The sequence below is a fragment of the Astyanax mexicanus genome, chromosome 6 (assembly GCF_023375975.1).
Source record: "Astyanax mexicanus isolate ESR-SI-001 chromosome 6, AstMex3_surface, whole genome shotgun sequence".
NCBI classification, from domain to species: Eukaryota; Metazoa; Chordata; class Actinopteri; order Characiformes; family Acestrorhamphidae; genus Astyanax; species Astyanax mexicanus.
This window is the reverse complement of record NC_064413.1, coordinates 17,589,868-17,721,197: the sequence shown is the minus strand read 5'-3', so window position 1 is coordinate 17,721,197 and position 131,330 is coordinate 17,589,868. Positions and strand designations below refer to the sequence as shown.

Below are 131,330 nucleotides of genomic sequence, written 5' to 3'. Positions count from 1 at the left end.
ACGCCCTAAATCCAGCAGCGTGATCCACAATTGGCCGGTGCATTATAGATGCATGCTAAAATAGGGCCCACAATATTTCATGTACTTTTCACTGCAACTAACTTTCTTTTCCTGCTCCTCTGCAGTCAAAAATCACTTTACTAATTAAAAGTATCCCATAATTTAAAGTCATAGTCAATAGAGGGAATTTCCCCTTAGCGAGGATGTTCAATTCTCTTTAAATACGAAGCGTGACCTTCTTTGATTTTCTCAGGATGTCAAATACAAAAACTCAATGGGATTCTTGATTTATGCAAAGAGCTGCATTTCTGACGTTTTGAGTCAGCAGGAGAGAGCGGTCATTTCCAATAGCTCTGTGACCCTTCGGCTGTTATGCAGAACTGCGGGCTACATCATTTACGGGCCGAGTTAAATCCTCGATAGAACATCCGTCTGAACTCTAAGCACTAAAGCGCTGGACACAGAACTGCTCCAAGCAGAAGCTTCTTAGAGGAAACAGCTGAGAGGTCCAGACCAGTGAGAAAATGAAAAAGTAAACTTCTGGTTCAGAACCGGAGATTTTATGTCTCGCTTTGGGCAATACGTCACCGCTGCCAGGAAGTGTTCTATGATAGCTCAGAGAAAAAGCCAGACAGTTTGGCAGGTGATATACCTTGGCTGTCACAGCTTTGCTGCGCAGAACATTTTTGCATCTTTAAGATTTACTGCACATAAAAAAGAAACTATATTCCCCGTAGTGGACACCTCGTCTGCAGCCAGATGAAGATAACCACTGATTAAGAGCGGCCCACAGAATATTAATCAGGAACTGACCGAGTAATAATACATTCAGTGCGTTAGTGCAAGTGTTTCAGCAATGAGTGTAGCAGAGATTCATCATCTGTTAAACAAAACAACTCATTAGGCTGAAGACATAAATTACAATCAATCAGGTGACGAGGACATAGGGAAAAAAAGGGCTAATTGGATTGCAGAATGACCTCATGTTTTAGTTGATTGCTTGACAGCAACTTCTTGTCACCTTTTTCCATTTGCCCTGCTGCTGTTTTTTAAAATGAACAATCAACGTGACAGTGAAATTGCACTTTATATACCTCTTATATTCTTACTGCTGCTCTGAGGCCAGAATTTTTTTTTAGAACATTTTGAGAATAGAAAGTGCAAGACTGCACATTTTCACACTCATTAAAAATATCCTTTATCCTTTAGGCTTTTATGCTTTCACTCTTTTAAAATAAAGATCTCTCAATGCTTTTAGTTACAGGTGTATAATTCTATATTCAAGGTTTATACACTGTTTAACCAATACATTTTCATGAATTTTTTCATGAATTTTCCATGCCTTCGCTGCAAATTCTCATGACTATACGATCTTTAAAACATCAGTACAGTCCTGGACAATAAAACTAAAAATCCATGTAAAAACGGATTATAGTAGGCCTTTATCCTACCTAAAATAGATGAAAAAAAATTTAAATATCACACATTTTACTAGATGTATAACATTTCTGCACATCTATACCGTATATTTGTCTGAATGAAGATAGACAGAGTTGAATTATCATTTCTCTCTTTGTGTGAATTTACAGTTATAGTGCAGCTAATACTCCAGTCAGACCCACACAGTCAGCAAGCTAATTTAAATTGTTTTTATTTATTTTTTTAAATGTATCTAGGTGTAATAATGAGCGTTACCTCAGGTACTGTTTAGGACTGTATTATGAGAATGATGAAAGAAATGGGTGTCTCCTTGGTGTGTCGGTTAGAACACAGGAAAAATGTGAGATGCACAAGGTTTAACAGTGATTTCTTTAATTATAATGGGTACAGTGAATGCAGCACAGCACAACACAGGGTACACTTCTGTATGAATCTTCAAATAAAATCCTCTTGAATGTGTTTCCACATTATTCATATAATGAAAGTAACAAGGTATGTGGTTTCTAGACAATCACGCACACAGGAGAAAAGGAACCTCCAACAGCATCCACACACTAACTGACTAAGCACTTCGTGCATAGTCACATGACTAGACTACTCACCACTCATTGGACATGTGAACATGAACATTAATTAGTAAGGCATGACTCAGGCACATGCACAATATGAATGGCAGTCTTTCCAACACAAGGACTGAAAATTGCTATGTTCAAATTTCATGACTTTTACAGGTTTTTCATGACCATACAAACCCATATATTCTGCAATGAACAATTAAAGTGAGAGTGTAACTGCAATTCAAAGATCTCTCATATTTTTACTGATTTTTACATATTTTTAAAGATCTCTCTGAGGGCAAAAAAAAGATTTAGAAGGCTGTAAAACTAGACAAGTTGACGACACTCAATAAAAACTATCCTTCATAAGCACTTTTATCAGGGTTCATATGATCATGAAAAACCTGGAAAAATCATGGAATTTGAAAATAGCAATTTCCAGGCCTGGATAAGTTTTGGAAAAATAAAAATACCCATAATGTTTTGGAAAAGTCATGAAAATTTGGTCTACAAATCTTTGTGTTTCTGTTTATCGATGGAGAAAATCTATTTTGAGCTACAAATACGTCAGCCCAGATTTAATTCAGTAATTTAAGCCTACACATAGTATAATCAATTTTGATTATAGTTTTAGTTGCTTTTTTGTTTTATTGTCCATGTCTGCCTTGAAGGCATGGAAAAGTCATGAAAAAATAATGGGAATTTATTGGTTAAAAAAGTGTGTGAACCCTGTTTTATGCCCTTACTCTTTCAAAATAAAGATCTTTAAATTTTTTTTGTTTGTTTCAGGCATATAATTATATATTCTGCTTTAAAAATTTAACAATCAAAATAACAGTGAAATTGCACTTCATAGACCTCTCTTATTCTTACTTCTGCTCTAAAGGCAGAAGAAAGATTTAGAAGATTGTGGAAATACAAATAAATAAGACAGCACATTTTCACACATATTTAAATCCTTGAAATAGCATCGTTATGCATTAGATCTTAGAAATAAAGGTTTCTAAATGTTTTTCTTTTTTTTTTTTCAAAATGAACATTTAGAGTAACCATGGAATTGCACCTCATAAATCTCTCATATTCTTACTGCTGCTCTGAGGGCAAAATTAAAAGACTGTAAAAATTGTAAAAAAAAAAAAAAAAAAAAAAAAACTGTATAAGACAGCACATCTCATTAAAATATCCTTCACAAGCCCTTTTATGCCTTCTCTCTTTTAAAATAAAGATCTTTAAATACTTTTTTTGCTTTTGTTTCATACTATATTCTGGTTTTATAAATTAACAATCGAAATAACAGTGGAACTTCACTTCATAGACCTCTCATATTATTACTGCTGCTCTGAGGGCAGAAGAAATTGTGGAAGAGAGGTTGTGGAAATACAAATGTACAAGACAGCACATTTTCACACTGATTTAAATCCTTTACAGGCGTCATTATGCATTAGTTTTTAGAAATAAAGGTTTCTAATTTTTTTTTTAATAAACAATTAGAGTAACCCTTGAATTGCACATCATAGACCTCTCATATTTTTACTGCTGCTCTGAAGGCAAAAATAAAATGTAGAAGACTGTACAAATAGACAGCACATGTTCACACTTATTAAAATATCCTTCTTAAGCACTTTTATGCCTTCACTATTTTAAAATAAAGATCTCTAAATGCTTTTCATTTCATTCAGCATATCATTCTTTATTCTGTTTTTTTTTTTTAAATTAACAATCAGTGGAACAGTGGAACTGCACTTCATAGACCTCTCATATATTTTACTGCTGCTCTGAGGGCAGGAGAAAGATTTAGAAGATTGTGAAAATAGAAATGAATAAGGCAGCACATTTTCACACTCATTAAACATTCTTTATAAACCCCTTCATGCATTAAATCTTAAAAATAAAGGATTCTAAATGCTTTTTGTCGCAGATGTATAATTCTGTATTCTAATTTCAAAATAAACAATTAGAGTAACCGTGGAATTGCACTTCATAGATCTCTCATATTCTTACTGCTGCTCTGAGGGCAGAAGAAAGATTTAAAAAACTGTAAAAATGTACAAGACAACACGTTTATACTCATAAAAAAATCCTTTATAAGCACTTTTATGCCTTCACTATTTTAAAATAAAGATCTCTAAATGCTTTTTGTCTTAAGAGTATCATTCTACATTGTGTTTGTAAAATTAACAAAGTTACTGGAATTGTACTTCATAGACCTCTCATATTTGTGTTGATTCTCTGAGGGCAGAAAAAAATTATAAATACTATGGCTTCAGTCTTAAAATAAAGGTCTCTGAATTGTTTTGTTCCAGACGTCCAAAGTGAGAATGTAATTGCATTTCTCAGACCTCTCATATTCTACAGCTACTCTGAGACCATAAAAAAACATTTAGAAGATTATAAAGATAGAAATGTAACAAGACTGACACTTTTAAAGAGACCTTTATAAGCACTGCATCTGCTTTCACTCTTAAAAACAAAAGTATCTAAATGCTTTTTGCCTCAGGTGTATAATTCTGTGTTCTGTTTTCAAAATGAACAATTAATGTGACAGTGGAATTGCACTTCATCCATCATATTTGCAGAAGGAAGATTTAGAAGATTGAGAAAATAAAAAGACAGCACATTTTTGCACTCATTAAAAATCAATTACAAGTGCTATTATGCCTTTAATCAAAAGGAACAATCAAAGGGACAGTGGAATTAGACTTTTCTTAAATTAGACAATCACAAATAATTGCTGATCTGAGGGCAGAAGAAATATTTATAATATTGTTAGAATAAAATAATACAAGACAGCACATTCTTATGCCTTCATTTTTTGAAAATAAAGATTCCTACACGTTTTTGTTTTTTGTCTTAGACAAATTACTCTAACTGGTAAAGAATAAATGTACAGAATAAAGTGACATTGTTATGGCATTGTTCCCTTTTTTTGCACGATTATAAAAAGTTTTGTCATTTACACTGACATGCCAAATGACATACAACAGGAAACAGTATTGTGTCCCGTGACTTTTGCTGTGTCTCATGAAAGCTTAGAAATGCTTCACTGACCTATGGTGTGCATTTGAATGTTAATGTGATTTCATCATGTTTGTTCACATGGACAGTAGTAGGCAGGCACTGCTGGTTATGATCATTACAAACTTTTGTGCTGTCATCTGTGGTAGTGAACTGGTAATATTTTCTGTGACATATTGAAGATACAGTGAAGGAAATTATTATTTGATCCCTTGCTGATTTTGTAAGTTTGCCCACTGAAATGAACAGTCTATAAGAGGGGTACCGTATTTTTCGGACTATAAGGCGCACTTAAAAACTTTTAATTTTCACAAAAATTGACAGTGCGTCTTATAATACGGTGCGCCTTTTGTATGGATTTTACTCGTCAGGTTGTAAGGAGCAGTAAACACACACTCCGTGCAGCGTTATAGAGAGTTTCAGTGCTATACAGAGTCCAGAGCCGTGCAGCTCCGAGGCTGAGCAGCAATAGCATTAGCTAGATGCTAACCGCTAAGCTAGCTAGCTTATTCACTGAGATCAGTATTATCTAAATTTTACTCGTCAGGTTGTAAGGAGCAGTAAACACACACTCCGTGCAGCGTTATACAGAGTTTCAGTGCTATACAGAGTCCAGAGCCGTGCAGCTCCGAGGCTGGAGCAGCAAATAGCATTAGCTAGCTTATTCACTGTTCAGAGATCAGTATTATCTAAATTTTACCCGTCAGGTGTAAGGAGCAGTAAACACACACTCCGTGCAGAGCCGTGCCGCTCCGAGGCTGGAGCAGCAATAAATAGCATTAGCTAGATGCTAACCGCTTAGCTAGCTAGCTTTTTCACTGTTCAGAGATCAGTATTTTCTAAATTTAGCACTTTTAATACTGCTGGAGCAGTATTATTAGAGTTAGATGCTAATCGCTAAGCGTTCACCGTTCAGAGGTGAGTTATCGGCCTGTAAGTCTGTGCTGCTTTGCCTGGCTAGCATTAGCTAGATGCTAAGCGCTAACTCTCTCAGAGGTGAGTTTTATCAGCCTGTAATCTGCTTGTTTACAGTGTTAAAACAAGCTACGGGGGACGAATCGCTAGCTAATATCTCACTGTCTTACCAGAACACGCAGGATTACTCAGTGTAACGCTGTCGTTTAAGTTTGGGTTAACTTTACTAGTTTAGGTGACTAGCTAGCGTGCTAGCGGATAGCTATGCTAACGCTGGTGCAGCAAGCCTTAGTGGACATCTGGAAATCTAAGCTTACTGTAAATAAACTGAAGCACGTTACTCACCCAAATAAACAGTTTTCAGGAGAGGAATCTGTGTAGATTAATATCCAGCACTCGTTTGACTTTGAAAGAGCTAGATTTGTATACTGAGACGCTCCACCGGCAAGCGACCACCCCCGGTGGGGGAAGGGAAACATGGCGCCACCCCTGTTCACTTTGATATAGGCACCCTTTCTAGTGTCACTTAACGCGCCTTATAATGCGATGCGCCCTATGTATGGAAAAATAGCAGAAAATAGGCGTTCTTTGATAGTGCGTCTTATAATACGGTGCGCCTTATAGTCCGAAAAATACGGTACTTAGAATTCGGTATGGTCCAGTTGGAGAGTTTTTCCGTCAGTCCAAGGTCCGAACCATTGCCTAAAAAAAAAAAAAAATATATATATATATATATATATATATATATATATATATATATATATATATATATATATATATATATTCTCGCTTTTCCGCTAGTTCTTTTTTATAAAGGCTTTTTTTCCCAGCCGCGTCCCAATTCACTAGCCGGGGCAGCGGTCAGATCTGATTGGCTGATTGGCTGAAGAGAGCGTTTAGTGATCTTACAGCACACGTGATTGTGAGTTTACTGTGCCGCAGAGTGCGTAAACTGTTAAGACAAGGACAATTCTGCTGCTTTAAATAAACGCTGTCAGAATTAAATCCTTCTCTGTAGTTTAATGGTTTGGGTCCACATTGGACAACGTCTGGGTCTGGACATGGACCGCGGTCCGCCTTCTAGTGACCCCTGGTCTATAATTTTAAGGGTAGGATCATTTTAACTGTGAGAGATTAAATATCAAAAATAAAAAACATAAAATCCACAAGTAACGTGGAATGAACTGCTAGCTGATAGCACCCTGGCTTATCAGAACACTCAGGAAGCTGTCATTACTAGAGCCACACTCTGCTAACCTTGACTAGCTGTTAGCTGATAACTGCGCTAAACAACTGGAAATCTATCACAGCTCACCCTTGGTGTATAAACATGAACTAGTATGATTTATTAACTACTTTGAAATGATTCTGATGCATTTTTAGCACAGAACTAACCTGAAAAACAGGCTTAAAACCCATGACTGGCTTTCACAAATATGCTTTTGGTCTGTGAGGGGAATTCAAGGCTACCACAGCTAGTCACAGTCAGTCACAGTATAGCCAGCGCTACTCTGCCATCCACTGGCAGCACCAGGAAATAGCAGGTGTACTTGCCTTAGAAATGCTAAGAATTAAGTGAAAATAGTGTTAAATGGGAGATTTGATTAAATAAAAATATTAAATAAAATTATTAACACTAATGTGACCACACTTTGTAGGTGTCACATTGTCTTCCATATGTCTTACACACTACAATAATTTGTTAATATCAGGCTAAAATTTGTATAATTTGTTGTTCCTGGTAACCTCGGCAATTCAACACTTCTTTCTGTGTTTGTAACTATTTTTTTTATTAAATGTAAAAGTGGTTTTTTTGAAGCAGTTTATAAGGACCCACAGGCAGTCCAGATTTTTGGACTGTTGCTACACATTGGTGATAAAGCCAAAATCTGGACCATGTGAAGTTCCCAGAGGACTGGTTTAAGAATAAGTGCAGTGAAGCAGTGTAGGCCAGAACTCAAATGGTAGGTCCTGACTTTTCCATCGCCAACAATATTCAAATCTGCTTTGGCTCTATTCTGTCCATTGGGAAACGTCCTAGAGGGAGGTCATTTGCTTCCATGTGTTGGTGTGGACATGTGTACTTGTTAACCTGTGATATGAATTTCTCACTTCACACACTCGGCAGGGGTGTTTCATATCACACACACACACACGCACACCAAAAGGGTCTATCACTTTTAACCATCCGCCTCTTCATATGTTGTTTCCAGGGTCTAATGACTACAGGCGTTTTTCCAAATAACAACAAACTCAAGTACTTTATTTTTGCTATTTTCATATACAGGGACAGAAGAATTTATTTCAGCTGCAGCAGTGTGGTCTTTCTTGGCAGGCTGCTAAAGTTGTGTTCAGGTGAAATCATGTTGGCTCTGGTACAGGGGCATCTGTCTCATCCATCAGTATGTCTGTCTCTGCGAGCCCAGAGCCTGTTTTGTTTGGCCGCCAGCGCCACAAGAAACATATGGAAAGCAATTATCACCCAGGTCTCGCACAACATGTGGAGTTAATGTGATGTACACAAGAAAGGCAAACAAAAACAACCATGAGTAATAATCCATACAAAAAATCCTCAGCTCGCCTTTTTATCCAGTGCACATTATGTATGATTTTAACAGCTAGGTTATAAGGAGCAGTAAAGCCACTACAGCGTTATACAGGAGTTCCAGTTTAGTTCTCCAGCAGCAGGGCTGGAGTAACATTATTGGCCCATAGCCTGCACCTAACCCCAGCTACCACTGCTGCAGCAGCATTAGCATTACTCGCTAGAGGCTAGTCGCTAATGCTAATGTTTCAGCCTCAGTGCTGGAGAAATTCAGAGAATCTAAGCTTATTTTAATAAATGGAAATGCTTTACTCACCCAAATAAACAGTTTTCACGAAAGATATCTGTGTAGATTAAAATGCAGTGATCTTTTTTATTACAGTTTTGTTTACGTAGCATAGCTTTACTCAACTTAGTTAGCAACGTCACAACTGGCTCTAAACCGTGACAAATAAATGGAGGACACACAGTGTTTAAATGGCAAAAAAAATAAATTTAATTAAAAAAATATAAAAAAGTACATGTCCAGACAATTTCATAAACAAAAAGTTAGCCAAAAAAATCTAAGGATCTACATAAACAACTAAAGCATAATTGCAAACATAACTAAAGCAAGCAGGCCCAGAAACGGAGGCCCCCCAAGCACACCTACACAGGAGTATATATTGATTAGGTCTAAACCCCACCACCTAACACCTAATCAGGGGACAGGTGTCACAGCTTAGCCCATGTCTGCCTTGTGTTTCTCCCTCATTTGGTCTCTTGTGCTCCTGCCCCTCTGTTTACCTGTCATGTTTCCTAGCCATGTGCTTCTGTTGTGTTTTGGTCCTGTCTCCGCCCTAGCCCCACCCTGTCATCAGTGATTTGTAACCCCGCCCCCTCTTGATTGATCCTCAGGTGTTTCCAGTTTCCTGTTCCCTCCATGTGTATATAAGCCCCTTTGTTTCAAGCCTTCTTTGTCTAGTCTTTTGTTGGTTTGTTTGCTGTCTGTGTTCAGGTTTGTTTCATGCTGTTTCTTAGATTCCTGTTTTCAAGTTTAGTGTTTTGTAGTTATGTATTCAGTGTAACTTTGGTTTATTTTGTTTGTTTATTAATTTGTTTTAGTTTTTACTAATTTAATAAAATTAATTATATTCTGCACTTACGTCCATCCCCTCACTTCTGTAACAACAGGCACATCACTGCTACTGTACTGCTACACGCCCCCCAAAAATAAGTTTATTTACAAACAGAGAAGACATGGAACACTAGTGGACTTTCCCAGAAGTGACTGGCCTACCAAAAATAACCCAAAAGGGCATGGGTAACTCATCCAGGAGGTCACATAATAACCCAGAACAACATTTAAAGAACTGCAGGCCTCACTTGCCTCAGTTAAGGTCAGTGTTAATGATTCAATAATAAGAAAGAGACTGGTTAAAAATGGTCTCCATGGGAGAGTTCCAAGATAAAACAAACACTTCTGAACAAAAAGAACACAACGTCTCATCTTACATTTACCAAAAAACATCTGGTGTAAAACTAACACATAATTTCAGAAAAAGCACATCCATACTGGCTGCTTTGCGCCTTCAGGGCCTGGATAACTTGCTGTAGATGGAACCAGGAATTCTGCTCTTTACCAGAAAATCTTGAAGAAGAATATCCGACCATCTGTTCATGACCTCAAGCTCAGGTGTACTTGGGTTCTGCAGCTGGACAATGATCCAAAGCACACAAACAAACCCACCTCTGAATGGCTGAAGCAAAACAAAATGATGGTTTTGAAGTGGCCTAGTCATAGTCTGATTGAGATGCTGTGGCATGATCTTAAACAGGACTATTAAACTCGAAAACTCTTCAATGTGTCTGAATTAAAACAATTCTGTAAAGAAAAGTGAGCCAGAATTCCTCCACAGAGATGTGAAAGACTCATTGCCAGTTATAAGTAAAGCTTGACTTGATTGCAGTTGTTGCCGCCAAGGGTGCCACAACCAAGTTATTAGGTTTAGGGAAAGCTCATTTTCACCCAGGTCTAAATTGGTTTAGATCCTTTTTTTTTTTTTGCTTTAATAAATAAAATTATAATTTAAAAACTCTTTTTTTTAATATTAACTCAGGTTCTCTTTGTCTGATATTAAATCATAATTATGCATTCATATTATTTCAATTTAAAATAGGAATATAAAAATAAATAGGGAATCGCTTCATCACAACAGGGAAAGCAGTTCATACAGGCCAATCCTAATGACAACTATTTATACCATCTTGCCAATGTTTGGCATTGCTTATGGTGAACATAGGATTATTTGTGACTGTTTGAGAGTGTCCCATTCTATTGCAAATGCTAAGTGCAGCCGATTTCACTAATTGAAAGAATACATTGCATATCTGAGAGAGATTCTGAGTATTAGAGCATTGCATTTTTTACTTTATTTTGTTTCCCATTACTGATGAATATTGTCAGAACAACAAAACTCATCTTCAAAGGCTCCAGTAAAGAACATGATGTCTGCAGGTGATCAATACAGCATTAAGTCTTAACAATGACGCCAGCTAACTGTCAATAGAAGCAGCGTTAGTCATGAGTCTGTAATGTTCTTTGCAGAAATAGATGTTGAATACAAAGACCCAACCCAGCGTATTTGTTATGCAGAGATGTGCTTAGAGGCAGATGCTAAAATGGCACCTATTTGCCTCATCTTTCATTTTTCGAAATGTTTTCCTCTGTGCTCATTGGTGTATGAGCCTAAAGGAAAGAATCATTTGCACGTTATTACACACAAGGTTTGACCATAATGGGCTGCCTGTATGGTGCCATAATAAGGTCTATTGAGCAGTTTGTGGTGCCTTCAGTAAGAAAAAAACATATTTTTCTGCTTTCTTACATAAAAGAGGCTGACACAAAAGTTATACGCACAACTGTACATACACCAACAGCTTGTATAATATCAAGGATAAAGCATTGCTTATAGAACAGAACACTCTGGAGCAGCAGTACATGAGTCGAGGGTCAGCATATCAAGTGTAAAGTGTCACCTACACTTTAAAAAATGATAATTTAGTCCATTAATGTTTGCTCAAAAAAATCAAGAACTGTACTGGAAATACATTCTCTGGGTTGACAGAAGCTATGTCTATACTAACCTAGACATTTTTAACCCTTGTGTGGTGTTCATATTTTTGTTACTCGTTTACTTTGTTACTTGTATTTAATTCAGTGAAATTAAGTAATTCTACATTAAATTGCTTTACACATGCTTGCTTCACCTAAATTGCAAGAAATATAAACAGCTTACATGGTTAATATTTGCCCTTTACCTTTCTTATGTTACATTTCTTTCAAAAAGTGCTTCCCTTTTTTTATTAGTTTTTTAATAAAATGTGAAAGAAAATTAATTAAACTGAAGATATGAATAGAATTTTTTTTTAGTTTCAAATTTACATATGAAGCAATGTTTATTAGCCCTTGGCCAAACATACTGTATGTAATATAAATGTGTGTGTGTTTTGATATATGTTTTTCACAAAAAAATGAGCCAATGCCAATGAGTTTGAGTTAGAAAAAATATTTTTTTAGTATCATTTGATGAAAAATTAAAACGGGTCCCACAGACCCGAAAACCACACACGTGTTAAAAACTGAGATTTTCCCTCCCTACATTTTTCTAGGTTTGTCCACAAAAAGATGAGAACCCTTACAGTATTTTCACCACTATTAGGAGTACTTAAAATAAAATTAAATAAAAAATGCTGGAGCAGCATTAGCATTAGCCGCTAACTGCGCTAAGTGCTAGTTCTTTCGCCCTTCAGAGGCGAGTATATCGGATGGTAGCCTGCACATTTACCCAGTTAAAACAAGCTACGTGGGACGAACGGCTAGCTAATAACACACTGGCTTACCAGAACACTCAGGGTTCCTCAGTGTAGCTCTGTCGGTATAGTCATAGTGGAAACCTAGAAATCTAAGCTTACTGTAAATAAACAGAAGTGCTTTACTCACCCAAATAAACCGTTTTCAGGAGAGAAATCTGTGTAGATTAACACTTAGAGCTCATTTTTATTACTGTTTTGTTTACCTAACTTAGCTTAGCTTTACGGGTCTTGCAACCCAGTGGTTTATTAATAGTGTATCTTATAATCCAGTGCGCATTATAGTGCAAAACATACAGCATATAAGCATGTTAGCATGTGGCGATACTATCCTACTAAAGAAATATATCAAAACACAATGAAGAAGGAAGAAAGCACAGATGTTTTATTCCAAATTACACAATACTCCGTAACTAATGTATTTTGCATATAAAAGATTTTGGATTTTTAACCTAAATACATCATTATTATATATAATACTGATCCCTCATTACTAGGGATGCACACTAATATCGGAATGATATGTGTTTTTAGAAACATCGGCATCAGGCAACTTGACCCACATTTCAACTCGATAATGGCTTATGTATTTATTGGATGGCTGTGCGATTACAAATGGCTGACACTGGCCATGCTACTTTAAAATCCATTGATTTAAGCTCATTTGAATTTATTTTTATTAGTTTTAAAGTTATAAAATCATACTGGGGTTTGTAGTCTCTCTTGGCAGATTTATACAGTACATGTGTAATAAGATAATTTCCACATCTGCACATCCCTAGCAATTGCATTTATTTAAATGAAATGTATAATCTAGTGCTAAATCATGTAAAACATTGTAGTTTTATGACTAATGTGATTCATGTTTTTGGAAAAGATCATTTTCAGTGACTAAAAATAACATTTTTGTTTGGATTGGAAACCAAAACACAGACAAACACTCCTGTATCTTTACAAATATCCAGATAAATCTGAATGAAATTTGAGTGCAGAGTCGTTTGTGCTCCAAAAAGAATCATCCAATATGAGAACCTGATTTCACTGATGCTCTTGTGGGACTGAATGCGTCTGAACACACAGTGCTGAGTCTCTAAAAGCATCTACAGATCTATGTGTTTTTAAACTGATGAATACAAAGTCACCTGCACATGCTGCTGAGTCACCTGTGTGAAAAATGACCTTTCATGCAATTCTATTTTATTCTGCTTAAATTTTACAAATTTAAACTGAGGAAATACCCAAAGAACCATCAACACAGAGACAAGCTGTCAGTTAGAAAACACTCTGGTGTAAAGGTAACAAAATCCATTTCTTATGAAATTTAGATGATGTATAGATACTGTCGCTAAATGTTACTGTCAGTAAATGTACTGCATATATCCAGAGGTCAACATATACTGCAGGTAGAAAGGGACCAATATTCACCATGGTAACCCACTTAATCTGTTATCTGCTCTGTTCTATTGGCTGACTCATGTCAACTGGATTAATGGAAGCTGTTGAACTTGTCTGCATTGTTTAAACCCAAAGTCATTCAAAAGGGCTACCTCACAGTCAGTGCTTTCCTGCATGACTTGGTAGGTGGTCAATGCTATGGATTTGTTCCAGAACCTGACACTGAGCATGAACTGTGTGAGCGTATGTGTATGTGTCTTACAGAAACTTAGAATGGACAAAATCTATATTAAACCTTCAAGGTCATCCAAACTATTCTGTTGGAGTTGTTGAAATCGAACGGAAATTTATACATGAGAATGTAATGATGATATACAGAAAAATTATACATTTATTGGAAATCCTGTACATTCAAAAGGAGGATATAGTACCCTGTTGAGCCACCTCTAGCCTAGATACAAGATGAGGTATGGTTGGGCATGAGGAACTAGAGTTTCTGTAGGTTATGGCATCATGTGACACATTTATTTACTCAAAGATGTTGCAGCTGTGACTGTAGATCCTGCACACTCGTAGGTTGCCAAAGCTGGTGTCCCATCTGATCACATAAATGTTTGATTTGCTGTAAATTTGGTTACCAACCCGGCCAAGGACGTGTTTTAGTCTGGTGGAGACATTCCTGGAAAACTGTTGCAATGTTTGTGAGGGAGAGCATTATCCTGCTGAAAAATGCCAGTTGGAAGCCCTGCCATATGGGTATTGAACATATTGCTGAGCTGTGTTTAGTGACCCTTGTATCACCACTATTACTAGGGGTGGCTGACTATTATACGTAATGTCTCCCTAGATATATACACCATCATTTGTATTTCGGGCAGTGTGGCACTCTACAGCAGTCTGGCAAGATTTAAGTGCTCATCAACTGCCACCATACTTTAACCTGACCAAAGTCTACAAATGAACCTAGATTCATTGCTAAGGAAGTTAATAGAAGGTTATTAGAAGGTTTCTTGATCACAATACCACTGCAAATGAAGACAACGGTTGCTTGCAGATGGTTGGGCTGGATGGTGGGCAATGCAATATATCAAAACAACCATCCTGCTCCTTTTAATCCAATAATGTGCCCCCTCTTAAAAACTGTCATCTGGAAATATTCCTTTAAGTGCACCTTAGTGTCATGTCCAGCAGTCACAGTCTCTCACCAAGAGGTACACTACCCAAAAGTCCACATTATAACAGATATGGACTTTTGTCGAATAGCTCCCAATAGGTTTAGATAGTTCCCTGTAGGCATTTGGGGGCCCCAAGCTGTACTTTCCTGCATGCACTTCTTAACCAGATGCTGTCTGGCACTTCCAGTTCCATCTTCAAGATAAGTCATGTTAAGTCAACTGTCTAGCACAAACAAATAGGGAAACAGAAATTAGTGCTGTGAAAATTCATGAATATTGTAGATATATTTTCAGCAACAGCTGGAATTCATGCATTTTTGCCATCTGTTCTTTTATCCTACCTATTTGCTTGTGCTCATCAGTCAACTTACCATACTATCTAAAGCAGAGGTGTCCAAACTTTTTTGTTGGGGGCCAGAAGGAGAAATATATTTAAAGTCACGGGCCACAGACTCTATAATAAAATAAATAATAAAAAATATAACACTATAAATAATACATTTTTTCTGATTATTTAATTTACACACCATTTTACTTGACTTACTATCTTATCTTTGACAGTGTTGTGTAAACTAAGATTTTTCAAATTGATATTTAATTTCATGATGTCTCTTAATATCAAACTCCTTAATTACGGCAACTTTCAGACTCTTTGGCCCGTTTTTCTGTGCTAGAAATGCGCTCCCTCTCCGCTTTTAGACTCTTTGGCCCGTTTTTCTGCGCTAGAAATGCGCACTCTCTCCGCTTTTAGACTCTTTGGCCCGTTTTTCTGCGCTAGAAATACCCACCCTCTCCGCTTTTAGACTCTTTGGCCCGTTTTTCTGCGCTAGAAATGCGCACCCTCTCCGCTTTTAGACTCTTTGGCCCGTTTGTATATACACTGCTTTTTAATGAACTAGCTGTGCACTTTCAAAGATCTTGGAGCCTCATTTTAAATGTCAGGGCTCTCAAAGTCTGTCAACTGGGAAAATGCTTTTGAGTGCATCGTAGTGTCATGTCCAGCAGTCACAGTCTCTCACCAAGAGATACACAACCCAAAAGAAGCCCCTGAGGGCAGGGAGACATTTTTATGTCCTTTTGTGGCAAGACTCTAAACAGATGCGTGTCTAGACAGACCACATCTATAATAATTTACATTATTTCCACCTTAAGACCTGTCTGGGATTAGTTTCTCAGGGGGACGTCTGTGAAAAATATTTCACACTTCTACTCAAGGATAAAACTCTTGCATCTGGACTGCAATTGAAAAAACAGGAGGACCAGTGAGTTTTTAGGCTTTCTCAGGCACATGACATTGAGTTCAGTAGCTCCTCCATTTATATTCGCTGTTGTGTTTACATGGATCTCCGTGGAAACGCGTGCTCAAAGTGTAATTGCGGTGCACAGCAGTGGACAAATAGCTATTTTATTAAGTCAAGTCAAGTCAAGTCAAGTAGTTTTATTGTCAATACTGCATATGTACAGGACATACAGAGAATTGAAATTACGTTACTCCCCTTCCCAATTTTACAGCAAGTACAGATAATAGATATAATAAAAGAGAATGGGAGACACTATGTGTACAATACAGCAGGGACACAATAGACATACATGAGACAGAAACAAGGTGCAGTAGTGTGGGGAGAAATAGATATATAAATATAAGTAAAAAATAGGAATAGATAATATAAAAGAGTGGGAGACACTATATGTACAAAACAACAAGACACAATAAACATACATAAGACAATAGTGCAATATTGATGGTGATTGAGATGGAATGACAGTATAAATAGTATATATCAGCAGTGCAAATACGGTATATGGTATATATCTTAAGGCAGGTAAAGTGAATGAGTGCGTAAGTTCTTAAAGTTCACAGTTTATGGGGAATTAAAGTGCGAATTGACAGTGCAAGTATATCAGATATTGGGTGTGTAGTGCAAGTCCGTTTGGAAGGGACCAGTACTTTGTGCATTGTAGTGCAGAGTTTCAGTACTGTATTTGTGGGGGGTCAGGATGCTGAGTGAGTGTGTGCTGGGGCAGGATTGGGATGGGGGAAGTAAACGCGAAGTGACGAAACTCAGAGATGCGCAGTAATTCAGGTAATTAGGTAATTCAGCCTGTAAAAACATATACATGGTAAAAGATTTCCATAAAAAAGGAAATTTCCCCACGACCCCCTGAGAAACTAATTCCGTCCAGATATTGTTTAGACATAACTGCTTACTGAATTTTGCAGCAATATAGTGTATGTTTTTCTTTATTGTCAATGGGTATACTTAACAAATCCATGCAATCAATAATCAGCAATAAAATTGGATGTAGTGTGAGCCAGGTCGCCATGTCCTGAATATTTCTGACTCTATTGGAGGAGGGGCAGCAAGGCTTCATATTAAATAAAGTGCATAAAACATTTGCTGAGTCAGAAGGGTCTGGAATTTCCTTGAAATGTCCCCATAGGACAACAAAGTCAGCGTTTTACAACTGTGAAGCCTGACAATTTAAATTTATTACAGTTTGGCGAATGACTCTGCAATTTCATCCCGGCCTCAAAAGCTGGGCTTTAGGCTGGACTTGAAGCATGTCAAATTGTCAAACGTCATTTTCGGGGGCCAGATGTTGCGCACAAACAACTTGGAATTCCACTGGTAAATGGATTTTGTCGCACGGTTTTATCTCACACCAGAGCATGAAGAACAAGGCCTCATTAAAATTCATGTCACAACCCTGCATCCAGGCACGGTGTCTTCACTACCTGCACAGGGCTTCGGTGGTGCCGTGCAAATGGATCACTCCTTTTAAACAGATCTTTTAAGAGGTACAGGTGAATCGATATACAAGCCCGAATAAATCAAGCAGGGTTTTTTTTACCACAGCTGAAAGCAAGCATGTCTTACTAAGTGTTCCTTTTTTGAAGGCTGGTACGGGCCTGTGTGTGTTGGGTTGCTGAACACATGCTATGTTCTCTCCGATGTTTGCACCCAGATCACAGCTTCACTCTAGTGCTACACATGCCTAAGGTCATCCGTACAACTTCCAGTCACTTCACATTGCAGTTCACACTGAGTCTGAAGTTCACACTCTACTGACTTTCAGTTACTCTGTGCATCTACAGTATCAAGACCACCCTTGCAATCCAGCTACATTCAGTTACATTAAACACTATGTGTATTACTCAGATATTGGCTCAGTTAACCCTAAAACACTAATGTTAAAATTAGTAACACCATCACGTTGGGTAAACACTGTATGACAAGTTTTGGAAACCTTCTTTAATTTTAAAACATATAACATCACATAAAATTCAAAAAAGGTACAATGGATGACCCTATAAAAAAGCAGAAACATTATTGGAAAATCAGGTAATCCTTAACAGGTAATGTAATGCTGCTGGGAACTTGGTCTTTGGTCCACCCATTCCTGGGACACTAAGTTTAGGTAAATTACACCCATCACTAATGTTGGATGAAAATCACCTGAACTCATGCCTCCTGGAAAAACATAGATGGGAGGAGGGAATCAGCCATAACATTAATAACATCAATGAGCCCTGAAGCTCTCCAAAGTCCCGTGCAACTCACAGCAGCAACCCAATGAAAATCACCCGGCATTAGCATCCTAGAGTTAAGTATAAAGTTCAAGTATTCTGTGGAGTTCCACCCCTTGGGAAAAAGTTGTGTATTTAAATATAATAATAGTATACTATTAGAATAGAACTATATGTGGAATAATTAAAGTATCCTTTTTCTCCTTATACTAACATTTTACCTATTAAGTCTGTACTTCAGTATACTTTGGCTATGCTAATTTTGTTCTGGTAATGTACTAAATAACTGGTAATATTTGCTAAATGTGTCCTAGAAGCCTGCAATAAAATTTAGTGTGCTTCAGTGACACTAAGCTAAGCTGCTGTTTCATTGGCTGGTAAACGTTTTCATTTGGTGGTTCATGGTCTATTCTAATGTGAAATACAATAGGTCCCTCTAAGTTGTATTTGATGCTGCACATGAAACTCTTCCTGAACCTTAATTGTCTACAGTAGTTAATAAAATAAAATATTCAAAAAGATGAGGCTTTCAGGAAAATCATCGTGTCTATGTCAAACCGTGAATTAGAATTCATAGCCTCGCCCACCTTGGCTCGCAACTGCCCACAGACAGGGCTGAAGCTGCCGTCTCCGGCCGAGTGATGCTATGCAGCGCTAGGAACAACATGGCAGAAGTTTGTTCCTGTGTTATTTGTGCAAATAACACATCAGAGTTATATGCTTTACCCAGTTATTCATAGCTAAGGAACAAATGGTTAGAACTGACTATGGAACACCACCAGAGAAGTACAATTGAGATAGCTAGGTGTATTTTGTTCTGTTTACACTAGTTAAAAGTAAAATTTAGCTTGGATAGGTTTTAACTTTCTGGACCTGGACTACCCACCTTTGTGTGTTTTTTGGAGAATCTAAGACAATGTTAGTGGCTGAACTGCACTTATCAGGGCATTACACATGTTGTAAAGTAACATATGACATTGCAAAGACTGTAATTAGTGTAAAAATGTATTTCTTTTAAAACTGCTGTTAGCCAATCAGAGGCAATGTTTGCATGTATGAATATTTACGAGCAAGAGCCAAAATCCTTGTCAGGGAATTAAAGCACAGTTATACCAGATGACCGGAGCACTTTAAAAAAAAAAAAAAAAAAACAGCTCACATAGCGTTCAGTCATACTAGAGACCACAAATGACACCTTTAAAGAAAAAAAAAATGTGATGTCCATTTTAATGACATCATTTCTAATTGCTCTGTTTTTGTGGTCACAGGTGTGTAATATTTAGAATATTTATAATATGTAAAATCCAATGTAATATAGTATATTTTACTGCTATTTAATATGTAAATATAATTAAATATATAAATAATATTTATATTACTCTATGTAATATTTAAAAGATATTACTACAATTGTTTTCAGTGTATTTTATTAATTAATTTTGATTAATACGTATTTTATCTTGTTCATTTTAGTCTATGTGGGTCCTGTGTGTAATTTTCCACAACTTTGGCGACTGAATTAAAAACAAACAAAACAACACAAAAAAAATCGAATCACTGAATGGTTAAAAGTATTATAAGTATTTTTCCCACCCGGATTTAGGTAAACTCCGCCTTCTGCACGAGACCTGAGTAATACATGCGTATTGGCCAGCCCGCTTGTCAGTATCAGAGCCGTACGATCTCCTAGCCAATCGCTGCGCAGGGGGCGGGGCTTGTCCTCGCGGTAAAGCATAACTGAGGCATCTGTGAGCTTTTGAAAGTCAGAGAGTCTGAGGATCAGAGAGAGCCAATCCGAGCGCAGCACGAGCCCGAGGAGCAGCACTGAGGAGAACCATGGCAAACGCTTATCTTCAGGGAGTGGAGATCTCTGCCTCTCAGTTCCTGGATATCTTTCATCATTATGACAACGACGGTAATCTCCTTTCCACACTGGAGATTTAATTAACAATTATTTAAATTAATTGATTTTGGGAAGATTTTTTTTGTTCTTTTTTTTTCAAGGAGTTGCAAAAGTTTCATCCAGATGTTCTGAAAGATCTGATGGAATTTTAATATTTTTTATTTTGTATTTTTTACATAGTCATGCTCTTATTCTAAACACAATAAAAAATGTATCAGGATTATTTTTTAATTAAAAAATAACAATCCTAAAGAAAGAATACATTATATAAGATATGTTTTTTTCTTATTTTTATTTGTCATCTCTAGATATTTTTTAGTCCTAACAAATGTACATGAACCCTGAGCTGCTGTGTGTCACACTGCCAATGTCACTGATTGGGCGCTATACGTTTCTCCAGGTAATGGATATATCGAGGGCAAGGAGTTACAGAACTTTATTAAGGAGCTTCAGCAAGCTAGGAAACAGGCTGGTCTGGTAAGTCTCAACCTTCTGCTTTGAAATATTGCAATATGTTTGGGTCCCAAGATTGACTCAAGACTGGCAGTCTTCAGCCCTTCTCCTGAAGACCCCCCTTCCTGAGATTTCAGCTCCAACCAAAATCCATCACACCTGATCGAGCTGATCCAGGGGGAACGATTATCTGGATCAAATGTGTTCAATTAGGGTTGAAATTGAGCTGTTCAGGAAGATGGATTGGAGTGGGGTTGGTGACCGATGCTCTAAAGATTAACACTGTAATTCATTCAAGTGCTTTACTGGGATTCTAATATTGGACAGATAAGGTCATAGACATATGCATATGCACAGCAGCGTATTCACTGACAGAGATTTATAGCCAGTAACAAGGTTGAGGTTGACACTAAATGCCCAGATGTTTGTAGACACATCTGTGTCCATCATTTCCTCTGAATTCAAGGGTATTAACATGGGCTGCCTGTTATTGGAGAAAAATGGCATTGCGTTATTTTTCCCTGCTGATATACAGCTCTGAAAAAAATTAAGAGAACACTTCAGTTTCTGAATCAGCGTTTTTGATTTTGCTATTTATAGTTATATTTTTTAGTAAAATGAATATATATATATTTTTTTATAAACAATGGACAACATTACTCACAAATTCAAAATAAAAATATTGTCAACCATGAGAAATGGTTGAAATAACAAAAAAGATGCAGAGCTTTCAGACCTCAAATAATGCAAAAAAACAAGGTCTGAGAGTTCCGAAATCAATATTTGGTGGAATTACTCTGGATTTTAACCACAGTTGTCATGCGTCTTGGCATGTTCTCCTCCACCAGTCTTACACACTGCTTTTGGATAACTTTATGCCTATACTCCTGGTGCAAAAATTCAAGCAGTTGAGTTTGGTTTGATGGCTTGTGATCATCCATCTTCCTCTTGATTATATTTCAGAGGTGTTTAATTTGGTAAAATCAAAGAAACTCATATTTTTTAAGTGGTCTATTAATTTTTTCCAGAGCTGTATATATATAGCAGTAACTAAAAATACAGGAATAGAATATTCACAAGATTGCACCGGACATAAATGACAAAAATGTCTTTAAAAACTTGCATTATTAATATTATTACAATATTAATAACATCATGATAACCATAAATCTCAGTATCTCTATTTAACAGTATCTCTCTTTATTCACTATTGCAGTAAAATATATATTATATTGGGCAGTTGGGGTGGGCAAATAATATCAAGATATTACAGTCCATTTTGGCGATATCGATATTCTTGATGAAATGACATTTTTACTTTTTTATTAATATAAATATATAAATAAAAAAATATATTAACCAACAAAACAATGCATATAAGAGTTGTATACAATCAGTAGAAACTAAAAATATATTTAAAGAATATAAGGGTTTGTGTATTTCATAAACAGTATATTATTATATTAATATAAAAATAAACATAAATAAAACATATAAAACAATAATGCAACAAAAAATTTAATGCAGCAAATTTTGTGCATGCATATAAACTACAGTACAGTCTACAATACAATAAACATTGTGATACTAAAACAATATACTGTCTATCCCCAGTAAAATCATAGTTTCTACCCTTTTGCTGCACCAGCAGACTCTACTTTTCTGAGAAGGCTTTACACTTTACAGATGTTGGAATACTGCTGCAAGGATTTGATTGCATTCAGCCACAAGAGCATCAGTCAGGCCAGGTTTAGGATGCAGCTCCATCATCATCATTCATTCCAGAATTTGCAGTTACACTGTGTCATTACTGCTTCACTTCGGAGCTTTATAAAATTGTTTTCAATTTTATTGCAATATTATTGCGAATGATATGATAGGGCACAGCCCTTTATGACAGACATAATTTGCCTCTGGTATATAGTATGCCATGGCAAATGAGAAGAGTGCAAATCTTCCTTTTCTATTAAACAGCAAAAGCATTTAAAATAGAATTTAACATTGCACAAGACAATGTTTGCCCTTATGTATCCATATACACACTGTAATGACAATGCTTGAACAATATATTGTCCAGCTCTATAAAGAATGATTATAGAGCTTGTACCGATTTACTGCACCAGCAGCCTCTACTTTTCCGAGAAGGCTTTACACTAGATGATGGAACATTGCTGCAAAGATTTGATTGCACACATTCAGAGCATTAGTCTGGTTAGGTTTTGGATGGAGCTCAGTTTCACTGCCTCACCACTTCTTTACTTGGGAGCTTTAGACAACTATAGCAGGATCTTGACTTTGGGTACGGTGATTTTTTAAGAGCAGGCTTTCAAATAAAGCCCCATCCGGATGGGATTAGTTTCTCAGGGGTGTTCTCGGGTAACTTTCTATTTTATTGGGGGGGGTCCTCTGTGATTTTATTGAGAAAAATTACAGGCTAAATTACCTACTGTTTTTCACTGAACTCCGTGGTCCTCCGGTATTCCTGTCCGGATCCACATCTCTGAGTTTCATCACCTCGCCTCCACTGCCACGCACTGTAGTTACGTTTTGCATGTTTCCACGGAGATCCACTTAACACACCAGAGAGTGGAAATTGAGGAGCTACTAAACGCGAAGCCAAAAAACTCACTGGTCCTCCTGTTTTTTTTTTCAATTGCAGTCTGGATGCAGGAGTTTTATCACTGAATACAATTGTGAAATATTTCCCACTGAGAAACTAATCCCATCCAGATTATACAAGCTAAGTGAGGCTGTGTGTAGTTAAATGCCCATGATTACAGTGGGTATGTTTTAAAATAGCATAGTTCACTTTTAGAATTAGAAATGGTGTCTGGATATTTTGGGAGGTATACTGTACAGTGGTTCAGACAGAGAGCTTCTACCTATTCTATCTCTCTGGTTATTACACTGCCTGACCAAAAAAAGTCGCCACCTGGATTTAACGAAGTAAATAATCTGGGGCTGCTGCAGTTGTTCAGGTCTAGGTTCAGCAACAGTATGTGATGAAAGAATGAGGTCAGCTGACTACCTGAATATACTGAATATAGACCAGGCTATTCCATCAATGGATTTTTTCTTCACTGACTGCACGGACATATTCCAAGATGATAATTCCAGGATTCATGGTGCTGGAATTGTGAAAGAGTGGTTTAGGGAGCATGAGATCATTATTTTCACACATGGATTGTTCACCACAGAGTTCAGACCTTAACCTTTTTGAGTATCTTTGGGATGTGCTAAATGGAGAGGACTTTGTGCAGTGGTTGGTCAGACTCTACCATCATCAATGCTGCAAGAACTTGGTGAAAAATTTATGCAACACTGGATTGAAATAAATCTTGTGACATTGCAGAAGCTTAAAGAAGCAATGCCACAGTGAACGCATGTTGCAATCAAAGCTTAAGGTGGTCCAACCAAATATTAGAGTGTGTGACCTTTTTCTTTTTGGTGGCGCCCTTTTTTTTTTTTTTGGTCAGGCGGTGTATAATGGTTTTCTTCTGTTCAGCTGATCTAGAGACGGGTTAAATCCACAGTGTGACGGCTGCAATATTCTTGAGCATTTGAGCCTGGCTGGTTCATTTAGAAGCTGCTTCCATAGCATGTAATTGCAATGTGAGTGGAATTTAGAGGAGCTGTATTAGATTTCTTCCATGTAATGGGACAATACTGGGGTCACTGTCGTATGTCTCTCATCTCATTTAGTTCTGAAGGTGATGTATGCATGGTGACTAATGAGGAGCGGTCCGCTGGGACAGAAATTTGTCCGTTTATTCTCAGGCAGAAAGCTTAGTTCGGTTGCTACAAGCAGGAGTGAAGAGGATCAGGCATGTATGAACATGATTAAAGATGATACATTCAACAGAACAGAAGAAGTATTTTTTTGGACTATAAGGCACACTTAAAATCCTTTAATTTTCCCAAAAATTGTTAGTGTGCCTTATGTATGAATTTTTTTAAGGAGCAGTAAAGTCACTCCACTGAATATACAGGAGTTTCAGTTTAGCTCTCCAGCAGTATTAACATTAGCCACTAACCGTTCAGAGGTGAGTATTATTGGCCTGTAGTCTGTGTGTTTACTGTGTTAAAACAAGCTACGTGGGACAAACCACTAGCTAATATCTCCCTGCTTTACTGGAAAACTCAGGGTTCCTCAGTGTAATGTTGTCGGGCGGCATTAACCGCTAACCACTAGCGATTAGCCGCTAATGCTAAGCTAATGCTCCAGCTTTAGTGGAAATCTGGAAATCTAAGCTTACTGTAAATAAACAGAATCACTTTACTCTACAGTTTTTAAGAGAGAAATCTGTGTAGATTAACATCCAGCTCTCGTTTGACTTGTCTGACTCATCTGAAATGTTTTTTTTTAGGAATTACAGTTTTGTTTACTTAACTTATGCTTAGCTCTTGCTGGGTGGTGACATGGCAATACCTCTGTTCCTTACTAGTGTCGCATAAAATGTACCTTATAATCTGGTGCACCTTATGTATGAAAATAAACCAGAAAATAGATATTCATTGGTAGTGCTCCTTAAAATCCTGTGCACCTTATAGTGCAAAAAATATGGTTTATGTGCAAAAATAGAATGAATAAAGGATTATGTAGTGGTTTATTCTCACCACCTCCTTTGTTTCTACACTCATTGTCCATCTTATCAGCTCTACTAATCATATAGAAGGACCTTTTTAGTAGTATAGTTACAGACTGTAGCCCTGTATCAGTTTCTCTACATACTTTACTACCTTTACTTTACTAGCCTTTTATGCTGTTCTTAAGTGGTCAGGTCCCCACAGCACTGCAGTAACATTGATTATCATGGTGGTGGTCTGTTAGACTGTTGGGGTGTGTTGTGCTGGTTTGAATGGATCAGACACAGCAGTGCTGCTGGAGTTTTTAAACACTGTATCCACTCACTGTGCTCCACTCTATTAAACACTCCTACCAGTTGCTATTTTTTTTTCTTTAAAGTGGTAGCAGTAAAATACATCTTAAGTTATAGCATTTGTCTTTTAACTTGATTAAATGTGAAAAATTAGTGGATCATTGGAATATGACAAAACTGACCTGATCATTGTCATGTGACATTTAAGGGTTAAGGGTGTAAAATGGACTTGGGCTGTAGTGAAACGTGATAACGAGCACAAATTTAGTCAAACAGCCCACCTCCATAGCTTGTGCTCCCAACAGGCTTACAATACTAGTGATAGGGGCATAACTTTCCTGTGCAAAGAAATCACTATTTTTACATCATTAACAAGCTTAAAGTAGCTCCACACTTCATTGGTAGAATTCTGAGGGCCCAGACATTTAAAACAATGCACTTTGAAACTTTGAAAGTGCACAGGTAGTTTATTAAAATTTTAAAAGGTGCTCTCAAGTCTCATGTAGACAGTCACCAGATATTTTCAGCAACATTCATGCATTTCTGCAGAATTAATTTTGCAGTCTGTTCTTCTGTTTTACCTATTCATTCCTGCTAATTAGCCGAGTTATTGTGACTTCATTTCAATATGGTGTTGCCTGGAGAACTACCTTAAGGTTATATTGTTTAAAACTACCCTTAATAAACTACCTGTGCAAAGTTCTTAGTGCCTCTTTTTAAATTTAAATATCAGGGACATCAGAATTCTACCAATGAGGTGTAAAGCTACTTTAAGCTTGTTAATGGTGTTAAAAAGTGATTTCTAACGCTATATCCCTATCGCTAACAAACGTGTTATGAGCATCAGTTAAAATTCAGAAGTAAATGGGAGTAAATGGAGGTGGGCTATTTCACAGAAGTTCATACTTGTTAATCATGTTTCACTACACCCTAAGACCATTTCACATAAGAGTTCTCCTTTAAGAAAGTAATGTAACAACAAAAATCTACCCCAAAACATATATTACAGCATATAAAACAGCATATTTAGTGCTTGCATGATAAATAATATGCCATGGCAAAAAAAATGTTCCTATTAAACAGCAAAAGCATTTAATAATATACTTTAACATTGCACACAACAATGTGCTTGTCCAGCAATTTGACTACTGTGCATATGCACAATGTGGTGACATTACTGAAACAATATATCATCCAGCTCTAGTATGATCAGAGTTTGTATCCCTTTACTGCACCAGCAGACTTTTTAAACATTGTGTCCACCCTATTAAATACTCCTACCTAGCTGTTTATTTTTGCAACCTAGCATGTGTCTTTTAAATTATTTAAATGTGAAACATTGGTGGATCATTAGAATTTAATTGCGACTAAATTGACCTGAACATTGATTGGGTTTAACTTGCTTGATTTTAACCACAGCATAAAGTGACTTACTAGACTTGAAAGTTAAGACTTAAAACAAGTTTGATTGACATACAAAATGTTCACCTATGATGAATTATGACTAAATAACTAAATATTGAATGAAACAATGATTTTAACACAGTTGTGTTTTCCCTTATTTTCTCCTAGAGTTGATTTACATTTTGTTTGAGGAGCATCTGAGCATTTTATTCTAAAATCAGATCTTTACAATTTTGTCTCTGTACACCAGCTTAATGGATTTCCCATTATTAAGGCACTGTTCACATAGTCTGTCCATTTTTATTGTGTTAAAAGTAATTTAAAAAACAAGCATAATTATAAACATAAAGGCAATTTTAATTCCTAAATGCAAATATTTCCTGGCTGCCTGACATCTGCCAGTTTCAGTAAGTGGAAAACACACTCAGTGAGGTTGATTTCAGGTGGCTGACTTTAAGAATGTTACATTTTTTGCCGTAAGGAACTCTTAGGTCGATCTTGCAAGATGTTGGTCTTTCTGTTCATCTGTACTGTGAAACACCATTCTTTCACTTTTGCTTCATTTGACTGACTCTGAGCATAATGTATAGCTCCTTCTGTCAGCAGCTTTAACATCAATAAACCACTGACCCAGTTTAGTTCCTGCCCCATGCCATACATTCCTATGCTGTAACACTGCCTACACCATGTTTCAGATTTTATGTAAAGTGCTTCAGATCCTTTCTTTTTCCACACACTTCTTAAACATGTTAATCTAGTTTTTTTATCTGTCTGAAGAATTGGCCATGATCGAATCTGGTATTAACATTCATGAAAGCATCTCTTGTTCAAAGATAGGAGTGGGAATCACAGGACATCTCACATTATGATATTTTTAGGACACATTGCATATTTACAAGCTGATGGCAAGGTGCATAACTAGGATTTGGCATTGTTGTATAAAGTACTGAAATCTTACACTCAAGTAAAAGTATAGGTACCCTAACCCTCCAAAATATGACTTTGGTAAAAGTCCAAGTCACTGACTCAAATGTTACTTGAGTTAAAGTCTTAAAGTATCTGAAACGTAAGTATGAGAAGTACTGTAAAAATAGATGTACTCAAGTAATGTGATGAAAAGAATGAAGTAAAAAGTACACAAGGCAAATGCAGTTTGAATGACATTTTTATATGCCATGTTGTTGTTGTTGTGTTTGTCTTTGTCTCCGTCTCCGTCTCGTCTTCCATGTGGCTGCTGATTGCGAGCTAGCTTTGTGCTTAATGGGAGAAGCCAAACAGGTGTATCTTATTGGCGGTGATGAACAAGCCCAGGCATGACCTGACTTCTTTTCAGTCAGTAGGTGGGGTCAAAACATTGTGTTTTCTCTCTCTCTCTTTCTCTCTCTCTCTCTCTCTTTTTTTGTAACGAGTAACTAAACCGAACATTGAAAATGTATCGGAGTAAAAGGTATGCAATTAAATTCAGAAATATAGTGAAGTAAAAGTGAAAGTTGTCAAAAAAAATTAAACTCGAGGAAAGTACAAAGTATTCCAAAATATACTAAAGTACAGTAGTGAACTATTTTTACTTCGTTACTATACAGCACTGGGATTTGGAACACTCGGCGCTCCAGAGGAAGCATTTTCAAGCTCAACCTTTAGTTGTGTAAATACCAGAATATCTGATAAATTGGTGTTAAAATGTTGCACTTGCACTTGCAAGGGAACTATTAGGCTTGTAACAATAATTATGCTGTCAATAAAAGTATCGTTTAAGACATGAACACATGGGTCTGGTAGTGGGGTGGAAAGAGGACCTGACTACCCAGGGCCCGAGTAGGGAGAGGGGCCCATGAAAATCCTGATTTTATTTTTTATTTCGCTCACATTCCTTGTGTACTGGCCCTGCATGGACATTACACATACGTACAATACAGTTCATGTTATTTTAGAAAATATAATCCTTAATGGTCCTTTAAACATTGCTAGATTCTAATGTCAATGTCTGAATATTCCTAATAATGTCATAATTATTTCGGGGAAAATATATTGTACAAAAAATTAACATGACATACGGTAACTATGAACACGGGCTAAGTGCTGCCACTATGATCGGGAGATCGCCGGTTCGAATCCTGTTCATGTAGCTTGCCATCGGCTACCGGAGCCCTGAGAGAGCACAATTGGCCTTGCTCTCTCTGGGTGGGTAGATGGCACTCTCTTCCCTCATCACTCCAAAGGGTGATGTCACTCAGGACAAGGCGTCTGTGAACTGATGTATCAGAACCAATGCTACTTCAGCAGCTCGAAAAGAGGTGGTGTCTGACTTAACATGTATCAGAGGAGGCATGTGATAGTTATCACCCTCCTGGTGTTGGGGTGTTACTAGTAATAAGGGGAGTCATAATGAGTGGGTTGGGAAATTGGTGGTGTAAACTAGGGAGAAAAAGGAAAAAAAGCCCTCTGTTTTATAATAAGATGAGTCTTAAAAACATATGATTTTTATAAAGGTGGACAGTCTAATCTTTAAAATTACACACAGGTTGCTGTGTCATCCCAAACCTTCAAAGTCAGTCAGTATCCCAGCCTAGAGGGACAAAACCATCAATATGTGGAATCAGATCAATACTGCTATTTGATTTCTCTTAATTTTAGGCACACAATGTAGAGCTGGCTGAAGTGTGCTGAACACAAGTTCATTAGATAATCCTGCTTTAAGTGTAGTGAATGTGAGATTAAATAAAAGATGGATGTACACATTTTTTGGAATACTCTAGAGATCTTCAAAAACACAGTCTTAATTTTTAATCGTTTGTTTACTTGTAGTTCATTATGTAACTCATATAGGATCATATAGGAGAAATCTTGTTGGGATTATGTTAAAACCAGTTGCAATACTTCATAATCAATTCTACTGCTTATGATAAATCATACAAACAGTGCATCACAAAAGTGAGTACACTCCTCACATTTCTGCAGATATTTAAGTATATCTTTTCATTGGATAACACTGACAACATTAAACTTTGGCACAATGAAAAGCGGTCTGTGTGCAGCTACTTATATAACAGTGTAAATTTATTCTTCCACACCTTTTTGAATAGAGCTGAATAACGTTTTAAAAAAACAAATTCTGTGGGGATATAAAAATTTACAATATAAGCAGAGGTTACACTAGCTGTTGCATTTAAAATAATGGAGGTAGAATTACAGTGTATTGGAAAAAAACGTGATTGTGTACAGATTGTTCTTGTATACAGACTTCAGAAAAGGCTACCTTCTGGAGTGACCTCCTGAGATCTGGTAACACAATGAGTCACATGACATTTTGGAGGGAAAATGACAAGCAGTGCTTAATTTGGACATTTAGGGGTGTAGTCTCTTAGGGGTGTACTCAATTTTGTTGCCGGTGGTTTGGACATTAATGGCTGTATATTGAGTTATTTTGAGTGAAGAATAAATTTACACTGTTATATAAGCTGCAATTTTCATTGTGTTAAAGTGTCATTTTGTCAGTGTTGTCCCATAACAAGATATACCAATCTGCAGAAATGTGATGGGTGTACTCTGTAACGCCACAGACGGGAGTCAGACGCTCGCGGTAAAAACAAAACGAGGCTTTATTATAAAGCACGTAAGCTGATAGCGTAGTCAGATAACAGGCGTGGGTCAAAGCCAGAAAAGCAACCAACCACAACATCAGAGCCGAATCACAAACCGAAAACGAAACCATTAACCAGAAGCAGAGTTCAATAAACCAGAAAATCACAATACAAACAGAACAAAAGGATAAGGCAAAAACGTAGTCGAAAAGAACAAACAAGGGTCATACACGGGTAATACAGACAGGAAAATAACGCTCAGTATATCGCTGGTGAAACAGAGAAAATACCTCGCGAAAAACGAGACAAACAGACAGGTATTTATATCTGAAGTAAATTACCAACACCTGAACACAATCTAGAATTCCGGTGACGTAGACCGCACGAATGAGCCGCGATTGGCTGAGTCCGAACACGTGGTGTTGTCAGGTGCATGCTGGGAGGTGTAGTTCCGGACCGGGGATTGTCCATAGACGGGAACGGCAGAGTCAGAAAAAGGAACTACAGAGTCTGTGGTAGGCGTCACATACTCACCTTTGTGATACACTGTAATCCATAATCAGAGTAAAAGTTGATTGACATCCATTATAAAATGATTACTTAAAAATATAGAAAAATCTAACTCCAATTTTAGTATAAAAATATTTCAACTTTGAAATAAAAATAAAAAAAATTGTTATAATCTTGTCTAATAAGATGAGTGTCTCAACACATTTCTATTAATAATCTATACTGAACAATGACCAATTTATTTAAGTCATATTGCAGTTTTTCTTTAATGTTAGGATTTTTTTAGCAGTGGTAGCAAGCCTACACTGCATATGTGACCTGTGGGAACTGTGTGACTAGAATAGATGTTTGGCCTTCAGCCAAATTATTAATTTTAGTTTACTTTCGGTTTCAACCTAAAATGTTTTATTTCTGTTTTATAGGAATCGTGGTATGATCATATGTATTATTTTAATTTGTGCAATTATTGTTAACCCAAAAGTGAACATGGAGAAAGTTAACTGGCCCACCACTGCAAATAATAACTGTACTGGGGTGGTCCTGTTATTGTCATTGTCCACTGATGTTTTAGGGCTGTCAGGGAGCTGACAAACTGTGACGCAACAGTGGATTGTGAAAAAGCTACAAAATGCAGTGACATTATAGGTGTTTTTGATAAATTGACTGCCATTGACTGTAAGTATTCCATGTGGTATTTTCCTCATGCATAGTTTGGAACTCATTCTTACTCATTCTTACTTAATATGCTCCCCTGCTCTACAGCTTAAATTTAAAGTCAAACCAGTCAGACACGGTTAAAGTACAGATTCCAGACTTTAATTTAAATCTCCTTCGTTTTCTGCTCACCATAATATAGAAACATACTGATGAGGCAAGACAGGCGTTTTTCAAAGTAAAGATTTTTTCAGTCACCAGATGTAATTCATTTGAGCAAGTGTTCCACACGCTGAATAGAAAACGCAAGGGATCGATTCCCCAAAATATAAAAGAGCTAAAGATAACTGTATTAGAGGCTTGGTGAAGCATCACCTGTTGATGTTTATGAGTGCCAGATTTTCAAGAAGTACTCCGGTATGGGAGTATTTTGAGAGTATTTTGGCTTTAAGCCAAATTAGTGAGGAGAACCATCAGCGCGAATCAGCCGGTATGTTTATAAAGTTTCACAACAGTGGAAACAAAAGCTGGCCATACCTGAGATCTTATTTAAAGTACAACCATCAGTACACCCAATTCATCCAGCTGAATATTTAATATAAAAATTGTTCCCCCAGAGAGATCCTGCCTCTCACGGTAAACATCATGCTGGTGATTTTTGCTCAGAATTTGTCTGACAGTTAAATTATATAAAATACATTTATATCTGTGTGTCTTTGATCATATGGACTAAGCTAATGTGTGTTTTGCAGCATATACATATATGATCAGAAAAAGGAATCTGCAAGTGCCCATGTGGTCAGAGTTTAAAAAAAATAATGAATGTAAATGTTACTTTAATCTATTTGTTGTTACTTTATTTTTTGAATAAAGGTCTGTTTAATATTTAGTGCAGTTTTTCAGATTTTTATTTGTTTTAGTTATTTAGGATATTAAAATATTTTTATATTGGGAGCCCAATGTCTGCTCTTAATAACAGAAAGTTAGTTTCACTGTAAAATGGTGTAATAGTATTATGCTAGTATAATATTAGTGTGGCACATTGTCTGAAAGCAACTTTGGGAGCCCAGAAGCAGGAAAAAGCATTTTCTATGCTGGTGCTTTAAAATGACAATATTATTGTTTATCGCAATAATTTCTGGGACAATATATCGTCCTGAAAATTTTGTTATCGTGACAGGCCTAGCCACATTTGTATTGTACGCAATAAGTAAGTCACATTTCTGTATCATGAGAATCACTGTGTTTTGTTGTGGAAGCTGTTTATATTTGTATTGTTATGTATTGTTATTTATTTTTTTCTGTAGGAATGGAGCAATGTGAGATTTCTGGGCCAATGCCAATATCCAATTTACACATTTATAACTTACAGAGAAACTGGACACCTCAGTATAACTAATAAAAAAAATCAATAAAAATGAAGTTTGAATACTGTATTTTTTGCACTATAAGCCACACTTAAAATCCTTTAATGTTCCCAAAAATCATCAGTGCGCCATTAAATCCAGTGCGCCTTAAGTATGAATTTTACCAGTCAGGTTGTAAGAAGCAGCAAAGCCACTCTGCTGAACTGCAGCGTTATACAGGAGTTTCAGTTTAGTGTCTCTAGCACTGGGGCTGAAGTAGCACTAGCCAGCTAGCATTGGTGGAGCATCATTAGCATTAGCCACTAACCACGCTCGTTCAGAGGGGAGTATGTCAATGTTAAAGTGTTAATGCAAGGACTTCATTTATAATAAGTCACACATAATTTTTTTAACACAAAGTTTGACCCCAACTTCCACCATAATCTGCTCTGACCCCTTTTTCCTGGGTCAGTTTGCTTGTGGTGAGAACACGATCTCATCTCGATCCGACCCAGCTATCAAATATACTTATTTTTAATAGGTATTTTTTTTAGGCTAAACTACTGATAAGGTGCAGTTTAATCTGATTTATTACCCAGATAATATACTATTATGAACAAACTCTGTTTCTGCTGCTCCATGCTGTTTACACATGCAGTAATGTGCTGCGTTCACTGCTCATTTCTGTGCTGCATGTCCCATTTAAAAAGCTGTTTAAAAGCGCAGCGGCAAATTTTCAGTGTCTGTGTTAAAGCAGCTTCACACTGCACAGATATGTGCAGGAACACAGAATCTATTCACTATATTTACTTTTTTGCTCCCGTGCCAGATAGAGAAAATGCTTCAAGTAAACAAACTCATCAACTGATTCGGACCAGAGAAACAAAACTACAGGTGTAAAAATGCCCTTTCAGCAAAATAAGTTCTAATTCAGAAATCCTGATAACCAAGCTGAAATGTTTACAATTATACATTTACAACAGTAAAAAAAAGTTTTCTCTATCCAGTTTATCATGCATTCTTTATTACAGTGCCCTGCGTTGGCTTTATCTTCTCTCAAACTTACGAGTATGTACATTTCTTACATTCATTCTTTTATCACATTAAAATATCCACTATAAAAACTTGCGTCTTAAGAAGAACTTAATTACAGAATATTGTTGTGGTAGGCTTTTTGCTACATTTCCTTATTTTTATGTTACATTTTTATTATTTTATGCATAAATCACAATATTTGTAAGTTACTTTTGTTTACGAAATAGACAAAAGTTTAGAGATTATTTTTTAGAATTACATAAAATAAAACCTTTACATTTATTTTGTTTACACAATTTTTTCTATTTTATTTTACATTTCATTAACATAAAATTTCTAAATATTTTACACTGTTTTGTCCCAGTAACCTGAAATATCATAATATTATTTTAGGGTCAAATCACCCACCCCTTAATAATTTTGCCAACCTCAGTTTAATAAATGTAGGATATAAAAAAATGTATATACTAATTGTCAGGGTGCGTGAAGGAGGGACGAGGAGAGCGGATGCAAATGCGAGGGATTTTATTAAACAATAAACAAAAGACAAAAATAAACAAATAAACTGAAACTAAACTGAAAACAAGAAACACGGGACACAGAGACGCAACCATAACAGGCTAACAAAGCACAAGAACCGACACGAGGGAAAGGGAGCACGGACTATAAATAGTGTAACACACACACGGGAAACAGAAAACACCTGGGGCTAAGGGGCGGAGTAACAAATGAACACAGGTGAGAACAAGAAACACTGAGGAACACGGATCACGTGGGAGACACACTCACAGTCACAAGCAGAGACAGGCACAGAAAAGGTAAATAAACACAGAAACACGAGAACAGACAGGGACCACGTGACAGAACCCTCCCCTTAACGCGCAACTCCTGGGGCGTGAAAAAAACAAACCCCCAGGAGCCGGTCAGGAGAGGGTGGAAACCAAAAAAGAAACAAAACACAAGACTAGAACAGAGGACACCTGAGAGGAGACTGAGCGGAAAACAGGGACTGGACATTACTGGGCAAAGGGACCGGAATGAAAACAGTAATAGGGACAGAAACAAACACCGTGACAGGGACTGGAACAGAAAAACCACCAGGGACAGGAACTGGAACATAGACAGAGACAGGAACCATAACGGGAAGAGACAGGGGCACGAAAAACATAGATGGGTACCCAGGGCTGGAAAAAGTCTGTGGGGCTAGCCTGGGTACACCACAGGGGGCAAAGTCAGGGGGCCTCAGAGCAGGCCTGGAAAGGCGGGGCCTGGGAGTGGGCGTGGCGGCGGGAGCCACGGGCACAGGAATAGACGCGGTGACCGCTGGTCCGCCGGTGAAGTCCGGCGCGGAGAGCGCTGGCCCGCCGGTGAAGTCCGGCGCGGAGAGCGCTGGCCCGCCGGTGAAGTCCGGCTCGGAGAGCGCTGGTCCGCCGGTGAAGTTCGGCTCGGAGAGCGCTGGGTCGCCGCTGAAGTCCGGCTCGGAGAGCGCTGGGTCGCCGCTGAAGTCCGGCTCGGAGAGCGCTGGGTCGCCGCTGAAGTCCGGCTCGGAGAGCGCTGGGTCGCCGCTGAAGTCCGGCTCGGAGAGCGCTGGGTCGCCGCTGAAGTCCGGCTCGGAGAGCGCTGGGTCGCCGGTGAAGATCGGCTCAGAGGGCGCTGGGCCGCCGGTGAAGATCGGCTCGGAGAGCGCTGGGTCGCCGGTGAAGATCGGCTCGGAGAGCGCTGGGTCGCCGGTGAAGATCGGCTCGGAGAGCACTGGGTCGCCGGTGAAGATCGGCTCGGGACCACTCAGGAACCAGGGCGGACAAAGGCATGCGGGAGGCAGAACTGCCCCTGGAGGCAACGGCCGACGGGCTGGTGTAGGGAGGTAATCTCCCTCCTCCTCCTCCGAGCTGGACGCAGGTGTGAGGAAGTCTACATAGTCCCAGAAATAAGACTCCTCACAACCTGCGTCCCTGCCAACACGGTGCGCCCCCCCAAAAAGTGCTCCCCCTTTGAGAGGATCCTCCTCTGGCGAGCGGGAGCGCTGAGAACGCCGCTGCCGTCTTTTCCTCCTCCGGCGCCGGCTAGCTGAGGAGTTAGGAGAAGGCTGCTCCTCCAGCACGCCGCGAGAAAGGGAGGTGCGGCGGATCGCCAATCTGGAACCCAGGTAGACGCCACTCGCTGCATCCATAGTTCGGTCGGTTCTTCTGTCAGGGTGCGTGAAGGAGGGACGAGGAGAGCGGATGCAAATGCGAGGGATTTTATTAAACAATAAACAAAAGACAAAAATAAACAAATAAACTGAAACTAAACTGAAAACAAGAAACACGGGACACAGAGACGCAACCATAACAGGCTAACAAAGCACAAGAACCGACATGAGGGAAAGGGAGCACGGACTATAAATAGTGTAACACACACACGGGAAACAGAAAACACCTGGGGCTAAGGGGCGGAGTAACAAATGAATACAGGTGAGAACAAGAAACACTGAGGAACACGGATCACGTGGGAGACACACTCACAGTCACAAGCAGAGACAGGCACAGAAAAGGTAAATAAACACAGAAACACGAGAACAGACAGGGACCACGTGACACTAATCCTGATGTTTGAATATGCGTAACAATTAATTGTTACTTTTGAAAGGATTGTAATTGCATTGTTGTACTATAATATTATAATTATATCAGTGGGATAACATTTTCTTAAATTTATCTTAAAATGATAATACTATTTTGTAGTGCAATAACAGTTATTGTGACAGGCCTACATTGAAGAAATATGCAGCATTTATTTAATGCACCTATCACTGCTATGTCTAAAATGTTATGTTGCTCTTAAATAAGCGGGACTGTGTGTAAAAATATATATATATTTATTTGTAGTAAATGTGTCTAGAATAGTCTGTTGTGTAATATGTGTAAAATTCTGATTATTGTCATTTTAAACTGTAGAGCAGAGCAGCATATCGGGGAAAGATGTCCCTTTGCTCCACACTGTATGGAGAGCACTGTGCAGAATGTATAGCAATTGAATGCAATGATACATGAATCAATTCTGTGCTGATACGCCATCTTGCCTTGTTCATTTTGTTTGTCAAATTGGAGCACATATATGATCAGTGTTTGGCATCTGTGTGTGCAACAGCATGTGAAAACCCAATCAGCCTTGTTCTGTGAGGGGTGAAGAAACGCATACACATGCAGCCAAATAACAGGATTCAGGCTGCATGATGATGAGCTGGAGGAAAATAATGCTCTTCATTCCCATTTTCTTTCAGAGAGTTTTCTAATGGTTTACGTGACTCATGCTGATGAGTTCATTTCTGTTAAATGTACTTTACAGGAACTGACAGACCAAATGAGGGCCTTTGTGGAAGAATATGAGAAAAATGCGGATGGAAAAATAGATATCGTAGAGGTAAGAAAGTTTCCTTTCTGGATGGGAGGTAAAAGGTGTTTAAAGGGCTCATGTCCTCCATTTTTTCATCATTCAATCGCCTTATTTTCATATTTTCCAACCCCTGATATCAAAGAAAATTGAATAAATGTTTTTTTTTATGTTTATGACGGAAAATCAATCTTTAAACAACCTTTATTTAACATTGCCTTATAGGCACCGGCTAATGTTGAAATTCAGACATTGAATTAATGTTCATTTAAAGGCGGTGAAGTGCTGTGGCTCTTGTACACTCACACAATGTCCTTATTGCTTTTATTTGGCGGCCATGATTTTTATTGGGTTTAATTATTAGCACAATCTCCTTCTAGCACTGGGGTTCAAGTCCCTATCTAGTTGGAGTTTTGATGTTCTCCCTGTGTCTGCTTGGGTTTCCCCTGGGTTTACTCTGGTTTCATCCCACAGTCCAAAAACATGGAGATAAATGTAAGTAGGTAAATTGGATACTCTTACTTGCCCTGCTGTGTATGTGTATATGCCATATTTTTCACACTATAAGGAACTGTAGCCTGCTGCTAACTCCGGATAGCACTGCTGGAGCAGTGCATTAGCTGCTAATTGCACGAAGCGCTAGCTCTTTACCGTTTAGAGTTGAGTATATGGGACTGCAGTTTGCGCGTTTACCATGTTAAAACAAGCTACAGTTATCCTAATATCGCCCTGGCTTAGCAGAACACTCAGGGTTCCTCAGTGTAGCTCTGTAGGGTGGCATTAACTGCTAACCGCTAGCTATTAGCCACTAATGCAGACTTAGTACTGGAGAATTTCGAGAATGTAAGGTTACCGTAAATAAATGAAGCACTGTCAGGAAGACCCAGGCAGGCAGACGAGGAGGCAGGTAGGGTGAGAAATGAATAATTTAATAAATAAATATAAATAAACCAGGAAACAAGTAAACGAGTAACACTAAACAAAGAAACACAAATAACCAATAACCAAAACAAACGAGCGATAATAATAAACAAACCAAACAGGGCAGGGAAATATAAACAAGGGAATAAACTAATAAACACAAAGCAGGGGTATATACAAAGAACTAGGGAACACGGAAATAAACAAGAAACTAGAAACATTAAACAAGAGATAAACAAAGGACAAGGGCAATTACTAAGAAAACGAGGGCTAGGCAAGAAAACACGAGAATGACAAAACAACAGAGGAAGGTGCAAAGACCGACGGAGACAAAGTGGTAGACGAGGGCTATTTAAAGAAACAGGAAACACTATAATTAGAAACACCTGGGGAAGGGGCGGAGCTACAAATGAGAAACACATGGTGGAAATCTACTGACAGGAGACACAGAGAGGCACAGGTCACGTGGGGAAGACACACAGAGACATGAGACAGGGCTAAGACATGACAAGCACGTTATTCACCCAAATAAACAGTTTTTAGTAGAGAAATCTGTGTAGATTAACATCCAGAGCTTGTTTGACTTGTCTGACTTTTTTTTTTAAGAATCACTGTTTTGTTTACTTAACTTAGCTTGGCTTTACAAGTGACCGGCTGAATTTAGAAGGAAAACATGGTGACACCCCTGTTCCTACTCAGGGGTGGGTTTTACCACCACGCAAACCACGCAATTGCTTGAAGCCCCAGGGATCAGTGGGCCCCCTGCTGGCCAAAAGGTTAGCAAATAAAAAAACTAAAAAAAAAAAAAAATGAAACGCATTATTTCTTTTTTGTTTGACACAAAAGAGACACCTTACATGCAAGTTAAGCTAGGCGAGGTAGACTAAGGCTCCGTCCACACGAAGCCGGATATTTAAAAAAAAAAAACGGAGGTTTTTGTCTCCGTTTTTAAAAATATCTTCAGCCACACGAGCAGCATTTTCAGAAATATCTCCGTCCACATGGAAACGACATACCACTCAAAAACACTGAAATGAACAGCGATTCTCTAGACATTTGGATGTTATCAACTAACTATCTGCCCTGGCTGAGGCGAGTTGAGTGATGCAGCAGTAGAATATTAGTGTTACTCCAAAACAGCAAAGCTAACCCAGCTAACTGAAGTACCACTTAACGTAAAAATGCTTAATGTGGAGTTTCTTTCCACTGAAGCTTTCTATAAGGACGAATCTTAATGTGGCTTAAATAATTACCAAAACAACGAGCCAGAAACACCAAACATCTTATTTTTTCGCTGTATATTAAACTTAATCAGAATCTATAAACAAATCACTATAACCCACATTACTGACCCTCTGTAAAATCCAGAGAGGCTGGGGAGTAAACAGGCTGGATGAAGAGCTCCAGTAACAGTAAATTATGTATTTTGAGTTTGCTGGTGTAGCTGGTCTGTCAGTATATTCAGGGTGGTGTTGGATCAGTATAATTAAAGCTCATACCCATAGAGTAGTGTGTAGAACAGCCAACACGCCACTATCACTCGTCCCAGCTACACTGGTAAAACATGTTACAGCGTTTAAAGCTGGTTCTGGGTAGTTCCGCGCTGTTGGGTCAGAGAGGGCAGTTAGATCGTTAGTTGGATCAGCTGGGTGTAATATGCAGGCCGGAATTCGCTGTTGTTGCGCCAAACCCATTTTTTTGAAGAAATGAAATGTCTGACGAGGATAAGGTACCTGAGACACCTAGGTTATCAGAGTCAATATTACATTCTATTTACAAAAGAATCCATTTGATCTGGGCCCCTGGAAAAAAAAAAACATTGCTTAGGACCCAGAACTTCCAAATCCGCCCAGTTCCTACTACAACAGGGGTGTCAAACTCATTTTGGCCGAGGGCCACATTGGCATATTGGCTGTCCTCCGAGGGCCAGATGTAACTTATAAATATAAGAAAATGTAACCAAATGTAATATATGTAAATGAATGTAATTACTCCTTAATGTTAAATAACTCTCAATATATTATTTATTCAATCAAATATTACAGTTGCATGGAAAAAATGTTTGCTTGTTGCTCTATTAACATAAATCCTGTTATGAAATCCAAAAACTCCATCAATCAAGAACCAAACTATACAAGTGAATAGAAATGACATAAAATACAAGTTATATTAACTTTGATCAAAACGTTTGATACTGAAAAGAGGCTTAATAAATATAAAATCAAAAATTGTGAGCTGTGACAGATTTAGCATTTCCTCATCCAACCACTAGTGGGAGCTGCAGCAGCACAAGCCCACAGTCTTTACTGAGTCAGAGCTACAGCCCAGCCACGGGCTACAGGACTCAGCTGAGCCAGTCTGGAGCGTTTTTAAAATTTTAAGTTCTTCTGTGTATGAAATAAAATAACCCCACTAACCGGATAATACAGCTCTCTACAGTTCATATTTCAGCCCAAGCAGCTAACAGCAGCAGTTTAGAGCAGCCATCCCGGAGTCACTGCTCGGATTACATTATAAACAGGTCAGTTAGCGCGCTGCTAACCTCAGGATGTTTATAACTACGGAGTTTAGTGGACACACCACGGCTGCAAGGTTAGACTGTTGAAGAAATCAGTAAAGGCTGGTTAGATAAGTGATTCACCTCCTCGTCCTTTGCTGAGGTGAAACTGCGACTAGCGATGTCACAGTGATGTTTATTAACCTCATTAAAACAGATTTTATCAGCTATTGTCTTATAAATATTTACACATAATTTATATCTCTTCTAAAAAGCGTTTATTTTCGTCAGTAACACAAAATGCATACCGGTCTTTCGCCTTGAAGCACAGCCGTCCGTCTGCATCAACTTTTCTTTTTCTGGATATTATGGGATAAACATGTCTCAATTCCACCCGCGAAGTTACACCTTCCCTCCGGCAGGGTTTCCACATCAATGACTACACTGCCGTGTAGTGGCAGTAAGCCGTAACTTTGCGGGTAATACAATCGACAAGCATTGTGGGAAATGTATTTTTTGGTCAAAGAACGCTTCTGACCTATTTATTATAGACACTAAGATTTTACAAGCTCTCGCGGGCCACATAAAAAGACGTGGCGGGCCACATTTGGCCCGCGGGCCTTGTGTTTGACACATGTGTACTACAAATAGTTACTAGTTATTAGTGTTGCATAAAATGCGCCTTATGTATGAAAAAAGATCAGAAATAGATGTTCATTTATAGTGCGCCTTATAATCTGGTGTGCCTTATAATCAGAAAAATACAGTAAGCATGTAAGTGTGTGAATGTATGTATGACTGTATACTCAGATATGGTTTGCCTCATAGTCCTCGGTAGAGGTTAGATCGGGCCCAAAAAATCCAACCCGACCCAGCCCGAGCCCGTGCACGTTCTGCCCGAGCCCGACCCGCACCATAAACTGTCATTATGAACCCGAGCCCGACCCGATCCGCCCCATATACTGGCTGTTTTCGGGCTGTTTGAATGAGCGAAATATAATCAGAATTGTGTTCAATAACACTAACATAGAGGCATAGAACTATTATTTAATTAAAAGTATTTTTAAGAACAGCTAAACACAGTGCTGCAGGTCAAACGCGGAGGCGTTCACGTGCGAGAGAGAGAGAGAGACAGAGAGAGACACAGAGAGAGAGAGAGAGAGAGAGAGAGAGAGATTTGCGTGTTCTGGTGTGAGCAACTTACAGGTAAAGGTTCTCTTTTATCTCCTCGTGCTCATATTCTAGTCCCATACATAATTCTGCAGCTCCCTCAGTGTTTTCTGTCATATTTTGCGGCTAGCGCGAGCGCTTACAACTAACACCACGGACCGCAAGGTGCCGAATCCAACTCCCTGCTAAATCCGACTCCCGCTTCGCGGACAGAATCGGCACAACACCCCCCGCTGTACAACTGCGGGAGTGAAAACAGCGCTTATAAATAATATAGTTTAGTTTCACTTTCAGTTTTTGTTATTTTCGTTATTTTCTTTAAAAATAAAAATATAAATAAAAAACAGATGCCTACATCTCAGACTATTTTCTGGAGCCCGACCCGACCCGGCCCGAGGAATGTCGGGTTCAGGCAGAGAATCTAAGCTCTAGTCCTCGGTTAATGCCTTGCAAAGTACACAAAGCTATCTGTCTGGTGGACATTCGTTTCTTCTTAAGAGTACACTGTGAGTGGTGATTGAAAGGTGCTATATAATTGTAACTTCATCACTAATTTTGGCTAAAGGTGTTCCCCTCAAATAATAATAATCATTATAATAATAAAAATTATTATTATTATTAAATGTCCCTTGAGTACAAGCGGTGAGAATAGATCACAAAATACACATATTTAATGTCAGTTTAATACAAACAATAAATATAAAATACATCTTTAAATTAATGCTAAATCAACATAAATTCAATCAATCTGCACAAATAAAATTATTCTAATGTTGAAGATCTGTGTTCTGTTAATGCATTAGAGATGAAAAATAAATTTTAATTCAACATATTTTTGCTATCTGTTACCTCACTTTATTGCTTTTAGTGCCATTAAGAATTGTTATATGTAAATGATGACCAAGGTGCATAGACACATTTAGATACTTACTGTTTAAATATTCAGCATGCTGTACTTTTGGTGTTTCACTTATACTCTATTAAGGTTTTCATCATATTGTATTTTATATAATAATTTCTCTTAGGCATATTTAGATATTTAGAGATTTTTGGTCAGATTACTGAGCCCTGGATGTAAGTTATTAATTTAGGTTGGAAGATATTGGGCAATTACAGTGAATATGATTTTGAGAGACAGACAGACAGACAGACAGACAGACAGATAGACTGTGCACACTGAGACCTTGGCAGTAATGTGTTATATTGATAAACATAATGAATTTACTCCCCTGGGTTTTTTTTAGAGAGAGATTTAATAGAAACAGTCTAGATGTAGTTGCTGTCTTATGACTGTTTGGAAAAATGCTTAGATAACAATAGAACAATGTTTTTAGATAAGATATGAGAAAGAAAGAAAGAAAGAAAGAAAGACAGTTCAAATATGCACAGACATATGAACAAATGAATGAATGAATGAAAGAAATTAATGAATGAACGAGTGAATGAATGAATGAATGAAAGAAATGAATGAATGAATGAATGAATGAATGAGTGAATGAATGAATGAATGGAGTTACACTTATATTCTAGACACCAAAGTCTGCTTTACAGTCACGTTTTACATACAACTATTTATACTCAGCACTTATTCACACACACACTGGTGAGAATCAGCAGCCAATCGCACTCAGCGTTGCCTCATCTGGAAACGACCGTCCACCTGGAGTACCGCTTCGGGCACCGAGCACACAGTGCCGACCCATATCTAGAAATACAATCATACACACCATACCTACATACACCCATACACACCAGGTGTATGGATGTAAGTAGGTATGTGTGTATGATTGTATTTAAAAGAAAAAAAAGTTACTAGTGTCACATAAAATGCGCCTTTAAATCCGATGTGCCTTATGTATGAAAATAGACCAGAAACATGATTGTATTTCCAGATATGGATCGGCGCTGCTTCGGGTACTGAGCACACAATGCCGATCCATATCTGGGAATACAATCATACACACCTACCTACTTACACACATACATACCTTTCTGCAATTAAGAGTAGCCAACATAGCTTATCTCCATATCGTTTTGGACCTTGAGAGAAAGGCCAGAGTCCCCGAAGAAAACCTACATTGAGACAAAGAGAACATGGAAACTCTACCCAGATAGGGACATGAACCCAGGGAGGCGAAAGTGCTAACCACAAATCCACATTGCCTTACAATAAAAGACAATGAAAAGGTTCTCAATGTCTAAAATAAAAGTTCATCCTAAGGACATTTTCACATACATGAACATCTCTGACTCTGCCTTAATTGATGATGTAAAAGTGCATTTTCCCACTTTGCCATGGCGATGGATGCTCATGAATTTCAAAACTTCCATTGATAGTAACAAAAGCACTATCCGAACAGGATTATTTTCTCAGTGGGTCGTCTGTCTGAAAAAAATTTCACACTTCTACTCAGTGAAAACTCTTGCATCTGGACTGCAATGGAAAAAACAGGAGGACCAGTGAGATTTTTTGGATTTCTCGGTCACAGAAATGTTGTTTTTACGTAGTGTAAGTGTAATCTTGTGTACGTAAGTGTAATTATGGTGTGTAGCAGTGGACAAATAGCCATTTTATTAAACGCAAAGGGACAAAACTCAGAGATGTGAATCTGGACAGGACTAAAATCACAGAGGACCCCCATAAAGAAAAAAGAAAAAAATACCCAGAATCCCCTGAGAAACTAATCCTGTCCGGACAGGGCTAAAGATACATGTTTCAGAAAAACTGGTTGCTCTTTACCATACCTCCTTCAGCATCCTTGCAGTCCAAATTCCACACATTCCTGCAGAATTTGGTGAAACAGTATATATTGTGAGGGTTGATTATTCTCAATTGTGGCTGTCCATATCTGTTCATTTACATAATTTAATAAATTAATAGATCAATATACAGTAAAAGCTCCAAAATGGTTTTGCATAAAAATCTTTTTTTTATTTACTTGCACTTTCAAATGTGCAAAGTCACAGTGTGAATAACAACAGGCTGTAAACAACACCAGTAGAAAGTGATGATGTATATAGTGCTCAATGTGACCTGTGAAAGCTGTATAGCAGCAATTATGTTTATGTACAGTGTAGAGGTGAATAGAACATTTCTATTAGTTATTGAATTACTGCAGTACTACATTAAAATGGCTTGCTGACAGTTTCACAGCAGTAAAATAATATGATAATAAAGTGACTAAGTGAAGGATACTTGGGGGAATTTATCAAATAAGTGAATACTCATCCAAACATTCCATTTAATATTTAATAAAATTATATATTTTAGTGTAAAGAGTTTTTATAAAGTTTGTACAGTGTACAGTACTGTATAGAGGTTTTAGATAAAAATATGTAAATATGAAATACTTTTTAAGCTCTGTATTTTACAGCCTTTTTCTGGTCTATTTTCAGGAGCTTCAGGCATGCTCCGTCTCCAAAAATTCTCAAAAATTTCATAACTAACACTTAGCTTGAAATTCACGAGACGAGATACAATATTGGATCCAGGAGAACAAGATGATACAAGATTTTAACAATATACAGTGCCCTCCAAAAGTATTGAAACAATGAGGTTGATCCCTTTATTTCTGTGTAGACTGAAAACATTTGAGTTTGACATTAAAAGATTAATATGACACAAATGGATCTCCAGACCATCATTAACCATCAGTAAATTTTGCATTTCATTTGGAAATCAAGGGATCAGAGTCTGGAGGAAGAATGGAGAGACACACAATTCAAGCTGCTTGAGGTCTAGTGTGAAGTTTCCACCAATCAGTGCTGGTTTGTAGAGTCATCACCAGTCATCTGCTGGTGTTGATCCACTGTGTTTTATCAAGTCTAAAGGCAGTGCAGTGATTTCTCAGAAAATCTTACAGCACTTCATGCTTCCCTCTGTTGACGACTTTTATGGAGATGTGGATTTCATTTTCCAGCAGGACTTGGCACACTGCCAAAAATACCAATTGGTCTTATATAATGTTCTAATCTTCTGAGACACTGATTCTTTTTTTTTTTTTTTTACTGTCTGTAAACCATAATCATCAAGAATAAAATAAATACATGCTCTAAAACAGATCACTCTTCTGTTTCTTTTACTGAAATGAAGTAACTTTTCAATTATATTCAATTATTTTTAGATATACCTGTTTTTTGTAAGCAGTCATCTTGTAATGGAGGTAAATTAAGTTTTTGGATACCTGTGCTCACAAGACACATTTAAGATCTGATAAGAAATATCATGTCACGAGATCTCGTCACACCCCTCTCCAACACTGTAAAAAGAGAACTTCATTACAAAATTATTTTATATGAAGATGCAATTGAACTGTTTAAGATTCAAAAGATTTAAGATTTAAAGAGTTTATTGTCACGTGCACAGTAAGAAACAAGTTTTCTTGTACAATGAAATTATTTTTTTGCTCCTCGCCAAGTATGCCGCATAAAGATAAAAATAGAAAATATACAATAAGATAGAAATTAACTAACTAAATATAAATATGAAATTGGTGTTGAATTTGCATCCAGGATGGAAATATATACATGAAAACAGTAATGTGTTATGGATATTATTTACAAGTAAGTACATGTTATCTACAGCAGTGGAATATGAAAAAACTCAAATACATACGCAACAAATTAAAGCTATGTAAATATGTTTGAGTTAAATAAACCCACTTTTTACTGCTTCTTACAATATGTTGTACGTTTTTGTTGGAACATATGAAAATTACAAAACAGAACATAGAGTATAAAGAAAATGGGTTTTGCGCATTAAGTGACCAGTAAAGGTTGTGTAGCAGCATGGATGCTAATGTACAGCAGGTACATTGAAAGAGCTTGCTTGTGTCCATAGCAATAAAAAGTAATACATTAATAAAGTGACACATATTGGACAATATGTTGCATTTATACAAAAAACTTGTATCTTCCTTTATACAGTGTTTAATTTTTTTGACATTATGTGAATTTGGCAATTGTTCTTCACATTGCATCAACATTTTAGGATGAATGTAAAAATAAAAATGCTTTAAAAATGACCTGAAATTGAATATTTCTACACTTTGAAAGTTAATAATGTTTCTACTTCTCTAGTAAAGGTGGCACTTTTGGGGATAGGACGTTTTTGCCTGACAGCGACGATATACAATGTTTTTTACAGTTTTTATTTTTTATTTTACAGCTGGTACAAATCCTACCCACAGAGGAGAATTTCTTGCTATTTTTCCGCCAGCAGCTGAAGTCCTGTACAGAATTTATGGAGGTATGGATATGATTTATGGTCTTTTTAGTTTGTTTAGTCTGTTTCTAAGCCTGTGACTGTAAAACAAATAACTGCAGCTGCTGTAATTCCCATTTTAGCCACGTTTATTTAAAAATCTTTCATCAATTAAAAAACACTTATGGAATAAAATGGAGAAATGTTTAAAGTAAAGCTTGATCTTGCACTGCTTGTAACATAGTGAAAGATGTTAGCTTCTTCTTTGGGTTTCTGTTTGGTTATTCTATATACACACACTGCAGCACTAACCCCAACACTGTCATTCCCCCCAACAGGCCTGGAGAACTTACGATGCTGATCACAGTGGGTACATCGAATCCGATGAGCTTAAGGTAAGAAGGAACGGTGTCCTGTAATGACCTCAGAGGGAGGGTTTCATTAATAGTCCAGCTCTGCCAAGCTCTGCACTTCAGGGCTTTTCCATGCTGAAGTATTGAGAGATAGATTTACCCTTTCTCATTTTACTCTGCCACTGTAACCGAAACATAACACCGCTGGCCAACATCCCACAAACTACCAGTCCACCTTTGTTTGATAGACCCTGTATTGATCTGTCACACAGAAACAACACTGACCTTTTAGAAGAAGTTGATAAAAAGGCAGTAATGTGAGAATGCTGGAGATCACGGGTTCCAGGTTGTACCTACAGCAGCTTAGACCAAAAATGGAGTTGCTAGAGTGCTCTTAGTGGCAAATCCGATTCCAGGTTATGTTCAGTCAGAGAAAGAGACAGCGCACTCAGTCATTCATTTCACTTTAACTACACTTTTTTTAGTTTTTACTAAAAGTGAATGACCTACTGAGCTCTAAGGTTCGCCTTCTGACGTCTCCATTGCTCCACCAGCCGCTCGCATTCAGTAAAAAAGCTGGATCCACTTTTAGATGCTGTACATGTGACATAAGTACGTTAAGCCGTGTGACGTGGCCAGAAGAACTTCTGCAGAAAGCGACCCGACACCCCAGTTTTTAGAATGAATATACAGTCATATGAAAAAGTTTGGGCACCCCTACTAATCTTAATCATTTTTATTTCTAAATATTTGGGTGTTTGCAACAGCCATTTCAGTTTGATGTATCTAATAACTGATGGACACAGTAATATTTCAGGATTGAAATGAGGTTTATTGTACATAGCAAGGAAATGGAAGACCACAGGGACAGTTCTTGTTAAGCCCAGAAGTGGCAGGCCAAGAAAAATATCAGAAAGGCAGAGAAGAAGAATGGTGAGAACAGTCAAGGACAATCCACAGACCACCTCCAAAGAGCTGCAGCATCATTTTGCTGCAGATGGTGTCACTGTGCATCAGTCAACAATACAGCGCACTTTGCACAAGGAGAAGCTGTATGGGAGAGTGATGCAAAAGAAGCCATTTCTGCAAGCACGCCACAAACAGAGTCGCCTGAGGTGTGCTTTTGCCTGCCACTTCTGGGCTTAACAAGAACTGTCCCTGTGGTCTTCCATTTTCTTACTATGTTCCTCACAGTGCAAACTGACAGGTTAAATCTCTGAGACAACTTTTTGTATCCTTCCCCTGAACAACTATGATGAACAATATTTGTTTTTAAATCATTTGAGAGTTGTTTTGATGAGCCCATGATGCCACTCTTCAGAGGAGATTCAAATAGGAGAACAACTTGAAATTGGCCACCTTAAATACCTTTTCTCATGATTGGATACACCTGGCTATGAAGTTCAAAGCTCAATGAGGTTACCAAACCAATTTTGTGCTTCAGTAAGTCAGTAAAAAGTAGTTAGGAGTATTCAAATCAATAAAATGATAAGGGTGCCCATACTTTTACACCGGTCAAATTTTGGTTTAATGCATATTGCACATTTTCTGTTAGTACAATAAACCTCATTTCAATCCTGAAATATTACTGTGTCCATCAGTTATTAGATATATCAAACTGAAATGGCTGTTGCAAACACCCAAATATTTAGAACTAAAAATGATTAAGATTAATAGGGGTGCCCAAACTTTTTCATATGACTGTATTTATTCATAGGTATAGGTTTAGCAGGGATGGTCATTGCTGCACACCGCTACCATTAAACACAATATTTTATCCCTTCTCCATTTAGAAATCCTTCTGCTTTCAGTTTAGAAACAAAATAATACGGACTGCCACTTTAAACATGTTCTTAGTGTTTAAATCTCACATATGGTGCCTTTTGTCTAAGACAACAGAAAGTGAGTAAGGGTTCCAGGGTGAGCTAAAAATTCTGCCCGTCAGAAGCTTAAACGGGCCCAATACTTGCCACAATATTTTTGGTGGCCGCAATAAACATAGCCCAGTTAAATGCACAACTTGTCTTTTAAATTTTTACCTGAGACAGAAAAAAAACGCAAATCTAGCATATAGGTTATCTAGGTTAAAAAGGCAATTCAAGACTGGAATAGAAAGAAAATATTATTACTAAAAGAAATAAAAACTTATAAATTAAATAAACAGACCTAATTACAATTTACATAAATAAAAAAAAACATTGCTGATTTATACATTTCCCTCTCAGCAAAATAATTTTAAAAATTTCACACAAAAAAATTGTTAACATTTTTTAAAACATGGTCAAATATGTGATGTAATTCCTGTATATGTGGGACAGACTGTATTTGATTGTAAATTAAACCTCTGACTATATGGCACACTATCAATGAATGTCTATTTTCTAGTCAATTTTCATACATAAGGTGCACCAGATTATAAAGCGAATTAAGCGACACTAGTAATTAATTAATGTATACTTGAAGTGAACAAAGGTCTCGCCATGTTTCCCTTCTCATTCATCAGGTCTCGCTGCTGGGAAGCACATAAGTAAACAAAACTGTAATTCTTAAAAAAAAAACATTTTCTTTTAAAGCTAAACGAGCGCTGGATGTTAATCTACACAGATTTCTCTGTTGAAAAACATTTATTTGGATGAGTGAAATGCTTCCATTTATTCATAGTAAGCTTAGATTTTCAGTATTTTGTCCAAGGGTGAACGCTTCCCGCGGTTAGCAAGTGCTTAGCCAGACCTTTTTAGCAAGACTAGCCAAGCTGTGGTTAGTGTTAGTAAATGCCGCCCAATAGCAGTAAACTGAGGTGTAAACTGAGGTGAACCCTGAGTGTTCCGGCAAACCACAGCTCTAGTGGTTCTCCCCATGTATCTTGTTTTAACATAGTAAGTGCGCAGACTACAATGTGATGTACTCACCTCTGAAAAGCAGAAGTGCTAGCGCTGCGGTTAGTGGCTAATGCTAATGAAGCTGCACTCCCTTATAATGCTGTACTTCAGCAGTGATTTTACTGCTCCTTACAACCTAACTGGTACAATTCAAACAAAAGTCGCACAGGATTATAAGATGCACTGACGATTTTTGGGAAAATTAAAGGATTTTAAGTGCCCCTTATAGTGAGAAAAAGATGGTAAGTAATTTGCTGTCAATTATACAAATGAAAAATAAAAACTCCCATTCTTACTTGCATCTATTCTATTCGTTTTATGTTTTCAGTTATCCACACCCCCTCTAGAATGCACATGGCGCATATCATGCAGTACATGCCCTTTTCATTTTTTCCACCCCTGCCCTTCAAAAGTGTCTGAGTCCGCCACTGCTCTGAATCAGCCCTGGGTCAGTCCCAGCCACACGACCCATTAGCTCTCTGTCAAGTGCTGGCCTTTACTGTTGACACTGTTATTTCCAGTAAACATGAGCCTGAGCACTTGAATGAAGTAAAGAAGTGAATGACAACTGGTGTGACTGACACAACCCTCAGGAGGGAACGTTACAGACCAGAGCAAAGTAAAAAATGTAGTATTTGAAGAGTCAGGGGCAATATTTGAACAGCAGTCATTTTTCCAGTATATTTTATTGTTTATTAGTCTGTGCCTAGTGGCCCGGACTCAGGACTGGAAAGGTCAATAGGGAAACCTGTACAGTAGGGATAATGTTTACATGCTAATGTGGTAGTAAAATGTTGGGATGTATTGTTTTTATGTATGTGTAAAACATAAATAAAAACAATAAAATTATTTGCAAATCCTTTTCAACCCGTATTCAATTGAATACACTACAGAGACAAGATATTAAATATTTAAATTGATAAACTTAATTGGTTTTAGCAAATACTCACTCATTTTAAATTTGATGCTGCAACACTTTTCAGAGAAGTTAGGACAGGGGCTTGTTTACCACTGTGTTTTCTGCTTTGCCACTTACTTGCAGAGATTTCCCAGATTCTCCAAATCTTTTGATGATCTAATGGGCTATATATGATAAAATCTCTAAATTACTTGCAGTTGCACATTGAGAAAGGTTGTTCTTAAAACTGTTGGAATCACTGTTGGTTCACAATGTGGTGAACCTTGCCCCATCCTTGCTTGTAAACGACTCAGCCTTTTAGGGATGCTCCCTTTTATACCTATCATGACACTGTTTTTGATTATCCTGTTCACCTGTGGAATGTTCCAAACAGTGTTCCCTGAGCATTCCATTCAACTTTTATAGTCGTTTGTTGCCTCTGTGCCAACTTCTTTACTGAATATTACTGAATATTATCAAAAATCAATAAAGTTTATCTGTTTGAACATTACTTATCTTGTCTTTGTAGTGTATTCAGTTAAAAGGGTTGTAAAGCATTTGCAAATCATCGTATTCTGTTTTTAAGTTCATTAGAATCTGAGTTGTATGTAACGTTGTGAAGATTACTTACATAAATTTAACATACCAACAAACAGTACGTTTCTGTGAGCTAGACTCATTTACAGATTCATTTGCAGAATCCCACAATGCAGTTTTACACTACAGCTCATATTTTCTCTGATGGAAATGTAGACCATAATGACCATACGATTACTAACTGGTCTAGCTTCTTATATCACTGAATAATTTATAAAGATAATTATATTCTGCACAGAAGGTCTGAATACTGTAACACCCAGACGTTCTTCATGTGTGGAAATAATAAAAAAAGTGCTGGTTCTCCCCTTCTAATTGGTCCAACTGATTTCTTTATGTGCCTTATCATTACGGCAGTTTCAGGTTACATGTAATCATCTCTCTCTCTCTCTCTCTCTCTCTCTCTCTCTCTCAAACAATTTGACCAGTAACTAATGTAGGTTCAAAAAGGTTTGGACCAATAATGGTGGCATAAAAGCAGGAATTAAACATACTCATATGTAAAGCTGCGAAAATCTGCAAACAGAGTCGCTTGAGGTATGCTAAAGCTAAAGCACATTTGTTGAAGCTGGCTTCATTTTGGGATAAGGTTCTGTGGACTGATAAAACTAAAATTGAGTTATTTGGAGGGAGGTATGCATGATGGAAAAAGAACACAGCATTTCAAGACAAACACTTAAAGCTACCCACAGTTAAATTTGGTGGTGGTTCATCATGCTGTGGGTCTGTGTGATCAGTGCAGGTACCGGGAATATTGTTAAAGTTGAGGGTCACATGGATTTTAGTCATTGTAGTGACCTTTTAAACAAAAGGAACTAAAATAACCTAAGCCACCACAATTAGAGCCAAACCAGAGCCAATATAACAAAGTCCATACCTTTAAAACGTTGGATATACCAATCCATTTATTGGTCTTACATCAGCAGTACATATTTCAGCAATAGTTCCAGCGTTCATGATCTTTAAATGTCCAGCTTTACGCACACCAATAGCGTTCACCATGCGGTCAAAATACTGATGACTTCCTCGCCAAACCCCCTTCCCGCACTCTACCCGCATTTACCTATAAACCCTGGCAGCGCCCCCAAGTGGAAAGTGTCAAAATAAACCAAAATTTTTAAGAAACATAAATAGCTCCAACAGTCAATATCAGCAGATTCTTGAGAACAATGTTTAAGAATCAGTGAGAAAGTTGAAGTTGCGTCGGAGCTGGATACTTCAACAAGACAATGACCCTAAACACTAAACACTGCTCAAAATCTACTAAAACATTCATGCAGAGGAACAAGTACAACGTTCTGGAATGATCATCTCAGTCCCCAGACCTGAATATTATTGAAAATCTGTGGTGTGATTTAAAACGGGCTGTTCATGCTCAGAAACCATCAAACCTGACTGAACTGGAGATGTTTTGTAAAGAAGAATGATCTAAAATACCTTCAACCAGAAGCCAGAATCTCATTGAAGGCTATAGGAAATGTTTAGAGGCTGTTATTTCTGTAAAAGGAGGATCTACTATATATTTTTGACTATATATAATTTATGCACCTGGCTTTGTTTAAAGAATTATTGCACAACTTCATTTCACTTCTCAAATGTCACTATGTCCATCTGCTATATGATATATTTAACTGAAATTGCTGATCTGAACAACCAATGATTTATAAAGGAAAATCATGAAAACTTTTTCATACCACTGTACTTGCACCGGGTAGCTTTTACACTGTTATATCATAACGACTGAAATAAAGACATATATGTTGATAAAATTTATCATATCATCCAGTACAATTACAGATGCATTAACACAGTGTACAGAGCACAGGGTTTAAATAATTAAAAAATAAACATATGTTCTTCGTTGGTTAGCTAACCAATTTCATTCTCCTGAAGTGTCTATTGCATTTACTCGGCACATATCATGTTTAAACAAATGTTTTATGAATCTGAATTAAATTTTCTGTCAGGATATTTTAGCAGATTGTTTTAGCAATTGCTCCAATGATTGTTTCTGCACACTGCCTATTTCTGTACTCCATTCCTCTCTTCCTCAAGCCTCATAAACGTTAATTGAATTCATTGTTGGTATAATTTCAGAATTTTTTGAGAGACCTGCTCCAGAGGGCAAAGAAACCTTTTGATGAGAAGAAGTTAGAGGAATACACATTAACCACGGTAAGAAGACCACAGATATCAGGATTAACTCATAATTTCTGGGTCCTTCTTTAAGAATTGAGAAGTTTTAGATATGTTAATAATATGTCATTTATCATATGTTTTTTCGCAGCTGAAAATTTTCGATTCAAATAACGATGGGAAATTATGTCTGTCAGAAATGGCAAGGTTTGTCTGGACACTTTTCTTGCTCTTCAGCTGTTAATATCCAACTATGTTTTTAGCACTTCTAATAACATGAAATCTTTGCTTCTATGACAGGCTACTGCCAGACGACGAGAACTTTCTACTGAAATTTGAGGTTTGTATTTGTCAGGGTGAAAAAAGCAGTATTTTATGCCACGATGATTGTTATTGTCTTAACAGCAAAAGTGATACTGATCTTTCTCTACAGGGGGTAAAGATGGCCAGGAAAGAATTCAACAAGATCTTTGAGTTATACGACAAGGTATGTCCTTAACATAGTGTTAATTAAAAGCCTGCTTTTACATACATTCTCATGTAAAAGGCTGACCTTTGTATAGAAACTTTTAGGGGTATACTGGTACAACTATTTGAAAAGAGGTGGTGGTTGACTTTACATGTATCGGAGGAGGCATGTGCTAGTCTTCACCCTCCTGGTGTTGGGGCATCACAAGTGAAACGGGGAGTCCTAATGAGTGGGTTTGGGTAATTGGCTGTGCTAAATTGGGGACAAAAATCAGAGAAAAAAAATTATGCATATGTGCAACTCCAGCAGAACGATACTTGCCCACATACTGCTGCCATCTCAAGAGCTTAGTAAACAAATTAAAAATAGTAACTATTCAATTTACGGTTGTGTTCTGATTGGTTACTGTCAGAGCATGTTTAAAAGGTTTATAACTGGAGTTTAAAAGTTTTACAAATGCTGTGTGGTACTAAAACATTTGATATTGTACTGTGTTGAGGAAATGAGTACAAGTTTCAGTATAAAAGTCAGCATTGTATGTGACATATTTGTTTATTTTGTGAGTAGCAATGATTTTGGGCTGGTGATGGATGGATAGAAATGGGTTCTATTGAAAAAAAGAATAGCAGTCTATTTATTAAGGGAAATAAAAACAAATGAACTTGAACTAGTTTCTTTTTGGATCTGTAGTTTATTTAAATTAGTATGAACTGAACTTTGAATGAGTTCATTTTAAATGTGAACTAGCACAGCTAGTTTTTGTTTAAAATAAATTAAAAGAAACCTAGCCCTAGGCCTTTGGGAGGGTTTAATGCTTTTTTTACTGTTACCAAAGTCCAAACCGCAATATGACATTTAATGAGACCTACCCATGCTGTTTATTATTCTTTAATGCAGAGTGATTTATATGGCCAGACCTAATCTTGAGTGTGAAACGTTCGTAAGTGAACAGATCATTCAGCGATTGTGAGGATTTGAGGCTTCTTCGATCTTAAGGAGGTCTAAGGGGAGGTAGTGATTAGTATGCAGAGAGGGTGCCCTGTCTGGATATCACCTCCAGCACTCTATTGGAGTCCTTGGCTGTGGCTTCACTGTAATGTATTAGTGTGTCCCTGAATAGGGCAGCGAATTCTTCGCTGCTGATGACAGCACCTCTGATCCTTATTGACTGACAGGTTCAGGTTGCATGCACACACACACACACACAAACACAAAGACAAACACACACTTTAGACTGCTGGGCTATCTGAAAACCCAGAAAGGGGTTTTGGCACAAACAAAGACGAGACATACTCATTAGGAGAGCTACGATGCGTCTCTGAGCAGACTGGTGTGTGTGTTGACACATTCTGCACACATCTGCTTTTGGCATATATTGTTTGCCAATGAATTTTGTGCACATTAAGCTCTACCAGTCATTCACACAGATGCGTCAGAGGGTCGCAGGACTGGTCTCGGTCTGATAGTGACAGTTAACAATGAATTATACGCCTTCTGCTTTCACGCTTTACAGCGGATGCCTACTGATATCAGCTCTGCCATATATTAGCATTATCAAGGGCATCTAAGAGCAACCAAACTGCCTGACTGTTCTGCTTTTTTACGAAAAACAATTGCAGACCACTTTATCACTTTCTGTCCCGGCACCTTGTTTTTAGGAAGGCACAGAATATATGGCAACTCAAAATATAACATACAATATTTTACAGACTTTAAGTTGCACAAGATTGTGAGGCTCAGTATCTATGATTGTCAATTTTCATTCATTTAGGTGCTTTTAAAAAAAAAAAAAAAGTAAGGAACAAGGGTGTGGCCATATTATTCTTTCTAATTCAGCAGGCCTCACTGCTGGGGGTGTCTAAGTAAACAAAACTGTAATTCTAAAAAAAGAAACTTTGTTTTTTAAAGTCAAGCGAGCGCTGGATGTTAATCTTCACAGATTTTTCTCCCGTAAACTGTTTATGTAGGTAAGTAAAGCGCTTTTATTTATTTACAGAAAGCTTAGATTTCCAGAATTTTCTTTTCTTTAACAAGGTTAACACTACAGTCTGACTACAATCTACAGTCCGATATACAAAGAGCTAGTGCTGAGGTTAGCAACTAATGCTAATACGGCCTAGCCTGTTTATTTGGGTGAGTAAAGCCCTTTTATTTATTCACAGTAAGCTTAGATTTCCAGTATTTTCTTTTCTTTAACAAGGTAAACACTACAGTCTGACTACAATCTACAGTCCGATATACAAAGAGCTAGTGCTGAGGTTAGCGGCTAATGCTAATACTGCCTAGCCTGGAGAAACTTCACTAAAACTCCTGTATACAGCTGTATTTCAGCAGAGTGGCTTTACTGCTTCTTACAACCTGACTGGTAAACTTCATACATAAGGTGCACTATAAAGCTAGCCATAAAGCTATTGTCTTCTCTCATACCCAACACATCTGTTTGACTAGAACCTTTAACAGTTTCGCTACACAAAATAGTAAGAGCATTGATTCTCTTCTTTGAAGGGCAGTGGATAAAAGTTAGCTTGCTGTGTGATGTCTCCACATTACTCTGATCTTTTTGTGTTGTTTTGAAAAGCTAATTTGCTACAAATAGCCGTAAAAAAGGTTAAATAGCATGTTGTGTTTGGTTAGCATAGTTAGCTAGCTACTTTATGATCAGTGTCCACAGCAGTAACTACTTCAGACTGCATTCACTTTAAAAATAATACAACACGAAAAAAACGACATAAATAAACAAATAATGAAAGAAATAAAGTGGTTACTTTCACGCTTGGAATCAGTCTGCTCTGTTCACAAATAGGCTTTTTAAAGATGGAAGTTATGAGCAGTAGCAATATGGCTATTAAAGCAATGCTAGCTGAGCTAGTTAACTTAACTAGTCTTAGCATTTTTGGTTACCAAAAGACTGGATGCATTTTGCTGCTTAAATTACTTTCTAAAAAGGTTGGGTTTAAATCGGACTCAGGCTGAATGACACACTGGTGCATTCACAGGCTTGGTAGGGTCAGGCTGAAATTTTTGGGCCCAATCTAAGCTCTAAGCACTGTGCTAGAATTTCAAAATATAGCAAAATATAGTTATTACTCATGAAATCTTATAATATATTTAAATCATAAGAAAATGCAAATAAAAATGTGTAATCTTCTGAACAATTTAACAAAATTGGCAAAAAGTCATATTTTGGAAAAGCAGTCATCTTGTTAGCATTGCTAAGGTAGCTAAATGTATTGTGCTTTGTATGTTAAAAATGTTCAATATTCAATAGCTAAATATTTTTAATTTAACATAATGGGGTTTTATTCAAAATATAAGACAAACAATACTGTAGGTTGTATATTGTTACTTAATGTGAAAAATTGTCCGTTTTAATTAAAAACTTCAGTATTCAGTATTTAGCGTAACGTTTCATTTTGTTGGTTATGGCTCAAAAAATAATTTTGTTGCACGTTTACTTTCTTGTTCGTTTTAAGCTTTATAAATGTGCATGTCAGAGCTCCGAGTGGTCCAGTAGACTAAGGTGCTGCCACTATGATCTGAATCCCGTTCATGTAGCTTGCCATCAGCTGCTAGAGCCCTGAGAGAGAGAGCAATTGGCCTTGCTCTCTCTGGGTGGGTACATGGCGCTCTCTTCCCACATCACTCCAAAGGGTGATTTCGCTCAGCACAAGGCACCTGTGAGCTGATGTATCGGAACCAGAATGCTACATCAGCAGCAGTTTGAAAGGATGCGGTGGCTGACTTCACATGTATTAGAGGAGGCATGTGCTAGTGATAGCAAAAGTCCTCATGAGTGGGTTGGGTAATTGGCCTTGTAAATTGGGGAGAAAATAGGATAAAACATGTGAAATAAATGTTTAGACAAATGTGCATGTCATTGTGCTGACCTTGTGTGCAAAATTCATCCTTCAGTAAGTAAAAGAGGAATGAAGGAGGGAAAATGTCTCAATAAGGATTAAAAGAAAGGTGAGTATGTGTCTGATCAACATCCCTGTTTCCCTTTCTCTCTGCCTCTCAGGACAGGAACGGCTACATGGACGAGAATGAGCTGGACGCCCTGCTGAAAGACCTGTGTGAGAAAAACAAAAAGGTCAGCCCAGTCCTCCACATTTGCTTTTCCTAGATGAGAGAAACATTGTTTACGTACATCTCGCCAACAGCGGCTGGACGGGATTATACAAACACAATTTGTTGGAGCGGCCTCATGAAAGCATGCTAACATCAGTCAGAATCCAATCTCCCGCTCTGTGTGTGTGTGACCTGCATTACAATGCAAAACTTCAGAGGCGACTAAACACGGCTTACTTCAGGCCACAGCGTAACAGCAGCTGCCCAGCTCAACACTTTACAACTTCAGGCACAGTAAATCATTATCATGATTTTATTTGCTTTCGCCAGCAGAAATAGACTCAGACCTACTGTGCTCTGACTGTTGAAGAGAACCTCTGCATACATTTTATTGATTTGGCTTTTACTCTTTATGCACATTTTGTAGGCCACTCGTTTAAATAAATGAAAATATTGGATAAATAAATGCTTTTAAACTTTAGCTTATAGAATCAAATTAAAATACTGTTTATATCAGTGCTTTTGGATCATATTTTATCACATAGCATCAAATATACAACTGAGTATTTTAGTGCTTTTGGCTCATCTTTTACCATCTAAAATCAATTATACAACTGAGTATATCAGCGCTGTTGTACTATTATCAAAACTTACAGCATCAAATGTCTGTGTAATTATGTATATTTAAATGCTGTAAATGGGTCATTCTGTCATTAATGCGGCAACCTTGGAACAACTATTGGCACATTTTTGAAATAATATATTTTTACCTAATTAAAATATATCAGTAACATCATAGCACTACTGATTACTGTTTTTCCAAAATATGATCAAATTTTTAATTTTGTTATTCACATTTTATTATAATTTTAAAAAATATGATTTAATGAGTAACAATTCCAAGTCTATTTGCTATATTTTGAAAATCTAGCCCAAAACAATCTAGCACAAATATTTTATTCAATTGTTCAGTTATTGAGATATAACTTAAATAGTCTTTGCCACATTTTCCACAATTGAATTCTGCATTGCATTCACATTTTATCTAAATTAGAAAATAGGTCAATATTTATTAAATAACACTAATGGTGTTTTGCTACATTTACCATGGATAAAACAACAATTCCCTAACTGTAAACTTCTCAGGACATTTGTCTTGAGATATTTACGACCATAGGGTTTCTGTGATGTGATAAACACAGACATAATCACACAATTGAAGAATAAATGCTTTTACTATTATTATTATTATTATTAGCCATTAATTCAGCTTGGAAAACAGTTGGCATCACCAGTTAGCTCATAGCCATTATGGCTAGTTCACCATTTTGGAAAATATAAATTACAAAAATACATACAAAAATCAATGAATATATTGTCATATTAATTTATTTTGAATTTACCAAGTAAACTTTTGATCAAAATAAGATTAAATATCTAAATTTTGTTTATATTCGCGTCTCATTTTTAAGCATTTTAATCAGGACTGGTTTATTTTATTGTAACCGAGAAACATATTCTAGCTTTTAATGTAAAAAACTCGACTCTAGATTTAGAGTGCAGTTACTTTTTAAGACATATTAAGGCAGTCTAGAATCTGCTAATAATAACCTCTGGCATGTGTGAGCGTCTTCTATTAGGTGAATTTTAGGTGAATAAAGGTGCAGCTATAAAAATATACAGCTCTGGAAATATACTGCTTGAATTTATCCAAAAGCAAAGTTATCCAAAAGCAGTGTGTAAGACTGGTGGAGGAGAACATTCCAAGATGAATAAAACTGTGGTGAAATATCTCTGCATTATTTGAGGTCTGAAAGCTCTGCATCTTGTTTATTATTTCAGTCATTTCTCATTTTCTGCAAATAAATGCTCTAAATGACAATATTTTTATTTGGAATTTGGGAGAAATGTTGTCCGTAGTTTATAGAATAAAACAACAATGTTCATTTTACTCAAACATATACCTATAAATAGCAAAATCAGATGAACTGATTCAGAAACTGAAGTGGTCTCTTCATTTTTTCCAGAGCTGTGACAGCTTTAGGTTTGTAAGATATATAAAGGGAGCTTTTAAGTCTAGGTCAGTTTAAATTAACTGATCACAGTGCATGTCATTAATTAAATTATAAAAAACTGGTAAATGTTCCTCAACCCTCAGAATGAGGAAAAATGTGATTCCAGTTCATTTAAATAGACATTTTAGGGTGGTATGATTTTTAGAATTTACTTAAAATGTTAAAGAAAAAACATCAGTGCAGATGAATATGACTTGTTGGTGAGAGAGGTCAACAGAGAATGGCCAGAGAACAGGTTGGAGCTGACAGAAAGGCTACAGTAACTTATAAATTAACCATTACGCACAGTTGTGGTGAACTGTAAATCACTATAGACCCTCTTCTGTCTTATAGGTTCTAGAAATCGGTAAAATCCAGGTATATAAGAAGGCCATCATGGCTCTGTCTGACGGCGGGAAGCTCTACAGAACGGAGTTGGCGCTGGTGTTGTGTGAAGAAATGTGAGACTTGTTGGGCAGCAGACTTCTCTCTAAACCCTCCACCATCCTACTCCATGCCCATAACACCGCCAGCACAGCTCTCTGCTCACTCGCCCCATGTGTGAAGATAGCTAGACACACTGGATGTATTTCTGTTCTTTCCGTTGGGGAATCATGTAATCTACAGGCCGAGCGTACGCAGGTACATAGTCCGGAGACCGGTGGCACATACTTTTCAACCTGTTGTTTCTATACAGTTTCTAAATGTACAGCTTTTGTAAAGATGAGACTGATGTAACATTTAAAAGGACCCGAAACCCTGTACAATACTACTATAATACATATATTAAAACATGACCCCATCCATGGCAGAGATGAGACCCCCCCCCCCCCCCAAAACCCAGAGTACTGGAAATCCATCTGTATTATCTGTAGTCCAATCGTATGCCAACACAGAACAATGGAATGACTTCACAGTAAAAAAAAAAAAAGATCTACCTATCTATAATGTTGTAGCAGAAGCAATAAAGTGTTAGCTGGAATGTGGATGGTCTTCATGTGATGTGAGATGAAACTGTGAAATAGGAAAATACCTGTGTGTAATCTCCAGTAGGCTAAATTTATGTTTGCAGTGCATGTTTGCAACTGAAGGCACACCCCGCAGTGAGGCATTAATGACTCTATAAGCACACACCCCCCCCCAATCTATATCTTCCTGAACTGCATCGCCCCGGCCCACCCTTTAAACTCCTATCAACATGTTTGCACTGTAAAGAATGACATGCGCCTCTATGCCAACCACCAGAGACACTGTGTAACAGGATACTATAACTTATTAAAGCGCTAACTGAACTCACACCTGTGTGTGGTTTGTTTTTTGTTTGATTTTGAGTAATATAGACTTTTTCTGTGATTAAATGTACATAATGCACATACACTGAAGCCCTATCCGGACGGGATTAGTTTCTCAGTAATTTGCTATTTTATGGGGAGTCCTCTGTGATTTTATTCCTGTCCGAAACTAAGAAAATTACAGGCTGAATTACCTACAGTTTTTTGCTGAACTCTGTGGTGCGCAGGTAATTTTAGTCCCGTCCAGAGTCACATATATGAGTTTCGTCACCTCTTGTTTAAAAAAAACAGCTATTTGTCCACTGCCATGTTTCCACAGAGATCCACGTAAAAACAATAGCGATGTCATGTGACTGAGAAAGCCAAAAAAATCACTGGTGCTCCTGTTTTTTTCTACTGCAGTCTGGATGCAACAGTTTGATCACTAGTAGAGTAGAAGTGTGAAATATTTTTCACAGATGTCCCCCTGAGAAACAAGTACTGTTCTGATAGGGCTTAAGCGTCAGTTTTCGTTAGTCTTAGGCCCAATCCTATTTTGCCCCTTGAGCCCCAAAAGCTCTGCTTATTACAGGCCATTTTAAAATCAATAAACAAGAGTGATACTGAACCATCATTCAATTTACTCCAAATTTTTACAATATCCAATTACCATTAATACCATTACATGCTGGATCAATGACTTCTGACAAATTCAAATTAAAATTCCTGTATAACAATATATATATTGCAGAAATAATAACTGTTGTCCGTACATATAATATATTCTTACCTAGGAAGTCTATTTTCTGCATGTGCTTTTCCTACATCGCAAAACATTCAGGAAGGGTTCTAATACACATCAAGATCTGAGCTAGAGATGCAATTGGTGTTGGAATAATTTGGAGTAAAGACATCCCATGATCTTATCTTATAATTGAGCTGATGACCTCTGCAGAGTTGTGAAAGGTACAGAGGTGCCTTATCAGGAAGGCTTTCTGCAAGGTGCTTTCTGCACTACCTAAGAAGGGCTTCCTCTCTTTTTAGAATGACATTTAAATTACAACTTTTTGATGATCGAAAAAAAAAAAAAAAAGAAGTTGAACTGTTCATACTTTACATGAAGTGGCAGATTATATTTGCCTATTAATTTGCCTTTCATTTGGGTGCATTTCACATTGGGTATAACAAGAGCGACTTCTGTCAGGGGCTAAGATGGGAAGAGGTTTACCAGTCTGGAAAAAAATGTCTAAAATTACAGAACAATTTACACCACTTACTGTACATAAAATAATTAAAAGAAAAGAAAATCTGAAAATCTAAAGGCAAGTCAATACTGGATGCTGGTGATCTTTGGGACATCATGGGCACTGTATTAAAAACAGGCATCATTCTGTACTGAATATCACTGCACAGGATCATGAGAAATCACTGTATGTGGACACAGCTTTCACTCACCTTTGTGATTTGGATGGTGAACTATATCATGCAAAAAAAAAAAAAAAAGCAATGTCAACACTATCCAGAAATGCCAGAATCTTCTCTGTGCCAAAGCTTATTTAAAATGAATTGGGCCAAATGGAACAGAGTTATAATGTCAGATTTATCACAATTTTACATTTTAAATAGAAACTTTTGGATTGCATTAATCTAGCATAATAATGCAATCACAACATGTTAAGGAGTAAATAACACTACCTAGGTCACCCAAAAAAGTCATGTCTATATATTGTACGATAACTAGACTTAAATAGACTGCAAAATGTATGTGGGTCATTTCACCAAATGGGTGCCATTTGCTTGTTGTAACTCTTGCGATTTTTTTTTTCAATTCTGAATCTAAAAACACACATTTTGAACTATTCAAAACATGTACTGGTCAATCTCCAGAAGCTTTAATTATTATTTTTTACAAGGTTTCTAAGCTGAAGATGGTTACAAAACTTATGACATTTAAAAAGCATGTTTAATTTTCTTTCAAGAAAAAAAAATCACTCTTCTTAATGGCACTTATTCTTTTTACTGGAACTTCTTCCTGTTACTGAAACTCATTCCTGTTACTTTTTATGTTTTGAGTAACAGGAATAAAAGTAACAGGATTGAGTTTTAAGCATAGAATTAGCAAAAACATGAAATATAGCATAAGGACACTGAGTGAACTAGTGATTTAAAAAAAAAATGTACTTTAAAATAAACAAATAATATCTAAGAATTAATTTAGGTAACAGCACAGAGTGTTAAAACTGACCTCCTCAGTCACAGTTACAATAAGATCAGATATACAGAAAAAAATAATGAGGGAACTTAACTTTGGTTTTCCTGTGATCTTCAGAAGAACCAGCTGATGTAACTTCCTGTTGTAGACTGAAACCCAGGGACACAAGTAAAATGTGTATTTTAAATTAAATATTATTGATTTATTATGAAAAATATATTTTTAAAGCATAGATGCGATTTGGAGTAAAAAATTGCAGAAAAAAAAAATCTCTGAAGGATTTTAATAATTATATTCCATGGTAAAGTTTACAGTTAGAGAGTGGGGGCAGGTAACAAATGCTATTCTTTCAGTGTTCTAAGTTTACATATTTATTTACATATCTTACTTTTGCAATAAGGTCAATGTACAAGACACTATGGTTAATAATAAAATGTATTTTAAAGTTATTTTGTGTGCACATTTAAACATGTAATTTCCTGGGGAGAGAAATGGCACTGATTTGGAAGAATATGACACATACATATATATATATATATATATATATATATATATATATATATATAAACAACCTCATCAGCACGAACAAGACACATGTTGCTTAACTGTTCCCTTCTGAGGTTAATGATATAAAAATGTGTTAAAAAAGGGCTACACCACCATTTTGTACGTACTATTATTTGTACAATCAACTTTCAAAACAAAAAAAAAGTTCTACTCACACTGAACCAATATTTGATTATGTATTTATTGCTTTGAAAACGGTGAGTTGAGGTGAAGCTGGGCTGCTAGAAATATTTGCATTTTATTCATTTTACATTCATAACTCTCTAAACGTTTATTTACATTTCACTTTCTACATGTAGATACGAAAAGTAGAGACATTTTCAGCATTAGATTTGGCAGTTCTCCTACAAACTACATTCAGTGCAAGTCTTTAAATCATCTATCAAACTAAACTTGCTAATCTTAATTATAATTAAATTTAACTAAGCACTTTCAGAACTAAGTTTTCTAAAAAAGGCCATTTTCAAATACAGTCTGAGAAACAGCAGGCAAAAATACACAACCATATAAATGAGACCTAAAGTACCAAAATACAAAAAGTTTCCCAACATAATGCTGATTGAGAGAGTACTGTTAGCTTGTTCGATATACGTTTAATCATGTGATCGTCATCTTGCGTGGAATAAGCATGAATGAAATGAACTGATGTGGAGACGTATGTATATAAAATGTGTTCACAGGCACTGAACTCAGCTCCATTCTTAAGAGCCTTTACGATCCCTTTGTTTTCCTGATCAGGTCTTCCATCACATCCCACTGCTCTTTTGTGACCTGTAAAAACGAAATAAAGCAAAACATGTAGAGATAACAGTGTAAGCCAGTGAATATTAAAGATACATGGTCATATTTTTGTGTATATGTGTTGTGCTAAAATACTTACGGCTCTCATTTCATTAAATTCACCCGACATGAGCACATATTCACCACCATCCATTCTGATGACCTATAGAGAAAGAGAAATGTGGGAAATACACATTAGGAATAAACATTTATGGTAAGCTATTAGAGGTACACCATAACACTATAGCTGTGTTTCATTCTGAAGGCATATTTAGGCAACATGTGTTTGCTCTCGAGAAAAAGATTGTCCCATTCTGAAGGCAGCATCCTTATTTTACTCCAATTCTGAAGGCACGGTTTGATGTAGCCTTAATGGCGAAGGCAATCCCATGAGGCATTTCACCAGCTCAGAGTTCCAGTGCTCAGATTTAAAAACATGGCAAACGGAGTCTGCACTGCGGGAGAGTTTCTGTTACAAATGTACTGTATTTTTTGCACTATAAGGCGCGCCATATTTTAAGGCGCACTATCAATAAACGTCTATTTTGTGATCTATTTTCATATATAAGGCTTGGATACACAATATACTGGATTATAAGGCAAATTTAAGGGACACTATACCTCTGAATGGAGAAATAGCAGTTAGCGGCTAATGCTAATGCTACTTCAGGTGCTGGAGAACTAAACTGAAACTCCTGTATAGCACTGCACCTTAGCATAGTGGCTTTACTGCTATTTACAATTTGACTGGTAAAATTTATACATAAGGCGCACTGGACTAAAAGGCACACTGACGATTTTTGGGAAAATTAAAGAATTTTAAGTGCACCTTATAGTGTGAAAAATATGGTAAGTAATTTTCCTTTGTATTTCCTCTCCCAGCTGCATGTGTTTATCAAACTAGCACTTTTTACACTGTTTTAAGTTGTTTTCCTGTGTTGTTGTTTTTTTTAGCTTAGCCGGTTAGCCGATTCATCGGAGAAGCTAAACGCTTTAGCCAGAGTACCATATGTGGCTGGTACCATAAGCTAACCCCTGCTACCATGCTAAGCTAACCCTGCTGGTGCGCTAGCAGTGTCAGGTGATCATACAGTGTAAAAAGTTTAACTGTTACCTGGAAAAGTTTATGAAGTGTACGAAGTGACAGAAAGCGTTTTAATTAAAATAAATCATGAATATTTAAGGTTATCTGTAATATTTGAATGAGTACATTGCTGCAGAAGTGCAAAGGAAAGAGAAATAGCTGCTGCTGCTATTGGTTAATAACTTAAATTAGTAAATTAGTTCATAAGCACAGTGAGCTAGACTTGATGATGTATGCTGACTCCAGAGCGTCTCCCGAACGTGCTGCCTCATAAGATCCCATATGGGTTAAAATACTGCTAAACGAGGAAGCTGCCTTTGAAGGCAATGACCACCTAGGCATCTTCCTTCAGATCTGAAAGTATTTTACTGAATATTGGGATGTTTAAAGAATTTAAAAAAATGCACATCTAATAAGAAATGCAAAAATGCAAAAAAACAAAACATAATTTTTTGCAAAAATTGTACCACCCAAAGGAAACTGCCAGATTGCAATGATATTCGGAAAAGACGACAAAATAGCAACAATAGATGATTAAACATTTAGACTAATATGGGCATCTTATGATCATATTTACTGATCAACACATACAGATATTTGTCGATGATGAGTGTACAAACATATTTAAACATTTTAAAAGCTTAGTTAATCAATATTCATAACTGTACGGGTCTATACTGTGCATTTTAATGCAGAATGCCAACCAGTTCATAAAGAACATTTTAATCAGTTATTTTAGGGCTAAACAGAATGAGAATATTTATAAACAAGGATTACAGTCATGTTCAGCAGCTTGTGTGATGTGTGGCACTACCATTCTTTCCCACTGATTTGCATGAGCCATTAAAGATTCATAACAACACTGTCCCACAATAATACCACCTGATGGTCCGGTGGTAAATTGCCTAATCACAAGAAATGGATTTTTGTGTCCTTGGGAAATGGATTAATCAACATATTATGCATGTTCAGAAACTCAGGGCCTGTTTCCAGGACAGAGATTAAGCAAAGTCTTTAAGTACAAAGCATTCTGACAGGAGATTGTCCCGCAGAAAAGAAAACTAGCCCTCAACTAGGCTTAACGTCTGTCTGTATATTGTCTTCTGGTGGCTAGTTTTTCATTTATTGTCAAGGAAATATAGGCAAAAATAGTTGCACCCATAAGTAAGTCTCAGATTGCAATGCTTTTGGAAGAAATATAAAGGTTTTCAGGAACATGCTTTTGAGACAGCAGCAGTATTTGGACAAGCATTGTCCTGTTGAAATAGCGCACCCAAGTGAGTATTCTGGTAGCAGAACCTCATTAATATAAGCCGGGCTGCCAAAGTGCCTGTTTTATAGACTAAAGATGATGTGGTGAACCCCTCACCACGAAACCAGGCCTTCTGGATCTTGGCACTGACCACAGATTCGAATCTGCTCAAAGATAAATATGTATGTCACTATGTGACAATCTGGAATGACTACCCACTGAGTTTCATTCCTGTCGGCTAATTCAGTTTGGGTGCAATTTGTTTTAAAGGTAAAAGCATTTAAAAGGCACATTTTAATATGTCTGGCTTGAGCATCACAGCAACCATTGCAATGACACTTCAGAAGAGCTTGACTTTTGACATTTAAATAATTTAATAGCTCATTAATGCACAGTTTAATAGAGAGTATGTTTGAGTGTAATGAACCAATCAGATTAATCTGCAGACATGCAGATCATGTGACACATTTTCACTTTTTTGTCTTGCCACCACTTTTAGAGAAGATGGTTATTGGTATGTCATGACATCATGTTTTGCAATAAAAAAAAAATATGCACAGCTTTGAGAATCTATGGTAACTGTGAAAACTATTGCATTTTTTACATAATTCCAAAAGGCAAACAGTTACAGAAAAAAAATCTAGGCTAGATTATGTTTTTATTTCCAATTTTTTATTTTTATTTTTTGTACAGAGAAGTCTTCTTGAACTTCCTGCCATGGCTTCTTATGTGTTTGTCTCTTTGTATTTACTATGCACTTTTAGCATTTATTAATAAACTTTATAAAGTCTATTGATTATTAAACTAACAAACTTGCCGGTCTGCAAATTCTAATTTGCATTTATACATGTTGACAGTGTACAAACCTAATAATTTGCCATTTTAGTTCAAAGGCTTATAACTGCTTAACTGTCTTTATTTTTATTACTAATATTATCCATAATATTGATATTTTTATCTAGATTTTGATTATTTGACCACAAATCAATAACTAATAAAAAAGTTAATTCTACCTATCTACTTATTCTCACTGCTTTGAAGCAGCCTCTAGATGTGAAATCGGACAGGTCCAAAGCCATTACTGAAGGTTTTTTTTTTTTTTTTCTCAGTTTGGAGCCGACTGTAAACTTTTATTATCATACAGAGGAGTGTAAAACAAAACATGGTTAAAATGAAGTTCCATTGTTATTATGAAATTAATAAAGGTGAGGCTACACAGAATGCCCAACCTCTTTATTTTTATAACCAAGCGCACTGAAAACGTACTGAACTGTAGGTTTATACCGAGGTGTGAACCGAACCGTAAATTTTCTGTACCTTTACACCTCTAACATGTACAGATATGCCAAATATGAAGTTTGGTCATATGAAATTTTGCTGAAGGGCTGTTGGCACAATCTTTTGTAGTACAGATGCTCAAAGTGTCCTCTCTGCTCCTACGAACTCCCTGCGTTCCCTGTCAGAGGGAGCGATTGTGCCCTTCTCTCCCTCCCTGTGGCTGAAAGCAGAGAGGTCCTGAGGGGGAGTCAGCAGGTGAGCTATACAGAACACACAGCAGCTCTTTTTCTGCACAAGGTCAGAGCACACTCACCGCACCCGACACCCAGCTGGCATAGTCACTGCAGAGGTAGGCAGCTAGGTTGGCAATCTCTCCTGCAGTACCGAGTCGACCCACCGGTATCCTATCAGTCATCGTCTCCTCGAACTTGCCAGTGGGATCCAAGCGGCTGAAAGCCCCCTTCAGAGTGCACAGATGAGACAGGGTAAGAGTTTATCAAATATTGATGATAATTCATTCTAAGTTATGATTATATGCTATATTCTTAATAAAAACTGACTTAAGTTTAAACAACAAATAACAAGTACTGTACAGTTTCTAATCCAATTTAAGAGTTTATTTTTTCCAAATTTACCAATTTTCCAGTTTCCACCCAGTAATTATGCTGCCTTCAAGAGGAGAGCACATGAACGCCACCACAAACTCGTATTTACCAGTGGGAAACTGAGATTTTTAACTAAAAAAGACCAGAGTTTCCCATTTAGGGGCGTGACAGTAACAAGGAGTGAAGAAATGTATGCAGACAGTTCGTATTATAATCTGCTTAAACTTCTGTTATTGTGAAACCATTCAACACCTGCATGTTGTTATTATCTAATAAAAATCACCAGCAATACATGAAAAAAATAGTAAAGTCTAGTATGATTCGCGGTTCTAATGGGATAAACATCCCTCACCTAATGCATGCACTTCATTCTCTTGGAAACCTGTTTTTATGATAATGAACCAAATGTAGAAACAAAATAATTTTCAATCGTGACCATTTCCAAAAAAGACTTAAACGCATGTGAAGTCGTAATTACGAACTCCAAACTCGTAAGCAGGAAATTCCAAGGAGGACTTGATGGCAGCATTAGAGCTCCCAGTCACACGATGTCACCAATGCTGGAGTCACACAGAGATAAATCAACTGCTTCTTTTAAAATTGCTGCTGTTGCAACATTATTACACAGTTGAACACGCTTGGAGGAGAACATTACTGCCACTAAATCTGTTACAGCCACCAAAAGCCTCCCAAACTGGCTAGATCTCAAATTGAGTATTTTGTAGAGGGACAGCTGTTCTTCCCAACCAGAGAAAGTGAGGCCAACTGTCCTCTTGACTCCAGAAGGTGATTTATCTGTGGCATTACCTTTGATCAAACTTTTTATGTTTTAAGAGAACCAAAAGTGGTTCTCCCTTTGAATCAAACAAAATACAAACATTTTTGGCTCCTTTATAGTAATCTCCAGATTAGTTTCTAAATTATTATTATTTTTTTAATGAACAATGTGTTTAAGTCGTGTTCATTTGGGTAAAAAAGTAATTTTGTAGCTGCTAATTTTTAAACTGAGGTGTATAGGACAGCAGTGCGTAAATGAAGTAGCCACTCCCATCTCACTCATTTATGCTGAGATTTCTTATCCTGTGTAAATATACACACATACAATATCCATGTAAAAAATATTCTTGGAAACTATGATGGCCAAAATTGTTCGTTAGCCAGTTAAAATGATTAAAAAAAAATCACTTATATAAATTATATAAATGTAATTTGGAAAATATTTTATTAATAATATGAGCTAGTTTTACCACCCATTAATATAACGTAAAGAGCCTGGACATTACAATTAAAATATTTATCTTAGATTTTCTTACAGAACAAAGAAGTACTTATTTTTTAGGAATGTAATAAAATAAATGCATTATCATTATGCAAACTGCCAATTTGTCACTGTGTATTTAAGAAGTATTTTTCCCCCAATATCCCTTCACAATATTTTAAAAATAGAACATCTAAAAAGGAGAAACTGGCAGCAGGACCATAAAAATGTAAATCTGCTATATTATATTACATCTTTACCCATAATGTAGGAAAAGTGGGTAAAAAATATTTTCACCTTCACTCTGCAAGCACACATTTTCAATCACACATGTGATACCTTGGTTTTGATTGGCCCCGGCTGAATAACATTGAATCTCATGCCATATCTTCCCCACTCGGCTGCCAGAGACCTACAGGCACACAAGCAAACACAATCAGCCAGAATCATAATCTGTCTTCAGCCGCCTTCATTCAAAAACACACACACTCCCCCTTCTGCCTGCCATTATCTCCAGGACACCATTCACTTTCCCATTATTGTTGGAACACAATGACAATAGTGACAAGATTCAGCGAGGGTGTGGAGGAAACAAATTTTCGCGAGCAGGTTTTGGGGGTCAGTCCAAGGTAAATTGATCCAGCTCATGGGATCCGATCCACAGAATGGACAGTCCAATCAGAAAAAACATATGTGCTCGATTGTGTCCAAAGATAACAGGGCGGAAATTAAGGGAATTGGAAACTCACAATTATTCCCTGAAAAAGCTTTTTTTCCTCGTTATAAAGGCTCTCTGCAGGGCCATTTTTTGGCTGAGCAATTTCCTACAGGAGGAATTAGATTACATAAAATTGGAGCTTACATATAATGCGGCAATAGAGCATGAGCGTGTCACCATTACTCAAGAACCAGGCCTTTTCCATTAGATTTAAATAGTCTAGTTAAACTGCAGTGGCCTCTTGGTGAAAATCTACCCATACTGTTATACAACTATATCTCCACAAAAATCAAGTTATTTTCTATAAGAAAAAGACTATACATATTCATATCTGTAACTGAACACAGCTTAAAAAATGCTGGAATAAGTCACATAAGCACTGCACATGGCACTTAAATGTTTACGTATACTCATAAAAAATAATGAATCAACAAAAAAATAAATAATCAACCCTAGATATAATCGGTCTCTAGTAGATATATAATGGGAAACGAGAACAGTGTGAATTTTTCAAAATAAGTAGTAAAAAAGTAGTAGCCGGACGTGGTAATTAAGAATAGGTTATATGGCACGATATTGCAGGGTATAATATACATGTGAATTATACCAATCAATCAATACACCACAACCTGAAACTGTAAGGGATATATTAGTGTATAAAAAATGTTTATCACGTATATCATGGCAAAGTGCTAGTAGCCGCTCTTGTGGTCAGCAACTGAGCCAACTGGCTTTCCTTGTACAAATTAATTAATATAAAAATACTCAAAGCTCACTTTTTGTTCCGTCTTTCCTAAGGAATGCATTATTTCATTCATTTTCTAGGGCAACCCGCTTTTCTGGCAGTCAGATGCTGCCACCTAGTGGCTATTTTGTTAACAGGAACTGCACAAGTTGTAGTCCAGCCTACTTCCTGTGCTGTCTCTGTTTCTATATTAGCCATAGCTCTATAGTAATGCCCATCACATTTTTATATTCATAAATAAGTACCTGTTACATTAGCTATAGCTTACATTATCTCTCTGTTCTGTTGTTTTGTTCTGTTATTTGTTTGTTGTTTGTTATTTGTTTGTACTGAGCCGGTCAACCCGAGTAGGATGGATTCCTCTGACTGAGTCTTGGTTCCTTCCAAGGTTTCTTCCTCTTAAAGGGAGTTTTTCTCTGCCACTGTGTCACCATAAAAATTGGCATCTCTGTGGTGCTGCTCATAAGAGGTGTGGACCTGTTTTTCTCTGTAAAGCTGCTTTGTGACAACTTTTGTTGTAAAAAGCACTATATAAATAAAATCTAATTGAATTTGCAGTGGAGCCTTGTTTCCTCAGTGTTGGACATCATTTGTCTTTTTAACCTGTTGTTACCAACCAGTATTGTATGTATGTTGCTGATTCTTCAATTAAAATGGAGAAAGTACACCTTGAGGAGTAATTTAAAGATGAAGGGTTAGCTAGCTGTCTAGTCCTGCAAATTCTTCAGAACGCAGTGCGAGGGCAGCATATTTAATAGCATAGTTAATCTTTTCACAAACTGGTTGTTTTCCAGCAAAAAAAATGCAAGCTGTACAAGGCTAGGACAATAACATTAGCTATGCTAACTCAGCCTTAGCATTTGTTTGTTTACCAAAAGAGTGTTTTTTTTTTTTTTTTTTAAGTTTAGTTTTTAGGTACATATGACTTGAGTTGCACTGCTGTGGTAAATTCCTCATTAGGACAGCCTTACTGGCTGACAAATTTATGATTAAAATAGCATCATTAAGGTAAATTTATGACTAAAACTGCACTGTTTGTTGGAATTTTGTTTTTTGCTAACACAATATATATATTTGGATAAAGACAAACCACATAAATATACAAGTGTAAATACACCCAAGATGCACCTCTTTTACATGTTCTACCACTTTGTGGCTGATTGCTGGAATTCCCAATCACATTCACTTTGTTATAATATCAATGACAGTTGACTGTGGAATATTTATTAGTGAGGACATTTCATGACTGGACTTGATGCACAGGTGCTACATCCTATCTCGAGTACTATGCTAGAATTCATTGAGCTCCTGAGAGCGATCCATTTTTTCACTGATGTTTGTAGAAGCAGTCTGCATGCCTAGGTACTTGGTTTTACACACCTGTGGCCGAGGAAGAAATTGGAACACCTGAATTCAAAGAGTTAGATTGGCGAGTGCATACTTTAATATAGTGACAATATAGTGTACTGTATACAGAAGGTCTGATGATCGCAAAAGATTAGATATAATTTAAGACAATACAGAGCATGGGAGACATATAGGAGTTTAAAACCAATGCAGTTTTGTGTTGATGTGTTCTCTGCTGCATCGTAATTCTGAGTTGACTTTGAATCAGCATAACTTTTCTAAAAGCACATCCGTTCTTTAAAGGTAAACAAGGTTCTTTTACTAATTTTAGACTCACTTGTAGCTAAATTGTTTTACATACACTCCACATTCTTCAGCTGGGTCTCTTGAAGCAACTTTGTCATTGTGGGTGATCCGTCTTTTTCTAGCAATGCTGTAGCAAAATCAATAGCGAGGCCCCTATTCTTAGCTCTGCAGACATGTATGAAACAAGAGCATGTTTCTCGGCTCCGAGACAAGAGACTGCTACAGTTCCATTACTGATCCGTTAACCGTCGTCTGTGCATCAAGTTGCAGGAGGTAGCAACACGGCCTTTGTTCTTCATTATGCAGTCTTCCAAATTTTAGGACACTAGGCATATTTTGCAGGACATTTTGACAGTGTGACCTTTATTCACCTAAAAAAATACCAGTCACACAAGGCTACACAAATATATATGTCTTATTTTTGTCCCTATAAATTTAGATTTTGTTTTCTAAATTTGACCATGTTTTTTTATTAAAAAAAAAAAAAACATCATGCCTTCACTTTTTAAGTGTTAGATTTACTTATTTATACTTAATTATGACATTGGAATCATATGGATATCTTTACTTAAGTGTGTTTTTTTCATTTATGTTCTTAGCAGTGTTTTCACTACATACAATTTATGCTGGGTGGGCAAAATGGCTCAAAACAATTAAAACATACAAAAACACTACTGCAAAAAAATAAAAATGTTATTATTGCATATGATATGATCTTGCATACCCCTAACTGAGATATAAAAAAATATGAATTTTTATCATTTCTATAATGATCCAGAAGATCATGATACGAATAATGCAGCACTCCAAATATACTTGACAGATATAATCAGTCTCTAGTAGATATATAATGGGAAATGAGAAGTGTGATTTTGTCTTATGCTTAAAAAAAAAAAAAAAAAAGTAGTACCCTGATGATATAATTAGGGGTGGGTGATATGGTAGGTTATTTCAGGGTATAATGTCGTTCACGATATAAAAAAAATGTTTGCAATATTATTATGCGTAAAATATTATATGGTACACCCTCAGTTGTGATGCATATTTTTTTACATCCAGTTTACTTGTTCACTGTGGGTTCAAAGTTTTCATAGTGGGTCTAGTTATTGTACAAATGATTGTGGAAAAATGACCATCATATAATTTTAAGATTTTACTAGTTGAGAAAATGAAAAGTGTGCATTATAAAAAATCTTTGTTATGACACAAAAATACCAGGTCATTTAAATAATACATTAAGCAATTCTACATATTATACTTCTAATTATTAAATCAAACAATGATAAAAATATAACTTTTGTGGATTTAATAAATGTATAATCAAAATTGGTTTGAAAAAATTAGCAAATCTAACAGCAACAAAAAAGTGACCTGGTAATATCAATATGATCCCATTATTACTATACATTATAATGCATTATTACCTGATTAAATTGTTAACTTACTTGCAAAGGGCATCAACTCCTGCCTTGGCAGATGCACTGGGCACAACAAACCCAGAGCCACTCTCAGCATAGATTGTGGTGATGGCCAAAAACGCTGCACCTGAAAAAAGCAGCAATAAAGGAGTATTACACTGATGGAAATCCATAATAAGCATAACAAGCAGGAACTACCCCAGTAACATCTACACATGCCTGGAGGCCTTTTCAATTAAAGCTGCAGTGATGTATGCTCCAGTTATAGATGCAAAGTCAACCATGCAAACAGAACAGCAGCAATAGAAGACAACAGCAGAGACCTCCATTAAGCTGGAACAGAGATATCATATCTCACATTGCATGTCCTTTAATTATTAAATCCACAGGCGAGAAAAGGGTCAAAATAATCAGAAGAGGTTGCATTCGACTCCTGAATCTAAAAAAAAATCTATTTGTATATCTTGCAAATAACAAATGCATGTACCACAAACTTTAATATATTTTTCCTACACATGGTTACGAGATGTATTATTAAACATTTAATAACATATCATTCCATAAAAATCATAGCCTTTCCAGAAATGCATGTGTAAAGCATATTCTTTAAGGGTGACTCAAAGTACTTGTCAACTGTGGAGGGAGAACAGCAGCAAGAAATACCAATGCTCACATTATGATGCCATAAAAAAGTATTTACTGAGTATTTTAAGTTGTTCTTCACTGTATTAATAAAATTATTAAGCACTGCATCAGTAGCTAAACTAGGCAATCTTAGTGCGCAGCTTTTCTGTGGTCTCATTAATATTTTAAGAACATTTTGCGAAATGTTTAAACGCTTTTAAAATAAAATAAAATAACATTTTCCATTATTTCAATTTATAGTTTTTCATATTCTCCAGTTAGTGTGGATAATTATTTGTTATCTTTTTTTTATTATGCCCTCATAATTTATTCATGAAAACCAAAAAGCCTTCACCTTCAGATTTAAGATTTAATTTTTTTCTTGTTGGGAGTTATCTTATTAACAAAAGCATTAAAAAAAAAAATTTACATATAAAAACTTAAAAAATATATGTAATATGCAAAGTGAAACGTGCAGTTTTAACTGTACTACAGTTTTAATATATATATATATATATATATATATATATATATATATAGAGATATATATATATATATAGAGATATATATATATATATATATATATATATAAACAACATATAAACATCACAGAAATATTAATTATTGGGCAGTATTTTTTATGTAAGGTGACTTAAGAGTGATTGGGACAGTTTTTGACCTTTTTTGCCATTAATGGAACAAAATAGTCAAACATATACACAAAAGTCAATCCATTTCTATAACACTTTTGTTAATTTTGATTTTGTGGGTTGTGGTAAATAAGTAAATAAGCCATGTATATCAAGTCACCCTACCCTACAAAATCCAGGTATTTGAAAGCAGGGGTCCAGCATCAACTAAACATTCATTAAATACATCTTCAAATATTAGCTTGAAATATAGATCAAATAAAAAAAAAAACATCCGTCTTGTGGCAATATTAACATGTATTTGTTTAAAAATATATATATATAGCTCTGGAAAATATATAAGAGACCACTTAAAAATGATAAGGAAGATGGATGATCACAAGCCATCAAAGCAAACTGAACTTCTTGAACACTTCTACACCAGGAGTGGCATAAAGTTATCCAAAAGCAGTGTGTAAGACTGGTGGAGGAGAAAACTGTGATTAAAACCAGGGTTATTCCACCAAATATTGATTTCTGAACCCTTAAAACTTTATGAACATGAACTTGTTTTATTTGCATTATTCGAGGTCTAAAAGCTCTGCATGTTTTTTTGTTATTTCAGCCATTTCTCATTTTCTGCAAATAAATGCTCTAAATGACAATATTTATTTTTGGAATTTGGAAGAAATGTTGTCTGTAGTTTATAGAATAAAACAACAATGTTCATTTTACTTAAACATATACCTATAAATAACAAAATCAGAGAAACTGATTCAGAAACTGAAGTGACGTCTTAATCTTAAAAAATCTTATTTTTCAGCGCTGTATCTATAACAATGCAGTTTCATGCCCAGAATAATAATGTAATAATACATGCCAAATGTAACGTAATGTAATAAAGCATACAACTGCAATATGAGCTTTTACTGCCATCTTGTGGTGTGACTTAATAATTTTTAATTTTTTTAGAATGTTATAATATATTCTTGACAGGGTATCTTCATTATGGCTTAGTGAATGCTAGGTTATTAGGAAAACTAAAGGAAACCACGTGCAGCCAACACTGACTTGTTTTAGAAGGCCAAGCTATTCTCACCTTTCTCCGCTTTGATGAGACGCTTCCCAATGTCGAGGGTGACGAGAGCTGTGCCGTTCAGAACAATGTCGGTTATGGTCTTCCAGGCATTGGCAGAGAGCCGTTCAGTGGGGGAGATGAAATTTCCTGCAGCATTGTTGATCACCACCTGAGGGCCAAAGAGAGCACAGGGTTTCAGAGGTAATTTTAGAGTAAATTTAGAACACATTCAACAGGTAACAATCAGCATTTCTTTCAACAATTCTCATTTACAGACAAACAAGCCGTTTTATAATGTCCAGGCAGCAAAAAACGAGAGCCTACGTACATCAGGGAGTCCAACATCATTGACCACCTGGTCCACAGCAGCCTTTACAGAGGCTGGGTCCCTCACATTACACTGCACAGCATGAACCTGCAAAATACACACAGACACATCACTCAGAAAACTACTCATGATTCAGAGATTCAGAGTGGCAACATTAAAAACCAAGTCTCTGTTGTTGTACTTCAGGCAAAGTATGCTGCTAACCAAACATTATAATTCCTGCGAAGTGAGTAGGCCAACACTTACATAAGAGTTGAACTTATGTAAAATCTTGTAATATTCCTCTTCTATATTTGTCCACATACAGGGGTTGGACAATGAAACGGAAACACCTGGTTTTAGACCATAATAATTTATTATTTAATTATTTATTCCAGTTCTGGTGGAAACAGGAGAGTTGAGGTGCACGTTGAATTCTGCCGTGATTTGTTCAGCCGTGTTTTTATGTTTTTTGGATACAATCCGGGTTAACACCCGAACATCCCTTTCAGACAGCTTCCTCTTACAGCATCCACAGTTAATCCTGTTGGATGTGGTTTGTCCTTCTTGGTGGTATGCTGACTTTACCTTGGATACCGTGGCTCTTGATACATCCCAAACACTTGCTGTCTTGGTCACAGATGCGCCAGCAAGACGTGCACCAACAATGTGTCCTCTTTTGAACTCTGGTATGTCACCCATAATGTTGTGTGCATTGCAATATTTTAAATAAAACTGTGCTCTTACCCTGCTAATTAAACCTTCACACTCTGCTCTTACTGGTGCAATGTGCAATTAATGAAGATTGGCCACCAGGCTGCTCAAATATAGCCATGAAACCTCCTACACTAAAATGACAGATGTTTCAGTTTCATTGTCCAACCCCTGTATATCTATCATTTTCTGTAATGGTTCTGTATATCTCAGCCCGTCCAAAATGCATGGGTAAAGCTTTCAATCACCTTTATAAGGAGGGAACAGTAGCAAAAAAAATATCAATGCTCACATCATGCTGCTTAATGATGCCATAAAATTTACTGAGTATTTACTGAATATTTTTAGTAGTTTTTTGCTGTATGAATATTAAGTATTAATTATTAAGACTATGTCAAAATTTCATAATAAAATAAACAACACAACATACCAAACCACAAATACTTCATTCTTAAATAGTGTTATATTTACATGTAGCTTTAATGCTTAATCTTAACTGCTAAACTGCTACGTTTCCAGTACTTACCTTATTGCCAGTCTTCTTTGAGATTTCCTCTGCAGTTTGCTTCAAAACATCCAAACTTCTGAAATCAGACATTTTCCAACGTATGAATACAGACTGTTATAACTGCCTATTGCAAAAGACATTTTATAGAGTCAAATAATCAGTCCTAATCAAAAGAGCAATAAATGGTTATTTAAATGGTCCAACCTTCCAAAGAAAGACCCGGGTCATGGTATAACTCTTATATTATTCTCTTTGGTACACATCAAGACAGTCTTAGACAGTGCAAATTACAATGCATTTGTTCTAATAAAAAAATATAGTCATTTTAAAATAATACAGTGTACAACTAACAGGTGTCTCCAATCCATTAGCTCATGCAAAAGCCCAGGTCAAAGTCAGTGTTGATTAGAGTGCTAGCCTTCTGATCTAGTTGACAACAAGAGTCAGAGGAAATTAAAGACATAAATGTCCAACAACATATTAATGCAATGTATTACTGTGATTTTTTTTACTGATAGTAACTGCTGAATAAATGACAACTAAACATACCACACAAACATATTCATTAAATTGTTAATTACACATTTACAAAACTTGTAGGGTTTTTAGTAAAGGCAATGGTCCTCATGATAACGCACATTTTTTTTGTTTTTTTTTTGTATGAAATCCTTTAGAACTGGCTAAATCTAGCATCAAAAAGGTTCCAATACTGTTATGTATCAAATAGTCATTTTTATTAATATATAGAATGATTTTTTTCTTTCAATTTAATTAATAATTTTCCAAGAATAACCATATATCAACCATTTTTCATAATTGTCTGTGTGAAATCAGTTCATTTTCTTACTATTGTTTCAGTAGTTAATTAAGTTAATGTTTTACTTTTACCTTTATGAATGAAAGAACAGAAGTCTAATAAAATCGCATTTTGTTTTATAATGTAAAAATTGCATAATTGTTTATTGCTAACAGTCCAATATCTAATTTCTCACAAAAGAAAAGGCCTCAAATATGTAACCAACCAACCACATACATGTAGCAGACTAAAAATTTTAAAAGATAGGGATAACTAGGGATAAATGATGATATCAGAATTATCGGCCAATAATTGCTTCTTTAGAATCATTGGTCAAAATCAATATTTCAAACAAATACTTCCTGACGTATTTATTGTCTGCTGAAAAAGACTAAGCGGTGCAGTAAGTTATAAATGTGAATGTCGGTGTTGGCAGGTACGAACTTGTGTAATATTGGATGTTTGAATTGGACAAGAATTCTCACATCTGTGCATCCCTTTCACCAAAAACAAAATCTGGTCTTTTTTTATGGACCCTGGATTGAAATAGCTGGGACACCCCGGGATACAAAACTCTCTGTGTCTGCATGCAAGTCTAGGTGAGCACTGACCTGCTGGCTATAACACACTCCGCACCGAGAGAAGACAGCGTGGTGGTCATGCCCTTTCCCAGCCCTGTCCCTCCTCCAGTGATGAAGGCCACCTTGTTTTTAAAACTCCCAGGCAGCAGCATCGGCTGTTCACAGATGGGAAAGAAGCGGGACTGTGGAGCAGTTTTTTCACTGCTCTGCAACAAGGCAGCTGTTCCATTTCCAAACAACTGCATCAGAGAGAAAAGTAATGCAGCAGCATGTTTATTATTTGGCCATATATATTTTAAAAATTTTAAAAACTAAACTAGAGTCTCAGTAAATACAGAATCCAGTGTACATTGTGCTACCTTGTCAAACCTTGTGACGCTATTGTAGCTCTATTTAAAGGTAAAAAAGTTTCCTGCAGAACTACGAGATGTAAACGCTTCATAGACTAACACTGAAGTAGCTAAAATAAAGGAAAGCAGAACAGCTGTTTACTAACATTTTAAATATACATGTCATTAAATGGGATTTTATACACACGATGTTTCAACACTTATTTTCCTTTACAATTTATTCACTTCTTAAGAAGGACACTCCTACTTTAAGAAAAACCTGGAATTAGCCTGGTCAAATCTGATTTTATACTAGGGTTGCAAATAATGATTATTATGGTAGTCCACTAATCTATAATAATTCAATTAGTCAATTAGTTGATTAGTCAACGATTATTTCTGCCATGTCCACTATCTCTAAAAACAATAGAAACAACTGAACGAGATTTAAAAGGCATTTAAATGTCTAGATGTTGTATAAACATGGAAACATGGTACTGATTATTTTGTGAGTAAATATCTGTTGTGCTTGGAAACTTGCAAGCAGTACTGCTACAAATTAACGATCAGTTGACAATTAAATTTGTAGTAGTCAATTTTAAATAATCGACATTGTCGATTATATCAACTAATGGTTGCAGCCCTATTTTAAACTTTGCAATTAATTGGAAACATGGCATTCCGAGCCATTTTATACAAAAAAAAACAAACAAAAAAAAACAAATAAACATCAGATGAAGAGTTCTATTTTCCTACTTTAAGGAAAAAATCTGGAATTAGTCAGGCCCAAACTGATTTTATACTGAAAAATAAATTAGCAACACGTCATACCAAGACAGGGAATTTTAGAGTATAGAATCAGCTCAGGCAAGGCTAATTCCAGGTTTTCCTTAAAGTAGGAGACTAGAACAAATAAAGATCCAACTTCAGCCAGGGAATACGAGCCTGCAAATATGGAGCCAAACTAATCTGGAGCTGCCAAAATCGAACTGCTATGTTCACATTACAAGCCATGTTGCAAATAAATCAGATTTTTTTACTCAGACCGGACCTGACTGTTTTGACGGTTCACGTTTACAAATGTAGGCGACCTGTATGTGAATGTAATGTGTACGAATTTGACCCTGAAACGCCTCACATTGATACGCGTGTAAACGTCACCTTCTTCACCAACAAAAAAAAACGTAATTTTTGAGAGACGACTCGTAGCTTTATAATGATAAAATGGATGTAGCTCATACGTGGAGCATCTTTTGCTGGCGTGAAGAGCAAACAGCTGGTCTGAAGTTCATGTTCAGGTCGAGGAGGTGAAAAAAGGCCAGGCGGTTTGCTTCTGTTGTTTTTACAGCTATAGCTGCACAGCTGCACCAAGAGATGAGTGCGTATGAGAGAGAGGTAACTTACATAGCGCATGCGTAAAAGCAAAAAGATGCATGAAGTCTGATTTGAGTGTTCACATTCATTTCACATGTCCATGGATCAGATACGTATCCGATTTAGGACCATATATGAAAGTGACACAAATCTGATTTGAAAAAAATCGGATTTGGCATGTTCACACAGCCATGAGAAAATCAGATCTGAGCCACATTGAGCAAAAAAAAAACTTCAAAAAACCTTACTTCAGCCTCGTGGCATAAGTCTAGATGTGGTGTCTGGATCGGCTAAATCACTGTATCAGGTAAAGTTAAGGTCATTAAGCTGATTACAAACAGTATTTTTAAAGGGTCATTTACAGTTTTTTAACATGCAAGCAGGTTGTTTAATGCACCCAATAAAACGGAATGATCATGAAAACAATAGCGTTGTGTACCAATCTTAATATAGCTACTTACACAATATTACACAAGAAGGTTAATCTACTTATGTCGTGTTAAATAGAACTCCATTTATTTATATCGTGATTAAATAATATAAGACACAGAAGTAATTAAAAGCTTTAAATGTTTATTAATTAGCTTAATTTAGCCGCTGTTTACTTAACTGTTTCCTGAGTCACTTTGACACAGATGTACCAAAATGACCTGTAGCTACTCTGCTGTTCACATATCTGCAGTTCATCACCTTTCACCTACTTTCTCCAAACAAGTTCAGGAACTTTTTTATATCGTAATTAGTAACACTTGTGACAGTAACAAGTGTAAAAGTAAAGCGTTAGAGGATAAATAGCTACAGTTCTGATTTTGAGTTGCAGTTTAGTTACTATAACTCTAGTAAAAGCTTAGCTATAGGTTAGACTGATTCATTTAACCTGGCTAACCGAACTGATTAACGTTACTCTATAGCCAGCACGACCAGCACCACCACCAAACAACCTCTCAGAAACCTGTCTGCCCCAGAATAAAACACTCACCCGGGTCTGACAGATACAGCTTTGCAGCGACTGAGCCCTGCAGGTGAACCTGGTGAGCAGCGCCATACTGTCCTAAAATCACCACTGACCAGAACCAGCGACACCAAACCAAACAGCAGCGACACCAAACAGCAGCAGCTGTGAGGACTTTTATTATTTATATCAGCTCGCTGCTGCGCCTGTTCAACACAAACAACACCAAACCGAGCAGCTCACAATATACAACCCAACAGACAAAAAATACTGTTAACAATAATAATTACAGAAGAATAATAAGGAAAATTGTGTTTTTGCGCTCAGGCTGCGCATATTCTGCACAGTCCTCACCCCCTAAAACACCAACCGGAAACTAGGAAGTGATGACACCATAGCACTATTTGTCTACCTTGAGCCCTTGCTCACTTACCCTACACACTACCCCTCAGGATAAAGCTCAAAACAAGTAAATTTAGAGCTAATTCATTTCTGCCCTACAGAAAATACCCACCCTTATAATAAAAAAAATCAATTTTTTATAAAAATATAAAAGAAACATCATTTTAATTTATGAGAGTTTTTTATTCAATATAATCTAACAATCTAACACCAGTGGATTATGCAAAAGTAAACAAAGCACAAAAAGTAATGACAAACTGTGTTTGTTATTACATTATTTCTTTGTTGTATCAATGTTTCTTGGCAATACATTTTATAAAGTTGGAATCCTGTTCATTTTTAATTTAAATGATTTGTAATAAAAAGGCATTTATGTTATGAGCAGTGGAGCTGAGTATGTGGGTTGCACCCAAAGAAAAAAAAAATCTGCCAATGAAAAACAGCCTATTCTGCCACTGACTCATTTACTGGGCCACTTATTTCTAGATTAAGCAAGATTTTATCTGACTTGCCAGCATCAGGGTGTCGTTATTGATAACACTCTATATTGCACTTTTGGTTAGGTGCTAACTGCATTTCATTGGCTCTGTAATAAAATTAAGAAAGTGTCATACAAATTGATAAACAAAATATATCCAGCTAAAAGTAATATTATAAAATTTAAACACAACATTAAAAAAGATTGTTCATTCTCTTGCAGCAAATAGTTAAACTGACTTTAGAATAGTTTAACACACAGCCATTGATGTCTAAACCACTGCAAACAAAACTACACCCCAAATCTCACCCAATTAGCCATTTTCCTCCCCGGTGTCATGTTAAAACAGAATTTTTTCTCTGCACGGCTGTTTGTCCCAGAAGGTAGCCTCTTCTAAAAATGATGCACAAAAAAGCAGTAAAAATAAAGCAGACTAAGGACATGGATTAAATCAGGTGAGGTGTACATAGACAAGTGTGTCTTGCCTACAGTCAAGTATGGAGTGTTATGGATAGGGCTGCGTGAGTGCTGCTGGCTGTGGCGACCTATAATTCATTGAGGGAATTATGAATGCCAACATGTTCTGTGACATACTGAAGCAGAGCTTGAGCCCTTCTCTTCGGAACTGGGCCGCAGGACAGTATTCCAGACTTCTCAAGTCTTCCAGAAGTTGCGGGAATCTACCACATTTCAATAATGGCTCCCTGATGCCCGCAAGTCAGATAAAATCTTCTGGAATCTAGAACAAGTGGCCTAAGAGTGAACATAAACGTCAGGCGGCAGGCGACACAGACTTTTTTCCCCAATTGCATGTGTAAAAGAGAGGGAGAGGGCAAGAAAGGGTCTCCCCTCATGTGCATATTTATGAAGCGCATAGTCTGTGAGTGAGACAATCAGTTTTAGTGTGTTTTTTTTCCCTCCTGGATGGGATGCGTTCAGGAGCATCATGGCTCCCATTAAAAGTCATTTTATCTCTGACTATTCTAAAGTATATCCATGTCTAGTAAAAGTAACAAACAATAAAAGGTCTTTCCCGCTGTACAGTTTGTAATAGTGATTTTAGCATAGCCCATGGGGGCCTAAAGGATTGCAAAAGGCATGTTGAAGTAAGTTATTGTGACTATATATGTATAAAAGTAGTACATTATCACTACAAGTCCAAAGCAATCATTTCCTTGCCAAAGAAACTGAGGGTAAAGGTGCTGGGCTGGCCAAGCATGTTTTTAGACCTAAACTCTGTTGAGCATCTGTGGGGCATCCTCAAATGGAAGGTGAAGAAGTACAGGGTCTCTAACAACCATTAGTTCCATGATGACATCATGAAGGAGTGGAAGAGGATTCCAGCGGCAAAATGCAAAGCTCTAGTAAAGTAACAAATCTGTTAAAGAAGCGAGTACTTCTTGTGTCATTAAGAGAACATCTATCTGTAAGTCATGGTCCAGAGGCATGCTGTCTGTCTGTACATGTTCAGCTGCTGTTTGTGAGTAAGAGCGAGAATGGGCTGATAACTGCACATGGTGGGCAGATCTTCTCCCTCTGACATAGAGGCGTGTAACCACACCACACACTCACACAGTCACATAGTTTAGGACAGGAACAAGCAATTCCAACAGGACTTGAGTGAAAATGGAGTTTAGAGGAGTGAGAGTGTTGCTCTGCGTGCTGTTTCTGGCACATACTACGCTCCAGCAGAGCTCCACCAAGAAAAAGAACGGGAAGAAAGGTGAGTAATCTCTCTTTACTCTGTTTCAGTCCTGTTTTCCAGTGCTTGTAGCCTCGCTCTGACATACTAAAGCATGTCTACAACAATCAGACTGTATATCCTGCAGTCCACATCTGTGCATGTTAGAAAACACTTCTAAAGTTACTTTTTCTCATGATAAACTAAAATATCATACAGCTATACTGTGCCTGTTTAGTTTCATAACACTGCTGAGCGGTTCATCATTTAAAGAGATGAGTAATGGCTGCTTGAATCTTGCCTAATGTGCTGATGTAACCAGAGTCTGCTAACAGTGTTGCCATTGAGGAGCTGAGGAAAAAGATTGATGAGATCATGCTGGAGCTGAATCTCCTGAAGGAAAGGCAAGCTCTACAAACAGGTAAGTTACTGAACAAAGCTGCTTATTTACTTTCAGCACTCACAAATGAAACTACTACTGGTGAAAAGTTTTAGTACACCCCTGTGTTTTAGTGGTCCAGTAGCAGTGCTATATGGTAATATATACAAAAAACTGTTTTTTTTATCTTCTCATTTTAGAAATTACTCTCTTATTTCTACATCACCTGTCAGACCTCTAATTCATCTGAGCTAAAGGCTGGTGTTGCCATGTGGGTCAGCCAGACCTGACTCTTCCTGTACCCATTTCTGTGTCTTTTTCTAGTTATTATGATAAAAATATGAATGTACTGTGTGTTGGGTAAATGCTAAAGTAGTACAGAGTAAATCCCGCTTTACTACAGACAAAGGCTTTTAAAAAAATCCTTTTCCAAAGCTCAGTTTATTTTAATTGCTACTTAACAGCTGTAAGTTGTTAATCAATAAATTGTTTGCTAAAAATCACCCCCTCTTTTTTAAACAATATATAATATCCAGTGGTATTAAAACTTTAAGACTGATACATGTAAACTATGAACTGATTGGCTGCCCTGTTCTGTGCCTTATTCAAAATGCAGTTTGGACTGGTCTGGTTCACAGCTTAGTTTTACATGAGCTGTACATTTTAAAACTGTTACATTGTTTAAAACATGACTTCAAACTTATTTTTTAATGAAAATGGCATAGTTTTTAATGTTTTTTTTTTATTATTATTTAAAGGCCTTCTACTTTGCCATTACACCGTCTTGGCATTCTCACAGACACCAAGGGGTCATCTGTAATATTTTTTATGTAAAAAAAAAAAAAAAAAAAGAATGTTTTGGAAATATCCTATTAGCAGCCATCTGAGATTCAGTCATGATAAAAGGTTACCAGTGTTTTGCTTATAGAAGTTTGCATGTGGTGTTAATCAATATTGATCATTCAAATATTATGTTTTTCACATCAGGAAAGTTTATTCATCTTAAGTTTTCAAAACATGCAAAACCTTACCACATGAATCCAAGGGAAGCATGGAATTCAGCCACGTGTGTTGAGTTTTAGTCATGGGCTGATCATCATCACATGTCACATTTTAGGCTGGGCAGGTTTATGAAGTGGAAGTGATGTTCTTGCTTTGGCATCTGCTCAACATCTGTCTTTTGACCTTTAACACACAGCTATCTGTTGCTCCTCTAATTCCAGTGTGCCTGAAAGGCATCAAGGTCCCGGGGAAATGTTTTCTGGCAGACCCAGTGAAGAAGAGCTACCATGTGGCTAGCGATGACTGCATCATGAAAGGTGGCACCCTCAGCACTCCTCTGAACAGCGACGAGAACGACCAGCTCTATGCTTACGTACGTCAGACCATCGGGCCTGAGGAACACATCTGGCTCGGCGTGAATGACATGGTGAAGGAGGGCGATTGGGTGGACAAGTCAGGCAACACTGTTCGCTTTAAGAACTGGGAGACGGCGGTGACCCATCAACCCGATGGCGGCCGCAGCCAGAACTGCGCCATCCTCTCTAACCCTGCCAACGGGAAGTGGTTTGATGAGAGCTGCCGTGCTGAGAAGGCCTCTGTGTGCGAGTTCAATATCGTCTGAGATGTGCAGCTCGATCCATGTATCACTGTTTCCTTTATCCTTTATAACATGCAGGGAATGTATTATCAGTACTGGTGCATGATAAATATTTACTACTTTGTTTAATGCATCTCTACTCAAGTCTTACAAACAAGCAAAGATCAGGCTTCAAACTTGTATTTGAAGACAGATGGGGGTGTTACACAGCAGGTCACTATTAGTGTACACACAGATTGGAGGACTCGTTTGGGTGAAATTTGTTGGAGCAACAATAGAAAATGTCTGAAGGTTAATGGAGAACTGTAATATACCAGTTACATAACAATTGAAACCAATACAACATGCAAATCAAGCTTTAAACCAAGCAACACGTCAGTTTAATCACTTTGGCTGTGACTGAAATGGCTCCCTATGTACTATTTAGGGCACTGTTGAGTGCGTCGCAGTGTCCGAATCATAAAGAGGAATTTTGAATGTGATTTTGAGGACACTGTAAACTCCCATAATGCATCATGATTCATAATAAACATGGCTGCTTACTAAGCAAGCTAAATGTGTCCCAGAATGCATTGCGAGTCTACTAAGCAACAGACAGCCAAACAAACAGAGCAGACAGTGAGCCATCAGGGTTGCCAGATTGTTACAGTGGGATTCAGATAAAACGTGTTTAAAATCTGCAGAGAAAAAATGCAGAGAAAACCACCCAAAAAGCTGATGTTTATCATATCAACAGTATTACATCTTAAATATCACCAATTACAAAAAAAAATATTTCTTTGATTTGATCTGCATTTTCGTATTATATGTTTTGTGCATTGTATGATAGGACACACGAACCAAAGAAAAGTAATTACAATACATAAAAATAAACTTGCCAGCAATGAAAGAAAGAAATACTCATATATAATAACCAACACAAACACTGCTTATTTGAATTTCCATCAGCAGGACTAAAAGCTCTGTCTCTGCAAGGTTAGCGTTATCTATCTACAACACTGCTGAGGTAAATATACAAACTCTTAACACTTGGTAGTTTTGTCCCCCTGTCAAAGCACAGCGTTTCCTCCAGTCAATTTCAGACATAACTCGACATTTCGCTTGAAACCACCCAATCTGGCAACATTATGAGCCGGCGTACGCTGTTAATTTCAGATGTTTTTCACATATATTTCATTAATGTGAGGATTATGTTTCTAAACAGTTTAAATATAACAGGCAGAGAAATGACTTCATGATCACCTCAGAGCTTCACTAACTTTAATTTAGAGCTCAGTTCAGTGTGTTTATGGAGTTAAAACACAGTTAAGCCCTTCAGATGTTTCCGGTGTTTATGCGACCGGTGCTGGCGCATGTTAATGATGAGGTAGTGTCCAAATTCACTCGTGTTTCACCACTACTTAGTGAACTACATAGTGTCTCCCTATATAGCGCTACACTAATGAGGAAGTAGGGAGCCATTTCAGTCACAGCCTTTGTTTCTTTTATCTTGGATTTTGGATCATTTTCCTGTTGAAAGGTGCAGTTTCTTAAAAGCTTTAATTATTGCCTAGTATTTGCTGTGGAAAGTACAGGTGCCTCTTCAAAAAAAATAATATTATTGAAAAGTTTCTTTATTGCAGTAATTCAGTTCCAAATGTGAAACTTGTATGTTATATAGATGTATTTACACACAGACCGATCTATTTTAAGCATTTATTTCTTTCATTATTGATTTTTAGCCAATGAAAACCCAAAAAACAGTGTCTCAGAAAATGTGAATATTATATAAGACTGATTGATACTTTTGGCAGTGTGGGCAGTGTGCCAAGTCCTGCTGGAAAATAAAAACTGCATCTCCTTAATAGTTGTCAGCAGAGGGAAGCATAAAGTGCTGTAAGACACCAGCAGATGACATGACTCTCCAAACCATCAGTGATTGTGGAAACTTCACACTAGACCTCAAGCAGCTTGGACTGTGTGTCTCTCCACTCTTCCTCCAAACTCTGATCCCTTGATTTACAAATGAAATGTAAAATTTACTGATGATCAGTGATGGTGTGGAGAGTAGTGTCATCTGCTGGTGTTGATCCACTGTGTTATATCAAGTCCAAAGTCAGTGCAGTGTTTTCCCCTAATATCTTACAGCACTTCATGTTCCCCTCTGCTGACAACTTTATAGGAATGTGGATTTCATTTTCCAGCAGGATTTGGCAGACTGCCAACACTGCCAAAAGTACCATTGGTCTTATATAATATTCTAATTTTCTGAGACATTGATTTTTGGGTTTTCATTAGCTAACAATAAAATAAATAAACACTCAAAATAGATGACGGTGTGTAATACATCTATATAATATACGAGTTTCACATTTTAAACTGAATTACTAAAATAAAGTAACTTTTTAATGGTATTCTATTTTTTTAAGATGCACTTGTACATTCTTATGTATTATTCTGATTTCTAGCCATCCTCCAATATAGTCTTTTCTGTTATTCTGTAGTATAATTTCCTCAGAATGCTGTTTGGTCTCCATTTTTACAGATTCACTGTTTGTTCAATGGTACCTGAATGGATTTGGAGGAAATTTGTTCCTAGAAACATTAAACCTTTAATAATTCATAGGTAAACCAACTGTGTTCTTATTAATGAAAACTCTTTCATCTGTGCCAATTTAAACAGAGATTGAAAACATACACACACATTAATTTTTTAGTAATTTGTGTCAATATTTTATTGCTTTTGTAACGTGAAGTGATATACCAACAAAATCAAAGTGAGATTTGTAATCCAGACAAAATCTGATAACTTTGTAAAGAGGTAAAAATGTTGGAAAGACACTGCAGTTCAGTATTTCTCTACTTCTCTTCTAGTATTGTTAGAAATGAACATTTACACATTAACACTCAAAATGCAGAATTCACAAATAGCCAGACCAGCATGTCTATTTCATGCCTTCTAGCATTTCATTCATTACGTAACTTATGTAAACTGCTAAAGAAAGCAAAATATAAAGTTTGTTAGAAGCAAGTATTTTGTGTTTTTCCTGCCTCCCTATTTGTAATGCACATTTTTTTTAAACAATCAAATTGGTCAAATAAAAATATTTTCCAGTGAAATATATGACTTCATTTTACACTCACAGTATTATATAACCTCAGTCTAGTTTCTCCCCAAGGACTTTCAGCCACATGTGTGACAAATCTGGCCTTAAAACAGCTGAACAACACTTACATTTTTACTCAGAACTTTTAAATGTAACCATTTATTTGTCTTTAAAGGTTTTATTACAACAAACACTTTTATCTAACTTTAATCTTTTGTCAGATTTTGTGTTTTATAGGATTTTGTTTAGTTGTAATATTCCATAAAATGTTTAAAAAAAAGAAAAGAAAAAAAAAGCTTAACCTGAAAACACATCGAACATAAAAGGTCACATTCATAAAAAGATGGAAAATACGTCACATCAAGCTTTCTTCCAAAGTTTTTAAATATATATTAACAACCAATGCATATTTTAAACTCAACCAAAAGATTTACAACACAACATTCAAGCAAACAGGAACAAAAAATGAGAGGAAAATGAAATCGTTTTTTTTTTTTTTTTTTCTTAAAAAGAAGCAACTCGTTCACAAGTAAAAGCAAAAATAATTCCAGCCACATGCTCAGACATGTCTCCCTGTAAAAATCTCCAGGGGTCAGAGTGGAGTTTCAGAATCGTCCTCCTCAGGGTCTGCTAAAGGAGCTATCTTTAAGCCTGGTGTTGTGCGGACCTGATCCTCAACAATCTTATCATCTCCACTTATCTTCTTATCAGCTCCCTGCTGCTCTGCATGGGCTGGGTTTCTTCCCTGCCTTGGGGATCTTTCAGGCACTTCTGGAGCATTTTGGGGGCCAGTAAAAGGTCTGTAGACCCCCACCTCCTGTATTTTGTCTGTATTTTCTCTGTGCTCTGTTAATGGCTGCACTTCTGTGGGTCCAGTAAAAGCCTGGTAAGAATCCACAGCCGGTTCAAAATCATTCACTTCCTCTCCATGTTTCAGGAGGTGTCCGTACACCATGGTGTCATCAATACAATGATAAATGTGCTCATCATCCTCTGTTGTTTTGGGAACTGGCAGGAAGGCATGTCCGTTGGGATTGTAAACGGACACTTCAGGATGAGAGTTCTGCTGCTTCTTCTTTCTCCTGTTAATTAATAAAGACCAATTAGACCCACCAGATATTATTTTACCAAGAATCTGTAACACAAATCTTTAGAGAAAGGCTCACCTGTTAATCACACAGACCACAGCAAATGCAATCACCACCAGCAGCAACAAAACACTCACAACACTGAGAGCGATGGTCAAAGATTTGTCTGAAAAAAGAGAAATAATAAATATTATTACAGCCCCACTTTCAAAACTGACTAATTTTTACAGAAAGGGTATCACTATTAAATACTAATAAGATATAAAACAGGATTTAACTTACATTTTATGGTAACTGTGGACATTTTGAAATAATGTCATAGCATTTTAGGGCGTTTTCACACCAGCACTATTTGGTTTGGTTAAAACTGACTTGGTTTTGTTTGTACCCTTAGTGGTAGATATATGCAGTGGAACACAGAATCTTCTTACTATATTTACTTTCTTGCTCCCATGCCAGACAGCTCTGACCAATCAGAGGAGACAATGTGCTTGCATGGTTTATTGGTAAGCAATTTGGTGCATTTAGGTTTGTGCCTGTGTGAAACCAAACCAAACAGAGGCAGAAAATGCTACAAGTAAACAAACTCATCAACTGATCCAGACCGTAGGAACCAACTACAGGTATGAAAAAGCTCTTAGATTAAAGGCAGGGATTTCACACACATACAGAGCAGGTCTGGTTTACAAATTTCCACTAAAGTCATGTTTTAAAAAAAAAAATAAACAAAAAATAAACAGCCTTTTATTATATTTTATTAAAATATTATAACCGGTAAAATAATTAGCTTGTGTACCATATTTGTCTCACTATAAGGTGCACCGGATTATAAGGTGCATTATGCAACACTAGTAAAGAACAGAGGTGTTGCCATGAAGTCAATCGAGTGCTGGATGTTAATCTACACAGATTTCTCTCCTGGAAACTGTTTATTTAGGTGAGTAAAGTGCTTCCATTTATTTACAGTAAGTTTAGTCGTTAATGTTCACCCCTGAGAGTCAAAAGAGCTAGAGCACTTAGGGCAGTTAGTGGGCAATGCTAAGGTTGCTCCAGCAGTGCTAGCCAGGGTTAGCAGCAGGCTACAGTCCGATACTGCTGGACAACTAACACGCTTCTTACAACCTGACTTGTAAAATGCATAAGTTATACATAAGGCGCACTGCAATTGTGGTGAAAATGAAAGGATTTTAAGTGTGCCTTATAGTGCAAATAACATGGTAGTTAAATAAAAAAAAGTTCCCAACATATGTTAATGCTGACTAATGGAGAAGAAAAAAAGAGGTTTGACAGTATAAATGAATGTGCTGATCCTAATTATTAACCACTGATTATATCCTTTACAAACTATTTATTTACCTTTAGTTAAGGAGCCTTATTTTAAAGTAGATCGAACATTATTAAATTGAACAAAAAGCCACCTATGACCTAAGCCACTGCCTAAAAACATCAAATGCAGAGAATCATTAAAGGCTTTCTTACTTTTGCGCTTGAGTAAGGTGATCTGGCTGACCACGCTGAAGGATCCTTTGACCGACTTGCAGTTAGACATGTTGAGATAGAAGCTTTCCTCCATCACCACAGACTTAGGCTTCTCATCCATCCTCCAGCTGTAGGTCTCCCCCCGTGAGCTCTGCTTCTGCACTTCAATAGACGTGTGCCGATTCGCACAACTAACCTGGCTTATATTGGTGAACTCCACATTAGCCTCAAACTGCGAGGGGAAGGAGACAATCCAGGAGACTGTGGACTGTGGCTTCATTCCTGCCGGCCATGCTGGAGTGGCCAACAGCACTGAACTGTCCTTCTTTGGCATGACATTAATAATGTAGCGCTCTAAAATGAAAGAGAAAAATACTGTTCAGAATGTTGACCAACACTATGCAATGAAGCCATTGTAAAAAGGGAACTCCTAATAAAATCTTACCATCATTATCTACATTACAATTCAGGACAAAAACAATCAAACAAATATACTGTTCATGTTATTTATTAAGCATTAAGTAAACACCCACAGAGGCTAGAAAAAGTAAGTGAACCATTCTCTTAGGCTACGTTTAGATTACAAGCTACATCGATCAAATCTGATTTTTTGCTTAGATTCACAAATGTAAGTGACCTGTATCTGTGTGTAATGTGATTGAATCTGTCCCTGAAACGTAATATTTAAGAGATGACTCTTTATAAAGTGAAATGGATGTGTTAGCAGTAGGGATGTCACGATTCTCTAAATCCTCGAATCGATTTTATTTCCGATTTTAGGGTCACGATTCGATTCTCGATTTTCTTTTTTTTTTACAGCAGAGAGGCCTATGCCAGTTTTAGATTAGTCTATGGTCAGTTATTGGTTTGATTAATCAAATTTACAATATCTTATTTCAAAAGGTGGGCTTGATATAAGTGATGCAAAGTGATACAAGTGATTAAGATGTGTATATGTAATGCCACCTAGTGGCTTTTTTTGGTAGCAGCAGTGTGCACTATTAAAACAGCAATGTGCAACATAAAATAAATAATAAAAAAAAAAATACAGGAACTGTCATGTACAAAATAATAGAACAATTAGAGCCTTAACAAACTGAACTCTATCCTACTATAACAGTTAAATATGAAAAATAAGACTCGGTCCCTGAGTGACAAGTTTTTTTCTTTAACAACATATATATATATATATATATATATTATTATATTATATTATATTATATTCATCTGAGAGAAAGATGCTCCTTAAGGTACCAAAACTATTAACATATTTGAGGCTAGACAAAACGACTTATTTTTATATTTTCAAGTTTTTTTTTAAGAAGACGAGAATGTCCACATTCTCTGGAGAAAGGGCTGCTCTTTTAGCAGTCACAATGTCCGCGGTGTCGGCTACAGTGTGCTGCACCTTTTGCGTAGCGTACTGCGCCATTTGCGTAGCGTGTTGCGCCATTTACGTATTTTTACGATATCGAAATCGTGACACCCCTGGTTAGCAGCTCATATGTGGAGCATCTTTTGCTGGAGTGGAGAGTAAACAGCTGGTCTGAAGTACATGCTCAGGTCTAGGAGGTAAAAAAAGGCCAGGTGGTTTGCTTTTGCTGTTTTTGCAGCTATAGCTGCACAGCTGCACCAAGAGGTGTGTGGGTACAAGAGAGAAGCATGTAGCACATGCATAAAAACAAAAAGACGCATGAATTCTGATTTTACCGTTCACGTTCATGCCGCATGTCCATGGATCGGATATGCATCAGATTTAGGACCACATATGAAAGTGACTCAAATCTGATTTGAAGAAAAAAAAAAAACGCATTTGGCACATTCACACAGGCATGAAAAAATCAGGTGAGCCACACTGAGCAAAAAATCAGATTTGAGTCACTTCAGCCTGGTAATGTAAACGTAGCCTTAATGACCTGTCCAGGAGCTACCTGACAAAATGTCTTTTACTTAGTGAGAGGAGAGTGTGGGTTTCCCGGGCAAACTGCGTATTAAAAAAAGCACATGAAGCCTGTTTACTCAGAAATACTGAGAAAAACTTTTAGAATACCTCAGATGGGTTTTGGAAACGCATGAAGCTGGAAAAGGTACTAAAGCACGGCTAAAAACCTGAATAGACATAAATCCATGTTTAGGAAAGTATGAAAAAATGAAAAATCAGAACTGTTGCAACTCTCTCAAATAATGGGCACAAAATAAATTCTCTCAACTGTGAAGCATGGTGGAGGAAGGATCATGGTTTGGAGCTGCTTTGCTGCCTCATGGCCTCTAAGTGATTTGTAAAAGAAACAAACCATATAACTGGTTAGTTAGAGTGGGTTTGCCTAAAATTGTAACTTGGACTTGCTGAGGGGTATGTAATGGTGCTCAATAAAATACACAAACAGCATAAGTGGTTTAATAAGATTGTGTTTGTCTATAATTGTGACCCACAACAAGAAAGATAACTGAACAAGAATTAAAAGTAAATCAAACTATTTACCTTTTAATGACTCCAAGAAAGAACCTTCTAAAAGGGGGTAGGTTATCAGCTTCAGATCTCTGCCGTCTGCATGGGAGGCTGTCACAGTAATGTTGGATTGGATCTGCACGCTGCGGATGGGCCCCTGAGGACAGAACTGCCCGACAGCCATGCCCTGCTGCTCGTGCTCAGTCACTGTCAGAAGGATGCTGCTATTGCACGTCTGGCCAGGCAGAGACTGCTGCAGGCTGCCTGTGGGGGACATCAGCTCCACGGCACCATCCTGTGGAGTATTGAGGTGCCAAGAGACCTGCTGCAGGAATCCTGGGAGGCATTTCTCAAGCACAGGGACCCTTAGAGAGAATTTGGAGGAAACGCATCCTTTCTGCTGCTGGCATGCTGTGGATTAAAGAGATCAGAACTGAAATTACTACTGATACATACAAAAACATTATATTATAAAGGGTTAAGATAAGTTAGCAAAACATAAAATCTTAATTCCACCATGATTTGATTAAGTTGGATCAAAATGTTTGTTTAGATCATTTTGATACTATTTATGGAGAAGTGGAATAGATACAATAAAAAAAGGAATTTTTTTTCAGTATAATACACTCTTCTTCTGAAATCAAGAATATTAAAACAATGTTATATTGTTTTTGTTGGAGTAACCAACATGATGAAGCTTTCAATTAGATTTTGGAGCATCGCTGTAAGGATTTGATTGTATTCGTGAGGTCAGAGACTATTGTATTGTCAATACTTCTCTACTGGGACTAGATTTGGACTATATACGTGCATTTGCACATCTGAGTCAGCAATGGGTGCAACTTAAAGTACCTGAATGCATTCATTAGAAGAGGTGTCCATAAACCATTATACAGAGGGTATTTTAAATGAGCGTATAACTGAGTTTTACTGGGGGTGTAAAACTGCAGACGACTGCACATCAGCTGCAAATATTTTAAAATGATGAATAACAATATATATTAAAATAATTATGTATATATATATATATATATATATATATATATACATACAGTGCCCTCCATAATTATTGGCACCCCTGGTTAAGATGTGTTCTTTAGCTTCTCATAAATTGAGTTTTGTTCAAAATAATATAGGACCACGATGGAAAAAAAGAGTAAAATACAACCTTTAACTCAAGTGAATTTATTCAGTAGGAAAAAAATCCCACATTAAGAAATAATTATTTAACATCTAATCATGTGTGCCACAATTATTAGCACCCCTGATGTTAATACTTTGTACAACCCCCTTTTGCCAACAAAACAGCACCTAATCTTCTCCTGTAATGTTTCACAAGATGGGAGAATACAGAAAGAGGGATCTTTGACCATTCCTCTTTTCACATTCTCTCTAAATCATCCAACGACCTCGGTCCTCTCCTCTGCACTCTCCTCTTCAGCTCACCCCACAGGTTTTCAATGGGGTTGAGGTCTGGGGACTGAGATGGCCATGGGAGGAGCTTGATTCTGTGTGCGGTGAACCATTTCTGTGTAGATTTGGCCACATGTTTAGGGTCATTATCTTGCTGAAAGACCCAGTGACGACCCATCTTCAGCTTTCGGGCAGAAGCCACCAGATTTTGTTTTAAAATGTCCTGGTATTTTAGAGCATTCATGATGCCATGCACCCTAACAAGGTTCCCAGGGCCTTTAGAAGAGAAACAGGCCCACAGCATCACTGATCCCCCGCCGTATTTCACAGTGGGCATGAGGTGCTTTTCTGCATACTCAGCTCTTGTGTTACGCCAGACCCACTTAGAGCATTTGTTGCCAAAAAGCTCTATCTTTGTTTCATCTGACCAAAGCACACGGTCCCAGTTGAAGTCCCAGTACCGCTTAGCAAACTCCAAACGTTTGCGTTTATGATTGTGAGTGAGAAATGGTTTCTTCCGTGCATGCCTCCCAAACAGCTTGTTGGCATGTAGATAGCGCCTGATGGTTGTTTTGGAGACTTTGTGACCCCAAGAAGCTACCATTTGTTGCAATTCTGTAACAGTGAGCTTTGGAGAACTTTTTATTTCTCTTATCATCCTCCTCACTGTGCGTGGTGGCAAAATAAACTTGCGTCCTCGTCCAGGCTTGTTTACCACTGTTCCAGTTGTTTTAAACTTCTTAATAATTCCTCTGACAGTAGATATGGACAGGTGTAGGCGAGTAGCGATTTTCTTGTAGCCATTGCCTGACTTGTGAAGGTCAACACACATCTGCCTTACTTGAGTGGTATGTTCCTTTGTCTTTCCCATGTTGAAGATAAATGGCCTCTGTGTCACGTCATATTTATACCCCAGGGAAACAGGAAGTTGTGAATTACTAATTAAATGTTCCTACATACTCTGATCAACTTCGTAAACTACTGTAGAAGTGACAGAAATACTTTTATTAAATTTATTTCCTAAGAATTGTTAGGGGTGCCAATAATTGTGGAACAGGTGATTTTATGAAGAATAATTATTTCTTAGTCAGGGATTTTATTTCCCCCTTAAAATTTACTTGAGTTAAAGGTTGGACTTTACTTTTTTTTCCCATCGTGGTCCTATATTATTTTGAACAAAACTCAATTTATGAGAAGCTAAAGAACACATCTTAACCAGGGGTGCCAATAATTATGGAGGGCACTGTATATATATATAGTTAAACCTACATTAAATTGCACAGACTGCGAGATAGGGGATGCTACAGAAACACTGTCACATTTTCATTGTTTTGGCATTTCTGGGCTTGGATGCTCAAATACAAGTACTGTAGAAGTACCATATTATAAGGCATAGTATCAATAATTCTATTTTCTGATCAATTTTCATACATCCAGATTATAAGGCGCATTATGTGACACTAAGAAAGGAACAGGTGTGTCGCCACTTTTTTCTTCTAATTCAGCAGTTGTTTACTTAGTTTAGCTTAGCTTGACAGGACTTTTAAAAGCCAAGACCTGTAATGCTAAGCTAATCTAAGTAAACAAAACTATAATTCTTTAAAAAAAAAAAAAACAACAACACAACAACACACTTTCTTATAAAGTCAATCAAGTGCTGGATACTAATCTACACAGAGTTCTCTCCTGAAAGCTGTTTAATGGCTAATGCTGCTTGGCAGTACTACACTGAGAAACCCTAAGTGTTCCAGTAAGCCAGGGCTATATTAGCTAGCGGTTCATCCCACGTAGCTTGTTTAAATACTTGTCTCTGAATGGTGAAAGAGCTAGTGAGAAGGGCGGTTTTCAGGTAATGCTAAAGCTGTTTCAGCAGTATTAACCAGGGTTAAAAGCAGACTACAGTCTGATATACTCCACGGTATATTACAGGCCACAGGCCAATAATGTTCACCTCTGACTAGTGAAAGAGCTAGCGCTTAGCACAGTTAGTAAGGTGCACAGATTATAAAGCGCACTCACGATTTTGGGGAAAATTAAAAGATTTTATGTGCGCCTTATAGTGTGAAAAATATGATAGTAATAATAAGAGTAGTTGTTATTATAGTAGTAGTTGTAGAAGTATTATTAAAGCATTCTAACATTCAGAAAATTATATAGATTATCATAAACAGAATCAGCATCTTCAGATGACTGGCTCTTGGTTAGCACACACTTCCCCCTGGTCTCCTACCTACCTATGGTCTGGTTTATATTTAACAGCAGATCCTCTTCTCTGCAGTCTATAAATGCCAGAGTTAAGGCCTTCTCTGAAGTGACAGTAACTGTGTCCTGGATGAGGGAACTCAGTTTTAATATGCAGGCTGATGTGGGTTTACTCTTCCTTATGTGCAACTCCAGCAGTCCCTCCTCCCTCGTCAGGTCTACAGTACAGCACGCTGCAACATGAGACAAGTAAACATAAAAGACAGAAGACACATATTACTTATATATACATATGAACAATTGCCACAAGGCTGCAGAAGAGTCAGCTGCTATTGTTCACTGACTGGCAAGACGGGTGTGGTGCCAGGCAACTTTCCAGGAAACAAGAGTCATAAAACTTAGGGTTTTCCTAAATTACTCAAATGATGAGCCAACAGGAACTTGTAATGATGTGTACGCCCTTCCCCCATACCGGCTGTGTGTCTGCTTTAGCAATAAAAAGTGGGTCAACTGTAAGTAAGCGCAATTACATTCACTCAACAAAATAAATTCATTACATTCAAAGATTAAGGCAGTTATCTGATTATTCAAGAAGTCATGTAAATAGCATAAATACATGGTTTCTATTAATTTCTTAGAAAGAGTAAGGTCTAGAAACCTGAATAAGGATGCAATATAAAGTGCTGGATTTTAGCTTAGTAATCATATTTCTTAGTATCATATTTCCCATGTAAACTCTTAACCGGAGTATTCTCATATTTCTCAGTTTGTTTACGTGTGAAAAGAGACTGTGGGACTGAAAACAAGCCACTAGCATTCAACCCAGCACCCACAAGATGGCAACAGAACACTCTGGCGCTGCACAGAGACTAAAGGATTTACAGCTCTGGAAAAAAAATAATAGACCACCTAATGATGATGTTTTACTTGATTTTACCAAATTGAAAATATCTGGAACATAATCAAGAGAAATATGGATGATCACAAGCCATCAAACCAAGCTTGAACCAGGAGTGGCATAAGTTATCCAAAAGCAGTGTGTATGACTGGTGGAGGAGAACATGCCAAGATGCATTAAATCTTTTTTATTGTTTCAGCCATTTTTCATTTTCTGTAAATATATATATATATATATATATATATATATATATATATATTAGTTTTTGAATTTGGGAAAATTGTTTTATTCTATAAACTACGAACAACAATGTTTATTTTATTGTTACATTTTATGTAACATTTACCTATAAATAGCAAAATCAGAAAAACTGATTCTCTTATTTTTTTTCCAGAGCTATATATGATCATCTTCTCTGATGTATGTTCTTATTTGGTTTGGTTTTAACCTAACAGAAAAATACAATATATTTATGTCACGTCTTATTCTATTAGTTTATTTGCAGGGTCAAAGCAAAAATCTGATTATTGCCTGGTTCATATAAATGCTAATTATCCCATTATCTGCTTAACCTAGTTTAGGAAAACTATTAATCAGATTACTAGTTACTACAATGTTGTGCTAGATGTATGTAACTATATTTTGAAGTACATATAAAATGCAAATCACTGTCACATGCTAAATTTAAGAACTAAATTTAAGTAACATAATTAGCCCAAGCTTATATAGAAGATATGCAGATTATATTTTATTCCTACTGCTTCCAAATGTGCTTTAATACTGAGGAACTCAATGCAAAAGTTTTAAAGTTAAATATTTTAACAAAGTTTCACCTAGGCCTCTCTTTACATTATTGTGACGTTTACTTGCATGTTTTTAAGCGAAGACATTACTTTTAGCCGGTCACACTGTGTTCTCTCACTCTATCACACAGTCTCTCTCACAAACACACACACACACACACTCTTTCACACTGTTTAATCAAGCATGTTACAATTTAATCAAATGTGACTGAACTGGTATGTCAACTTCATTCAAAGACAGTGTTTTTTCCTTTTTTAAAGGGGTGTAATGTCTTTATTTTACTATTATATTTTAAAAAAAAAAATCCTTTTTTAATCCAGCAATGGGAAAATGTAATTGCATATATCATTATATTAGTGGCACAAAAGTATTTTAAAAAATCACAATAATCAAATGTGACTGAGCTGGTATGTCAACTTTATTTAAAAACAGTGTTTTCTCTGTAGAATATGTTTTTCAATTCCAATTTCTAAATTGTCCTAACTATAAAAAAGTTATTAACTTTTTAAAGGGGTGGTGTTATGTCTTTATTTTGCGATAATATTATAAAAAAAATGTTGCAATAGGAAAATTAAATGCATATATCATTATATAAGAGGCACAAAATTATTTAAAAAATTACAATAATCAAATGTGACTGAGCTGGTATGTTGATTTCATTGAAAAACTGTGTTTGTTTCTATAGAATATGTTTTTCAATATTCAATTTCTATAAAAAAAGTTTCTAACTTCTTAAAGTGGTTGTGTAATGTCTTTATTTTGCTATTACATTATACTTTTTTTTTTATTCTTTATTACTCCAGCAATGGGAAAATTAAATGCATATATCATTATATTAGTGGCACAAAATTATTTTTAAATTACAATGATCAAATGTGACTGAGCTGGTTTGTCGACTTTATTTAAAAACAGTGTTTTGTTTCTGTTAATTATGTATTTCAATTCCAATTTATATATTTTTTAATTATAAAAAAGTTCTTAACTTTTTAAAGGGGTGGAACAATGTCTTTATTTTTGCTGTTATATTATAAGAAATATTTTTATTTTTTTAATAATCCAGCAATGGAAACATTTTATGCATTTTTATGCATATATCATTATATTAGTGGCTCAAATTGATTTTAAAATGACAGTAAATTTGTTTAGCACAATAAATTCTGGGACAAGATATCATCCTTTAAAAAATGGTTATCATGACCGGCATAGTTTTACCTACAAATTGATTGAGTTTACCATACAGCAAGACATTTATCCTTAAACCACTGCAACCATGAACAAAAACTAAATGCTCAGCTTAAGAAATGGTACAAACCTTCAGCGCCTCTCTTGATGGCAGAGATATTGAAATGCAGCGAGAGAACAGAGTTGAGGTTTCTCCTCAGGCAGCTCCGGAAGGTAAGGTTGAAGGATCCCTGGTGTTCGGACAGCTGGGCATCACTCAGCTTTTTCACGACCGTCTTGCCGTCCCTCTCATACTTCAGGTGTGTGTCATCTCTCAGGCACCTGGGCTCGGTGAAGTCCAGGATACGCACGGATGCGTAGTATTTGGGAGGAACGTTGAAGGACCATCTAACTGAATTAAAATCCGCAAAGTTGCCCGGATAGTTTGGTGAGAAGAACTCTTGCGATGATTCCTCCGCCGGCAGGCTGACCTTGATCATGGCGAGTACTGTAGGACAGTGACAATAAAAAGATGAGCAAATTACAAAGAGTTTAGATGGCAGAAGCTCTATTTGGTCTGGATTCATTTGACCTGGGGAAGAACTGAGCCAGCCTTCTGAAGTTGGATGAATCTATAATATTATTTGTTATACACTGACATGCCAAAAGTCATGGGATTGCGATATGCAAGTTGATTAAATATGCCCAGACATGTATGCATTGTGAGGTGTCATCTTGTGAATGAAGCTGAACACTGGCCAGTGTGGTCATGACAAGGTATTACCACCTAGAACGAACTGTGCAGTGGATGGTAATGATTGTGACCAGCGACATCTGGCTAGAAATCTCCATCTCCGATTTCATCCTATAGTTCAGTACCGGGATGGCAAAAGTCATGGGACACAATTTGGGGGGGTGCCATATCATCTCATACATGATAATATCGCCAAAAAATTTAAATATCGTGAACGATATTATACCCTGAAATATTGTGCCATATCACCCACCCTTATTTATCACATTAGAGTACTACTTTTTGCTGGTTTTAGCAAAAGAAAATTTCCCATAATATATCTACTAGATACAGATTATATCTGTCCAATATCATTTATTTTACTTTAATACTGGATATATGGAGATATTTGCAGTGCATTATTATTAGTATCATGACATTCTGGATCATTGACTTCTGTTACAAATCTGATATATATATATTTTTTTTTAATATCTCAGTTAGACATATCATATTGCATTCAATAATACAATTCGAAATTATTGTTCTAATTCAGTGTTTTGTCATATCGCCAAAAGTATTGTTATCGTGAGAATACCATGAAATATTGTGATATTATTTTAGAGCCATATCGCCCACCCCTAGACACAATACTAGTTTGTGTATCCTGCAATGTGGCATGCTGGTGTATGAGCCTTGTCTGAACTGACTTCACAGTAATGCAATACCTAAAGCTGGTATCTGACAGTTGTGGAGCGTGTTACTCAGCAATCATTTGTGGTCTATGATGCCTCAATTCTAGCCAGCTGTTGTAATTTGGGGAAACATTATCTTGCATTAATCCCTCAGTCAGATCCTTCAGAAGATTACAGAACCTTCACTAAAAAAATGAATCCAGCTCAAATAGTGCTTAAGAATCATATTGTTTCTTTTGGCCATCTTTTATATTATTTCTAGAGATGCACAAAATATTTGGCAACCAACATTATTTAACAGAAAATTGAAAACACTAAATATGATTTACCAAACAACATAATTATTATACCATTAAGGATAACATGGTCATGATAATCAAATATAAAGAAAAAATGTGTTTAAAAACTGACCGCTCTTGTCAGCAGAACTTCAGACAGTATGTTTTTTATTTGAATTGTTTGGGACGTGGCCTCCAAATCTGCCCACTACCATTTCCCCAGTCCCATTTCCCACTTCGATCTTATTTGTTTATTTTTAAAATACTAATTTTGGGAAAATCACTAGAATGTGCTCAGTGTCCTCATGCTATTAGCATAGCTGCCATTAACAGGAGTGAGTTCCAGTAACAGGAGTGATTTTTTTGTCATAAATATCAATTATTTAAATATGCAGTCAACTATTTCTTTTAAATAAAGACTTTCTTGAGAAAAAAAATCCAAGGAATTAGTCGACTTTAAACATGCTTTTTAGATGTAAAATTAGTTTTTTTAACCATCTATGGCTTAGAAACTTTGTAAAAAATGTAAAAAAAAGTAAAGCTTAAGTTTGACCAGTAGATGTTTTGAATAGTTAATTACATGTTTAGTTGTAAAAAGATACGTTAATAATAATACAAAATAAATTATTATTATTAATAATAATAATAATAATAATTAAAAACTTAATTTGGAAGATTTAAAACAAGCAAATGGCACCCATTCAGTGGAATGGCCCATATATATATATTCACTGATTAGCTACAGAATAAGACTTGTTGTCTCTTGCCATCATGTGTCAATGTGACAACCCGTGTAAGCTTCACAACTCTTTCCAGTGTGTGAAAATTGGATTCCTGTTGTCATTTCACACACTCGCTCGCATTTACTACTAATTTGTTTCTTTAAATGCAAGACAAAATATATTTTATTTATGCAATTAAAAATGTTCTGTATTCTGTCTATGGCTTAATGTTTCATTTTGTTTGTTTTTTTAGGCAAATGTTTTCATTACAGTGCATCCATAATGGATAATATTCTCAGTGACAATAACAAACTCATTAACAATTTCTTGGCATAATTACCTGTTATTCCATTTCCCACTGAAACACCAAAAGTTGTTGGTTCCAGCTGTTCTTGTCCAGGAACCTGCAAAGATACGCTGCTCTCAAAATTCATCTCCATTCCTTTGATTGTCCCATTGCGACAAAACCTCCCAATGCTGGTTGTGCTGTTGGACACTGTGTAGACATGCTTGTCCGGACAGCTCTCTGTGGCCCGGATCTGCCTTAAACCAGTTTTGGTGAAGTCCAAGCTGAAAGAATTCTCGTCTGAGCCATTGATGATCCACGTGAAGGTGCGGCTGAAGTTTTGAAGAGAGGGGTACTGCTCTGGTGTGATGTTCCTGTCGCATGATTCGGTACACACTGGGAGGAGATGAAAAAGTATGTGAGAAACGTATTGTTACAGAAATGTATAAACTTATAGACTGCAAGCTGCTGTCATTTAGGCTTTAGACAATGCAACTTTAAATCAGAAAATTAGCATTTGGAAATTTTTTATTAACTTCCAACAGATTGCAGACAGTATGAACCCGATAAATTTCATGTTTTTTCTGCTCAACTTTCTTCCTTAAATATACACAACCATTCCTGCATTTCAGGCCTGGGACATCCAAAAAAAAGTTGTGACAGGGGAAATTTAAGGCTTGTAATAATTTAAAAAGCAATGACCTCTGAAGGTTTTCTCTAATCATCTGACTGACATTCATCCAACATTTATACCCATCTATATCAAAAAGTCATCTTTAAACAGTGCTGATGTGGCTTACCAATGTATCTGACAATCTCCACAGTGAAGAGGTTCTCAGGTTCTGTACAGTTGAATTCTACATCTGCACTGTTCTGGAGAGTCACAGAGGACTGGCATGACTTCCCAATACAGACTTCACACTTTGACACGGCAGTCTGAGTCCTGTTGATGAGTACGGTAGCACCACTGTGAACATGTACGGTGAGCACCAGGCCACCTGAGTAAAATAAAAAGAAAAACTTTAAGCAGATTAATGTAAAAAAAAAAAATACAGGTTTTAACATAAAACATCTGCACTTTCTGAAATACAGAAGAATGTGAGTCAAAGACCACAGCATATCCTAAACTCCTCTGAAATATAAAACACTCACAGTCATGTGTTCTCATGTCCTTTAGTCACAATTTCCTGAGGTAAAAAAAAAAGTTCCTTCCCGCAAAGGGTTTCAGCCAATAATATACACAGAAAACTACACTATAGAGTGATTAAGCGTACCATTATGAACATCTCTTTGTTTCAGGTCCACTGACTATATAGAGTGCTGTATACTTTGGCAAATGTGAGACAGGGTTTTGTCTACTTTTTGGTCAGAAGTGTTTTTTGCTTTGAACTCTCCCATGAAAACCAGAGATCAGCAGTTTTACACATGTTGTTCACGGTTCTTTTGCAACCTTCTGGATGAGTTGTCCATGCCCTTATGTTTTCTTCATTTGTAAATAATCTCTCTCTCACTGTGGTTTCCTGGAGTCCCAAAGCCCCAACAGTCCCAAAGCTGCAACAAGAATGTTAGTGAGGTAAGGATGTTTGATCGCCTACTCACCTAATCCCCATCTCCCCAAAAATACTGGATGGATTACCATCATTTCATAAAACACAGTTGCACAGTTCCATTGCTGAATGCTGGAGGGTTATATACAAATTTTCCCATGCCGTGCATTAGCCATTGTGCCAGTAGATACATTTAGCCAGTAATGAAAGAAGCGTTTTCGTCATCATTCAGTGCTGAGCAGAAAACATGACCATAAGGCCTAATCCCATTCCCCCCTTGGCCGTACCCCTGTTTTGCGTGTGCATGCCAAGGTGTAGGGGTGTCCCTATTCTTGTCAGGCTGGAGGGGTAGGGTGAAGGGATAAGGCTTGTTAGCCCTTTAAACTGAGATTTTTTTAGAGGCACACTTCAAACCGAGGGGAATGAGAATAGATAAGATAAGATGTCTGAAAAAACAACCGAAGAAACCCACAAATGTAAGTATTTTCCTTGTTAAAAATGTGACTGTTAGCACTATATTACCATAATTTAATGTGTATTTTCAATGTTTTATGGCCAAATTATTCAGAACAAGAATAAAAAAAGAACACTAGTAGTTTGTCTCATTTGCTAGCTACCTAGCTAACTCTCGTGTTCCACCTTAAATGGTGCACCTTAAATGGTTCAAACGGTGCAACAGTTAATTTCAGCTCCCCATTACAAAGGAATTAAGGAATAGACAATAATAATTCATTTCTGCACCATCTCCCCCCTTTCTGAAGACATACAATAAAGCCCTAAAGTTATTTAGTTAACCAGCAGCAGCTAGGTTACTAAACTGTAGCGCTCCTGATGATGTATCGAGTGCTTGAAGGGTTGACCCAATTCTTAGGGGGAGGATTTTACCCCTTTCCGATGGTTGCATTTGAAAAGAAGGGGAAGGGGTAAATTGTGAAATTTACCCGGGGTGAAATGGGATTGGGCTTAAGTGTTCAGGTTTCAGCGCTTGAAACTTCTCCCCAGATGGCAAATGTGTGCCTGTTTTACACAGTTTAAAATCACAAATAGGCCAAAAGTCCTTTTCTAAACCATTGTTTAACAACTTTTTTCACTGTCCTCAAAGATTTCTGACACTCAGGGTCTGTTTACATACAACATTAACATCCATTTTTGGTGATCAGTTCAGGCTTGGATTCCACTTGCCCGTGTAAAAAGCCAAGTGAAAACACTCCAAATCGCATTATGATCAGATTACGATCGGATGACTCAAATACCCTTCAGAGATGGTCAGAGTTTGATCCTTCCTATACACACTGATGTGTTTTTTTTTGCAGTGATCTTATCTGATCCATTGGGGACATGGTGTGAAGAGAATCCAATCAAATCAAATCTAGATGCTTCATCAGCAGCCAGAGTCTGAGAGAGCACAATTGACCTTGCTCTCTCTCTGGGTGGGTAGATGGCGCTCTCTCCCCACTTAAATTCCAAGGTGATGTTAGTTAGCACAGGCGCCTGTTAGCTGACGTATCAGAGCTTGGTTGCTGCACGTTCCTTATAGTGCGCTGGCTACCCGGTAATGCTACATCAGCAGAAATTTGAAAAGAGGCAGTGGCTGACTTTACATGTATCAGAGGAGGCATGTGCTAGTCTTCACCCCTCTGGTGTTAAGGGCATTACTAGTGATACGGGTAGCCCTAATAATCTGGGCTGGGTAATTGGCCTTCCAAATTGTGTCAACAACAGAGCTGAACAATGAAATGAGAATGACGTGTTTTTGCCCATCTGCCAGTCAAGCAGCACACAGGCTGGAGCTGATCATGTCATGTCATCTGAGCTGGGCAACAAGCTGTTAATTGGACACTCATGCAGACCTTTTCACAATTTTACATTAATTAGGACTGGAAGTGGCAGATTTTATAAAGTTCCAAGTTACATAGTAGTCATGTTGTGGCAAATTGTGCAAAAAAAACATGAACATGAAAAACAGAAAGCTGCGTGTGTGCACATTTGCACTTCTGTCAGCAATGGGATAAAGTAGCAGGAAGGCATTCATTATACAGGGGTGTCCACAAATATTTGGACATACAGTGTAGTTAAGGCAATTATTTAATAATATTGATTAATATGATCCCAATATCATTATGTATCCTTTAAATAAACACATTAAATCACACTAATATTTTATACTCCTCAAGCCGCAGAAATGCAGTTTATCCAAAAAGGAAACCTTCTAAATTAGCTAAAACAAAGTCTGATTTTTCCTTGTAAAACATTTAACATATACTGGTCATTAAAAGACCAACAAACAGGTCTCCTTCCATCATTTGTTCATTAAATTTTAATATCTCTAGGTCTCCAGTATGAATAAATGCTACGTAATGCTGTTTTTTCTTTTCCTTTTTTTTTTTTTTTTTTTAAGTGGTCCGGTGATCCGGTATAATGCTGCTTTAATCCGGTGGTAAAGTGGGTGGGGAGAAATAGGATTTTGGCTCTTGCTCATGAATATTCATACATGCAAACACATTGCCTCTGATTGGCTAACAGCACTGCAAGGCAGACAACAGTTAGAAACATTTTAAAATAAAGACATTTTTACGCTAATAACAGTCTTTGCGTTGTCATATGTTACTTTACAACATGTCTAATGCCCTGTTAAGTGCAGTTCAGCCACTGACCTAGTCTTAGAGTCTCTGTAAAATGTCAAATCCACCAAAGATCCTATGTAAATCCTATAGTTGCACACAGACGTTAGTAGGCCAGGTCCAGAAAGTAAGGTTCCACCCTGGGCTTTTTTGTTGGTTAAGCTGCAGCAGACAGTTGGAACAAAACCCTGGGGTGGATTTGAACTAGTGTAAACAGAACTCTTTAAAACATACACATATCCCAATTGTACTTCGCTGGTGGTGTTCCGTAGACAAATTCTAACCATTTTGTTCTTTAGCTCTAAATTACTGGGGAAAGCATATAACACTGATGTGTTATTTGCATGAATACTAATTGTCCACAGACAATGGAGGTTGAAGAACAGTTTCATATGCAGCATATACAACTCGGAGAGACCTATTGTATTTCACAAAGAACAAGAAAAAGTGAATTTTAACAGAAAAACACCTTTAAATATTATGGAATACACATTTAATGCTCTGAGAGTGAGATGTGTTCTTTTTCCTTGACGTGAAATAGAAAATAATGCTTAAACCACTGAGGACCTTGAGACAAGCTACAATTAGTCCACCATTCCTGAACTAGCACCCTGAAGGCACATCTCAAACACACCTAAATGAGCATGGCCTTCATCCAGACATGCTAAATCTCACTCATATTTTAAACCACCTTCCGGAGGCTCAATGTCTGCAGCTTTAGTACAGGCATGCAAAGAAATTCACTTTGTTCATATTAATGCAGGAATATGAGGAGTCCTATTAGCATAGTCAGTGGGAGGGGCTTAACAGAGCACTGAGAGGGATTGTATTCACTGAGGCACTGAGTTTATAACAAAGCTTAAAACAAAGTCATTTTTTTTTCTTTTTGTAAAATAAGGACAACATGGTTGGGTGTACCTCCCTGATATTAGCATCGGTGTTCTCTGCAGACGGGATGTAAGATGTAAGAAGTCTCTGCTATCTCTCACAACCAGTTTGTTGTTGTTGTGGTTGTCTGTTTCATTGCCAATAGTAAAAAACAATAATTATCACAAGATAATATGAGACAATAACCCTACTAGCACCTAACCCACTCTAAACAATAGATGGCACCAACACACCATTCATTATTATTGTCCCAAAATCACTGCTGTTCAGAAGGGATGGAAACTATGGATCTGTGCATGGAACTATTTAAACGGAAATACATGGCTTTATAGCTCTTATATATATATATATATAAAGACTATGCAGCATTTAGAATAGAGATTTGATTTCCCATATAGTCAATGACAGGTAATCCCTGTCCAATTAACTACTCTACTGTTAGTTAAAGCAAAAATTTGCTGTACAGTACATAATTCCAATCCAATCAGAGATACAAAACTTAAAGCACCTCTAACAACAAGCAAGGGGCTTAATAGTGAATAGTATATTGGTGGCAAACAAAATAACACTATTCAGAGAAATTTATTTGGAAATAATTTATGTAAAATGTCTCAGATGATTTCACAGGGCCAACATTTTATCCTATTACAGAACAAGTCAAGCATTTCCCCACTCATGCCATTCTGTGGCCCATGTAGTTTTATATTTAGATTATAAAAACATATTACAATATTTGTTGACAGCAGTACCTTTCAAATAAGTGCAACTATCAAATTATTGCATACCCTGAAGGGGTTTATAGTGTTGAGAGCACAAAGAACACATAAAACACACTATTTACATTGGATTAGTTTACCAGGGGACCCTGTTTTATCCAATGAAAAATTAAAGAGTTTTTTTTGTTCTTATTTTGAGTACAAATTGCTTAAAATAAAGGTGGAAATTATTGATTAAATTATAATGTAAGTTTTCCTAAAATAAGCCAAACAAGCTTAGTTAATGTTAAGTGAGACAAAAATATTTTCTTGATGCATATTACTTATTTTCTTGAAATTAAGAAAATTAAGCCTTTTACTTGCTAAGACTTTGTTTCTTTGTTGTTGTTTTTTTTGTTTCTTTGTTTTACACAGTGAGCACTTTTATCATCTAGTAAACATTCTTTTAAACCATTCAGGGTCTTTAATTTATTTAACAAGTATAAATCTCTCAAATTATTATTATAAACGAACCAAATGTACAGGCTATTTCACATTTTCAACAGAAAACACCGCGTAGTGTGGTATAATGATATGTTGAGAAGGTCTGGCTGAAGGAGGCGTGAAGGCCAGCAGTGCAGTGGACTGACTGTGAGGACTTACCTGAGACTGAGCTCCACTGCAGAACTCCACACAGAAGAACGAGACTCAAACCCCAACTCCACATGACTTTCTCTTCCTCTGAAGGTCAGAATTAATGAATAAAATCACAGTGGAGCCATTGAAACTCTGAAAGCTGGAGCGCTTCTTCCTCTTCTCCCCTGAGAGGAGCTCACTTCCTGAACTGGAGCTGTTAGCCTAGCACGCTGCTTCTCAGGTGGGCTCAGGGCTCCACCCTCTCTACCTCTTTCTCCCCCTCCCTCTCTCTCTCGCGCTCTGTGTGTGTGTGTGTGTGTGTGTGTGTGTGTGTGTGTGTGTGTGTGTGTGTGTGTGTGTGTGTGTGTGTGTGTGTGTGTGTGTGTGTGTGGGAACAGTTTACACGTTAGTATTGTTTCCTTTTACCGAGAATGCAGTAGGTGAGTGAGGGTTATAGTTTGCCTTCTGTACTATAAGGGCAATTCCACCGAATCCGTGTCATTTCTGTCCCCAGGAAATTACATGTATAAATGCCACAAAATAACTTTAAAATACATTTTATTATGTATTGTACATTGACCTAATTGCAAAATTGATATGTAATAAAAAAAAACTACTACTACTAAAAATAGCATTTTTTCACTTTCTAACTATAAACCTTGAAATATAATTAATGTAATACTTTTTTAAATTGTTTACACATTTTAGTTGCCTGGGTTTTTACTCAGTCCTTATACCGTAACAGATTACCCCATTTGAAACATTCTACAAGTCACATCTACAACAGGAAGTGACATCAGTTGGTTCTTCTGAAGATCATGGGAAGACCAAAATTAAGTTCCCTCATTTGTTTTTCTGTATATTTGATCTTATTGTAACTAAGACTGAGGAGATCAATCCCAACACTCATTCCTGTTACCTAAATTAATTCTTAGTTCCTATTTATTTATTTTTAAAATACACATTTTGCGAAAATCACTAGAATGTGCTCGGTGTTCTCATGCTATTAGCATAGCCATCTTTTAACTATTTCTCATGTTTTTGCAAATTCTATGCTAAAAACTCATTCCTGTTACTTTAATTACTGTTACTCAAAACAAAAAAGTAACAGGAATGAGTGCCAGTAACAGGAGTGAGTTCCAGTAACAGGAGTGATTTTTTGTCATAAATATCAATGATTTGAACATGCAGTCAGCCATTTCTTTAAAATAAAGACTTTCCTGTGAGAAAAATCAAAGGAATTTGTGGACTTGCTTTGAAACATGCTTTTTAAATGTCACATGAGTTTTGTAAACAACTTTGGCTTAGAAACCTTGTAAAAAAGTTAAGCTTCCTGAGATTAACCAGTACAAAACAAACAACAAAAAGTAAGTAACAAAAAAATTCGCTAGAGGGTCTGAAAAGTCGCTAAATATAGCGACATAGTCGCTAAGTTGGCAACACTGCTGGTGTGTTCGTCTACCCAAGGTCTTATGGGAATGTCTGTGTTTACTCAGTGGCCAACTTGAGTGGGATGCACTGGGGTCCCTGTTTCAGCTGCGTATGTGCCCATTAAAAAAGAATGCATTTTATTACAATGCAAATATATTCTCTTACAGTATTTCAAACTGTCAAAATGAACAAAATGTTGTACTCAAAAACACAGAATCTAACAATTTACTCACTTTAACCTGCGTAAAAGTACTCTTCCAGAATGTTGCTTTGAGGTAAACACTAACATTAAGATACCAAACAAAAAGTCTTAATAAGTGGGTTGTAAGAAAAAAAATCTTTTTAGTATATTCTTAAACAAAAAACATTTCTCTAAAATAGAGCAAACATGACAGTAAAGAAAACAGGAAACAAATCCTTTATGAAGAAAAAAAAAAGAAAAAGCAATCCAGAGGGGGTTAAATTGGCTTGAAATTAGGCTGGCTGCCACCGAAACAAACAGAGCTAAGCACCAGTACTGTAAAGAATAAAATCATGTAGCTATTCAGTGATAAACTGCACCGACAGATAACCTCTAATCCAGGGGTCACCAGTCTTATCCACAAAGGGCCAGTGTGTCTGCAGGCTTTCATTGTTGGAGCTCACCTCTAAGTCCACTCTAAGTCTTTAAACTGTTGTAACATGCGGTGCTCCTACTCTGAAGCTGTTACATGTTAATGTGTATTTACTGTGAAGTAGTTTCTAATAATTGGATATCACTGAAACATGGATATTTCAACCCTTTTTTGGACAGCTGCATTTTAGCTTCATATTACACCAGTTTACTCCCAGGAAGTGCCACAGCCAGTAGTTGGGGATCTCTGGGTGGATAGCCTGGCTCTCTCTTTTTCCTCATCACTTATTGCAATCCTAGCCAGTGTGGCTATATTGATATAACAGAATCCTTAATTTCCCAATGTGTTCAGTTATTCAGAGATTCTGATTTAGTTGCTGTTTGAAAAGAAGAAGTGGTGCTTCATGAAGGAAGCACAGGCGAGCCTTCACACTCCCAGTGCTGCTCGCATTGCATGAAAGGATCAATCTTAGCTTGTGGTGGAATTTAAAAATGATATTGAATGAGTAAAATGGTTGTTTAATTTCAGGCATCTTTAAATGACTTTCATTTCAAATACTTTTACTGTCCCTTTTGAAAAAGTTTGTATTTAAATATAATAAAAGTGTCCTTAAACTATATGCGGAATAATTTAAGTATTTTATTTATTTATTTTTACATTTTTGCCTGCTTAATCTGTATTTCAGTATACTTTGAAAAAATATATACTTTAATTGGCTGTGCTAATTTTGTACTTGTGATGTGCTTAATAAAAATATATGCTTAGTGTTATTTAATGAAACTGTGCTTTTTATGATAAAACTATACTTTTACTAAAGGTGTTGTAGGAGCCTATATTTCTGCAATAAAATATGTTTTTAATGTTTAGTTCAACAGCTCACACAAATATAATTAAATAGTATTAAATAGTGGTGAAAATAAAATATAGCTAGTACACTGAGTATACATTTAGTGCTAATTTATATCATTTTGATTACAAGCAAGTAGAAATTAAGTACAAATGAGTTGTTCCAAAATAACATAACTTAAGTACAGACCTATTTTAGCATAATTTATGTATACTTTTTTCACAAGGAAGTACATGCTTAAACCAGATTTATTAAGTAAATTAATAGATATACAAGTATTAATTTTAATTATATTTTCTGTAACTACACAGTATCTATTGGTGTATTAAACATATTTTACATTGTTTGCTTGCAAAGCTTAAAAACAGACTTCCTTTTTTGCCCGCCAGTTATAAAATACTGCCATCTATTGGTGGGAAATTGCTTTTAGCTTTTCAAGTTAGACCCTAAAACTAAATTAAATTACCTCTATACCTTTTACGTGGCAAAATATATGTCCTAAACACAATATCTATATATTAAAATATATAGATTCATAATATTTTTATCTATTAACAGAAAGTAAATTATTGGTTGATATAATATCATGTTTAGACACGTTTACATTTGCAGACAACTGCTTTGAAGAAGTTGTATTAAATAGCTGTCATAGTTTTGGCCCTAAACGCATGATATAACATTTTATATGTGGACAAATAATATTGGTCTGTGTGCAGGTGATTGCTTAAGCTAGTTAATCTAGATACTGAAAGCCTGGCAGGGCCAGATGAGCTACTGTGGATGTAGCTCTATAGGAGAGGCGAGAATAATTTCTATTTATCCATTTCTTCTGTCTAAATTCCATTGGACTGGAACAGCACCATTGTCAGACCCAATTTTTAAATGGTAAACAACATGATCTTACCTGGCAATAGTGGACAATAACAAAGTAATTTAGTCTTTAATGTGTTACATTTAATGGTTAATACAGCTCTGGAAAAAGAAATAAGACTAAAAATTATGTTTTTTTTTTATTTTACCAAACTGAAAACAATATAATCAAGAGGAAGATAGATGATCACAAGCCATCAAACCAAGCTGAACTGCTTAAATTGTTCCACCAATAGTAAAATAAAGTTATCCAAAAGCAGTGTATAAGACTGGTGGAGGAGAACATGCCAAGATGCATGAAACTGTGAATAAAAAACAGGGTTAATCCACCAAATATTGATTTCTGAACTCTTAAAACTTGAATATAAAATTTGAATATAAACTTGTTTTCTTTGCATTATTTGTGGTCTGAGGTCTCTGCATCTTTTTTGTTATTTCCTGCAATCAAATGCATCAAATGACAATATCTGTATTTGGAAAATCATAGTTTATAGAGTAAAACAACAATTTATATTTTACTCAAACATATAACTATTAATAGCAAAATCAGAGAAACTGATTCAGATTTTTTTTTTCCAGAGCTGTATATTATTATATTATATTATTATATGTATATTATTAACTTTCTTTTTTCTCTTTTGTCTTACTTTTGTCTACAAAAAAAATTACTAGTAAAACCCATAGTTTAAATGAAAAAGTTTTTTGGTGCGTTATATTGTTTCGTATTAGTTGTGGTGAACAAGTTAATGTTTATATTTTAAATGTTACTTTACATAGTTGCATTGATTGGGTGATAAATAATTTATTGATATTATTTTCTTGGTCTTTCAAAATTAGGATCCTGGTATACCCCCTAGCCACAATGTTCTTATAACCATGGTGGATGCCTATGTGTCCCCAGTGTGATCTTTTCCAAAAGACTAAATATGGAAACCCTACTTTAACATAAAGTCATTAATTCCATTAATGTAATACAATATATGCTTCCTTCATATTAACCCTGAGGCATTGATCAAGGCTATTCACATTACCTACTAAAATTTCTGATGAGAGCATGTGGTAATATGGTGACTTTAGCCTATAAAAGTTTCTTGGAAGCTCTACCAACCCAAAGTTGATAAAATAACAATGTCGACAGAACATTAGCAGGAACATTTTCCACAATTCAACTTTCTAATCACATTTTTATTAGCTCGTACAAATACAGGTATTATTAAGCTAGTCTTAAGGCTTACAGTAGGCAACAACAATACAAAACAGTTTACCTCTTATTCTTGTACTTGATTAGTCCTAATGTTTCTTATAAAAGTCCTTTACTGTAAACATGTCTAGTCTTGTTTTTACAGATTTTTTAAAGGTAATAATAAAAAAGGATACAAACATTTGAAGATACACCTGAATAAAACATAACAGGCTAGCTATTAGGCTAAAGTCTCTAGTCATATAGATTTATAAAACAAATCCCAGCTAGGCTAGTCAGTTAGCTAGCTCCTTCCAAGCCTGTTCACATTCAGAAAGAACAGATTTCTTCTGGTTTCTCACCATAATCTTGCTTCTTTCACAGTCAGTTAACTTACACACTGGCACTGGTCTAAAGCGTTAAGGTACAAGTCCACTTGCAGTTTTCTTCAATGTATTATGTTGTTCATGATTTCTCGGCTCTCCAAGTGTGAGCATGTCTGTGATGTTCAACTGCAAATGAAGCAAAAAAAAAAAAAACAGTCTGGAAGTAGGCAGTCGTATTTTTCTTTTATCGCTGAATGAGTCTTGTTCAAATCTAAAGGCCCTTTCACAATGAGTCCAATTTTCACAGGCTAAAAAAACATTCAAGTTGTGAGAGAAAAAAACACACATAAATTTATGCTGCTATTCACACCGAGTCTGAAACTAATGGACTGTGAGACGTCTTTATGTTATGTATTGTACGTATGTAAAATCAGGCTGACCAAATAGTGTCACTGTCAAGGTTTCAGACCAAACAAATGAGCACCAAATAGGCAGCAGAACAGCTCATCTTGTTTAGAGCAAAGCACAAAAAACTGCATTTCTCGGCTGCTACGTCATAGAAGACTGTTCTGGACTATATGCTTACAGTCGAAAAACGCAGCCAAAGTTTGTTGCAATTTTGATTAGAAGATGCATTTTTGCGGACTTTATTTATGTGAAAAAATGAAATTATGTTGTGTTTTTTATTAGTATAGATGTATCCTAGTCTGTTTATGGCCACAAACTGTGAACTAATGCTGCCATCAAGTCCACTTTTAAAACTCGTACTTACGGCTCTGGAAAAAAAATAAGAGACCACCTAAAAATTATGAGTTCCTTTGATTTTACCAAATTGAAAACCTCTGGAATATAATCGAGAGGAAGATGGATGATCACAAGCCATCATACCAAGCTGAACTGCTTGTATTTTTGCACCAGGAGTATAGGCATAAAGTTATCCAAAAGCAGTGTGTAAGACTGGTGGAGGAGAACATGCCCAGATGCATGAAAACTGTGATTAAAAGCTAATTAATCCACCAAATACTGATTTCTGAACTCTTAAAACTTGAAGTGGTCTCTTTTCCAGAGCTGAATATGACTTTGGAGCTTGTAAGTATAAGGTGATTTCTGTTTTAATGTTGGAAAATGTGTTTGTTTGCAAACTCACTAAGAGCAATTTAAAAGGAATAGATAAGCAATATTATTATCCAGTAGACGTGGCAATAGCATGTATTTATCTTGGCCCAGGTTTCTACAGTGAAGTTGTTTTTTTTCACAGGTTAATAAGAGATTGTGATGACTTTCATATTCATGTGCACTAATTTCGAAAATAGAGTATTTCTGACATGACTTGATGAAAGCAAAAATTAGGCTACAGCTTTTACAGGAGAAAGGAAATAAAAGAGAGAAGAAACTGGACAGTAAGCAGAGAAAATGATATTTAGGCAGTTTGAAGCCAGGTTTACAGAACAGACAGTAAAAAGCTATGTATGATGCTCGCTCGAGAATCTAAGAATGATCTTTGAGCTAGGAAGAATTTGGGAAAGCCAGCATTAATCTTTTCAAATATGGAGAAGGATAGACTGCAGCTGCTGTTAAATTTACGTTTTGTATTGGCACGCCCCCAACTTCTGAAGTTGGGGCTTAAGAAAAATTCAGAGTTTTCCACTGATAAATAAGAAATTGTGATGGAATTCATGTTCATATGCACTCATCTTGTAAATCGTGTTTCTAACGTGGCTTAATGGCTGCAAAAGTTAGAGCCTTTTTTACAGCTTTTAAAGTAGAAGATAAACTAAAGAGAGCAGAATCCAGACAGTGAGCAGAGAAAAGGAAATTTGAGAGATTTTAAGCCATGTTTACAGAACAGAGGGTAAAAAGCTATATATGATTTTTGCTTGAGAATCTATGAAAGGTATTTGAGCTAAGAAGACTTTGGGAAAGCCACCATTGGTCTTTTTATATATGGAGGTGAATAACCCATTAAAAATAGACTGCAGCTGTTGATTAATTTGCGTTTATTATCGGCACACCCCCAACTTGTGAAGTCCACTTTTGATAAATAAGAGATTGTAATGGCATTCACGTTCATATGCACTTATCTCGTAAATAGAAATAAAAGTTAGAGCTTTCTACAGCTTTTACAGGAGAAGGGAAATTAAAGAGAGCAGAAACCGGACAGTGAGCAGAGAAAATAATATTTAGGGCATTTGAAGCCAGGTTTACAGAACAGATGGTAAAAAGCTATGTACGATGCTCACTCGAGAATCTAAGGATGATCTTTGAGCTAGGAAGATTTTGGGGAAAGCCACCATTGGTCTTTTTAAAATTGAAAATAGACTGCAGCTGCTGTTAAAATTGTGGGTTTTTTTTGGCACACCCCCAACTTGTAAAGTTGGGGCTTAAGGAAAATACAGAGTTTCCCACTGATAAATAAGAGATTGTGATGTCATATGCACTCTTGTAAAGAGAGTATTTCTGACATGACTTGACAGCAGCAAATTTAGGCTACAGCTTTTACAGGAGAAGTGAAATTTAAGAGAGCAGAAACCGGACAGTAAGCAGATATATATATAAGGTGTTTAAAGCTATGTTTGCAGAACACAGACGGAAGAAGTGTAAAAAGTGTGAACTCGATCTCGATGTGAAGGTTGCACTACATTAAAAAACGCTTCTGAAAATTAAAAATGGCACTCGGTGTGAAAGAGCCTTAAAGCGTACGTGTTCATCTGGGTCGCCTCTGCTCCATGCCGTTGGGCAGGAAGCCCGCGATGATGGGCACTGGCCAGATGAGGGCGGCCACGCTCCACACGATGATGACCAGAGTCATGAAACACGCCACGAGGGTGGACTCGATGGGCTTGCGGTTGAGCCTCCAACTCCTGTCCCCCTTCAGCTCGTCCAGGGCGAAGTCCAGGCAGCAGAAGCGCACCGACCCGGGTCTCCGGCGCTGCCTGACCGGCCCCGTGGCTCCGCAGCCCACGCACAGCCGCAGCTCCTGCTGGCCCCCCGCGAGCCCCACGTGCTCGATGTAGACGGGCGAGACGGCGCGGCTGAAGGCGGCGGAGAAGAACGCCTTGCCGTGGCTGTTGGTCGTGTAGACGAGCACGTCGCAGCGGAAGCCCAGCGCGCCGTCCCAGCGCGCCACCAGCCGCGCGGGCAGCCGCTCCACGCTCACGTTGCACGCGCCGGAGGAGTCAGAAGAAGATGATGAAGAGGAAGAGGAGGTCGCGGCGGCTGTGGAAGAAGATCCAGATGATGATGCTGCTGAAGATGATGAAGATGCTGAAGAAGATGAGGAGGTCGAGGAGCCTCGCGCGTAAGCCACGTCCACCTCCAGGTTGGCCAGGAAGCGCGCGGTGGAGTTGACCGGCGGCAGCAGCAGGTCGTCGTCGCTCCAGGCGCGCGCCAGTCCGGCGGCGGTGAGCGCGCTCAGAGCCAGCAGCAGCAGCGGAGCCGCGCGGGAGTGGCTCAGCATGGCCCCGCAGCGGGAGCGCGCGGAGAACGGGGCATTTAAAGTTTCGAGCAGGAGTGAAAAAAAAGGAAAAAATAGAAAAAAGGGTGGGGGGTGACGGCAGGAGAGGGGAGGGTGGAGGGTGCGCCGTACGTCACTCGCGCGCAAAAGCTGAAAAGGAGGATGCGCTGGGTCGCGAGAGATACCCTCGCGCGCTCCGCGAGCACTAACTAACCACCACAGACGCGTCTCTCAACTGTCCACTGCGCTCACAACTCTCTCTCTCTCTCTCTCTCTCTCTCTCTCTCAATCCCTCTCTCTCTCTCTCTCTCTCTCTCTCTCTCTTACTGGGTGAGAGAGAGAGAGAGAGAGAGAGAGAGAGAAAAGATTTTCTGAAGTTGAAGATCACTGATATGTGAACGTAATTTTACTTGATTTATACTAAAAAAATAAATTGTGGGTTTTTTTGGTTGCTTCTTCTGCCATTACTTACCAGTGATTCTCATACCCCTCGTTTTAAGTGTGAAAAACTCCATATGAAGGGCTAAATAGCCCTATCTCATCCCCCCTACCCCTACAACATAACAAGAATCAGATCACCCCTACCCATTGGCGTGCACTGCAAAATAAGTAAGTGGTAGGGCCAAGGGGTAAAAGGGAATGGGCCTTAGTCTGTTGCTGCTCTAAATCAGGATAAAGATGTTTACATAGGTTAGGACTCTAAATTCTTCTTCAAGTTTTGATGGTTATATCAGGGGTCGGCAATTAAGTTGGGCTGTGGGCCCGATATTTTCCAAGCCATAACATGGCGGGCCATAAAAAAAAAATCTGTTTTAGTAGCTCTCCAGCCCAGAGGGTTGTTGAACCCCATTGCAGAACAGTTGATCTCAAAGCAGGTAAAACCAAAGAAGAAAGGAAAACATTTTTTTAAACACACAGCTCCTTTTAAACATTTGTGTTAGTTTCGAATCAGGTTTATGTAGCTTGCCATCAGCTGCCGGAGCCCTGAGAGAGCACAATTGGTCTTGCTCTCTCCGGCAAGTGAATTGGGACATGACTCGGAAGAACGCACTTATGAGGAGATAGGGAGCACAAGAACGAGCAGAAAAACGAGAACGGGCGGAAACTAAAGTCATGCCGACCGCGTGGAAGAATGTAAACAAAAACTCGCCAGAGAAGCATTTAATTTTTTTCATTATTGTTCATTATAGTTCAAACAACCTCACGGGTCAGATGTTTCTGGGCTATAGTCTGACAGTTCAAGAAGTGTCACACTTATGTGGGCATGCCTGTGAGAGAATAAAAGAAGATATTTAAATCTACATCACATTTGATATGTCAAGCTGGAAAATTCAAAAACGTCCAAAACGAACAGGTTTCTGTGGGTGGATGAGGGGATGAAAGAAAGAACAGCAGGATTAGACAAACAAATGCTCTCAGTGTGAGATGCAGTAATGTGTTCTCATTTAAGAGCTCAATCTCTCTAACAAAAGAAAGGTTTGCTAGAAATTCAGAATGTTCCACAGAACATTTTTGTGATAAGGTGGGGGTGAAAGAAGAAAGAGGAAGGGGTTTTATAAATAAGTACTCTCAGTAAGAAGTGCAATCATTTGTTTTTGGTCAGCTCCAGAATCTTTCTTTTACTTGTAGAGGCTGACTTCAACAGCAGTTCATCAAGCAGTGAAGTCAGTGGGTTTCTGTGGAATGATAAAGGGATGAAAGAATAATTAGCCCAGTTGGATAAGAAAGTGCTTTTAGTGTAAAAAAAAAAAAACTACATGAAAGTGTAGTTTCATGTTTTGCATTATCACCTAATAATTCTCATTTTTATTGAAAATCATTGAAAATGACTGGGAGAAATAGAGCTATTGTGCTGGGGACCATGACAAGGAATTTATGATTAAGGTTACCAAGAACCATTTTTAATTTTTTCCCCCCATTTTCTCCCCAATTTACATGGCCAATTACTCACTCATTAGGACTCCCCCTATCACTAGTGATGCCAAAAACACCAGTAGGGTGAAGACTAGCACATGCCTCATCCGATACATGTGAAGTCAGGCTTCCCCGTTTTTCAAACTGCTGCTCATGTAGCACTGCTGAGTAGCATCACAGCGCACTTAGTGGAAAGAACAGCGACTCGGTTCTGATACATCAGCTCACAGACGCCTTGTGCTAAGCGACATCACCCTTTGGAGTGATGTGGGGAGAGAGCGCCATCTATCCGCCCAGAGAGAGCAAGACCAATTGTGCTCTCTCAGGGCTCCGGCAGCTGATGACATGCTACATAAACCTGATTCGAACCGATCACAAATGTTTAAAAGATTACTGTAACTGATATGGACAATATTATTTAAAGTAAACATACATACAGCGGTTGGAAAGTGAAACACCTGGTTTTAGACCACAATAATTTATTGTCCCCACAAACAGTTCTGGTGGAAACAGAGTTGAGGTGCACATTGAATTCTGCCGTGATTTGTGCAGCCGTGGTTTTATGTTTTTTGGATACAATCCGGGTTAGCACCCGAACATCCCTTTTAGACAGCTTTCTCTTGCGTCCACAGTTAATCCTGTTGGATGTGGTTGGTCCTTCTTGGTGATATGCTGACATTACCCTGGATACCGTGGCTCTTGATACATCACAAAGACTTGCTGTCTTGATCACAGATGCACCAGCAAGACGTGCACCAACAATTTGTCCTCTTTTGAACTCTGGTATGTCACCCATAATGTTGTGTTCATTGCAATATTCTGAGCAAAACTGTGCTCTTACCCTGCTAATTAAACCTTCACACTGTGCTCTTACTGGTGCAATGTGCAATTAATGAAGATTGACCACCAGGCTGCTCCAATTTAACCATGAAACCTCCCACACTAAAATGACAGATGCTTCAGTTTCATTGTCCAACCCCTGTAAGTGCATGTATAACTTAACATAGCAGACATAATGGAGTTGTAGAGGTTCCTAATTGTGTCCTGCATTCATCCTTCTCATATAGCTTGAGTATTGTCAGGCAGTTCGTGCCGAGGTACTTTAACAAATGCAGGAGAAACTTTATTAATACTTTTGTTTAACGTAGAAAAAATGTAAAAGCATGTGTTTTCAATATTGTATTTATATGGTGTTATTTTCAAGTACAGATTAACCTGAAATACTAATGAATATAAATATGCCATTATGAGAGGTATGAGTATGAGTAGCTGAGGGACAACAAAAGTAAATAAAATTGTTTATAATTTCTGTATTATAGAAGACCATAAAATAGATATACATTTGGCAAAATACATTTAGGTAGGCAGTGCTATGAAAAAAAGTTTTTCCTTGTAGAAGCTAATCAATTCTTGAAAAACATACATTTTTCAGTTTTCCCCATCTTTTGAACCCCGAAGCTGCTCTGTATGGATGAATAGACCAATAAAAAGCTTTAAAATAACTAAACTTTAAATTCAGTTCCTTTGAAAATAAAAAAAAAATCATCTCCTGTAAAGTTGCTGCTTAGAATTATTCAACATGTTTTAAGTTAGACAGTGACAATATCCTGTCATTTCAATTCCTGCCATAGTATCTCTTTTTGGACACTTCAGCCATTCATTTAGCATGTTTTCAGCCTTTCAGATGCTGCTTTTCCTTTCCGTTGTGAACTGTTTTTGTAAAGGTTGGTTATGTTTCCGCTTTAGCTTGTTTTTTTTTTTAGCTTCAGCAAGTTTGATTCTACGGTACAGAACAAAGTTGTTTCTTCAGTAACTGCAAATTTTTAAGGTTCTATTTTATTCTTGTTTTCATGTTTGGTTACTTTAATAATTAACTATTAATAAAGGAATTTAGAATAAAGTAAATAAATGAAATGATATTAAAAATGTTTTTATTAAGTTCTTATTGACCAAGCTTTCTTAATCTTTACATTACCGTGGTTACTATTTAAAACACTTTGTAACAATGGAGATTAAAGTTGTATTATACATAACACAGTAAATAGTTGTGTGTGTGTTTGTGTGTGTGTGTGTGTGTGTGTGAGAGAGCACTCTAAAAAACAGAGGTACAATATAAGTACTTTCTTGTACTCAAAGGTATACTTTGATAATTGTACCCTCTAAGTTATAACATTGGTTTTACAGAGTCAGATGTGTTCCCTCTGAAGTACAAAGTCTTTCCTAACAGCAGAAAGTACAAATTTGTACCATTTAACCAGCAACTTAAGGTACATTCAATATTCTGTATCACTGTACTATTAAACTATATGTATTTTAATTATATATTTTTAATTTGAAAGCCACACAAATTTGGATAATCAAGTTCTCGATACATATTCAGTTGGTAATAATCTTTATAATGTTTATAATCTTTACTGACACAAAAAACATGGGTGCAAGGTACTCTCTCTCTCTCTCTCTCTCTCTCTATATATATATATATATATATATATATATATATATATTATATTATACAATATATTGTACCTCAATATAAGGTACAGCCTCAGCATAAAGCTTTCTAAACCCCCTTTTAAGTACAAATCTGTACTTATTTTTCTTATTGTGTGTGTGTGGGGGGGGGGGGGGGAGGGTGTGAAGGTAAACAATACAAAAAACATGAAGAAAGAAAGTTGTCTTTATGAGTTTTTTGAGATTCATAGGTCATTACTGTTGGTATTTCAAAGCACGAGCACATAGCTTTATGCAAAACACCTCTTCATTATCTGGTTATAAATAATCTCCTTATGAATGTAGTGATGGTGCAGAAGGTCAGAGCAGCTCTTGTCAGTGATTATCCTGGAATTCACTGCGCTGTAAATGTGTGTGCACACCGATTTGCTGCAATTACTGCACCGATATAGTTGTGAAATCTCTAAGAGGCCAGCGCTGCTTTAACGCAGGTGCTGGAGATGAATTAGCTAGCACAGATGTCAGCTCTGATGACTTCAATTTATGTTAACGAATTTGGTGTGAGTGGTCTCTGTATAACCATAATATGATGTTGAGAAGCTGAGTTTATACTAAACGGTGCCAAAACTCCTCTAGCACTGAAACAGGTGTCCACTTAGGAATGCTGACAGATCAACTTCCCTTCAGTGAATTCCAGATTTATTTATTTATTTTTTTATCGTTTTATACGCAGTACTCATCCATGGTTCAGAGCAGCGGTGTCCAAATTTTTCTTGTTGGGGGCAGAAGGAGAATATATGTGCAGACTCAAATTAATTTTTCAAATTGATGTTTCATTTTATAATGTCTTTTAACCCTTGTGTGGTGTTCGGGTCTGTGGGACCCGTTTTCATTTTTCATCAAATGATACTAAAAAAAATATTTTTTCTAACTCAAACTCATTGGCATTGGCTCATTTTTTGTGAAAAACATATATCAAAACACATTTTCGATAAACACACAGGACTTTTCCAGCAGGACTTGGCACACTGCCCACAATGCCAAAAGTACCAATTGGTCTAATATAATATTCAAATTTTTTGATAAACTGATTTTTGGGTTTTCATTGGTTGTAAGCCATAATCATCAACACTAAAAGAAATAAACGCTTAAAATAGATCACTCTGTGTGTAATACATCTATATAATTTATAAGTTTCACATTTTGAACTAAATTACGGAAATAAAGTAATTTTTAAATATTAAATAAGATATTCAAATTTTTTGAGATGCACTTTTTTTTATCATCATATATTTTATAATTTACCACCACCTCAAAGGATTTCAACTCTTGATAAATGGAACTCCTATGTTCCAAAGTCACTGCAAATGAAAGATCGGAATGTTGGCCTGCCATGAATCTGGGTCACCGTTGTTTATTAATTATGTGACTCTTGATCAAAGTAACGTCTGATGTTTATAGAGTTATACCTTCTGCTCTGATTCAGTCAAATGCTGAAGAATGGAGTGGATGGTGATGGTAAGATAAGAGGGATAGTGAGCAAAAACGTAGCACACTGCAAAAGCTACCCACATGCAGCTTAAAGCATAGAAATTGAATGCTGTTGAATGGCAAAGTCAGTAGTTTTGTTGTTTTGTAAAGAGAACAAGCAGCAATTTAGAGCGGCTGCAGAAACACTTTTCATGGTAGTCTGGGTTCCAGGCAGTAATCAAAAATACCTTGTTAAAGGTATATTTATTGTTATATTTATTGTCAGTTTTTCAGTCCACACTCAATGGCAAATCTCACCTGTCTTATCACACAGGATAGTATATTTTCACTTTATATGTGCTGTAATTTTTCGCACTATAAGGTGCATCATATCATAAGCCGCATAATAATTGAATGTCTATTTTCTGGTCTATTTTGATACATAGGGCACACTGGATTATAAGGCACATTTTAAGGAACTTCTATTTCAGCAGGTCTCGCCGCTTGGTGGTGGTGGGGGAAGGTAGCTAACTAAGTTTAGTAAAAAATTCTAAGATTTCTCTTTTGTTTATTTACAGTATGCTTAGATTTCCGAATGTAATTTTTTTAAATAATTTTATTTCAAATTTTCTTCTAATTTAAATAGGCCAATTGTCCGAGACATTCAGCTGAATATTCCCCTTCACTAGTGATGCCACAACACAAGGAGGGTAAAGTCTAGCACATGCCTCTTTTGGCACATGTGAAGTCAGACTCCGCCTCTTTTCAAACTGTTGCTGATGTAGCATTGCCGAGTAACATTAAAGCGCACTCAAAGGAAAATGCTGCAACTCGGTTATGATACATCAGCTCACAGACGCCTTGTGCTGATCGACATCACCCTTTGGAGTGATGTGGGGAGAGAGTCCCATCTACCCACCTAGAGAGAGCAAAGCCAATTGTACTCTCTCTGGGCTCCGGCAGCCCATGGCAAGCTGCATGACCGGGATTCGAACCAATCATACCACTTGGCGGCCCAATTTATCCATTTTAGTATCAATTAATAGTGATAGCAAAACAAGGTAAATTTATGGCGTATTGCTATTTTGGCAATGAAAACATAGGTGTACCACTGTCTAAATATTGCCCAGGTAGATATCTACAGTCAGATGTTTATTGCTATCTCGGCACCACCACTTCCAGGTAACTGCGCCATATAAATAGCAATCTGCACACCTGTCTCTTAAAGCGACCAGCAAGTGAAATGCTGATTGCTTTATTGCATGTTTTGTCCAAAACACAGCCATGCTTAATTAAGAGAATTAATACATGCCTTTTGCACATTTCCAGCCTTGCAAAGTGTGCTTTTCCCGTTGTTACGATAGCAAAGAAATCAAGCTGATCTGTGCGCAGTCAAAATGACAAAAACAATAATTTTACTGTTATTTTGAAAAAGTAAGAGAAAGTAAGGAGATAATAATGAGAAAGAACAGAAAGAAGTAATGCCCAGCAGCTCTTCCTTTCATGTTGCTCGAGGAATATGCATGACACCTGTATGAATTGTTTTTTCTCAGTGCTGCTTAAATGGCTTAATTTGTGCTGGAGTCCTGCCTCCCACCTTTTGATGTCGAGTCCAACCGATGTGAAAGACCTGAGCCACATTTGCCTTCCATTTACACCTGAAAAGAACAGCTCCACTCTACCCCTCCCTGTTGTTTATCAAATTTGTATTCAGTATTCATCATCTTGCCTCTTTCTTCTCTGCCGTCTTAACCTTTCCCCCCTAAAAACTTGTGCGCATTGTCCAAATTCTCAACACACAGGCCTGGGAAAATATCCGAGGCACTCCAGACACTGTGGGCAGCCTCTGGAAGGGAAATGTAAATGACTTTCTTGTTCATTAATTATGCTATAAAAATGTAAATTGGTTCGGTGCCAAAAATGCTAATGGAACAGAGATAAAAGTCTCTTGTGCGAAGAGTATATAAAAGATTCATTTTTCCTAAATGCATCTCTATTTTCGAGTGAAGAAAAAAAGGGCGACCTTGTGGTTCCTGGCCGCGTTCCACCGAGTTTTGCCGGAGAGAAGCTGGGGCTCTTTAATTTGCGACCTGCAACACGCCTCACACGCCTGTCTTAATTAGGCACTGGATGCTGGATGATGTTTGCCTGATGCTCTCAGAGCTCCTGGTCCTTTGTAGATCAGGCTCCATTGATTTTCTCGTAGTATCTCGTGTGTTCGAGCCGATGGCCAGTCGCATGGCTGCCCTATTCAGACTGACTGACTGCTGCCTCATTGACGTTTACAGATGTCAGCCTCTAATCCTTTTCAATTGTTCTTCAAAAGCTCCTTTCAGGGAATCGTAGGAACTGTACTGCATGTGCACTTGCATTAATTGTTGTTTACAGCTGTAGATGAGGAGCGTTCAGTGGTACAGTGGAGACGACAGTTCTGAGATGAAGCAAAATCAATTCAGATCTTCCTACGCTTCCCATTGTGCCTTTAAACTCAATGTAACCAAATGATGTAAATGACATAAATGAGATAAATGACGTAAATGGCAAAAGATGACATAGACAGTGACACCGGTGTTCCAGTAGCTTTCAGTTCATGCCTAACCATCTTATCTAATGTTCTGTACTCTTGGGTTGTTACACCTTCCAATAAGGTATGCTTACATTTGCCACACAGCAATGTTACATTTGATGATCTTTGAATCTGTAGTTGTTTCGAAATGACTCCAGGAAACTATTCTAATTCTGTAAATCCACACTCATCCTCTCAGATTGGCTCTGAGTCTAATTGTACTGTGTGATGTACTGAAACCAATTCCTGTATGTTTACAGTAAAATCATACAGTAAATAACTGATAAATTATGTTCCATTGTAAAACTGCAGAACACAATGCATATTGTAGTGCCCAGCTACACCTGTACACACAGTAGCATAAAAAAATATATGCCCTTTTACAAATTTCTTTAGTTTTTTAGATACAAGCATGTAAGGCATGTAACAAACAAAATCTGAAAATATAACCTGAGTAAACATAAAAAGCACTTTTTAAATGATGATTTCACTTATTAGGGAAAAAAAACTATCCAAAAACTTTCCAAACCAATCTAGGCCTTCAGCGTTCAGAGTTCAATTTCTCTACTAACCACAACCAGGTCTGATTACTGCCAGACCTGTAGAATCAAGATATCACTTAAATAGAACCTGTCTGACAACATGAAGCAGCTAAAAGATCTCAAAAAACAATACATGATGCCACAATCTGAAGAAATTCAAAAATCAACGTCATTGATCATCTGTCAGTCTGGAAAAGGTTACAAAGTTATTGCTAAGGTTTTGGGATTTCAGTGAACCACAGTGAGAGCTATTATTCACAAATAGAGAAAACATGGAACACAGAAATTCACACAAAATTATTCAAAAAGGACATGGACAACTCATCCAGGAGGTCACAAAAGAACCCAGAACAACATTTAAAGAACTGCAGGTCTTATTTGCCTCAGTTTAGGTCAGTGTTAATTATAAAATAATAAAATAGAGTTCAAAAATGGTATCGATGGGAGAATTCCAAGACAAAAAAAAACTACTAATCAAAAAGAACACAAGGGCTTATCTCACATTTACCAAAAAGCATCTTAATGATTTCCAGGACTTTGGGTAAATTTATTTTTTTGGACTGACGTGACAAAATTAGAGCTTTCTGGAAGTTGTGTGTCGCATTACATCACACTGAGCGTAGAACATGGTGCTGGTAGTGTACAAACTTTACATCCAGTCACTTTTTTGTGGGTACAGAAATGCTACCAGATGCATTCAATTGTGGTCCCCACACAGTAGAATCCACAGTGTTAAAATCATAGTGTTAACATTTTGGACTGGCTGGTTTAAACAACTGAACAACCCTCAGTGTAATACCATTCTCAGAGTAGCTGTTAAAATTAAACTGCCCAAAGTGTTCTCTGTCTCAGAGGCTCTGCCTTGCGATTTTGCTTTCAGGTATAGTGTTATACCTTGTATGGGGTTATGAGGGGGTTTTATATTGTATATTGTATTGTATGTTGGTCTTGTGTGTGTGTGTGTGTTTATGTGTGTATATGCTTGTTTAGGTAAGTAATATTTCGTTGTTGTTTCACTGGAACTGGTAGAGTGTTATTCACCCTCTTTATACTGGGTTACAAGTTGGATAAGGGTCTCCACTTAAGAATTTGTGTATGACTGTTTCAAGCATCACGTCTCTCCCACACTCAGTTCTTTCTGCAATCTCCAGTCTCTGGACTAAAATACCCAGGATGCACCACACACTGTCACTCATGATCACATGGCACTACATAGGGCACCTCCAGGAAGTCAATCACCAAATTACTAACACCTGACCACTGGCCTATATAAACCCCTCAATCCACTTAACCTGTGCTGAGTATTGATGAATTATCCTGGTACAATGCTTTTTTTCTCTCTCTTGTTGCTGACCCTGTTTTTGTATTTACCGACCTTGATTTTGGATTGCTCTCTGATATTGCCTTGCCTGTCTTGTGACCCTTGGACTGTTAATAGTGTATGGTATGTTTTCTCTCTCCTACTGCTGTCCTCTGGTATTGACCCTGCTCATTCTGACTACCTTTTGCATTAACCCCTTTTTTGTCAATAAACCTGTATTTTTTTTGGAACTAGGCGTGTCTGAGACCTGCCTTGCCATGACACACTGCTTGATTGGCGATCCTTGTTGTTTTCTCATGTTAAAAATAAAGCTTTCTTGGTAAAAGTAAGTAATTTATCTGGTATAGAACTTTTTTTATCATTTCAATTATTTTTTAATGTGTAGTTTTGGGAAAGTAACAGGCTGAAATTCAAAAAAAAGGTTCTGGAAATAATTAAATTAAAATGAACACTTTCTTTATAGAACACTTTCTCTATTGTAGAGTTGTTCTACTTGTGGACCAAAAACGCATTAATGCTAACGAGTGTTAAATATAGTTAATATATGACTCAATTCAGTGTTGAATAACACTGTAAGTGTTAAT

General features: G+C 37.0%; 5 protein-coding genes across 8 annotated transcripts; 2 read left to right on the top strand and 3 right to left on the bottom strand.

The window, feature by feature from the left end:
* The first annotated feature begins 20,175 nt into the window (after window positions 1–20,175).
* calb1 (calbindin 1) lies at window positions 20,176–62,102 on the top strand. Its single transcript, XM_022674138.2, has 11 exons — window positions 20,176–20,338; window positions 20,727–20,803; window positions 37,517–37,591; window positions 47,317–47,397; window positions 47,691–47,747; window positions 54,177–54,254; window positions 54,367–54,422; window positions 54,516–54,555; window positions 54,649–54,702; window positions 58,703–58,774; window positions 61,161–62,102. Exons 1-11 carry the CDS (start codon window positions 20,260–20,262, stop codon window positions 61,269–61,271), a joined length of 780 nt encoding a protein of 259 aa, XP_022529859.1. The 5' UTR covers window positions 20,176–20,259; the 3' UTR covers window positions 61,272–62,102.
* A 2,148-nt stretch (window positions 62,103–64,250) lies between these two features.
* Window positions 64,251–83,718, bottom strand: decr1 (2,4-dienoyl CoA reductase 1, mitochondrial). 2 transcript variants are annotated; one of them, XM_007228878.4, is made up of 10 exons: window positions 83,567–83,718; window positions 80,915–81,123; window positions 79,526–79,583; window positions 78,307–78,393; window positions 78,000–78,147; window positions 75,675–75,774; window positions 71,453–71,525; window positions 69,564–69,710; window positions 65,737–65,799; window positions 64,251–65,627 (listed from the first exon to the last, which is right to left on the bottom strand). In XM_007228878.4, exons 1-10 carry the CDS (start codon window positions 83,630–83,632, stop codon window positions 65,568–65,570), a joined length of 1,011 nt encoding a protein of 336 aa, XP_007228940.3. In that variant the 5' UTR covers window positions 83,633–83,718; the 3' UTR covers window positions 64,251–65,567. The 2 variants fall into 2 exon arrangements, with proteins under 2 accessions (XP_007228940.3, XP_022529858.1); XM_022674137.2 differs by lacking the exon at window positions 83,567–83,718 and adding an exon at window positions 82,455–82,571.
* A 2,086-nt stretch (window positions 83,719–85,804) lies between these two features.
* Window positions 85,805–91,667, top strand: clec3ba (C-type lectin domain family 3, member Ba). Its single transcript, XM_007228880.4, has 3 exons — window positions 85,805–86,142; window positions 86,423–86,521; window positions 87,703–91,667. The coding sequence occupies exons 1-3, from the start codon at window positions 86,046–86,048 to the stop codon at window positions 88,101–88,103; spliced, it is 597 nt and encodes a 198-aa protein (XP_007228942.1). The 5' UTR covers window positions 85,805–86,045; the 3' UTR covers window positions 88,104–91,667.
* Window positions 91,668–91,724: 57 nt separating this feature from the next.
* On the bottom strand, window positions 91,725–111,995 carry cdcp1a (CUB domain containing protein 1a). Of its 3 annotated transcripts, none has more exons than XM_007228882.4 (9): window positions 111,788–111,995; window positions 106,174–106,371; window positions 105,428–105,769; window positions 102,811–103,167; window positions 99,829–100,029; window positions 96,215–96,592; window positions 93,733–94,086; window positions 92,332–92,419; window positions 91,725–92,247 (listed from the first exon to the last, which is right to left on the bottom strand). In XM_007228882.4, exons 1-9 carry the CDS (start codon window positions 111,849–111,851, stop codon window positions 91,758–91,760), a joined length of 2,472 nt encoding a protein of 823 aa, XP_007228944.3. In that variant the 5' UTR covers window positions 111,852–111,995; the 3' UTR covers window positions 91,725–91,757. The 3 variants fall into 3 exon arrangements, with proteins under 3 accessions (XP_007228944.3, XP_007228945.3, XP_007228943.3); XM_007228883.4 differs by lacking the exon at window positions 111,788–111,995 and adding an exon at window positions 106,973–107,344; XM_007228881.4 differs by lacking the exon at window positions 111,788–111,995 and having other exon boundaries at window positions 106,174–107,344.
* A 7,411-nt stretch (window positions 111,996–119,406) lies between these two features.
* On the bottom strand, window positions 119,407–120,762 carry LOC103036764 (transmembrane protein 158). Its single transcript, XM_007228887.4, has one exon. It carries the CDS (start codon window positions 120,483–120,485, stop codon window positions 119,733–119,735), a length of 753 nt encoding a protein of 250 aa, XP_007228949.2. The 5' UTR covers window positions 120,486–120,762; the 3' UTR covers window positions 119,407–119,732.
* Between the last annotated feature and the right edge of the window lie 10,568 nt (window positions 120,763–131,330).

Excerpts from the sequence above, each read along its gene's own strand:
- calb1 (XM_022674138.2), top strand. The coding sequence starts at position 20,260 with ATGGCAAACGCTTATCTTCAGGGAGTGGAGATCTCTGCCTCTCAGTTC. Across the intron at positions 54,423-54,515 it reads TGTCTGTCAGAAATGGCAAG|GCTACTGCCAGACGACGAGA; the intron begins GTTTGTCTGGAC and ends CTTCTATGACAG. Across the intron at positions 54,703-58,702 it reads TCTTTGAGTTATACGACAAG|GACAGGAACGGCTACATGGA; the intron begins GTATGTCCTTAA and ends TCTGCCTCTCAG.
- decr1 (XM_007228878.4), bottom strand. The coding sequence starts at position 83,632 with ATGGCGCTGCTCACCAGGTTCACCTGCAGGGCTCAGTCGCTGCAAAGC. Across the intron at positions 78,148-78,306 it reads ATGATGTTGGACTCCCTGAT|GTGGTGATCAACAATGCTGC; the intron begins GTACGTAGGCTC and ends TTTGGCCCTCAG. Across the intron at positions 65,800-69,563 it reads CCAGCTGGGTGTCGGGTGCG|GTCATCAGAATGGATGGTGG; the intron begins GTGAGTGTGCTC and ends CTTTCTCTATAG.
- clec3ba (XM_007228880.4), top strand. The coding sequence starts at position 86,046 with ATGGAGTTTAGAGGAGTGAGAGTGTTGCTCTGCGTGCTGTTTCTGGCA. Across the intron at positions 86,143-86,422 it reads GAAAAAGAACGGGAAGAAAG|AGTCTGCTAACAGTGTTGCC; the intron begins GTGAGTAATCTC and ends TGATGTAACCAG. Across the intron at positions 86,522-87,702 it reads AAGGCAAGCTCTACAAACAG|TGTGCCTGAAAGGCATCAAG; the intron begins GTAAGTTACTGA and ends CTCTAATTCCAG.
- cdcp1a (XM_007228881.4), bottom strand. The coding sequence starts at position 106,492 with ATGCTGTGGTCTTTGACTCACATTCTTCTGTATTTCAGAAAGTGCAGA. Across the intron at positions 103,168-105,427 it reads AGTGGGAAATGGAATAACAG|TACTCGCCATGATCAAGGTC; the intron begins GTAATTATGCCA and ends ACTGTCCTACAG. Across the intron at positions 100,030-102,810 it reads CATCAAGAGAGGCGCTGAAG|CGTGCTGTACTGTAGACCTG; the intron begins GTTTGTACCATT and ends CTCATGTTGCAG.
- LOC103036764 (XM_007228887.4), bottom strand. The coding sequence starts at position 120,485 with ATGCTGAGCCACTCCCGCGCGGCTCCGCTGCTGCTGCTGGCTCTGAGC.